The sequence below is a fragment of the Cyrtonyx montezumae genome, unplaced genomic scaffold, assembly GCF_038088225.1.
Source record: "Cyrtonyx montezumae isolate F1298 unplaced genomic scaffold, pur_monq_1.0 scaffold_32, whole genome shotgun sequence".
Taxonomy (NCBI): domain Eukaryota; kingdom Metazoa; phylum Chordata; class Aves; order Galliformes; family Odontophoridae; genus Cyrtonyx; species Cyrtonyx montezumae.
Genome location: NW_027072037.1, coordinates 1,314,545 through 1,458,723, shown reverse-complemented (window position 1 = coordinate 1,458,723; position 144,179 = coordinate 1,314,545). Strand labels below are relative to the sequence as shown.

Here is a 144,179-nt window from a genome sequence, read left to right as displayed (position 1 = left end):
CAACCCCTACAGTTCTGTGGTTCTGTTTCTCTGGAGGTGACTTGTCACAGGAGGGTTTTCAGTGGGGAGCAAACTTGAAGCAAGGGGAGAGGCTACGACAGCACACATTGGCAGAACCCCAAAATGCTTTCATTAACTGGGGACTTGCAGAGGGTGGTTCATTCTCGTATGATATCTGTGACAGCTGGGTGGCATTCCGCTGTATATAAGCAGATCTATGTCCTTCAGGTGAAATTTAGAGGTTGGACTCAGGGACTGTGCGTGTCATATAGGACCCTGGCCAGGTACTCTACATGCCTTATCATTTAGACTGCTGCTTTCCAGAGCAGCAATAACTGCCTGCCCCTCTGCTCCTGAGATTGCTGGTTTGGTTCCCTCCTTCATCACTCACGAGTCCGTGTGTCACCTGCACCCTGCTAAAACGTGCTCTGATCTATGGCAAGAGCTGATTCCTCTGACTTTGCCTCACAGACCTCTGTTTGTCTTGTTCATTAGCATAATTACTTCCCCGCATTAGCTGACGACTGTAATAAATGTCTCTGTACCTCCTGTTGGAAGCAGTAGAGGTTGATAGCATGGTAATAAAAGCCAACAGCACGGGTGACTTCACTAATGACTTTCCCTCCAACTATTTGGCTGTTTGGCACAGCTCCCTGCTCCCATGCCCTTGGCATCGAGGGATGCAGGAGTTCACATGCTACCTGTTTTTCTCAGCCTAGAAGACAGTGAGAAATTCCTTTAGAAAGCTCACCTTGGCTGTTTTACCCCACGGGAGCTAAGAGCAGGTGTGGGGTGAGGGGAAACTGCTGGCATTGCACGGAGCAGGATTCGTTCCTGAGTGTGTGAATGGCATTCTGTGCTAGCAGCGCTGCTGTGAAGGAGCAGAAATTGGTCCTTAAAAAGTCTTCATTGTGCATTTGCGATTCTGAGTCCTGTGAACGAGGTGCATTGACTGGGAATTAATTCTTTTAAAGAGCCATTTTCCATTCAAAGATCGTTATTATTATTATTTTGGCCTACAAAAATCGGGCCTACCCGATTTCAGAGCTGGAAAACAGACCTTACAGTGAGACCTCACAACCTCCATCTACGCTGCTGCAGTCAATAGGGGGATTGATTGCAGTCTTCAGAAGTACCTCACTGAGAGGAAAATGTTGGATGGTAACGGGCTCTTCAATCTCAACAAGAACACAAAGCAGCAAGGAGAAAAGTATTAATGGGGAGGGTGGTTCACTTACTGGAGCAGACTCCTAGGAGAGTTCCTGTTTTCTTCTTGTCTTAAAGTCTGTGATCAGCTCTGTTCAGTTGACAGAATGTGTTTAGTGCCTCTTTGTGGGATCTGGGGTATCTGAGATGTCTGTGTGGGGCTGGCAACACCTACAAGGTGCTCGTGTCTCCTGAAGTGACTGCTAGATGTGAGGTGGGAGAGCCCCATGGGTCTCAAGCAACACAAGAAATCTGCTTTTAGGCAGCTAAATTATACCTCTGGGCTCGGATTAAGGACTTAGGGGAGAAGCTGTGACTTTTAGAGAGTGAAAATGTTTGACGTATACACAGGATGAGGTGAACTGCCCACCTGAGTGATTTCACATGGCACGAGAGACTCAGGGAGAGGCAGTTGTGCCTACTGAGCTGGATGCTACTCGGAAAGCCTGGGAGGAGAAACGGAATCGAACGCTCACCTTCGTGTCCCTTCCTCTCCATTGTCCCTATGACATGACCAACCTCTAAAGACAAAATGCATTTCTGCCCTGCTTGGGACACCGTGCTGAGCTGTGTGCCTCAGCCGTGGCACCTGTAGGCTGTGGCAAAAGGGCTTTTTGGTACCTCGTGCTCTGAGCAGGCAAATTACCTCCCCCCCCAAATGTAATTAGAACAATTAGATTAAGCGATGTTTTGAGCTACTGGCAACTAAGAATAAAACATTTCGTTTGAATCCAAGTGCTCTCATCAACGTTTGAGCGCTGAGATAACAACAGAGCAATTAAGGAAAATTTGAAAAATGAAAAGCTTGTGTGGGTGGAAATAGTTTCTTTCAAAAATGTCATCAAAACATCTGAACTTTTAAAGAATGCTTCTCCTCCTTTTGTTTCAGAGATCGCTCGTTTGGTTGTGGCAGAGGTCGGTATCACCCCTTCTCCTCCCGTTTGTTGCCCCATTCCCCAGCACTGTGTGCTGACACGGGCAGGTCCGTGTCCTAGGTGAGGGTCCAAAGCCAAGATTTTGCTGAAATTGCTGAATTTCCCACCAGCCTGCATGGAGAAATGACAGAATCCTTAGGGTTGGAAGGGACCTCTAAAGGCGATCTGCTCAACGGGGACACCCACAGCTCCATCAGAGCTCTCTGCCCCATCCCCTGACCTTGGCTGTCTCCAGGGATGGGGAACCACCTCCTCCCTGGGCAACCTGTGCCACTGCCTCGCTGCCCTTATAGAGAACTTCTTCCTTACACCACATCTGTGGGAAAGCCCCCCTATAAGTTATCCAGCAAAGGTTATTCTGTTGAGTCCTCGTCCCTTTCTGAACTCTTTCTCTCTCTAGGCTGAAAACTTATCTAATGGACTCCAACCGTGTGCCAATTGTCCCAGTCTGCAGTGCTGGTTTTATGAAAGAAAACCTGAGGGTGGAAAACAAAGGAAATCACGCCGGGAAAAGAGTTGTGGATTGCACCTTGCTGCAGGCAGCGAGGTATTTACTGTGAGACATCCTGTCTGGGGCTGATCAAAAAGGCTCTGTCTTGCTGACAAGCGAAATGATTTCCTGGTACTGAGGGAAGAGATGAGCTTCTTGTGAATGCCTCTGAGCGTAAATGAATGCAGAGAGCAGGAGTTGCTCTGACTCTGTAATGAGTCCAGCTCAGACTGAAAGCATTTCGGTGAGCTAAGAGGATCCAGGCGTGCCACTGCTGTGCAGAGCAGTGCTCCCTCCATGGGGTGTGATTCAGCCAAGAGCATCTTCCTACGCATTTGAGGTATCAACCTAACCCCGAGGGATGGCAGAGAGAAAGGCAGACGACAAAACAAGCAGGCGCCCTGGGAAGCACTGGATTTCATTGTATGTTCAGTGAGACAGGGCTTGGGATGCAGCTTACACACACGTGGCCTGAACTGGTGCAGTCCCAGTTGCTTTACTGTACTGATCCAGTGGGATTACTGCGCTCAGATTTACTGTTTTCTTCCCATTGGTCTTTAGCTTGTGCTTTTCTTGCTGTGGCCAGACAGCCACCCACCCTCAGCACCTCGAGGTGGGTTATTTCCTTAACCCCAAATACAAAGAGGAGGAAAGAGTCCACATCTGAGGTTCTCGGGCTCCTCCTGTGACCAGCAGCTGTATGTGAGCCCTCCCAAGGGGTCCTTTCCAGTCTGACCTTGGACTTTTCATTTAGGGTGAGCAAACTGCCCTCTGGATGAGCCCGTTTCTTCCTAATGACTATAGAAGACTGGAGACTCAAATCTCCTCATTTTAGACTTGTCAGACCCAGAAGGAATCATGGACTCATCGAGGCTGGAAAAAACCTCTAAAATCAACTCACCCCCCCCATGCCCACTCACTGTGTCCCTCAGTGCCACATCCCCATGGTTCTTGAGCACCTCCAGGCACGGTGACTCCATCACCTCCCTGGGCAGCCTGTGCTGGTGCATCTCCACTCTTTCTGAGAAGAAATTGTTCCTAATTCCCAACCTGAAGCTCCTCTGGTGCAGCCTAAGGCCATTCCCTCTCGTCCTATCACTGTTATCAGGGAGAAGGGGCCGACCCACACCTCGCCACAACCTCCCCTCAAAGAAGCGGAGAAACCCATAAGCTCTCCGCAGATCCTCCTCTCTTGCAGTCTGGGAGCTGTGTGCTCATATGTAAATCACGGCAGCTTCTCACAGGAGAGAGGTATACTGATGAAAATGTGCTGAACACCAGCTCAACTCCTCATCTATCTCTTGCAGGAATATGGCAAATTGGGCACCTATGGGCAAGTCCACAATGACTGTGAACTGGGTTGGCATGTGGGGAATTGGCAGAAGATGGAGATGGTCTCTCTGGGCTCTGGACATGCTAAGCCTGTTCAGTTCACATTCACTGCATGATCTCCATTACCATTTTGTCTGCAGTCACGAGCAAAACTTTATCAGTTCAGCCTGAATATGGAAAAATATCCTTGTGATAGTACTAAAGCAGTAAAGTTATCATGAAGAGAGAGCTTTATAGTTTATAATTTTGCAGATATTAAATGGAGAATAAAGGACTTCTCAAGTGATGTTACTGGGAGCGACAGGTGGAAGATTTTTTCACCAAATATGTGGAATTCTGAATACTGAGTAACGAAAGCTGAACCCTACCAAAGGCAGAGGACTGATGAGAAGGGACAACGAATCTGAAGGGCTGAAAAGCCACATCTGAAAGGTTAATAATCTTCCTTAACCCTGGATACAGGTAGTGGGTAAGAGAACGTGATTCAGGAGAGACTGACGTTGCTGATGAGGTGAATTTTAGTATGTAAATGGAAAGGAGGAAGGTGCATGTGAGTCCAGCAGAGAAGACACCTGACCATCTCCCATCTCAGACATAATTAGCTTCCTAAATGAGACCTGGAGCTCACGGTGGTGTAAGGAAGGCTTCCTCCTGACCCATCTTCTTTATTAGGTAGAGCTTGGTGACCAAAATGTCATCACAGAGTCTGTGGATGTCACTCTCTGGATTGTCCCATTTGTCATAGAATGGCTTAGTCTAGAAGGGTCCTTAGAGATCATTCAGCTCCAACCCCTTGCCATTGGCAGGGTTGCCACCCACTAGGCCATGCTGCCCAGGGCTCCATCCAATCTGACCTTGAATACCTCCACAGATGGGGCATTCACACCTTCTCACACCTGTGTGAACTGAATCCCACTCAGGACAGCACCCTGTTTCTCCCAGCCAGGCCACTTAGGAAATAGGGCAGATAGTCTGAAACGCTGATGTTGTGATGCTGTGCTTTGACATCAGAGGATGGGGATTGTCTGCTGTTCCTCCCTTCTCCTCTGATCTGTGAACTCTGGTTATTAATGATCAAATCTGTGATACCCTGGGTTTCCTCCTTATTTCAAGCAAACAATCTCTGTACCAACCCTGCTAATACAGGCCACGGTTTTCTGGTCAAGAAAGGTGCATTCTCTCTAGATCCAATAATTGACTCTTCAAATTAATTTCATCTTTCATTTGTGTCATGACATAAAGCAGTTCCTTTTGGACCTTGCACTGGCTGCTGCCAGAGCTCGGCACGTTGCACGAGTTGACACTTACAGGACTGCAAAAGCTTTGTTGATATCTATGAGGCATTTTGCAGCACAGTTTTGGCCAAAGAAAGATCTTACTATTATCGTGTCTACTCAAACGTGGCACCCAGCTCAGGGTGGTTATCAGGGCACAGGAGGGCAGCATTTTGAACCCTCCTGTTCATCTTGATAAAAGCAAGATACGGTGTTTCCGCAGATGCTGATAAGTGGTTTGCATGAAAGAGAGCCTAGTCTTTCTCACCCCCTTTTTTTTCCACTCTGACTGTATGCTTACACATTCAACATCCACAAAACATCAAGCAATCGAATCCTAATGGATGCAATGAAGAGCATTGCCAGCACAACCTGTCCCTCTGGGGTGGAGGCTCTGGATTCGTACACCTTCTGCTTTTTTCTTATCCTTGCATTAGTAGAAATGGAAAAGGAAGACGAGGACTCTGCAAGAGAGGAAGCAAAACATCTGGAATGCTGAATAAGCAGCAGCCAGTTCCCTCCTGAGAGCTGCCAGGTTTAAATAGCCACTGCCCAGCCCTCTCCTAGCCAGCTGCTTGGCTCTGTTCAAACTGCATTCATTTTCATGGTGGAACTTGTGACTTTATTGCTGGAAGCACGTCTAGCAGTGATGTACATCAATCCTAAACTGCTCTTCTCTGCTGAGAATATGAGGTGGACTTATCCATCTTAATCAAAATAAATCTAGAGCCTTTTCAGCTACAGGTCGCCCAGTTGCCTCAGAGCTTCAATTTGGGAAGAAAAATGTGATTAAACTTCTGGTGGTTTCATACGTGGGTGTATGTGAAGGAAGAGTGTGTAGGCTCATGGAGGTATAAGTGGTGCCAAAAGGTCATGAGGCCCTGGCTGAAACAGAGTAAAGCCAATTCTGTAACCCCCCTGTTAATTGCATTAGGATTAGAGCCTCGATGAAACCAGTGCTATTAACAGTGATCACACACTGTGTAACAGTGGTACTCAGGAGGCAGAAAAACATCCAGTGCGACTTCCTTCACGGCATCAAGCCATGATGACAGGAAACTCAGGCGAATGCGGAGTGGAAGGGATGGCAGCCATCACAGCTCTGACACATTATTCGGACCTTAAGTTCTCGAAGCTGAAGTTACACAGAGAAAATGAGCCTTCCTTCTGCTTCTAGGAGATGTCTGAGCATAATCAAGGGAAAACTACAAGCTTCTGTAGGAGACTGTGAGCAAGTAGGGGACAGCGATGTGATGGCAAAAAGAGAAGGAGTCTGCCTGCCAACGCTTCACCAAAAAAGTACCTGATTGATACCAGTGCAGCCAGTTGTTAAATACATGCAGTGATAGGGAGATGCTGGAAAACTGGGTGTTTGCTGGCTCAGAGGGTTTTTAGGACATATGTGAGACTGAAGATGAAGAAGCAGAGGACCAGCAGGATTGGGCTCCTGTTTGTATATTGCGACATTTGGGGAGAGACAGGGACTGTCTGGGGAGGACAGATCTGATAGAGGGAGAGAAATCACCCCCTTTACTGAGTATGGGCATAACTGAGAGAGGAAATAGTGATAGCAGGGCCTAGAGCTACACAGGATTTGTTTGAAAAGCTGCTCAAAGTTTTTGGGTTTCAGTGCTGGTGATGATCCTAAATGGCAGTTCCAAAGCATCCTCTGGGAATGGCTTTGTGCCCTTTGCTCTTCTTTCTGACTGGAGAGCTCTGCTTAAAGCTTGATTTGAAACCTCATCTGATCAAATTCTAAGATGTGTATGGCAATACTTTGACAGGTGGTGGCTGTCTTCTTCCTTTCAGCTCATCCCTGGGGAACCAGGCAGAGCTGAATTCTGCTTCTCACTTTGTTCAGGGTGAAAGCAACATTTCAAAGATCATCTTCTCTCTTCCCATAGCCTGACTTGACTTGGCAAAGGCTGCCTTGCAGGTGGCTGCCATCCTTCACTCAAGCAAATGGAGATGAATTGTTTCCTCATAAACAGCTGGAGCTGTCCAATATGCCCCACCTGCGAATGGAAGAGGAGATGGAGATGATGGAGATGGGGAGGACCCTATTCAGCCTATGTGAGGATATTGTAGGTGCCAGATTTGCAAAATCATGTTACTGGGGGTTTAGACTCATCCAGTTGCGTTGGTGAAGAATTGTTGTGGATTAGCTGAGCACCTGGTCATGAACTGTGAGAGGTACATGCAGCATAATTTGGGATGGACGTGGTTGTTAAGGGCACAAAGGCCCCTGAAAAGCATCCCATCATGGAGATAGGAGCGGTGGCATCCATTAGTAGGACACCATTCTCCTCCCTGCTCATGGGTTCAGCATCCTGAGTGATGGAGGCAGCTGATTTACACCTTCTAGGACTAATACATTTGTATGGATTTTAATTTCATGGCTGTTTTTCTGTTGGAATAGTTGTTTTCTACCACCCTCACTGTCGAGTGTTTCAGTTTCCTTTGAGCAGTGCACTTATACGTGGAACCAGGAGCTGGACTTGATGATGCTTGTGGCTCTCTTCCTCTTGGGTTATTCTGTGACTCTGTGATCTGTTTCTCACAGAAAGGGTTGAGGGCAATGCACAGATAGCAGGCTGAGAAATGTACTGCAAACTCTACAGACAGTTACTACGATAAGTGCATAGTTTCCTCGGATGAAAAGTGCTGCCTTTATAGATACTGTCATGATGATGGATGAGTACATTGCCTTAATCTCTTTCTCACTGCTGGTAAGGACAGGCCCAGAGAGGATTTCCCAGCACAGAGTACAGTTCTGATCTCATGTCTTCGGCTTTGCTCATATTTTCCTGTACTAGACACCACTAACTCCAGGTCAGTAACCAGAGATTCCTTCCCCTTCCACCCAAACATTCAGGAGTCATTGGAGTCCAACACAAGATGGTCTAAGGTTGTGGCTTCTTGACTGCTCTCAACTGCTTTGATAAGCTGATTGCAGGCTGCACTATAATGTGTTTGAAGAGGCAGTAATGCTACAGCCCAAGTCCAACCGTTCTCAGCTTCATTGCTATTGAGAACACCAGGGAAGCAGTAGGCACGGTGGATTTTTAAGGCTCCTGAATCTTGACCTCCCAGCTTTGATACATCAACACACAGAGTTCAAGGAGCACCCCCAGGAAAACAATCTCTCAGATAAATAGGATGGAAAGGAGCGCTTGCTTAAAATGTTAAACATAACCTAATTAGTAAACGAAGTCCAATTCAAATAAGGCATGGAGAATTCCTACATGGCAGTGCTACACCACTTGTGAATATTTCTGTGTGGTAGAAGAGAAAAAAATAAAATAAAACAGATGCCAAAGGAAATAAAGCTCTAAATTCAAAATAGAGCTATAGATTCACATTTTTCTTTGAAGATTACTTAAAATCAAAAGAGAAGAAATCTTCTTGAACATACCCACATTCAAGGACTAAGTTTCCAAAGAGCTGGGCCTTTGAAGGTAGGAGTGGACACAAGCTCTATGCCACAGCAGTGACACTTCAGAGTCCCTTTTTATTATCACAGAGATCAAAACTTCTTCATCTGCTGAAGACAATTGGATGTTACTAAGGCTAATCAACCTTCACCTCTGCAAAGTACATTCATATAACTTTATAGCACCCAGTTATCTTCCTTTGTGTAAGTCAAACTGTTAATCATTGAATTGAGTCTGCTTTCTGACCTACGAGCAAGGAAAGTCCCTGGCTTGGCTTTTGTTCCTGAACCTTTTGTCCCTGAAAGAATATTTTCTACTGACACAATTAAGGACAAGGGGGAAGTTTATTATCTCTCGTGTTTTTTCATGCTGTCCTAAGCCACTGTGCATGTTGCTGTCCGCATCCAGGCTGCACTAATAACTATACTAGCAGTACTCATGTACTCTGTGCTTGCACAAGCTGGCAGTGCACAAGAGTGAGGAGAGCAGCTACACCTGGGCTTGTGCAGCAAGGGTGGTGCAGCTGGGAAAGGCCTGGAGGTGTGGTTTAGGTCACACCTTCTTCCCAGCACATATCTGATCCCTCAGGTGATGCTCAGCGCTGGGTGGTTGGTGCCTGCTGCAGGTGGTGGAGTGCAGCACGGTACGGAGAAGGGAAGCGTTGGTCTCCACATCTCATGTCTTTGTTAATGATGGGTATCAGCTGAAGAGTGGCAGATTATGTTTTATTGGTGTTCCTCTTTCAGATTAATCCCTGGCTAGTGGCACGAGAAGTATTTCCAGTCTTTTCCCTTTCTCAGGATTGTCCCCTCAAAGTGTGTCTGCATGTGCCATTGTACTGTGTGAGACCTTTAACTTTATAGATGTCCAGTGGGATGTTCCCATACCTCAAATTGAGTAAGAACTTGGCAAAATGGGGAAAGATGGCACTGGAGGGGTACCCTGAGGCACTGTGAGGCTGAAGAACGTTGTGTGAATGCAGACATAGGCTCAGCTTGCCCTGTCTCTGCTCCTTACACAAGTGGGGCTGCTGCCTCTGTTGTGTTAGGTAATAAATGGTGCAGTGGAAGAAATCCCAGCTCTACATTCCAAATTCTTCAGTTTCTTTGAGGCTGCTGCGTGCCCAATGCGACGAATTAGCATCCGTGTTATGTGCAGTGCTTATTAATATTCAGAAAGCAGCAGCTTATGCTTCTCTCTCTAGAGCTGTGCTCTCCAAAAAATGGCAAAGCTCACGTGAGTGCGCTGCGTAGCTCCAGGCATGCAGCATGTATGGGCAAGGGCAGCACGATGTGATGGCACACAGTGTTCCCGTGCTGCTGCGGGTGTTCTCGGGGACACACACTGCCTGCAAGCCCACAGCACTATGAGAGGAAAAGGTCCATCTCATTGCCCTGGGAAATTAGCAGCACCAGGAACTGCCTCTTGGATGTCTCTTTGCAGACTGATGGCAGAAGTTATGCACACAGCTAACATTCATGCAGCTGCCCTAGTTGTTTTTTTTTTTTTTGGCAGCATCTGAAAAATCTGGACAAGAGAAGGGGAGCAGCGTGCTGAGCCTCATCCACTCACTGCTTTTCAACCAGGGGAGGTGAGTGGGGTCAAGGAGGGCTTGCTGAGCATAGCTGAGCTGAGGTCCTTGAGGGCTCTGCAGGTGTGTGCATTGGGGATGAGGTTTCTGTTGAAGGCGACTGGTGGAGGGACGTGCCAAATTCACAGCAGGTTCTGTCAGCCTTTACCACTGCTCTGGGAACAGCACTTCAGGTCAGCATTGCAAAGCAGAAGGAGGATCTCCATCCAGAGCCTGGCCACGAGTTCTGGGACGTTCCTCAGAGAAGCAGAGGGCTGTTATATCTAATCCTAGGCTGCCTCTCTTTTCTCTTGCAGGCCAAAGCTTTCTGTTCACTTCTTCTCCAACTGGCCAGGCTGCCTAACAGGGCTCTCCAGTGCTCATTCATGCCATTGTATGCAGGTGTGTCAGCTTCCTTGTGCTGAACGTGAGCTGTGTCCGTACTGTCCTGCAGTTGGGATGGTGCTTTGTGTTGTGCAGCCTTTTTTCTGGTCCCCAAGCTGTGAGCCAGAGCTGCACCTGCTGCCAGAGGTGCAGGAAGGTATGGAGGGGCTTGGGAAGGCAGCCCCCAAGCTGCCCACTGGCACCATTCCTTGTGCTTTATCCTAAATAGGGTGTTTGAAACTGTCTCTGTGGTTCTCTAGGCAGTTCCTTTGTAGAAGTGCAATTCTAGCTGGGTGAGGGTAGGGACTTCCTCTCTTTGTGCTGCAGCCTGACCTCGAGCACTGGGTGCAGGTTGGGTCCTGCCATGTCAGAAGGACCCAGAGCTGTTAGAGAGCATCCAAAGGAGGGCTGAGGAGATGGGGAAGGGTCTGCAGGGTAAGGAGTGTGGGGATAGCTGGGGGCCATGGGATTGCTGGGCCCAGAGCAGAGGAGGCTGAGAGAAGGGCTCATTGCAGCTGCAGCCCCTCATGGCCCTACAGCTCCTCGTGGACACAGAGCTCCTCACAGGGAACAGAGGGGTGAGGGAAAGGCTCTGCCCCAAAGGGTGGTGGGCATGGACTAGGGCTGGATTGTCTTCAGTGGGCATCTTCAAAAGCTGCATTGGCTTTTACTGCAGTGCAGATAATGATGAGTTTCTTTTTGAAGCTGGAATCTGCATGCCCAGCATGTCAAGACTTAATAGCACTGAGGATCCTTACTTTGGGATCAAGAGCTCTTCTGCATCTGTTAATTTGTATGCCTGGTAGGAAGCTGTACACCTCTTAGAGTGGAAACTCCAAAGACTACAACAATCCTGATGAGAAACTTGGACAAGTCCATGAATTTGAGGAGGAACAGACAACTGTGTATGTCATATATGTCAAGTCCTTGCAGAGTAAAAAGGGGAACCTTACTGGTATATTTTTGCACAACATGCTCTGTTGTCTACCTAGGACCAGATGAATGTCCAAACATCCCTTCCAAAACATTTTAAGGTTCTGCAGAGCTTCAACCAGGAATAGATCCCAGCAGCTTCTCAGTATCTCCTTTAAAAAAGATGTCCTGTCCTTTGAAAGTGCTGTTAAACTCACCTTATCTCCACAGATGGGGATGGATTGAGGCTCAGTTGCATCCACACTTTGAGTACTGTCTTCACTTTTAGGTCCCTCACCACAAGAGGTCATTGAGGCCCTGGAGTGTGTGTAGAGGAGGTCAACAAATCTGCTGAGGGGTCTGGAATACAAGCCTTAGGAGGAGCACCTGAGGGAGCTGGGATTGTTTAGTCTGAAGAAGAAGAGGCTCAAGGAAGACCTTATACCTCCCTACAATTCCCTGAAAGGAGGTTTGAGCAAGGTGGATGTTGGCCTCTTCTCTTGCACAGCTAGCAATGTTACTAGAGGGGATGGCCACCAGTTTCACCAGGGGAGCTTCAGGCTGGTATTAGGAAAAATTTCTTCTTTTGAAGAGTGGTCAGGTGCTGGAATGGGCTGCCCAGGGAGGTGGTGGAGTCACTGTCCTGGAGGTGTTCAAGAAATGTTTAGATGTTGTACTTAGGGACATAGCTTAGTGGGGAAATATTGGTGGTAGGTGGATGATTGGGCTGGGTGATCTCGTAGGTCTTTTCCAACCTTGGTGATTCTATGAAAAGCAACTAATGGAAACCTTGCTGCACTCCTCCAACACCTCCTGACCTGATACTGCTTTGATTTTGGTTTTGGAGAACACAAAGGGCATGAAGAGTTGAAGCGCATGGAAGAGGATAGATTGGTATCTGTACAAAGTTAATAATGTGTTTGTGATTTTTTATCCCAGTGTTTTTTGCTTTCTTTTTTTTTTTTCTGTTAAGGGGAAATGATTTTTCTACTAGTCAGATATTGGTAGCTTTTGCAAAAATTCTCATAAATCTTTCATGCTAGTAAAGAGCTCAAGTCAAGCATCCTTAAAGAAGCTGAGCTGCAAGTAACTGTGTTGGGTTCTCCTTTAATGTGAAATTCTCCATTCGTTCTCCAACAGAGCTGCAGGCAAAACCACAATGCTTTGGTTATTCTGAGCATCTGTGCATTTGACCCAATTACTGTACGGTATCTGTCAGTTGAGAACAGCATATAATACAGAAATGCCTGATGCTGGAAGCTAATTACTATTTCCTTTGTAAATGATTTTGGAGGGAGATGAAGAGGAGGTGGGAAGAGGGGGATGTGTTGAAGAAAGTAGCTCAGGAGCTGGCAGTAGTTTCCATTTCAAGTTTGACTACGGTCATTCCTGCCCGCAGTTTAATGCTGAGCTGAAAAAAATGTGTATCTATTTATGTACCTCCCATACACTTATATAACCACATACGTGCTTATAAAAAGAAAGAAATATATCTGGAAAATCTGTAAAGTTTGGATTGACAGCATATAATTAAAGAAACAATCAATGCATAGCATAATAAGCTGAGCTGCCATTACTGCCAGTGAAGAGAGCTATTTAGCTTTTTCTGAACCAGAAGAATAGCAGTGGTAGAAATCTGCACTGTGCAGCTGATTTGTGCAGTAGGGCACCTGGGAGATTACTTTTTAATTACTTTTAAAGTTTGGCTTAAGAAAACAGTTTTGGGAAGAGCCAACATGCAGAAGTTCCTGTAATTTCAGTGGCAATGCCATGCAGAGCTGCTTTGGTACCCTAGAGGATGTGGAGCACACTTCATACGCCTTGTATTTAAATCCAGGTGAGCAAGGGTGTGTGATGAGGAATCCAGGGGATGCAGTGTGAGATGACATTTGCACACCTGCTGTGTGAGCAGCTCTGCAAACAGGAGGAGTAATGGATTGCATAGCAACTCCCATGGCTCTGTGCTGCAGGATTGATCAGCAGTGTGCCCGAGAGGATCCAGATCTGATGGACCATGTGTTGTATGGATAATGAATCCAGCATGCCCAGGATATGCTGGATTACCACGCAGACTGTATAGATACAGCATATATATGCTACGTGACCATTTATCTAGGATTTGTCCAGGATTTATGGAAGGCTCTCAGAAGGTTGATGGCCATTTGGCTGAGTTCTCAGTCAGGTAATTATCCTGAGCATCCCTGGAGTCTTGGATTGACTCTACTGGTGTGGATTCTTGGACGCCGTTACATTTACTCTACTTTTAAGTTCATAAGTTCATAAGGTTGGAAAGGACCTATAAGATCATCTAGTCCAACCATCCTCCTATCACTATCTCTACCCAACTACTAAATTAAGTCCTTTAGAACTTAAATTAAGTCCTTTTGAACTTCTCTATGCTAGATAGAGATGACACTGCAAGCACTGTGGGAATGTCAAGATTTTAGTGTTGCCACCATGCATTGCTTTGTAGCATAGTGTATGGTAACTGTTGAATCATGGCCCGAACCACTGATCGATCACCTGAGGTGAGCACTGAGTCAGCTATGAGAGCACAGGTCAAGGTAATTCACCTGTATGACCAAAAGGGGTGGAGTCTGACTCCATCTCTCCTAGACCTCATTTAAGAGCTGACTGCCCCCGGGGAAGGCTCTCTTTCTGGAGAGCACTCCCTTTGGAGTTTTTCTACTCTGTGAGCCTCAGACACGTGAGCATTTCATTTATTTTTGATTGTCTCTTTCCACTGCAATAATCTTCCTAGCTATACCATCTGTAATATACCATCCTGACTGCAATACTAATTGGAATTGTTTATTCTGTTAACTATACACATAGCCATGCTCTAGTTGCAGTTCTGGAGGAAGCATCTTGTTTGTTCAGTGAAGCTGTTCTGTAGTTGCAAAGGAAAAAGGCTTACAAATAAGGTTTGCAAATGGTGTCTTTTCTCAAAACCCTCCTAAGCAAAGAGAGGTGCAATGAGAAGCTGCAGAACATCTCGTGGCTAAAACTCGGGAGGTATTAGGAGGCACCAGAATGCTACCTACTGGGGTCTGTTTATTTGTGTGGGAAGCAGACAAAACACTGCCCCGATTTTTACTTAAATGTGCCATTTAAGTCAAACCCCTTTACTAATGACTCTTTGAAGCTGAGACTGAAAGTGTCATTTACTTTCGAACAGTACTTTTGAACCACTGATTACCTTGGATTTTTGCAAAAACAGGCTGAGTTTGTTCTATCCCAAAATGATTTCTTTTTCCTTCTCTGAATTATTAGCAAGCTGAGAAAGCAACGCTCTCAGACCTCTAGTAATAAATGTTAAGAGAGGATGTGGGTTGCTGCTGACAAAGGGCTGCTACACAAGTAGAATTCTGTATTATCCTAAAAACATAGAAAATCTCATTTTCCTCTTTTTGGTTTCTGCTGTTCATATGGAAAGGTGACCAATTTTGCTTCAAGTGTTAGAAACTTTCATTCTGGAGATGTCAATGTAAACCTGTTGTTTTGGTTTTATTTCCCACAGATTAAATCAGGAGGAGAGATCTCTTTTTGAGATATTGAGGACATGCTTGTATTCCCTGACAGATATCTGAAGGAACACTAGACCTTAAAATGCAATTCTGCTGACATTGTTGTCTGTGATTGTAGTAGAAACACTGAGGAATGGGTCTCTGGACATGATAGCCTTGCTCCTGCAGCTGAGCTTATTTATTCTCCAGATGGCTGTAGTGTGTCTCATAGTGGAACAGCCATTTGTGAATGGCCCCATGGGAGCTGTGCCTGGGCAATGACTGGGAGAGTCAACATCTGATTAACATATCACATCATTTGTAATTTCTCCTTTTGTAAGTTCAGAATAATATCTTTTTTTAGTCTCTTCCTCTATGAGCCCTTCCAAGCAAGCATCTGAATGTGTCTGAAACATCCATGAAGGCACAACAGGAGACTTGTGTGCTTCTGGAGCTATGCTTGGAGCTTGGTGAGCCACCCTTGAACATCTCATCTGATGCTGGACTCTTCTGAGTGGAAAGCTGAACTGAACTCTTTCATGAGCTCTGTGATCATGGTTATACCTACGTAGCCAACAGGTGAAATACAAATTAAGATATATCAAGGCTCTCCAACTCTTGGTGGAATGTTGGACTATCAAACCACCAATGGATTTTTAAAAATATGACTGATTTCCTGAGTACCAAAAATAGAGATTGCTCTGCTCTGCTCTGCACCTTTTTTTTTCTTACAAGAAAGAATTCAGCTTAATTCTGGAGTGGCTGAGGCTGCAAAATAGTCATGACAATGCATAATCATTGACTTGAATGTATTTACAAGTGCACAAAATAAGATAAGTTTTCTATGGAATAATAGAAGTACAGATATATTCAAAATGATTCTTATACTTTTCTTTGAATGTGTACTTATAAGAGTCATTCTTCTCAACTCTTTTTCCCCCCATAGCAGAATTAGGGTTTTGCCCAGGTTGCTTCAGTGAAGAGCTTTACCCATTGCTAGCATTTTGATTTCTATAACATTATAAATTTAATGTCTCTACCTTATTTATACAAATACTTAAGAGCATAACCCTGTAGGGGAATGTCTGTTTGGTCCAAGCTCTAATGAGGTCAATGGAGAGACTCTTGTCAGGCATCCCTCCAAGACTATTTCTGCCTTACAGCTGGAGAAGAGATAAGGGTTATTGCCTAGTGGCTGCTGTGTTTGAACTAGGGTGCAGAAGATACAGTAATTATTCCTATCTTTAACCAGTAGATAAGCCTCAAGCAGTTGTGTTGCTTCTTTATGACTCCAATTTCTCCCTCTGCAAGAAGGACACCTTAGTGAGTTCCTTGGAAAATGATTTGGGGTGGATTCCCAACAGGTCAGGTCGATTTACTTATCCTTGATTCAGGATTATCAAAACTAATGGTCAGGCAGTGCTTAACAGGTGGTGGATATGGTTAGATGTTGATGTAACACAAAACCAAGTGTAAAACATATCAAGGTCGATTTTTGGGTTGGTTTTTTTTGTTTGTTTGACAAAGCAATTTAAGTGCTGAGAACTCCAACTTCTCCACAATTAAGGATGACAGAGCACTGGCACAGGCTGCCCAGAGAGGTGGTGGAGTCTCCTCCTCTGGAGGTGTTCAAGGCCCACCTGGATGCCTACCTGTGCAACCTGGTCTATCTATCCTGATAGATCTGTGTTATAATTGTTCGACAAGATTCCCTGTAGCAACCGTGCACGGATCAAAACAAAGCATAACGTGTCTACTGAGAGCTTTTAAACTTCCACTTGGCCAAAACACTTCTCTGAGGTGCCTGTGACATCACTACAGAGTTCAGCCAGGGCTCCGATTAGTGCCATGCGTGCTGCCAGCATCCATGAACTGTCTCTTTTGATTAAAAATCATTGAAGACAAGTGGTCTGGAAGGCTTAAAATAGGGAAATTACAGGAAAAAAAATACAAAAAGAAAAAAAAAAAGGCACAGTATGTAACCACGTAGATCTGTGATGCTGTACTGCTATTGCTACTGAAAGACCATGAGCTTCCCAGTGATTTTTCGGTGCCTCAGGAGGGATGCTTCTCATGCTTGTCTGAACTTTTCATGACCTGACTGCAGCTTTACTTGGTTTATCTGTGAGAGCAATTGCCCTACTTGCCTATGCTAGTGTCTATGGCTAATTTATTTTTCTCTCTTAACCACAGTTTTATATAGATAGCAGTAACAAGAAAAAAAAAAAAGAGGAAAAAAAAGAAGAAACATTTTATACATAAATTAAAGAGCCTCCTCGGGAAATCTGTGCTTTGCTTTTTGTAATCTTGCTGCACAGCTCAGATGCAGAAGCTTGGAAAACAACTCCTAAATGAGTCTTTGGTTTCCTGAACTGTGACCCATGGGGCTGAGTCCCCTGTGATGCAAATCACAGAGTGCATTCCAGGACTGGGTGGAGGAAGGTAACAGATTGATTGTTTTGGATAGTTTTCAGGTATCTATACCTGTCAGATATCTTACTGTCCAGCCCAAACTAAATTTTTAGGGCTTTAAGCTCTTGTCAGAGGCGGATGCCTTTGGTGAATCACTCAGCTGCCCCAGCTGAGGTCTGAGAAAGCTCATAGCAAGTGGGCAGCTCCTTCTGGTCCAGAGGTGGCCTACAAAGCCTGCAGACTTCATAACTGTCTTTTAGAGCACTGCAGTTGGAGGAAATGAATCCCACTTTTAAGCAACTCAGCCTCTGGAGCTGGACTTCTCACTTGTTCATTGCCTGTCCCTGAGGGTGTCATGAGTTGAGAGTTAGGCAGCAAAATACAGCAGGAAAGTAGGTCACTGCAGCAGCAAAGCAAGCTTCCCTCTGCACTGAGTCCCCTGCAAGAGGTTTGGGGCACAGCCTCACCATTTGGTGTGTATAAGTCCACCAGTGAGAAGCTGAGCATGCAGAGCTCAGGCTCTGAGCAGGATGCCTCTGCTCTCAACACTTGCAAGCATTTGGTGGCATTGCATGAATTTACCAGCACAGCAGATGAGGAAATCGTTTTAACACAGTTACTGATGTCAAAGCATTTTGCTGAAGTGCTTTGCGGGGTCTTGGCTCCACAATGAATCAGGCCAGCACTCAAAAAAACCACCTGCCCTCCCTTGGGAGAGAGCGCACTTGATATCCCATTGTCTGTGAAAGCTGCTCTGTGGATAATCTCGTTTGCATCCCTGCCCTGCTCCTTCTAAATGCTACTTTGCGAGCTGCCCTGGCCTTGTGATGGCTGCAGGCAGCAGACAGGCTGAAGGAGCAATAACCATTTCCGTTGCTTAAATGGAAGCAAAGAGGATTTCCACGCTCAGCAATAAAAGCGCAGTTGCCTCAGCTCCAGGTTTGCCTGCGAGTGACTGGCAAAGCTGCAGCTGCCCTGAAATTTTATCAACGGTGCAGAAAACAGGCAGCAATAGCCTTTATAACGTGCTCAGCAATGGTGAGGAAGAAATGAATGGACCAATCTGAGCTTGTGGGGGTCTTTGAGCAAAGCAAGGTATGTCAAAACTAGGGTAGGTGGGATTTTGGGATGCTGATGTTGCTCCATAATCCTCCCATGTGTGCAGCGGGGTTGGAGGGATGAGCAGAAAAGGTATTCTGCTCCTTGGTTCAGTGTGACTTGGTCTTGCTTAACACGAGGCAAATTGCTCCCCAGTTTGCCCATGCCTTCCTCCAGGCATGGCTTGCTCCGAAGGAATTACAGGTGAGGAGCAGATCCCAAGGGGTGGAAATAATCCAGACGCCCCAATTGTTTGTAATATTGGCCAATATTTACCTTTTGTCAGATGTGCTTCCTTACCAAATGAGACAAAATCTTTCAGTGGTAGCTCAGAATCCGAATGCCAGATCTGTAGGTAACCAAGGCGTGTGATTTTCTGCAGTGAAAAGGCTGAATTGGTGCATCTCAGCTCAGGGGGATCCACCGAGGTGATCTCCCAGCAGGTGCAAGGTAAGTCTCACTTTGTGCAAAGCAGAAACGAGAAACACATTGTTAGACACATCTCCTCACTGCAGTTGACTCCTCTGGAAGCTGTAAGGCATTAATATGCAGAAGATGCTGCTCTCTCCTTGCTGAAGAGGTGCATAGCCTTGGCTGAGAGCCCACACGAGGAGGAGGAGGGATGGGCAGCTGTTAGAGGCACTTGAGAGCTGACAGTACTAGAAAAAAGAGATCAAAGCATATTTATCTCATTGTCCTTTTTTCCCAGCCCTATTTCCTCAGCAGCCCAAAATGAAGAAGAACTTTTTTCTTCCCCCGTGCTTTGTTAACTAGCAAGCACCTGTTCATTTTAAGCTCGAGGAGGGGAGGTTTAGATTGGATAAGTTCCTTACAGAGAGAGGTGCTGACACAGGCTGCCCAGAGAAGCTGTGGATGCTCTGTCCCTGGAGGTGTTCAAGACCAAATTAGGTGGAGCCCTGGGCAACCTGGTCTAGTGCCAGATCTGGAGGCTGGTGGCCCTGCCTGTGGCAGGTGGGGAACGTGATTAAACTTGAGGTCCCTTCCAACCCAAGGCCTTCTGTGATTACTGCAGGAAATAACCTCTTTATGACAAGAGCTTTCAACTGGTCCCTTGCTGAGCTGCGATGCAGGCACAATATAACGAGCAGGTCAGATGTGGTTTTGCATGAGTTTGGGGGCTCACAACGTGCTTTTTCACTTCTATGCCATGTATGGTCTTTGCTGTGTGTCTGCATAAACCTCGGTTTCCCTGTATGTTAAAAAATAAAAAGAGCACTTTGAAGCTGCTGGCTTGGAAGCTCTGCACCACGTCTCTTCATTCATTTTGGTGAGTCTGTTAACATTGTAGAAAAAGAAGCACAGAGTGAACTGAGATCTTGCACTTGGGCTAGATGACCTTAAAGGTCTCTTCCCAGATAAGTGATTCTGAGATTTGTCAGGATAGATATACAGTGCAAAGATCAAAATGGCATTGGCTCGTTGTCCTACAGCCCAGCTACAGAACGTAAGGAATAAGGCTTGGGTGTAAGGAAAACATCTTTGGGTATAAGAAAAAAGTCTGTCACAGTGAAGGTGTTGAGGCACTGGCACAGGTTGCCCAGGGATGTGGTTGATGTCCCATCCTTGGAGACATTCAACATGAGGATGGATCAAGCCCTGTGCAACCTGATTTAGCTGTGGTGTCCCCATTCATTGCAGGAGAGTTGGACTAGACGACCTTAAAAGGTCCCCTCCAGCCCTAAGGATTCTATGAATCTACAGTAAAACCAGGTTGGCAGATGGGACAGATAAGCCAGTGAACATTTGAAGATATGTCTACAAAGTGCCAGGGAGCGCTCCCAGATGTTAGAAGTGATAACCTATATTGTGAAATTGTTCTCATACTCCTTGGTGTCCCTGTTCCTGGGCTAAAATAGCACTTCCCTGAATAATTTCTGGGGCTGGCTTTAGAGGGAGTTAGTGTGGCTTATTCTTGATGAACAGTTGAGATGGAAACTCGAAGTTTGTGTTATTTCTATTTCTATTGTTTCTATTTCTACTTCCTATTTCTAGTTTATGTATATGTACTTTTAAACACCAAGCAGTTCACAGACCCAGGGACCCCAACTTTATCCAGCCTCTCAGGCAGTGCATTATCTCATCACTCACATGTTTCAGCTGAGGTCTCAATCCAGCACAAGGGGCTAGAAGAGGGAGCTGATGCTTTTATTCAGTTCCTTCGAGCAATATCCTTTAGAGTGACTCATTTAAGGGTGTTTATTTTTATTTTTGTAATTTCTAACTACTTGTCCTAACGCTTCCATGCTGCAGTTTCTCCTCTCCATCCCTCCTCATATATTCTGGCATTCCCTAACTTTGGGAAGTTTCACTTTGCAACTTGAAAGGTGGTTTTAAAATGCAGCCGTTTCAGTTGGTAATTGCTTAGAAAATAGAAGCAAATGGGGGAAAAATAAAGCCCAAACTCATCCTGTGGCATCAATCACCCTTCAAGCTCTAATCCCTCTTCTGCAGCAGGAGCGGGAGCTCCACAAGGATAGCAGAGAAGACAATGCCTTTCTTATGCCCTGTCCAACTATTCTAGAAACACATAGTCTCTGGAAATATTAGTCTCAGATGGAGAAAAAAGATAAGTAATGTTGAGCCCACATTTACAAGTGGGAAAAAAGGTAATATTTTCTGAGGACTGCTCAGGGTCCATAGTGTTAAGCAGTAGTGCAGTGGAGCCCTTAGTATTGTTATTAAAAGATCTGGGGCATAGTTGAAGGCTTATTTGTAGGCAGCTTTATGGGATGACTCTAATAGGAGAAGTGTTTCTTAGCTCAAACAATATTCAGAGGAGAGAGGGAGATCCTTACCTAGATAGCAGTGCAGGTCAGGAGTAATATAGGATCTCCACAGTGCTTCCTGGAACTGCCCCTTTTCTGCTCTCAGCCTGATATTCATAGCCAGAAAAAGGGGCCCAAGGCTTGGAGTGCCTGTAGTATCATTAAGTTATCGAGGTAATTTCATAATGGTCAGGACTGTCAGATCCACCGGCCAAATAACTTCTATTGGGAGAAATAGGAGGACACAGTGCAGGATCAGTGTGGCATACTGGGTACCTATGGAAGGAGAATGGGAGTGCTCTTTTTGTCTTGTGCTTTAGAACTCGATTAGGATTGGCTTTCCCTGCTTCTGCTAAATACTGCTGTGCTCTGTGAATGAGTGTTGATTTCGATGAGATCCTTGGATGGAGTAGGCACTAATCAAAAATGAACTGGCATGAAACTGGCACCATCTAGATTTAAATAACTCCAGCAAGTGCTTTTTTATTTTTATTTTTATTTTTTTGAAACTGCACTTCATGCATACCTTAAAGCCTGTGTTCACTTAACCCAGAACTTAATGCAGTGGTCAGGTAGAGTTGGAAAGAGTTGTTTGGACCTTGGGAGCAAGTGGATGTGGTCAAGCCTGGCAGGAACAGACCCAGCAATCACACCCAGCCACTATCACTGCACAAAAAGAAGGAGCTTCTTGAAGCCTCTGTTTGTTCCTTCGTTGCTGGCAAATCCTTTCTCACTTCATCCATCAGCCACCTCAGGTGTTCATGGAGGTAACTGTAAAGCACTCAACTACTGTTAATCATAATGCTCACTCCTAATGCTCACTAAAAAAAAAAAAATAATAATGGCTTTGCATGTCTGCATGGATGTAGGTGATTCCCATGGCCAGGAATAAGATGACTTTATAAGCTAACGGATGTAAAATGAATAAATAAAGAGGCCTTGAAATGCAGTTTTGCAGCTGCCCAGAAGTGAGAGTGCAGTGTTGCTCAGTATGGCATGGGATTCATGGAAATTGAAAAAAAATAGTGACAAACCAACCCACTAAAAGCTATCTGATAATCCCTAATGATTTCACATCAGGTCACTGTTCAACAAGTGGCCGTGACTTAGACAAATGCTGTTTCCTTTGTCCAGCTGTTTGCACGGAAGGGAAGGCTGGGTTGGCCAGCCAGCAGAACTGCTCCTTTACATTTCTGACTGAGCAGGACAAATAAAAACAGAATTCTGCTGCAAACACAGACCCACCTTGCTTATCTCAGAGGTAAACAGCCCGACAGGCTGTTCACAGCCCCTGTTCCTCTGTCTTTTGGCTTGTCAAGTGAAAGTCTCTCGTTCCTATACGATGCCATGGTGTAAAGAGGGGATGGCTACAGCATGGGCACAGAGCAGGGGGAGAATGGTTGAAAACAGAGGGACAGAAATGCAATGAGGCATGGATGACTTTTTATAGTTTGGGTTGTGTGCTTGCTCTGTTCCTGTTGCTATTTCTTTATAGATTTCTATCTTAGCCCTATTAGCAGCCATTATTTGTCCACTGGTTGCTTCTGCCAGGTTGAGATCTTAACAACAACGCTCTTTGAACCTCTGTGTGATCTAGAAGTTGCTGTAAATGACACCAGTCACTGGGAAGGCAATATGACAATCTAACTCTTTCCTGCAGAGTTTGTCTTTAAGGGGGCAAGCAGTCCTAGCGTGTTTCTTTTGGGGACAAAGAAACTTCCCCTTGCACCATTTCTTGTGTAAAGTGAAAGAATATTTATATCTTCCTCAAGGATCACAGCCTCCTGAAAATAAAATATAGGAAAAAAAAGGCAGTCTTAGCATGGTCACTTTCCTTCTTTGAGAAGGATAAGCAAGGAAATGAAGGAAATACATTCCCAGGCTGCTCACCAGCTGCCAAACCCTAAGAGTGTGATAATGGCAGCTTTATCCAGAATTAAGTCTTTTTTTTTCCCTTTGTTACCCTTAGACTGCCCTGAGTTGTTCCTTTTCCCTATCGGTAAATTAGGCCATGGACTGATAAATTCTTCACCTACAGGAAAAGCCTCCTTGATGTGTACAGTTTGAGGCCACAGGAAATCAAGATATGCAACAGAGGGTGAGTTGCCCTGCTGTAGCCTTAGACATCTCCAGTGCTGACATCTTGAGCTGAGATAGTCCCAATAAACCCTTGGTATTCAAGATGAGTAATAGGGACTCCAGGTGAGGTCCAGCTGTCTAAACAAAGACTTGTAGAGCTGCTGTAGTTGCTGTGGCTTTTCCTTCCAGGAATAATGCTGCCCTTACAAAGTGATGTGTATATGCTGTAAGTCCTGTGTTGCATCTTTTGTTCTCATGCAGACATCTATAACACCTTAGGTCTCTCACGTGGCATTAGACACAACGTAAACCTACCATCTGATATGTAATTAATCCGATGAAATTTAGCTGTCTACTTGAGATGAAATGATTACAGATTTGCTGCGTTGCTTACATTAATGAAATCTCCAGTGACTTTAAGTAGATCTTAGTTCTAAGTTCATAAAATTGAAATGATGTGATTTCAGCTCCAATAGAATAAATTTGAATTTTGTTCCATTCTTGGCTTGTTTCACAGTCCCTGAGCTGCATTGCTTCATTTTTTTGATGGCCATGAAATTATAAAACATGAAGAAGTGTCCCAGTACCAATCTACATTTGAGTCCAGACAGAAGGAAGCAGAGGAACACAGATCTTCATGCAGGAGGAAAACTAGAGCAAGCAAAGGTCTGATTTGTTGTTGCTTCTATCTGGAGGGTAAACCTGACATTTCTATCTGCCAATAGCAATTTATTGTGAAGCAGCCCTGCAGGGAAGGCTTCCTCATGCTAAATCAACCAGCAAATGAAATGAACCTTGCGTTGCAACCAAATAAGACATTTATTCACAATGTACATGGCTGGATGCATAAATAATTTAAATATAAGCAGCTGCAATTTCAGTATATTGAAATGAAACCTCCCTAACACTCCTGTAACAGACAAAAATCAAAACTCTGTTAGCAATGAAGTTGAATATATCTAGGTGTGGCTTTGTTTTCATTCAGTCTTTGTGGAGAGAAATACATGGCCTACAAGGATAATCATCACTTTAATGATCATCTGGTGAATATTTCAGCCTAGCTATCATCTCTTTCCTGAAGCCATGGTCAAATTCACTCCCTGATGAGCAAAAGTTGCCTAAAAATGCTTTTAGAGAACACTGGCAATGAACTAACGGTAGAAACATTAAATATACTACTGAAGGTGGAAAATACTTTCTATACTTTTTCTGACAGACTCGATTAATATTATAATTAGAAATGGTAATGTTCACTAAGTGCTGTTATAGCAAGGGTAATTATGTTCTTAATACAAGTAAGGTTCTTTCTGGACTTAAGTGTATTGTTTTGGCATAATACTCAAAGTTCCCATGTTCAGTGGTTGTGAAAAGGTTCTTATTATAAGAGTTGCTATTTAACATTAATGGAGAACATAAGAAATTAATAGTTATATAAATTTTAAAAGAAAGCATATTGTACATCCTGCAAAACCTGCAGCCTGCAGGTTTGTGTTTCAAGTAAAACAGTAACTGTTGCCTCTCTCCTCTGGGTTTGAACTGAAATAAGCTTCATGGCACCTTCATCATCATTTCTTGATTAACATTTCCTCTCAGAATGCATATTCTTGTTCACAAGAGCTTGTTAGTGATGCTTTGTATTCACTGATTTGAGAGGAAGCAGTGAAGTTGTGGTTTGTATCGTCAAGGGGAGCTTTGGGCTCCCCTCGTTGAATGGCCAGGTTTCCTTTGGAAAACCATTTGGAAAATGCCTTTGTAGCCATCACCTTAGGCCTTTGCAGAGCTGTTTGCATCCACTGTGCCTCTAATTTGCATGAATTGCAGACTGGGAGAAGAGGTCTTTGTATGGTGAACCTTTTACTCCTTTCAAACACGAGAATGGGTCCTTTCGGTGTCCGCTCTGTATTTAGGTCTGGAGTCCTACTTCAAGCAGTCTGGGGTTATTCGAGTGTATTACATCTCTTAGCTGCTTCAGTTCATCTGCTACACCTGGATAGATGAACATCGCCCAGATGAGAATTCATTGGATTGACAAGAGGTCCCTAGAAAGGAGTTCAGTTGAGTAGCTTTGACACTAACTGTAAATAGGTACTGGGTGAGAGAAGTCCCACCCAGAAAGTCAATACTACAATAACAATTGCTTTTTGCTTTCTATTTACAAAGCTGACAGTAGTTTTTCACACTCAGGCCCACTTCACAGAGAGACAATGTTGATCCTCTATGTGCAATGCAATGTAGTTTTTCAACTTCTTGTCTCCATGGAGACAATGGCTTTACACTGCTGTTGAGTGGAAGGTTTACCCTCATTTGGTAGTGAAACTCAACCTGAGGTTGAATAGGGTCTGTCAAATACATCCTCCAGGCTGATGCCAGGGTTTTTTACCTGTCCTGGTAAGATTATATGAAGTAAGCAAATCTAGGTAAGTGAAATATTTGTGCCTGAGAGTATCAGAATAGCTCTAAGTGGAATAAATTCTAATTCAGAATAGTGGAAATCTGTATTGTCCCCTCACTGAGTAGCATTGTATTAGCTTTTATTTGCTTTTCAAGATAGGAAAAAACATTGGTAATGAGTTTCTGCACCCAGTTTCTCTGTACAATAATAGGGCTGTCATTTATCTTCTTTGCTGAAGTGCTTCAAACCTGTGTGTCACACTACACTGCACCGGCACTTCAGAACTCCTTTGCTTTTCAAGTCCTTTTTTTGCTTCTGACAAGAGATATATTCTAGTTGTGTATATGCAGTCTGCTTGGAACCTGCTTGAAATGCTCCCTAGCAATTTCCCCTTCACTGGACTAATTATTACTCTTTGACTTAGCAACACCTACAAAGCTTTCTCTTTAATTATTTATTCATTTATTTATTTATTTTATGGTGAAGAGGCCATAGCACTTCAGATGATACTGAATCTGCAGAATTTGCTCAACTTTGTTCAAGGCTTGGGCATTTCCAGAACTGGAATATTACTATGAATCTGGGCAGCTCTCAAAACAATGTTGCATTAATTTACATTCTGCAGTATAATTCGACTGACATTTGAATAATGAGAGTTGCTAAATTATGTGTATCTATTTTTGACATTATGAAAGGTACCCACTGACTGTTATCACTGTTTACCTCCATAAATGTGACTCTTACGCTTCTAATTTGTGTGCTATGAATTACACACCAATTAATCATCGTGTATGTAGAAGTAATGAGATAATGTGGTAGGATATTGCAGCAGTGAGAATAAATTTTGATAATCATTTTGGAAACATCACCCATGTAGAAATATCACTGTAGATAAATTATCTTTGCTAAGCCTTCAAAAAAGTTTAATTTGCTTTACAAGTTGCCACCTTAGACAGAGTTACGCTATGAGAGGCAGCCCAAGCTCCAAAGTCTTCAGATTGTGCTGGTCTGTGTACTGCTATTCTTAGTTTCAGCACCTTCAGTCTTGCCCAGCTCAAATAAATAATTTCAGCTGGGAAGAAGACAAGCTAGTAATGTCCTACCTGAGGAAAGAAGACTGTGTGTGTAAAAAGAAGATGTGCTACTGCCAAAACCTACTGAAACAGAGCATCACACCCCAGGTATGCTGTTAGGAATGAGCATGCTGGAAAAGGGATGAGTGCATGAGAACATGAGCCCTGACTTCTTCCCACTATAGAAAGTCACATCAAAGAAAATGAAGACTTTCACATTTTTTGTTTTATTTTTTAATATTCAAGTACACAGACTACTATGCACAATGTAGAAGGACTTGATCTTGCAGTTCCAGGTTCATTTGTTCGTGCTGTGTGGTTGCTCTGGCTCTGAGCTGAGTTAGCAGAAGGGAGGCTGTGCCTTTTATTCTCTTTGAAAGTGCATTTGAGTTTATCTTCGCTCTTTTTCCTCCTTTTTCTTTTTTGTAATTTCAAAAGGCAGAAGTGAAAACGTTCCCTTTCACATCACAAGCGTTTCTGGTTCTTATTCAAACAACGTTTTGAGGTTTCTCTTTTCAAGGGAGGACAAAAAAGAAGCCATAGAATGTCTATTTTAATGCTTTGTACAAATAAACCATGTTGATTTCTTTTTTCCCTCTTTCCTTCGATCTTCAGACGCCAAACAAGTGCAGTCAGTTATTCACACAAGTCCTTCTAACCATCACAAATGATGAAAACCAAAGATTTCCTCTGGCATGGGGAGGCTGGTGAGAACCCACCATTAGGAGTCTCTACAATTTTGATTCCAAGCTTAATTGTTGTCCAGCCCTGGCCACAGTGACAGTAATCCTCTTTCAGAATTGCTTGTCCTTGGCCAGTAATGAAAATAGGGAAGGAGAAAATCTGTTGGTATCCTTTCCCAGAATGGAGAAGACTGTGATTACAAATAATCTTCTCTTTCACAAACAAATCCTTGGAAATGTGATGAGCATGAACCAAGGAAGGGGTGAGTTCAGACTCAGCCGAGAGGACAAAGCCAGACATGCTTTGGCAGTGGGAAGACCAGGCTGAGTGTCATGCACTCGTGATTACTGTTGTCTCGGAGATGTCTCTGCGAGCTGTGACATTTATGTGGACCTTCTCCCATCAAAGAACAAACAAGTGGCATTTTGTCAAAAATCTAAAGAGTCTTGCTGGAGTAACTCCAAAGGAGTCATTTGTTTAGATTCTCATCTGCAAATCAAGAGGAGAGGGTGTGGAGTTTAGCAGAGGACAGGATCACACAAGTACTGATGCAGTGGGACATATACGATGGGATCTAATGAAAAGCTGCATGTTATCCAAACCAGAAATCGCATTGCATGCCACGTTCTGTAAGAACTTCCTCCATCACTGCAGACAGAAGCTACGTTTCTATCAGATGCTCATAATTATTAGCTGGGAACAGGCAAGATGTAAAGTGATATTATGGCTTCCAGCTGTAGAGAGCTTAGAGTAAGGTAGCCGATAAGAAACAACTACTTATTAGGCATCCCAGCAACATAAATCTGCAAGCAGAGTAGGCAGTTTCTTGGCAGCAGCAGCCAACTCAGTACTGAACTCCTGCTGCCAGTACTTTCCTTCCTTTGTAAAATAAAATTCTCATCTGGGTTTAGGTAAAAGGAAATAATTGGGTGCCACTAGCTATCAGAAGGCAGGGAAGGATATACAGACATGGATGCTGGTATGGCACTGTTCTAAGGCTGCCCAGGTCCTTCCCACGCCTCTCTGTTTCTAAGATCCTTTATGTTGTCTGTTGAAAAAATGCAGAACTATCATTGTTTTTACTTATGCAGTTTCTTGGCTAGAAAACCAGCTTAGACTCTCCTTTTGCCATAATTTTTAGCTGAGAGTAAGTAGCAGAAAATATGCTTTTCACGTCAAACTATTGAGGTACTGCAGTCTTGAGCTGAATTGTTCTGTTAGTTCTTGGACAACCAAATGTACCGTAGAGTGTAATTATTGTCTTGTTTGTCCAACAAGCTTTGTAAACCTCAAACTTAAAAATTAGGTGCTGTTTTCCTTTCTTTCCCTCCCTCTGTCAGTGTGTAATAAGTGCATCCTGTAGAGATGTTCTGAAAACTAAGAGCAGAACAGATGTCAGTTCCTGTACTCTTAGGCTGTGTGTGATGATGGTTCAAGTCCTTGATCTCAAGAGGGCAGAGTAGAGATATCCTCAGGGAGTGAGGTTCAGTTAATAGTAGGAGGGGGTGGACTATGGGAGAAGGGTTCATCACTAAGCACGTTAATGGGGAGCTCTAACAGCACACACACAAAACTGTTGCCTACTCTGGTCTTTGGCTACAAGGCCAACTGGGTTCTTAGGATACTACTATGTGGGAAATGGCTTCTTCTAGGTGACATTTCAACTTGCCTGGTTTGATTCATATGATCGAGCAGAAAGTTAAGTGCATAGGGAGTTATTCTGGTGGGAGTGAATCCTCTGAGAGTGGTGCTGGAAGAGGAGGTGTTAAGATTTTGACTGCATATGGCATTATAGCAGTGACACAATGCCTAAGCTCACTGTGCCACACTCTCCTGTGATTCTCGGACAATCCAAAGCCTTTCTAAGCTGGTCTGAAATCAACTGGCCTCTTCCTATGGATCTCACTGAGATAATAAATGCAACTGGTTAAAAGTGGAGGGAAGATAATTTAACAGCTAAAATTGATTCACCACACAAGAAATTGTTGTAGAGTCATGGAGATCACAAATGTCCTCATCGTAGTATTTTGCCATGGAAACCACAGGGGATCAAGGGAAGAATATGTCATTGCCCATTTTTAATCATGTCTCTTTTATTTGAGAGTGATGCTTTTGCAGCCATGAAAAGCCACTTCACCACTGAATTACATGATGAAACTCTCAAAGCCAAGCTCAAGAATTTCCTGGATATTGGTGGTCACATATTCTATTAAATTCTAAATAGCAATGAGTGTCTAAGGAAAGTAAGGAGGGGCAGCCCTTGCACAGAGGGCACACAGCAGCCATTCAGGATGGGGTTTAGTGATGAGTTTTGCCTTGGACTTTTTAGATGACTTTCATCAAAGATACTACCCAGAAATGGGTACTGATTTGACTTGCTCACATGGAAGATATTTTTTGTCAGTATGTGATTACCACTGCTTCTGTAGGCACAGAATAAATGCAGTTAGCTGAGCTTCCATTTCCTTGGCCTAGGTATCATGCTTTTTCTGATTTCTGATTTCAGTTTTAATCCACAGAGGGATTCCAGTTAAAGTCCGTATGCAATATCTTTGCTTCTCAGAATGCCCTAGAGCATCCAACCTTTTGCTTTCAAAAGAAAATGGTTAATCCACACAGAGAGGAGGGACAGATATAACAAAGAATTGTCACCCCAAGCTGTAGATTTGGCCCTTATCAGTCATATGAACAGGGGTGTAAATCAGCTTGAGGAGGAGGTGAGTTGTGGAACTGACCCTATGGGCAAGGAAAAGCTCTCTGATTCCTCACTGCAATGTATTTTTCAGTGCTTAACATTCAAGTGCATTAAATAACATGGCTTATAGAAGAATAATTACTGTTCACTTGCATTTGCCTGCTAGGCATTTCTCCAACATAGAGGAAGGCTGATGCTTTGTTCTGAGTAATAAAGACCTGAAAAGACTGCACTACATAACTGGGCACACAGCAAGGATGAAACACATCATGCAGAGGCAGATGTGACACCCTTGGGAAAGCAGGAGAGGAGGATGCAAAGCTGAAGTCACCATGAGGCTCAAGAGGTGCATGGCAAGGTGGAAAGCAGCCAGGGATGAGCCAGATTCCTGCAAGCTGAGCATTACTGCTGTATCTGCTGCTCCAAGGCCCAGCAGACAAGGTGACAGAATATTGTGTGTGTCAAGGAAGCAGACAGACTTCACAGTGCCAGCACCTCCATGAAGGGGCAGGGTTTTATACCCACAAATCATTAATCACCCACCCATGGAATTATTTCTACAATCAGATCTTTCACATTTGCATCTGCCTGGAAAGCAATGGTGTGCTGTACAGACTGAACAACCTCAGTTTCCTCAGTTGCTTCTCACATGTCGTGTTTTCTACTTCCTTCACCAGGTTTGTTGAAATCTTCTGCACAAGCTCACACAACTCAATATCCTTCTCCTAGTAAGCAGCCCAAAACTGAACACCATTTTTGAGGTGTGGTCACACCAGTGCCATGTACAAGAGGACGTACACTCATGGCTCACCAGTGTTGTGAAATTTCCCACCACTAGTGCTGTGGTTGTGGTAAGTGCAAGTCAAACCACTGCCCAGATCTGGAATCTGCACTGCAATGGATGATGTGATATGTGTAATGGGTATGTGAGCAGAGCATGCCTGTGTAGCCCTGCCTTCCCCAGGTGAACTGCTCCTTGGTTTCTTGAGGGACTGGGAAATGAAGCACCAGAGAGGTGTAAAGAGGCAAGAATGGAGCACGAGGGAGATAGGAGGCAACCTGGACAAAAGAGTTGGGGCTGGACTTGCCAGGCAGAGGGGCAGAGGAAAGTGAGTTAGAGAAAATACTGCAAGCAACCTCTTGGGTCACCCCATTCCTGGGTTTGTTTAGTCTGGAGAAGGGGAGGCTCAGGGGAGACCTTATCACTCTCTGCAACTGCCTGAAAGGAAGGTGTAGCGAGGTGGGGATAAGACTCTTCTGTGCCATGAGAGGTTCAGGTTGGATATTAGGAAAAATTTCTTCTCAGAAGGAGTGGTGAGACATTGGCACAGGTTGCCCAGGGAGGTGGTGGAGTCACTGTCCCCGTAGGTGTTAAGAAACATGAGGTTGTGGCACGGAGGGAAATGGTTTAGTGGAAACTGTGGGGATGGTTGGACGGTTGATGGTTGGATGGTTGGACTAGATGACCTTAGAGGTCTTTTCCAACCTTACTGATTCTATGATTTTGGGAGTCTGTCTGGCTTACCTTGTGAAGCACAACATTGTTATGCATTACTCTAGGCTCATTACCTCTTAGAGTCAAACAATCATAGAAACATACAATCAGAGAATCATAGAATGGCTTCTTCATAGAACGTCTTTTTCTCCTCCACTGCATTTGTTTGTGTCTTCCTCAGAACTGAGAATGAATTGAAACATCAGTTGGAATATCTCAGACACGACTTCTTCACAATGGTTTTATTGCTTGTTTTCAGCAGTGTCAACCACAGAGAAGAACCTCCTCTGAAGGAAGGAGATGAACCAAGTACAAAGGAAAAATAAAACAGCCATTTCATTGCATTTGTACAGAGTCAGAATAAATAACATCAGGCAAAAGGCCATGAAATAAGGTGGAGATTTCACCTGTGCTGAGCAAGCAGGCCTGTTCCAAATACATCACGAGCACCTAGGTACATAAAAATCCACAGAAATGTGGCTTAACAGCGATTCCCTGTTCATAGCCAGTTTTCATCACTCTTTGCTGCCAAAGCATATTTACAGGAGGGCAGAACAGGAGGGCTTACAGTCTGAATGAGTTGTCAGAGTCACCAAAGAGTTGGATGGCACCAGCTACTGAACAAGAACAGCCTGAGCTGCGTTTGAAACAGAGTATGAAAAATGCAGTCTTGAATTCAAAAGTTGTTTTTTTTTTAAGCTTAATTTATTATCCACAGAGTATAAAGAACGTGTGACTTTTTGCTTTTTAAATGTGCTCTTCAGATTTCCTCTATGTACAAGTTTACAACATCCACAAAAATGGGGTCTAAATCGTCAAGGGCTCTACTGATGCCAATTTACGTGTCCTAAAGGCCTGACCCACGGGCGTTAATTTCCCTTAGAGACCTGCTACACAGCTTCCAGTCCCAATGACTATCTTATCCCTGTGATTCTGCAGTGTGCTAGAAAGAAGTAGGGTTTTGAACCTACGGCTCTTCAACACACTGCAACACCATGCAGATGAGCAAAGACTGAGGAGAGGTGGAAGAAGTGGTCTGTTGGACCAGGAAAGCTATGTTTTATAACTTTACAGACCTCTATGGGAAATAACAAGATCAGTTGTAACTGTATTCCATCACATCAGTGTATAAATATTGGGTTTAGGAACAGGGTAAAAGCTGGCTGACTGGAAGAAAACAGACTGAATGCTATGCTGGTTTGCATTTTGGGATGTTTGACTCCAAGTATCAGGCTGGGACTCAGTACTTTTCCTTGTTACACCAGCTAGTTCCAGAACAACCCCACCAGAGTGACTTCAGATTGACATGGGTTTGTACAAGGCCAAGGGCTTGGTCTCCTGTTCCTCCAGGGTCATCGACAACCAAGAAGCATTATGGTCCCATCCACTATAAGCATTGGTATGCAAAAAGTGCAAAGCTGCATGGAGAGTCAGGGAGCCCTGGTCTGTGGTCCCTGGCACTGAGAATTTGGCACATTCACCATTGGTGCAGAGACAGCTGTGTCCAGTCCAACCCCTTCTTCAGCCCAACGTGCTACCTGAAGGGAGAGAGGCCAGGGCATGGCAGAGGAGGGTGTTTTACATGGGCAAAGGGGTTAAACCTACATTTCTCTTTCACTAAAGACGAGCTACTGTCAGTCTCCATGCTTCAGATTCCCCATGTGTTCCCAGAGACCTTTAACCAAACCAAGTACTACCATGAACTCACACGGACAGAATGAAACGTGATTCACAATGACACATGTTGGCACTCTCAAGTTTGAGAGACCCCCTTCTAGTCTGAAAGTATATGATTCCTGCAAAAAAAAACCAATTTATTTTTATTTTTTGCCTTGTTTAAACACTGTGCTGATGGAATGTAGACATTGATCACAAAGAAACCCTTCGATCCCTCCAATGGAGCCAAGCGATGTCCATTCCCCAGCTTTCTTTGTAACTCCATTTTGCTTTCTATAAACCAACTGGTAACTGCCCATTGATCAGCCAACAAAACCCCACCACAATTCAAACCAACAAAATACATAAACATTAAATGTTTCATCATCTAAGCTTGTTCAGAATCCCTTTCTCTTTCCAAAACGGCAGCAATGCTGTTGCTGCATAAAGTCCTGTTTTCAAAAAAAACAATTTCAAATTTCAATAGCCTAGAATTCTTTCACTGTACTTTTTCAGGCCCTGACAAACAAGTCTATATTCTCATTTCTTGCTGCTTATCAGAGGGCCACAGAGCCATACAGGTCCCAGCCGTACTGAAATATCTACAGCCTAATGTTAGCATTGAACCTTGTACCTCTAGACCTTGAGAAAGTCATTTAATTTTCATATTTTAATTGTTTTGTTATGTTAATAATAATTGTTTAATAGTTTATTCAGTGAAACCCTGAGTGACTAATTAACAGGATTGGATTTGATCTCTCATTGGTATAAAAAGGGAGTAAGCAGCTCCAGGCTGAAGGTAAAGGAATTCCTCTAAACTCAAATTCCAGTTTCAAGCTTGTGTAAACCAGGAGTCACTGTCGTGAACTGAGAGATGCAAGTGGGGTCAGAATTTGGTGTCATTTCTCTAAAAAGTTTTGGGATCCAAACTCGTGATCCGCAGACATGTCTAAAAAGCAGATTCAGGAATGACTCTTAATCATCTTTTTCACTAAAATAACTCGCTTGCGTACTACAGTCGCTCCTGTCCCACTGGTCAGGCTTGTGCTTTGTGAGAAGCAGCAACAGCTCCTAGCAGTGGCTCATTTAGTCAGCACTGCTGGGTCAATACAGTTTGAGTAGTCATTTGGGGCTGCAGTTGTGGTCCTTGAACTCAGTTTTACTTATGAGTTGGATGAAAATCACATTCAGAGCAGAGGAGGCCAAGCTATTCAGCCAAATTCCTGTACTAAGTACCTAAACAAAGGCCCGATCCAAAAGCCAGAATGGGCAGAAAAACTCTTCCATTCACTTGATTGCTTAGATCCCCAGAGAGAAAAACTCTGATTTCATCACCAACTCCTCTCTTCCCCCAAAATTTGAAGCCAACACAGCTGGGCTGGCAGCAACGCCGTGCCCATCACAGCACATTCACTTTGCCTCTTCATCGAACCTCGACAGCCTAATGGCAGTGCAGTTGGATGGTTGGTGCTGGCCCAGGTTGGCCCAGGGCTGCAAATAAATAGGAGGAGTAAATAAATGGCAGAAGTGCCTCCTGCAGATGGAATCACAAACACAGGGAGAGGAAAAGGAAGGTAAAAATAACACAGAACGAAAATGCACAGGGTGTCTCAGGCTCACAGGCACAGATTACCTCCTGCTGCCAGCAGTGGTGCTTCACTTAATTCTCAACAGCTTTGTGTTTCAGTTCCTCTGTTGCTGGTATATGAGACGTGGTACTGCTTGTAGGAGTTCTCCAGCACCTTCTGCATGAGTCCTAACCCAGCTCTGAAAGCACTCAGAGCAGCAGAGCCAGTGCCAAGCACAAAGTCCCTCCTCTAAAAGCCCCACGAGGATGTTTCTCATCATTTTGGGAATTGGATGGCTGCTAAGAGAGAACTTTGAACATGTCATGACACTGAAACTCTGACTGCTAATGATATGGTTTCACTGTAGCATAGCCACTTGGAGATCAGCTTTTTACATGGTCTGATAGTAATAGGACAAGGGGGAACGGCTTTAAACTAAAAGAGGGTAAATTTATGTCAGGTCTTAGGAAGACATTCTTTACTCCTAAGTTGGTGAGGCACTGGCACAGATTGCTGATAAAAGCTATGGGTTCCCCAGGAAATGCTCAAGGCCAGGCTGAATGGGGCTTTGGGTAACTTGGTCTGGTGGGATGTGTCCCTGTCCATGGTAGGGACATGTTGGAACTATATGGTCCTTAGGGTCCCTTCCAACTCAAACCATATTATGATTGATTTTCTGATTCTATGAGAATAAAGATGACTTGAGCCTGGCTAGCCAGGAGTCTTGCCAGCAGTTTAATACCAGGACCATGGGTATCAGCACAGCTATCTTCACAAATATCCATCTGCTCTAGGTTTTCCAGGCTGAGTAGCCATGGTTACACCGTGACATGCTGGAAACCCATGGGTACATACCTACCCTTCACAGCAGTTGTACCAGATTATCTCACAACAGCAGGCTTCCAGCTTCTATGCTGTCTTGCATGTGAGGAAATATTCTGGCAGCATCCAGCTCTGATGGTAATGGATACAGCTCTGGTAGGAGGTATGCAATGGAACAACCACCCTTCAGAACTCAGAAGGGTTCATAGATCAGGATGTCCTGAGTCACTGTCAGTGAAAAGTTGAGATCTTGGAACTATGAAGGAATTCATACTTCCTTTTCAAGTACATGTATTATTTTGGTGACCCAGACTCCTTCCCAAGGACAGTGATGTCACGTTGTAGTAGGACAACGGCAGCCCAGTTATTCAGTTTACACCTTTGCTTGGCAGAGACCCATAGTGTAAAACTGGTGTGACCCTACACAATTCAGTTGGGTGGGAAACAGCCATGATGTTTCCCAATAGCATCTGCATCCTTGGGCTATTTCTTATGGTTGGGATTCATGGCTTGGGAATTTGAGCTCACGTGATGCCCCAAACCTAGTTTGTCAAGAGTAGGATTTGGTTTCGCTCCTCTCCTTCTCCCCTCTATCGAGGAAAGAAAAGAAAAAAAAACCACAACACAATTCCCTTGGTTTCAGCAGGCTGTATGTACATCTTTCAAACAGGGACTGCCCCAATGTGGAAGCTAATAGGTCTTCAAAAATGACATAAAATGCACATGCGTCTCTTAAAGATCTAACAGTGCCTTCATCATAGGATGAAAGCTCTCTGCAAAACCTGAAGCAGAAATCAATTGAATAGCTCCCTCACTCCCTTCTGACTCCTGGAGTGCCAGATACGTGCTAAGCCAACCTTGTTTTGATGAAAGCAATTTTGCTTGCTGCTGTGAAGCTAATTTTTTCATCTGGAGACTGTCTCCTTATGGTGGGCCTGATTCAATTAATGATTACAGGGTTCTACATCTTCCCTTTCCTGGCAGTATGTGCTACGCAAGTGCAAATGGATTACAGACCAACTGCTTTCCCCCAATCCCTAATGATACTGGGTGCAGGAACGCACCAAGATCTCCTGGTTCAGTGAAAAAGTATGAAAAACACAGCCGTACTCCACTGTTGGCATCTGTACCTGGTTTTTATACAGGCAAATTGAGTTCCCTGATCACTGAAAACAACCAAACAAAGCATGACAATGTCCTGAACACAGCACAGAGAAGGGCATTTGTGTTGGTTCTTCTCAGCAAGTTGCTTTTCCAGAGGGCACCCAACGATGCATGGAAAGCTTTGGCTAACGAGGACGGTGAGCAATTAGCAGAACACACTCCAACATTGGGGCATCCTTCCAGGGCCTTGCCTAGTGCTGCAGCTTCTCTGCACAGGGCAGGGTGGTGGGCTGGCCTCTCCCCTTCCTGCTCATGTTCCTCCTGTCCCTTCTCCTTGCTGTTTCCAGCACCATATCTAAGCAACTGGGCTTTTGGCACATTCGTAAGTTTGGCATTTTGGTTTTTTCACCACGTCTTGTCTCCCTCTCTCTCCTTTACTGGCTCATTTAAAACAAAAGAAAAGTGCAGTTTATCTGTTTCAGAGATGCCGGTTCTGGGAAAGCCACCATTAACTCAGGCTCTTCCCTCCCTTACCCCCACAATTCAGTATTTATAGCACATCAGGATCTCCCAGGTTCTCCTCATGCGAATGGGACCTTTACTCAGCGTTATCAGCCCCCGAGGGCGCCAACTTAGAGAGAAAGGTCTGGAAAGAGGGAGAGGAAAAGCATTTCTCCTCCTCCTAGCTTGTCTGGTCTTGTCCTGGATGCCAGTGGCTTTTCCAGTTTTTTGTCCTCTGTTGGCTCAAGCGAAGCATGTCATTTCACAAGGGTTTGTCCATAGGTCACCAATTCCTGGGGATCCTTCTCTCTCTTGGATGCTCAGTGCTCAGAGAGCCTCTCTCCATCACACCAGAGAGAATTCTGCTTGGAAGCTGGAGCACCGGCGTGTCTTTGGTGAGCACTTGGTCAGCATGGAGATCTGGGTGCTGAAGTTGGTGCCGTTGCTGCCCAAGGAAGGGTGGTGGTACTTCATGTCTGAGCCCAGGAACCGCTCCAGGTGCCACCTCCGCCATTTTCGCTTGAGCTCAGCTTGGACCTACGCGATGGAAAGATAAACAAGTCAGCAGAGGAGAGCATAATTAGAAGAGGTAATAACTATTTTATGGAGGTCACTGAACCTGGAGAGAACTGCTAGCCACACAGAAGAGAGGTGACACTGCAGGAAGTAAATTAGCTGAGCAGAAATCCTTGAGCTTAAGCAGAAAGGTGAGCGTGAGGAGTTGCTTATCCGATGAAGTGAAGATGTCAGACTACTTAACTTCTATGGCTTGTGAACATAATTGGGATTGTTGTTTGTTTGTTGTGCAGACCTGCTTTCCACAGAATCACCAAAGTTGGAAAAGACTTCCAAAATACAACCATCCTCCTACCACCAATAGTTGCCCACTAAACCATGTCCCTCAGTAGAACATCTAAATGTTTCTTGTCCAATTACAAATGATTTAACTACAGCTTGTTAGTAAAGCAATGGGTACAGCTGTGCTTTTTGACAGAGGTTACTTGTTTCTACTCAGGGGGTTTGCACACACTGCTTGGTTTACACCATTCACATTCAAACCCTGCACAAATATGAGCACAGTCCCCATCCCCTCATGCAGTCTTCAAGTACAGTGTTTTGTATTGTGGCATGAATTAGATAAAACAGCTCTGTCTGAGGGTCTCTGGGCTCAGCAAACACAAAAACAGTACATCACAAATACAAACTCCGGACCTGGAAATGTGGGGAAGTTGAGATCAATGCCAGTAAGCTGGAAATACATTTCACTTAGCACTGGTCTGTGCACAAGATGCATCAGTCCTGTTCGGGTTTTGGATCACCAGGAAGTCTGAGTGGCACTGCCCTGCTCCAAGCAGGTTCACTAGCTAATCATCGCTGGGCTACCTGCCCTGCATGATGTCCACACGGCCTCAGCGTGGCTGGAAGAAGGAACAGAGCTCTAAGAGAGCAACTGTGACTCTGGACACTCTTCCTCTCCTCAGGAAGCTGGAACACAAGCCCAGATCACAGCTGTTTCCTTCTTGTCAGTTTATCAAGCTGAACATGCTCCATCAGACAGAAACTACAAGTTTCCAGCTGCTCACATCTTCCCAGTAGACTTCACCATTTGGGTTTAATCGGTCTCTGAAGAGTTTCCTTCTGATGGATGGAGCGTGGTACAAACATATCATTGCACTAACAAGCCTCCACTGCAAGGAGCCTGGTTCTGTTGGCATTTAAGGGAGATTTTAAACCCAAGTTGGACTTGCCTTGTTGAAAGTACTCCCTTGAAATCAGGTTTATGCAAGGTTTTGCTGATGCTGTCTCATGAGTAAAGGAAGAACTCAGCAGCAGCAATTAAAGTCCTAATACATTTATGAATTGTGCTGGAAACTGTCTGGCTAACGGTTGAGATTTTTTTCTGGGGTGGCAGACTTGACTTGGAAGGTTTCCCCAGTGTGGTAACATCAGGAATGGGACAGCCCTCAATCTGTTCTCCACGAGCATTCAATTTGCCTTAGCTGCAAATATTAACCAAATAACAGTGCTGATCTTACCTCCCCATTGAGAAAACAGTAGAGGACAGCCACCACAAATCCCTAGGGGAAAGGAGAGAAGAGGCTTTTAGTAACTCCTAGCTTATATTCTCCTAGATCACAACCCAAACCCACTGCAGCCCTGGATAAAGGGCACACTGTCAGGGAACTGCTAGGGTGCCTCTTAAAATCCAAATTAATGTATTTTTCCTATAAAAGGAGAACAGGAAGGTTGGTCAAGGCATCTTGGAGCAGATGCAAGGCTTTGACTTCAAGGCTTGCTCCAGACTGGTGTTTAAAGCCATCATGTGTCACTTTGGCTTTAAGTAGGGCACCTGGCCATTCAAACTTAAGCACTGAAGGCGACTTGGTGGGATACCGGAGGCAACTTTCCTGGGGAAACTTGAACAGCCCAGAGACTGTGAGAGCACAGAGTGGCTACAGCTGCTTGACAGATGGATGCAATTGCACAGACAAGTGTTTCTGTTCATGGAAAAGCAAGGCCAAGATAAAACAGCCCAACGTTGGGTGCGAATGAGGTGAGGCCTGTGGGAAGGCCTACAAAGCAAACTCCATCAAGGATCTCCTCAGGATTAATGCATCCTCATGGGGAACTCGCCTGCTGCTCCAATAAACTGCAATCCTACTTGGGCAGGATTTAGGGGCAGAACTTTTTTAGAAGAGATAGTTCATGAAAACCAACTGGTCATAGACTAGGATGCCATTAATGGACAGAAAGACTCTTTCTGAAGGCTATTCATCACATCCTACTGTGTTAATGGTCTCTAAACTCAATAAACGTGCTTGATTTTCTCCCCTAAGTACAAAAAAGCCCCAGGGAGGTTAGCATATAGAAGTGCATTTTCTTTCCAGGTGCCTAAAAAATGGAGAGACAAACTCCTGGTAAAGTGTATATAAATATACAGGTAAAATATAACATTATCTTCCACCCTTTCCAAGCTGGACTGAGTTGATTCTTCCCCAGAGGCACAGGACAAATACTGGGCATGTCTGGGGAAAAAACAGGTCACAGGTTTGGTTATTTCTTAGACAGATTGGTGGGTCCACTGGGTGACTTACCTGGAACGACCCAACCACAAGCTCAAAGACCAGCTTAACTTCTGCTTTGAAATTGTCAGGGAAGAAAGCAAACATGATGTAGTGAATGCCAAAGAGAGGGATCAGCAGCAAGGTGGACTTGGCCAGTCTCCTGTTGGAAAGACAAACACGAGTCACAAGGGGAGAGGAAAGAGGAGCTAAAAGGATAAGCTGATGAGAAATCCTGTAGCTGAGCCTTATGAAACCATGAAACTTTAATTTGCTGTATGTGGTACCTATTTGCTGATCAGTGGGATCATGATGGGGTAGCCATGCACTCTAAATGCATTTTTTTGTTAGGATATGTGATATGGGCCACCTACCCTGAGGTCCTGGGAACATCCAGGCAATGCCAGCAGGCTGTCCTCACTCACTGAGCAGAAATGTCTGTGCTATACCAAAAGTAGGGATCGACTCCCCACTGCTTAATCTTTCCAGGATCCTCCTAACAGCCTGGACTGGGATGTGATGAAATGTGGAAGCAGACCCTCTGCTGGGCGCAGACAGTTGCTAGCTATAGCAGTTTGCAGAACCAAGGACTGGGCTGGGAGCATTTCCATGTGCTTACTTTCCTCCTCATGAACAGCTCTTAAAGAAATACACATCTTCAGCTGAAGGAGAACCATCAGCCCTAGTTCGTTTCTCCTTCAGCCTGCAGCTGGCTGGTGATTTCAAATGCAGTGACAAAATAAAATGTGCTATCTTTACTCCCTGTAACTTCAATAGAAGTATTTCTTTCTCCCCTCCTGCTGCAGATCTTTTTTCATCTCTACCATCTAAACCATTATCTGGTGTCTTCTTTGTTTGCTTAGGATTTCTGGAAATTACAGCTTCTGGGAGAGAAATGGTATGTTTAGCTCAGAGTAATGATAGGCTATCGCACAATGAATGTCTCCAAAGGAGGGGGATGAACAGTATTAGTGCTTAATGGCATCAGGCTGGGTAATCAGTGGTCTAATGAGGAAGATACGATAATTTATTAAATTTAATCATTATTAGAATATAGCTGATAAAAAAAAAAAAAAGGAAAAATGAAATCAAGAACTTCAGGATGCTTAGGGGGGGTTTTGGCTCCCTCAGTCACCCACATCCTTTTGCATCCCCCTCTCCCAGACGCTTCTGGAGGAACTGAAGCTTAGGCTAAAGTGTTGGAAATACTTGTCCTTCCATCTACAAACCCTTCAGATCCCATCAGGCTTGGTGTCCCCAGACCATCTTCATTTATTTGCCATCTGTATATACCCACAGTGAAGGCTGATGTGTCACTATTATGCAGACGATGCTCATCAGCTCATCATCGTTCTCTCCCAGCAGACCTTTCCAGCTTTCCCTGGGCTGGGCCCAAGGACAGTTGGATGCTAAAACTCTACTTGGAGGCTGTGGATCCCCAAGGAATACATGCTGGCTGCAGCTCATTCCAGACAAATGGAATGCCTGTAGGAAGCAAGGACTGTCACCGTCACCAACCAACCTATGAGCAGGACCCACAGACTAACCCCTAGGAGCTCCAGTTTGCACGATACCTCTTACTTCCAGCACTAAGCTTCACAGAATACTGAGTGATGTTTTGGATTTTATGTCATCTTCAAGGCAAGCTCCGTAATATTGGAAAAATATCTCTACAGATTGCAATGTATGTCATGGTGTGCTTCTCCCAGGAAGCTAAAGACTGGCTGTGCAGTAGACACAAATGCTTGGGTGGCTGTCTAAGGCTGGTTAATGTTACCTGCAGGAAGCCATGCTTCTCAAAATATTAATTACCTTCTCCTCCTGTCACCGAATGCACTTCTTATTCCTATCCTTTCTGACATGACGACAGATGGTTTAGGAAGAACGTCTCCACTATCCTGCACTGCACCCAATCCTCTCCTTAAGGGGTGGTGAGAGTTAAACAACACTTTGCTCCTGAATACATAATGGAAAGTTGCCCAGAAAACTTTGATGATAATATTGGACTATGAACATGCACAGCATGGAATGAGATGAATTTTGCTCAGCATTTCTTCAGCAGAAACTAAGGTGCTTTCTTCTTATGTTTACCCCAAATATTGCTGTCCTGCTCTTGCACAAATCCCTGTCATATGCAGAAAACTGTTCTGGGAGAATTGTTTTCACAGTTTCTGACACATTAAAGCCCAGCTCGGTACCTGTAGCATTAATGAGTGAGCAAATCAGCAGTGTACCTGAATTTTCACCCTGCAGCTAAACTGAAACCAGTTGGAGCTGTACATTACTATCAACATATCAACACATTATTTTTTAAATATAAACAATATAAAATAAATAAGAGGAGGAAGAAAAAGAAATGAGAGATTCCCAGTGTTGTCACTTTAAAGCCTATTTATCCCAGTTGTGGCAGGAGGAACCAACACTTTTCATTACCAACAGATTTTGATAAGCTCTCTTGGGTCTTGAAGGTCAAAGCCCTGAAGCTTGCAGCAGCATGTCAGGTAACAGGGGTATGACTTATGAAAGGATCCAGACAGCAGAATACATGCCTAATCATAGCACCACAGAATCAGCAAGGTCAGAATAGACCTCTAAGATCATCTAGTCCATCCATCTACCGATTAATGTCATTTGTAAAAGGATTTGTATGACCCCAGATGCCTCTACAGGTAGCCACATGAACACTAAATGCTGAGGACATGTAGAGGAATTTCTACAGGAGACTATGGTACCTCATGTCTCATTGCAGTCCATAGTCAATAGAGACTTCCAGACATACCAGTGGAGTCTGGTTGTATGGAAGAGACACAAGTCTCCCACAGATCCCATGTCCTATAGGCCAGGTCCAGACAAGCATATCAAATATTCTAAGGCATTTGATACAGCTTGGACACCTATATGTGACTGATGCGTGCCTGAATGGAGCTGAGATGATTTTCCAGATGGATGAGGATGGTGATGAATTGAAGACGTGAAGATCATTCATCCTTTTGCAATTGGTTCCTGTTTGGCAGGCTAATATGGGGAAACCTTTGCTACTTACTACCCTGTCGTGCTAGGCTTGTTTACCAGGCAAAGAAGATTTACCAGCAATTCAGACTCCATTGGAAAATATGTAGAAAAAAAGCCATGAGCTCAAAGCTCAGCATGACCTGCTACGTAATCTGGGCATAACCCTTCTGATGCGTGGCTGGCAGTACTTCTAGGGAGATGAACAGGAGCCAACTGCTCCAGGCTGCTGCATAGTAAGTACAAGAACATATTTCAATATGATGATTTAATCTATCCACCTGGCTAAAGCTGTTGCAGTCCTGGTTGCGGGAAGATACATTGCCCAACTTGAAATACATAGAGATGCAATAGAAAAAAAAAAAGGTATAATGTTGGTGATGATGGGAAAAGAAATTACTGGCTCTGTATGCTGCAGGGAGAAGTTAAGGTGAAATACTGGAATTTTCCTTTATAAATTTCAGAATCTCTGGAAGGAGATGAATTATATAATTTTCCATCACTAAAGAAAAAGACAGAGTTGTGGTTGGTCAGTATTTAAGAAGTATATTGATTTTAAGTCTTCCATCTTGCTGAAGAATGAACCGAGTTCACATTCTTCAAAGTACACAGCTCCCTCAAAAAGTAAAGACAATTTTATGAACAGTGACCAGATAGACACTGCTCTTTTTTCTTTTTAGCTATCTTCTAGAAATGCTTTGATAAATATCCAGGATATTTGCAATGCTAAGCCAGGACAGTGGCAGGAGGCAAAAATGAGATGAAATCTGAACTTCTATTTTATTTGCATTAAATATATAAATCCGTGCAGAGAGATGGATTTCTTGTACTTTTATAATGCCACACCAAAGTCCAGTCTTACACACTGCGACAAATTCTGACTCCACTTGCATGTTCTTCATTATAAAGAGCCCCACTAAGGTCAACATTATATCCTTGGGACAAAAGCTATATGATAAGCAAAACTAATCAGACATTTATTTATTTCTCAATAGTAAAGAGAAATGAGTACATTAGGTATGGATAAATGCAAAGTCATTCGGGAATCTTCTTCGGGGTATGGAAATATTGCCATAGATTCTACTGAATACATGGATTTTCTCAATTTCTACTTTGAAAAAGTGAGTTAAGGGTAACTGCTTTAGATAAAAAAGCCTCAGATGTAGATGGATAATCCTAGTTCTTCATCAGGGTCCCCTGGCCCTCAGGATCCAATAAATATTGATTAAATATTGAATATACAGTGAAAAAGACCTTTTTATTTCATGATCGCTACTCTTACTCTCATGCCCATCAGCAAAAGGCCCATTTCCTCATTTCTGATCATCTTTAGCCAATTAACAAATACACAATTCTGATGAGACAGACGCAGGCAGATGAAGTACTTTGACTAAGTGCCAAGCAGGTTTTGCCAAACTGTACAGTGCTGCTGAAAAAGCCCAGGACTTACGAATACTGGCTGGTTTCATTGTGTCCAACATCTGGGGAATGCAACTTCTGGACTAAGATACGGATGATGCAAATGAAGAGAATGAAGTTCACCTGTTGGAATGGAGAGAAACAGAAAAAAAAAAAAAAAAAGAAAGAAAAATTATGCCCCTGCAGTATTATTTTGCAGTGAAAAGAGGAAATTGTTGATTTTTTTTTTTTTTTTTTGCCACAGAGCTGTTAAAAAGCCATGAGCAGAGAACCCCACTCTAGGAGCACACAGTAAACCGACACAGGATGGCAGCCATCTTGGGCCTGACATCAGCCTGCTTGGGACTTTGTGTCATACATCCCAAGTATGATGATGTCAAACCCATAGAGCACAGCTATGCACGACGTCCTGCTGCACGGGGGAGTGCCGACGACAGGGTGGGAAAAGAGCCTTGGGAGTTAGCGGAGTGGAGGACGTCAAAGCCCTTGGGAGACGGTGACATGGGACCAGCTGCTGAGCGTGTCAAAGACCAAGGCAGTGAGCCAAAGAAATCAAAATAAAACACGAAGCTGTATCCACTTAAGCAGGTCTCCGCTCAGTGCTGGGCATTTCTTCTCTGGAGAGAAGTCGGAGACAACAGATTGCGAGTGTTACACCTCACCAAAACAGAGGAAAGTTTCCTGTCCTACAAGGTTAGACCAGATGGATCTAGCTACTCAGCTTTTAGATGGTGCTTCTCACTCAAAAAACTCAGACTGTTTCATTAACATACTCAAGCAAGGCTAGCCTTTTCCTATAGCGAAGGTGTAGAGCTAGGAATGGCAGTTTCTACAAAGTAGATGACATGAGCTGAATGAAAACTTACTGGCTTCTAAAGTCCTACCCATTGAACTATACTGTTATTCATGCAACGCATCCAACAGAAAAGTGAAGATAGGTTTTTGCGGCCTTTGTCTAGTTTAGTTTCTTTTTAGTCTAGTTTAGTTTCTTTATCCTTTCATGTTTAGAAAATGCACAAAGGATTCTGGTTTTTAAGGGATGTAAAGGCTGGAAGGAATTGTGTCAAACAGCCAATCTGATTTCTTGCAAAATCAAATTATAGCATTTCCTCCAGCAGTACTCAGTTTTATATCAACAACAGGTGAATGCAGCAGACTAAAGCCTATCTCTCATTTAGAAAACCAAGGCTGAGTGACTGAAAATTAATTATATTTCTTGGTTATGATGCATTGCCTAATCATTCTTTATCTACCCCATGACATTTATTATAGCTTCTGTTCATATTTATTTGCTTATAAAACGTTTAGCATCTGACTTGATGGCAAATAAAATTTTTCAGTCCAAAATAGAATTAGTTAGATCAATTACTCTAATGAACATTGATAGCTCACAAGCTGCACCACTGCAGGTAGGATCAGAGCTGCTGTGTTGACTCCTCATGGTTAAGAGTAAACATGGGTAGAAGATAATGGCTATCAAACAACTGAAAGGGTTTAGATTATTTTTCAACCTAGAACTAAAGGCACTTGATCTATTCTCAGTGCTCAATTCTTCAGGTTGGAAAGATTTTCCTAATGTTTAACTTTATATATCTTTTCTTCCTTCAGTAGAGGTCTACGCTTTATTTGAGTGATCGTGTAGAAATTGTAGCATTCTTTCCTGTAGAAATCTTTTATTCACTTTATAGCTGTTATCATGGCCTTCCTTTGTGACAGATCTGTATGGTACCTGCAAAAGTAAAATCAGATAGTTGCCAGGCAGATTTTGTTTGGTAATGAGAATTGATTTACTGACCAAAAGAAAATATGGAATCACTGATCCTGGGAGAGTAAAGTGAATTTCTGTACCAAAAGGTTATCTTGGGAAAGGGAAAATACAATTTATGTCTTTCTGTGACATAAATATTTTGGGATATGTCATCTAAGTATTTTATTTCTTGGACGTGCAGTGAATAGAATAATAAGTTATTATTCAAACTGTTTCAGTTTGGAATTTCTGTATGACAAATGCTACAGAAAAGGTCTCCTTGCAAAGGGTGTAATGTTTGTGGAATAAGAAGAATGTATGTCTAAGAAAGACTTCAGTTAAAAAGAGTCACATTTGCTTTGATTTCTGCTGTATTCTCTTCCTTCCCTTCCCACACACGTTTCTTGATTTGAGAAAACTCAAAGCTAAGTTTAACTCAAGTTCATTTTTCAAGTTTTGGCTCTACACTTGACAGAGGGAACACATTCACGAAGGATGAAATTACTCAGTTCCTCAGAGGTGTCATGATTCCTGTTGTCAGTACTGATCTACCTAGAGAAGTAATGAGTTAAGCACCTTTGCAGATTATTATGGAAGTCAGCTAAGCTTCTCAAGAACTTACTGTAAAAAAAACACACCGCTGAAATCCAGCTTTGGATGCTACAACAAGAGACAAAATACTTGGGGGAATTCATCTAACTAGGTAGAAGTTTAGGGTAAGACTCATCCCATATTACCTTACAAACAAAAACACTCATGGCAAAATTCAGTGGTCCTGATTTAGACATACATCGATTCGTTAGACAAAATGACTTTTTCCTGGGTCCCCAAACATGCTCCTGAATCTCCTCTGGTTATGTGTTCCCATGGCTACTGCACCAGTGCCCAGAGCAAATGAGATGGAGCTGGTCTGACTTACATGAGCTCCACCTTTGGCTCCCCACCACTCGAGCTCTTCCCACAATGCTTAAGCCAATGTTTAAAAGTAAAGACGTTTATCCAGAGGCTGAGCTTCTTATCCCAAGGCAGACATTCAGTACACAATGCAGTGTTATCTGTCAGCACATTTTCCAGGGATTTTTACACAATACTTATCAAGGCACCTCTACCCCACCCCCCCACCCTTTGTATTAAAGATGGCTTTGAAGAATGTGCTGATACTTTACCAAAATAGACACCAAAATAGGAGTTTTAATGATCCACCAGATTGGGGATTCTATTATTTCCTCCCAGCACCTAAAAAGTAAAAAATTAAATTAAATTAAATTAAATTAAAAAATCAGTCTTAAAACATCAAGAAAAATAAGCAAGCAGCTCTTTTACCTTTCGGGTACTTTGCCTAAATCGTAGAGTCATTGAATTGCTTGGGTTGGAAGAGATGTTATAGATAATCTAGTTCCAATCCCATGCCATAATCAGCGTTACTCCCCACCAGACCAGGCTGCCCAGGGCCTCATCCAACGTGGCCTTGAACATCTCCAAGGATGGTGCATCCCCACTCCTCCTGGGCAGCAGTGCCAGGGCCTCACCACTCTCAGAGTAAAGAATTTCTTCCTAACATATGACCTAAATCTCTCTCTCTCTCTTTTTTTTTTTCAGTTTAAAACCATCCCCCAGCGTCCTATCCCTAATAGTCTGTGTAAAAATGATAAAATTCTGTACACGAAATTATGTGAAAAGGACTAAACGTGGTGTGCATGACCTGGGAAGAGCTGATGACTTTTGCTGCAGAGGCTTTGAACACTGGTAGGTAACATCTGCCCCAGATATAATGCTGTGGGTGCTTTTCTCCTTGGTAATGGAATGGCATGGAGGATGTCCCTGTTCACTGCAGGGGAGCTGGAGTACATGACCTTTAAAGGTCCCTTCCACCTCAAAGGGATCTATGAATCTATGCTGTATCAGGGTGAATGCGGGGAAGGATGGAGATGTGCTCAGTTTTCCCTACAATGAGGTCTCCCCCGTGGAAGTGCCATCAGAATCGTGGGTTAGTGAGGCTCTCCATCATCACGGATGGGGATTCCTTTAGGCACAGAGCAATTGGCACTGTTGGAAAAACAAACATCCCCTTTCTGAAAACGATGACAGAAGGTGTGGTGGGATTATCCCCATCCAAGCCATGCATCAAGCCACTCATGTCCATACAGCCCAGGCTGTGACTGGCTCCATCCTGAAGTCAGAATGGTCTGCCAAACACACCACTCGTCTACTTAATCCAGAACTGCATTTTAAAGCCCACAAGGAAATGACAAAATAGAAGTTAACTGGAAACAATACTTCTGGAAATTAATACTTCTAGGAACACATTTCTGTGCAGTCCTCGCAGCAGTCAGGTGATTAAAGGCATTTTCAGGACTGCATTCACGACAAACTGTTGGCAATCATGTTTGAAACAGGTTATTTGAACCAGTCCCTGGTTTGGCTGCCTTCAGCTCATCTAACTAAAAATGCTGATAGCATGAGTAAAGGTAGCTGACAGGGAGAGCAACTTTTAGAGTACAGTTCCTGAGACTTTTTGCTGGGTAAAGAAGTGGATGGAGGGCTGGGTCCAGAGAGTGGTGGTGAATGGAGTTCCATCCAGCTGGCAGCCAGTCATCAGTGGTGTCCCCTGGGATCAGTACTGGGACCTGTCCTGCTCAATACCTTTACTGATGACCTGGATGAGGACATTGAGAGCACCCACAGTGCAGGTGACACCAAATTGTAAGGAAGTGCAGATCTACCTGGGGGTAAGAAGGCCCTACAGAGGGATCTGGACAGGTTGAACCCTGGGCTGATGTCAGTGGGATGGAGTTCAACAAGACCAAGTACCAGATCCTGCACTTAGGCCACAACAATCCTAGGCAACGCTACAGGTTTGGGGCAGAGTGGCTGGAAGACTGTGTGGAAGAAATGGACCTGGGTGTGTTGGTTGATGCTTGGCTGAACATGAGCCAACAGTGTGCCCAGGAGGCCAAGAAGGCCAATGGCAACCTGGCTCATATCAGAAATAGTACTGCCAGCAGGAACAGGAGGTAATTTCTGTACTCAGCTCTGGTGAGGCTGCACCTCAGTGCTGTGTTTGATGTTGGACTCCTCACTGCAAGAAAGATACTGAGGCCCTGGAGAGTATCCAGAGAAGAGCAACAAAGCTGGTGATGGGTCTGATAAGGAGCAGTTGAGGGAACTGGGATTGTTTAGTCTGGAGAAGAGGAGGTTCAAAGGGGGACCTTGTCACTCTCTACAGCTCCCTGAAAGGTGTTGTGGTGTGGTGGGGGTTGGTCTCTCCTCCCACGTAACTAGCAACAGGATAAGAGAGAATGGGCTTAAGTTGTGCCAAGGGAGTTTCAGGTCAGATATTAGGAATAGTCTATTTTCTCAAAGAGTGATCAGGTACTGGAACAATCTGCCCAGGGAGGTGGTGGAGTCATGATCCCTGGAGGTGTTCAAGCAACATTTAGATGTTGTACTGACGGACATGGTTTAGTGGGGAAATATAGGTGGTAGGTGGATGGATGCCTGGACAATCTTGGAGGTCTTTTCCAACTTTGGTGATTCTATGATTCTGTTTTCAGCATCAATTTTAGGCTGAAAAGAATCACCGAAGAATCATCCTCCATGGACTACACTGGCTGAATGTCTGCTGGCTATAAAGGGAGACCAGAGTGATGTTTATATGAAGGCAAGTGCATGTTGCCTTTCATATAAAGTGGCCCTCATTATACCTAGAGCACTTCATTTTTAAAAATTCTAAATGAAGGTCACTTTAATTTGGAGTTAAAATTTATAAATACAAGCTTAACACTGTTGAACAAATCTTAACTAATTAGATTGTATTTGATCTGTGTTAATTTCTTGCAACTTTTCTCTGTAGGTAATTTTAATATGTAAAAAAACTCCACAATCTATGTTAGGTATTAACATATCCTGTAAATTCACACTGTTTTACTTGGCACAATAATGTAGAGCTTCAAAGCCTCCACTGCAAAGCGGTCTGCATTTTTATTAAGAATTACTGCAGCGGAGTGAAAATATATATAGTAAGAAGAATTGGTAGTCAGAATGGTTAAATCCTTTGGTCTCCATCTCATTTTGAGGCTATTTATTAGCACAGTAAATAAGGTCCGTTTTATGCAGATAGAGTGAGACCGTAGAAGAAGTCAGCAGCCCTGAGGAAATGTGCTAGCATGACTATACATCAAAAACACAAGGAAAAATCCGAGCTGCTTCCCTTACTGAAATAAGGACAAATCAGGGCACGTTTGGAGATAGAATGCAAGGGAGAAAATGGAATTAACCATTTGCTGTAAATGCATGATGCAAGGGCATGCACAGAGTGCATAATGAGCACCTGAATCTGTGATTCTCTGCAGTGTTTTCTCATAAAAGCATTTCAAACAACTCCAGTTGACTACTTGAGTCAAAGCACGACGGATCAGATCTAGTTTACTTGCATATACCCTTGGGGAGCTCAAACATGTGCCTCATTTGCTTACCTGCATTCTATTTCTTACATAAAGTGTCAAAGACAGCTGTTAGGTTAAAGAGGATGGAGAACAGATCCAAAGATCTGCCTGAAAAAAAGATCAAGAGTTTTCAGAGCTTTTCTGCGGGAGGAAATGGATGTATTTACGAAGTTTCTGCTCCACTAGCATATGTGTGGTCAGTTCCAAAAGATGCTCAGAGCATGGAGCTCAGCTGGGGAACAAAACAGGACAATGGGGGTCTGGTCACAAATCTTCTGCACAATATGTTCACAACAGGAAAGAAAAATGAGTCCACAGGCTTACCCAACATCAAAAAAGTAAATTCTGACGACCGTCCAAGCAGTGATGAACACGGAGGGGGCACCTGGTGAGAGGAGAGATGGTGTTACACAAATCATGATGTACGTTTTCACCACAGCTCCTCACTCTATGATGGTCTTGTTCTAGCTGCATGGTCCCTCTTTCCTCTTTCTGTTTGCTGTCTTTGATTAGGTTTAGTATGGAAACATCCCAGGAAGGAAAGGTCTCTTTGTTCTGTATTAGTCACAGTATTCTTTATTAACAGTGATTTCCAAATGCAGTGCAAACAGAACAAGTATGTCCAAATTATTAATTCTTGCATAGTCCATTTCAGATCCACCACTGATGCTCTTGCAAATGACAGATCACTGAAAGGCCAAAAATCCTTCCAGTACCTGTTGCTGCCCTTCCTCACCCAAAGAACCTCTCAACACATTACAAATGCAAAATATTACCTTTGATTTAAAATCACACATTTCTCTTTAAGATCTTTTCAGAGGCACTGTGCTGAAAGGATCCTGCACAAGGCAGGTTTAAAGAAGGTCTGACCTGATGCATCTGAAACCAGGCCTGCTAACATCACCTCTCCCTGCATTTATAGCGTGGAGAATCACCTCTCTTCTGCTGTGTGAACCCGAGCGTTCACTCCTGTCACTTTCAATGGAAGTTACTGAAGCTAACTATCAAATCCTGAGTCCAGGAGTACCCCTGCACATGACACAAATGCTTTTTTTCTCCTTCTTTTCAAGATTATTCCCTGTTCTAATTATTTCCCAGTTTCAGCTGCTAAGAGCACAGAACAGAAAGCCATTTTGACTTGCTTATACATACATCTCCAGCCAAATAACTTTGGAGAAAGAAGTCTATCTAGTAGGATTAATTTACAAAGTTTGTATTTCAGCTCTGGGCAATGAACTCGCGAAGTTTCATTTTGTCTTCTTCCCTTCCCCGTTGCTTTCCCTTCCCCTTGTCAGGATATATATCTAGCCTGAACTCAGCAAGGCAAGAAGAGCAAGGGACTGCAGATTGTGGTTGAATTCGGGAGTCCTGCTTAGTCCACCCTCACAATTTAAGGTCAGTGCACAATGCAACCTTGCGACCCCAGTAAGGATCAAATAGGAGCTCACTATAAAGGTGATGAGGGGTTTCAGGCTGAAAGACCTTTAAGATATTGAGGTACTCAACCAGCAATGAATCAAGCACGAACTAAGCTCTTAAATACCTTTGAAGATTTAGGTTAATGCTGTTGAGCTCCTCTGACCATTGCTTGATCTTCTTTCTGGTTGCACTAAACTCTTGTCTGCAATGTAACGCATAGACCACATCTCTGCCTGCTTTGAGCCTCCCACTTTGGGGATTAAATTGCAGTTAAAACTGCCTGTCAGGGTCACCTCCTGGTATTCATGTCTGAGAAGATGCATACCCCAGCCGATCAAGATGTACCACCAGAAGTATTTCCTCTCTGAAAAGAAGGAGATGACCAACAGGGTGTGAAGATACAACCCTTCCACCAGCAGCCAGAAGAAGTTGGCCATGACACAGTACTGGAAGAAAACCATCATGGCTTTGCAGCCTACCTGGAAGAGAAGAAAGGAAGAAACAGTGGTGAACTGTAGGACCATTGTGAACACCCAAAATTCTCCATAAACCTTGCCCTGTGTGTAATTCAGAGATTGTTTTTTTGCAGGCCTTGAAGGCCTTATGGGATAAGCTCCACATGAAGAGCCAAAAGGCCTCCAAAGCCTGCATGGGAACACGCTCTGGCTGCTTGGCAGATGTTAACCAACACATGAGAGTGTGATTCTGAACTGAGATCAACCCAGCGGTGGGTTTATGGTGCAGCCCACAAATCAAGATTCAGCATGGTGGAGGTGATCTGCACTGGAGAGGAAACAACAAGAGGTGATCACTGTTTTATGCTACTTTTACCAACCAAAGTCAGTATCTTGATGAACATCATCTTGAGTGACTTGAGCACCATGATCTCCCCATCATTCTCAGTGGGGCTGCCTCCCTGAACCCAAAGAAATGAAGCGTCTGGTGAACAAAGTGATTACCCAGGATAAATAAAAACAATAATAATAATCAAAGAAGTAGCCCCCGAAAACAAAATCCAATTATAATTACCCCATAGGCTGGCAGATATTGCAAAAACTGAAGGGGTCTGACAAAGAACTTTGAAGGACTGTATATTCTCAGTTAAGAAAAGAAGAAAGGGGAATACATCTTTTTAAAATAAAGGATAATAAGACAAAACAGGGTGAACACTAATGAGCATGGACAGATTTGATTGCAATGGAAGGAGAGGGTTGAAGTGGGAAGGACTGTCCTTTCTTGGAAAATAAATAATTAAGCACAGCAACTTGCTGTGAAGTCCTCACTGCAGTGTGGAACTAAGGCTTACAGGTAATGGGAACAGTCAGCTAAGAAAAATGAGAAAAGAAAGTGAATAGGAGATTTCTCCTCAGCACTCAAAGGCCAAAACCACAGCAAAACACCTGGAGGTCTAAGTCAGCTGCCCAAAGCTTCTGTTAGCACTGGCCACTGCCCCAGCACCATTCTCCACATTCATTTAGAGGAAAGCATCAGTTGCATTGCTACTTACACCCATGTTGCCTAAGCATCCCTGAGATGTTCAGCAATAGCCACACTGGCTTCAGTGAGTCTGCTTTGGTTATACCCTGCTCTTGTTGGGGCCAGGGCATGAAGGTCTGGAGCACAGCACTCTGGCTAGAAGCTCTTCCTTGGTGTTCTGCATTTGCACCACAGTGAATTTAGATCAATAATTGATTTGCACTAGTGACAAGCTCACGCATCCCTCTGCTCCTCTCTCCTGCTGAAAACAGTTGCTATGAAACACGCTTGTTAAAAAAAAAAAGACATAAAAAGTGTTTTCTTGATGCCATATGTTTGGAGGGAGACTTGTCCCCACAGATTGCTCAGAATTAATTCAGTCCTCCCCTAGCACCCATTGGTATGTCACACTGGGGTCCTCATGGGCTCCTGATTATCAGTTCATATGCTCATCAGCTGCCTGCTGCAAGGCAGATGGCATAAGCAGAGACTTCCTACAGGGTGGCAATGGGGGAAGTGGAGGCAAAGTAGGTACTTCACTCCCAGGCAGGGAAGGTAACAGTGAGCTGAGCTGACAAGGGCTCAGGGTGTGTCATCCTCCTCCCTAGGTCATCCCTCTGCTCTTTGTTTTTTCTCTGCCTCTGTGTGCATGTGGCTGTGTGACACTCATTCCTTTCATGCAAAGCCTGGGTCACCTGAAGACAGTGGGGATTTGCTGGTGGGAGCGCACACAGCAGTGTTAGGCAGCTCCCAGGTGAGGTGTGAGGTTTAAGGGAGCAAAATCTGATGCATCTCAGCCGTGTGCTCTTCAAATGTGGATGTGCTTTGGGGAATGAAGTTTGGGAACCCCTTCTGGAGGGCTATGATGAAGGGATGGCAGGGGCACGAAGCTGGAATATTTCACAAGGGTCTGAAGCAGTGTACAGGATCAAGAATGAGAGCTCACAAAGCTCCTTTATTGAGCGAGCTGTAGCAGAGCAATTCTTCACTCTGCGCTGGGAGATACATGGTTATTTGAGCAGCTGCTACTATCCCAGACATTTTTCACTTTACCAGGAAAAAACGATATATTTATACATCAGACAGGGTGATCATGTATTGCAGACTGAGGTGCTATGGGGATGTCCTGCACTGTAACAGATCTGTGTGCCCTGACATGGACCAAGCCAACACTATCATAGAATATGCTGGGTTGGAAGTCACCTACGTGGATCATCAGGGCACCTATAGCAAAGCCATATAACCACAAGCTGGAAAGGCAACTCTATAGGTAGGAATCTGAAAGCTGATATCTACAAGGTCATCTTTTTCACTTTTTCCTGCCAGTGGAGATCCAGAGAAACGGTCAAGAGAACCTATGGTGTGATCTGCTTCAGCCTCAGATAAAGCAGGACAGATGTACTGTAAAAGCACCTCTTTTCTCATCAACTACAGAGGGAACCCAGAGAGATCAGCTCAGCTAGAAACAAAACCACCATGTTAAGCACCACCTGTAATGATTTCTGTCTTACAGATGGATGCCTAGGATTCTTGCTATCTTTACTTACACTGGGTAAGTTTGTCCCAGACCAAATATCCCTAAGAGAGATGCACTTCCACTGTTGACTGCAGTGCTCTTCTTCCCTTGAACCCTCTCAGCCAGCCAGCTCAGTGACACATTCAGAAATCAGCCCTTCCTGGCTTTTGAGAGACTTCATCCTTATTACATGTAGCACCTGGTGATGGGTATCTTCCCTTCTGATCAATCGTGTTCAGACTCAGAATGCTGGGAAGCAAAATCCTTGTTTATACAAGCTGCTTTACCCTCTAGGTGACAGGCACTATGCAGAGATGAGCTTTACCATCTCGCAGAAGAAATTTTTCATAAAGATCAGACTCCATGACACATCAGTGTTGAAAGACCAGTAGGAACTATGTTTAGAAAAGGCATTTTCAGCAGGAAAAGCAGCATTACAACACTGCTTGTTCTATTTTCTCCCATGCACTACCTCTTTTGCAACCCCAGCTTTCTCCAGGTGGCTCGCACTGCTCATGTCCACTTGAGATCTTGCAGAGGGATGGTCTGCCCAGCCTTTGTTGATGTCTTATTGACTCAACTGGCTCCTCTCTGTTTCCCATCTTTGGGACTACATTAGCCACAAGCTATTTGCTTTTTCCATGAGAGTCCCCTCCACTTCCTCAGATGCTAACCACCAACTACAAAAATTGATTCCTCCTCCAGCTAAGGAAGGACAACAAACCTTTTTGATTCAAACAAGTACTTCTGTGCTTGTTATTAAACCCATCATACTCAGTAAGATAATTTCATCTCAATAATTTCAGAAGTTTACTTTAGGATGAAATAAGGCATACCTTACGACTACTGCAAAGGCCAACTCTCCCTTGCCTTACTGTGGCCAACCATCTATGTTGCAAGCATCCACGTGCAAGGCTTTGAAAAGGAGACAGTACAAAATTCAGCTGCTTAAGAGAAGGCTGTTCGTGACCTTGTAGGCACAATCAGGTATTGTATTGGGCCTCCGGTTATTGCTCCACAAGGAGTGAGACCTTCTGCAGGCTCTATCATTTTCCTAAGTGATGTTTGATGGGGATATTCACAGGCATTTCCCTGTTCACTGCAAGGAAGTTGGACTTGGGAGACCTTTAAGGGTCCCTCCCAACTCTAGTGATTCTGAGTCTGCCCATCACGGAGAACCCTTAAAGGTGCTGAGCTAGCAAGCAATGGAAATATCTTACATACTGTTCTACATGAACACCCCGAAGGACTCAAGCAAGGAAGTATCTTCAAATGTAGACATATCTTTGAAATAAATTTCTATTACTTTTCATTGTTGACCTGCAAAACACATGCAACAGGCTGCCTGCTGGTTACAGAGTATTGAGCATTCCCATACAGCATGTATGTCAGGGTAAATGTCTGCTTTCTGGAGAGGAACCACACTGATGACTTTCAAAGCAAGGATTCGTGTCATGCGGGGCAGATATTTCCCTCCTAGACAGATCTGCTGTGAGATCACATTGATTTAGACACTGAGAAATATAATCTAAAAGCTAACAAAGGAACAGGGAAGGCAGAAGAGAGTGTATTGCTTTGAAAGAGAACAGCTTGTAGTCATGTTAGGGCAAATATTTAATAAGCCCTCGATACTCAGGAATGTAGCCAGTCCTTCCAAAAAAAGAGAGGGTGAGTGGGGTGGTTAAACTGCAGGTGTGATGCAAAGAAATATGATTAGCTGAGTAGTTGGGCAGAAACTTTAGGATGACAATAGAGGGTCAAATTCAAATGTCAGAGTGTAACAGTGGGAAAAAATAACAGGGCTACTCAGAGCCAGCATGCAGCACAATGCTCATGTCCCACAGCAGCTGCAAAAACACAGCCCACTTTGTCAGCTTGGAGGAAAAATGTACTGAAGGCACAAGCAAGCTTTCTGAGATACAGTGAAGCGTAAGGGTGGAAAAAAAAACAAGACTGAGCAATGACCACAGGCTACCAGGCTCTGTATTGTGACCCAGAGGCACTTTATACTTTAATGTTAGTCCTGAGAAATACATTTTTCTCATAAAACTGATGTAGCAACTAGCTGAGTCACCCAGAGTAATGCAGTCCAGATGCTGGAGGCAGTGATTAACACAGAGTTGAACGTGTTGCATTAAATACACATATATCCTACCTGTCAGTGACAACAACTCTGTGCAGGGTATCTCTGCTCATTAATTGCTAAGGACTGGAAGTCTCAACCAGCTCCTGAATTTCTGTAGGTCAGTATAAGCTGCTTAGTTTGGCAGGAGTTGGTTTAAGTAGGGTGAGGTTTTGATGGAGGTACGCACACAACACACTCGTGTGCAAGCATCAGCCTCCTGGGAATGCAACAAAACTCAACATCAGGAGGTCAGTTAACTCTGCACAAACACTGCTGAGCAGCAGAGATCATCACTGCACTTGCACGTGTCTCCCTCTGCTTCCTTACTGGGGATATGGTGTGTTACAGGTTTAGTATTTGGGTTAAAGAACTATCTCAACCTGGACAAAGAAGTACAAAGGGCCATTCTCCCACCTCACACACTGTGCCTGGCCTGGGAACATGTCGTGATGTAAACTTCTGCCTGACCCCCACTGCCCCAAGCATGGGGCTCCCCATCAGGTGACCCTCTCCATGTAGGACCACTTTTGTGCATGGACGTGACCTCCTCTGCTGTCCCCGTAATTCCCTCCTTGCACCCTCATCCTCCTATGGTGTGGAACAAAGCTTGAGAGGTTTCTGACAAGGTATCAAGACAGAAAGTCAGCTTAAAGATATATTCACATCATCACATGCAAACCTGGACAGTGCTGAAGCTCCTGACATGGTTTGTGAGGTTGGAAACACTGCCTTCAGCCCAGACCCTTAGTGCCTCTGGCAAAAGCATGGGCTCAGACTCATCTCAATCTGTCATGAAATATGGAGGCCTCTGAATCTCCTTTCAAGTACTTGGGTCCATTCACTGGGCTACCACTGCTGAAGCAGGAGGAAGAGATTTACACAGACACTTCTGTGGGTCTCTTTGACAGGAAACAGATGAAAACTCATTTTCTCAGTGATAGATTTATCCAGCCCTTTTCTTTTATGTTGCTCAGAGGACAAAACCTATCTGAAAGGATGAGTGTTGAGTGACTTGTGCGGAGTTTGCCCACAGCAACAGCCTGGTCAAGGAGGCTTCCCTGATCTCATTTAAAAACTTTTTTTATGAATCCTGTTTCCAAGACCTCTCTGGAAGATGGAGTAGCAAAGAACAACACTTCCAACTTTGTTGATGATGAAATTAGGATTCCCAGCCGCAGGAATCAGCCTTTCCCTAAATCTCCATATCTACAATGCCATTTTAGATACTCATGTCTCATTCATAACCAAATCCAGGAGCCTTGAGCTGATTCCTTGAGCTGATTCCTGCCCCATGTGCTTAAATCAGACTGAATCCCCTTCCAGCTCTTCTTCTGTTGAGATGTCCACCTCAGCCAAGGCACAATGTAATGTGTAATGAGGATGTAATAACCAGATAATTATTCATCTTGTATGGTTATACTATATCATTAATTCCTCATCTCACTATTATCTGGACACTGGAATTCATACAGCTAATCAATTAGTAATCATTTTATAACCTAAATACTGCACACCACTACCCATAGCTCTGCATAGTCCACTGATTTGCGTGCGTGTGTTGCATGGAGATGTGAGGACAGACTTTCATTTTTCATGGGGTACTTCTTTTTCCTTCTCATTTTCCTTTTAATATATAAGGTCTCTTGCTTTCTGAGACAAAAATAAGCTGATATAGGAAAATTAGATATACCGTACTGCCTCTGTTAAAAAAGGAAGGGTGAAGATGGTGGGAGCTTTTCCCTAGGAAGATGTTGCCCTCACTGGCATTGTTTACAGGAAACAAAAATAAAAATTCTCTTTCCCATCCAACTGGGTCTTTTTGTTCCAGATAGAGGCTAGAGCAACCTAGAATTCATTTTCAAAAAGAAAGCGGAGGTGGATTTTCAATAGTGACTGCTGTTCTGGCCTTAGATGTCTCATGAGGAGGTGGCAAAGACATGATGTTAATAACCTCAGAGTACTTCTTGTCTCATTCCCATGCTTAAAGCTTTTATATATTGTCTTTTCACTACTTAGTTGGCTTTCACAGAAGAATGGAAAACTAGACAATTTTTGGGGTCCCATTCAACCCAAGCTATTCTATTAATAGAGAAGACATTTTCAGACATTAACTTAGCAAACTGAAAATGTGAATATCTATCTGTTGTCTCAGCCTTCTGCTACTGTGTCTAGTCTTCTGCAGAGTCAATTAGGGTGATGGTCTGACCCTACAGAGGTCAATGGCAAAACCCCTGCTGAATTCAACAGGGCTTCACGCTGGAAACCTAATTTGCAAAAAATCTGTGTGACATTAATAGGAATCTTCGAAAGAAATAAAACAGCCTCTTACTGGGTGATTCTCTTTCTCTGAAAGCGAGCCCTTAGGTCAAGCCAATTTGTGGAGCAACAAAAAAATTAAAGGGAAAGACAAAGCGTAAACTTACCCTTGGCATACTCAGCCCTTTGTGTAATGAAAGAAAAACAAAACAAACTGGAAACAAACCCAAACAAGACAGACTGGTGCAAAAACATTGCTTTATCTCTCCCTTCTCTTTGATTGCATTTGTAGCCTAGATTCAAAGAGGTTGCATGGGTAACTTTGACTTTGTTCTTCTTTCCCTATCAGAGAGTCTGAAAAGCAAGTTAATTATTAATATTAATTAATTTTAAATACAAAATTGCTACACAAGTGTTTGGCTCTGCAAGTTTTCCTGTGAGATGCACAGACATTTTGGCCACTGAGTCCAACCTGGCTCTATCTTTGCCTAAAAAAGTTTGACCAGAGACTTTCTTAGGAAGTCTTCTTGATAGAAACAGTGTGGCTCCTGATTGGAACGTACAACCTTCAGTTTGTGAGGGACTAAGTTGTCAAGTTCAAAGCAATTTCTCATCTATCAGGAATTAAAACAAAGAAAAAATGTCTTTAAAAACCTTCAGAGGAATAATAATTTTACATCTTGATGATGGACCCTCCAGCTCCTGCTTCAATACTACATCAACTCTATAAAATGTATGGCAGATGGATGGACATAACTGAATCCAGAGAGGACTCATGGTCACCATCTATCTCAGGCACAGGAATAAGATGCCTCAAACACAGATTTTCCCTGTTAACATGCTGCTTTGCATCAATGATGCCCCAGAAAACATGCGAGAGTGCTCTTAAGCTGAAGCAAAAGCAAATTAATTTGATTTATCTTAACCTCCTTTTCTCTAGGTCACAATGCATTACATTTTCACATGTCTATCATTGCCTAAGAGCACACACTGGACTACTTACCCTGCATCATCTGCCACAAGCCAATTTATTAAGCCATTATAACCTGGATTTATGTTTAGGCTTGTTGATTTGTCACCACTTTCATACAGCATAAATGCTATTTCTAGATTGACACAACCGTATGCATACACACACACAGTATTTCAGCAAGCTGTGCCTTGCCTGCTTCCAGTGTGACTGTGGAAAGATGGACACATCAGAAAGATGCCACTTAGTTCACTCTCTTTCCTCTGCTACCATACTCACTTGCACTGAGGCTGGGCCAGTGCTGAACCTGTATGGGGTATCATTTCTCTGGATAGAGTATAATTGGTCTAGCAGTAGCCAAACCAATATGGATCCCAAAGTCCCATGAGGAAGCCTTGGTTTTTGCTTTCACATCTTTAATGCCAGCTGAAAGCCAGCTGAAAACAGCAAGACATTGAAAAGTTTATCTCTGCAAATACAGAATGATACATAATACAAACTCTAATTTCTATGCCTCCAACCTAGCAAAACACAGGAGGGTCAGATCCTCAACTGATAGAAGCCTTGTGGACTTTATTAAAATAAATGGGACCATACCAGTTTACTCTACCATACCATTTACAAAAATGTGGCCAACATGACTGCACTTTATGCCTAGCCCACTTCCCACGCAGGCCTCCCCAAATACAACATGGTTGAAATCTGTAGGAAGCTCTTATGTCTGCTTTAGCTCACGTAAGAAGCAACTTTTAAGCCTCATGACTGTGATCCTCAAGGCTATTTAGGCATTTCTCTTCTGCTGAGTTTAACAGGGGTTATGCAACTGACAGCCTTTGAGGGCCTAGACCTTTCTATTTTGTCTCTTCAAAATATTAGTTTGATTTTTCAGTGGGGGGGATCTTGTGAGTACTTGTAAGTTGGTGATTAGCTCTAGATGGTCTAGCCTCCGCGTCAGATGACTCACAGTTGAGTTTAGATGTAAAAATAGCATTATCTTGGTAAATGGGGTAACTGTCCCTATTTCACGCTCATCAACTTCAGAATGATAACAGCACTTCTGAACACGTCTTCAGTGATAAGGAAAGTCGAGCACGAGTTAGCAGCTAAAGGGAGAAGGTGATCAGAGTTTTAATTATACCCTTATTGGTAATACTGCATTGCTTTAAGGTGACTGGGGCATAGCTGATAAGGTCATTTTTTCCAAGACAGTTTCTGCTTCAGAGCTCTTCTATAATCTAATTTTCTGCCTTCACCTCTGTGTTATTTCCAAGAGAAAAAAGAGAAATCCAAGGGATTAAAAATCCAAGCAAAACCATGTAAAACCATGTCAGAGCTTAGTCTCCGAGGTCTAGGCCCTCTCAAGGGTTGCATGATATCAGCAGTCCAAGGAGCAGAAGGGGCATGATTTGGTGTCTGGTACTTTCAACCTCAGGGAATGGATCTTTGAATCCACAGACCTTTCTCAACTACTTGGCCTGGCAAATCTCCAGTACCACACATCAAGCATCCAGCTTCATTCCTCATGGCCATCCACTGTCTTCCCTTCCCAAAATGATGACGTTTGACCTTCAGTTTCACTGACATTCAAGCTCATGCTCCCTTCTTACACATCCTTTGGCAGAGGGTCAGCAATAAAGGCCGCAAAAGTGGCAGGAACAAACTGCAGTCTCACCAATCCAGAAGGAAGTTACTGTTTGCCAGCAGCTCCTCAGTAATTACCTGTGTGCGTGCCCTTTCCCTCTGGCATGGATTAGATAGCTTATGTCTCTTTCACAACTATCAGTGGTGACCTGTACAGGTACAGACCTCTGTCGTTCTAGAAGAGATGATGAAACTACATTCCTGGATGGGGTGTTTCTGGCTAGCTTTAAAATCCAAACAAGAATGTGATTAAGTCTACGTGGATAGGTAGCCATCTTCCATGCTCACAGCTACTGCTGGCCATGGGCAGTAAGTATCCCAAACTTCTTCATAGTTACTCATTTCATTACAAACTCTCCATTTACTGAATTTGCCAGTAAATCCTCAGATCAACTCTAGCACTGATTTTCTAAAAGCAATCAAAGGCATTGTGTTTTATTTTTAGTTCTACTTACTTTGAGCAACCTGGTCTAGGGGAAGGTGTCCCTGCCTATAGCAGGGGGTTGAAACTAGGTGATCTAGGAGGTGCCTTCCAACCCGAACCATTCTGTGATTCTATGATTCAACTTCTGGCTAACATATTTACTACTAAGTCTTGGCAAATTAGGGAGTGTAGCTTTAACCTCTTTCTCTCTTCTTCTCCCCCAACCTCCTTTCCATTTTCTGGTCCATTCTAGAAGTGCCTCAATAACTTTGGTGAAGTGAACCTTGAAGTGCTGGTTCGAGATCTGAAAGAGAATTGGCAAACACACAATGACCCCATTCCTTCTCTCTGCTTTCTGTTTTTTTTTTGTTGTTGTTGTTTGTTTTTCACTTTTTTGCATTATTTAGAGGAGCATTCTCTAATTATTTTTCTCCCTCTGCCATTTACTTTGCTGTGAAGGTTAGAAAAAACAGTGATCAGCAGAAATGGAGACAGCAGCAGATACAGAGATATCAGATAGTGATAAGGGTAATGCTTCACTACCAGGTAGATGGAAATCTCTTTATCTCACCTAATGGTAAAAATGTAGACCAAGGAAATAGGTTTGTGCTGTGACAGCAACACCAGCAGAAGAATCCAAATGCTGTCAAAAAGCTCAGAAAGAAGAAATGAAGCCATTCTGTTTCTATGCCTGTCCCCTGAAGCCTCTGGGAACAGTCTGCAGAATCTTGATGGCAGGGTAAGGTGGTTCAAGTCAGAATGAGGGGAAGAACATAGAGAGAAACAATCCATCTGAGCAGTGGTTGTTCCTTTGCTCCCTGTGCTGCTCCTTGGGATAAAAAAAACCTGTAACTGCTACCTATTAGGTGGGAAGCAAGAGAATTTCCTTCACCCTAAGCAGATGAGCAAAATCTGGTGGGCTTCAGTTCACATTTGGCCTTAATTGTAAAGCAGGACAGACTTTAAGGCCGTTCCTTATCTCAAGCAGCATCCTAGTGCTTGGCTGGTCTGAGAGCTCAGTAGTTGGTGTACAGTCCTGCAGGAATGGGCTGAGCTTCTGAAACAGTGCCAGTTGATGTTTTCACACATTTTGGGGCCTGACCCAACACTAATTAAAGTCAAGGGGAAAATTCCCATTGTCTACAGGTAGGATTTTGCCAGGCTCTTCATCCAAGCCAGTCAGCCAAAGTTCAGCAAATGCCAGTAAGCAATGCTGGAGAGAGGGAGAAGACATCCTTTTATCAATTTGGCCTGAGGGAGCTCATGTTGAAAAATCAATTTTCCACTCTGAAAGTATAAGACATGTACAAACACTCACTATTGATAAGAGTCCTGCCCTCCTTTGCAAATGGTTTCTCTTTGGATTTGATTGTCTTACTGGCATGCAGAAGGACAAAGAGAATGATCTCTCCCTTGGCCAGATCGTCAGCAAAGGCAAATTTGCAGAGCTCAAGAAAAGTGAGTCTGAATTCAATCTGCAGAACTGGATATTGGTTTATATTAAACTTTTGGCTTCTTTGTCTTTAGCTAGGCTGCAAACATAAGTTTTACAATCCAGTTATTACAATCATGAAACTAAACCATAGCCATAAAAACACAGAAGTCAAAGGAAAAGACAAGCCAAGACAACTCAAGTCAACCCTTCTGCCAGGTTTACTGCTTTGGCTACTGAGCTTCATATGGCATTTTCTAGAGAGAAGATGAAGATGGAAAGTCACAAGGCCTAGAGAAAGCTAATGTGAAAAGCCAGAATTTGTTAGGAGGCCTTTTTAGTTTGTCAGTGAAAAACAGAACACAGAAGAATGCAAGAAAATACAGACTGGAAAGTGATGCAATTTTTCATGCAGTCTGAGTAACCACTGGATGCAGTGAAGCTGCATGAGGTGAGTTTCCCATCGGAAATGATTGACTACTGAGACAGAACGCGTTCTGAAAGGACTGAAACAAACAATTATTGGAGAAGACAGGATGGGTGACATCACAGAATCTCCTAACCTGATCTACATCTGGATGCTTAAAGCCTGTATCCACTAATACACTTGAGCATATGCCTATCTTTAAGAAATTTAAGTCAGCGTGACTTTTCAGTTTCACATAGTCACAGACTTCTAACTCAGGGAGTTGACAGAGAAATTACTGATTGTTGGCTCCTTAGTCAAGTAGCTGTAAATATATGTGTGGCCATGAGATTTCTCTACTGTTTCTACACCTCTAAAATGTTCAGGGTCTGCAGCGGTGTTTTGTTTCCCTCTGGAAAACCCCACAGTGCGTTAAGAAGGCTGTTCTCTAAGGATTGGTCTATGTGCAGCCACATGAGACAAAGGATCCCCTTTGTGCCTAAGGATGAGCCTAATTGATTTGGGCAGCTGGGAAGGAGTGAGGGACATTTGCAAAGCTACTGTTGGTGAGTTTCCTTGTAGTAGCACAAAGGTCTTGGGCTACTCTGCGTAGGTTGTGGGATCAGTCATAGAATCATTAAATCATAGAATCACCAAGGTTGGAAAAGACCTCCAAGATCATCCAGTCCAACCGTCTACTCACCACCAATATTTCCCCACTAAATCATGTCCCTCAGTGCAACATCTAAACATTTCTTGAACATCTCTAGGGACAGTGACTGCACCACCTCTCTGGGCAGCCTGTTCCAGCACCTGACCTCTCTGATGGAGAAGTTTTTCCTAATATCCAAATTGATATCAACTGTAATATAAGCCTGCTACACTTTGTTATGAAACTGAGCTTTGCTTGTTAGCTCAGAGTTCTGAGACAAGGTAGATTTTTCCCCAAGTGTGAAAGACTTTTCTGTCCCAAGGAGTAGATTTATCAAGGTAGAAGAGCCAAGTAATTTAGGGAATTTGCAGTACTACGCACATGAAGGAACAGCATCCAGTGCATGGTGCATGTTGTGATGGCTCAGTGACTGCACCAGCCCCGATTACCTGAAATGGTTACTGCCACATTCTCAGGCTTTGTGGCCTGTAGACAGGGCCAACAAACCTAATTTTTCAGGGCATTCATGTTGTACTCAATGCTAATATTTGTATTTAATGATCTTGAAGGTCTTTTCCAACTCAAATGATGCTATGCAGGTTGCTGAGAAAGTAATACCTCCTATTTATTTCCATGGAAACTACCTGCATGATTCTATGAATCTGTGATTGCATAATCCCAAAGTATTTGACTTTAAAATGCCTCAGAGTTCACATTGTAACTGAAATTTTCCACATTAGATAAAATGAAGTAGAAATGAAATGCTGCCGCACAAAGCCAATGAGGGTTAGGTGTTTTTGTCCATTTTTCCTCAAAGGAACTAAGTGCAGCACTTCTCTAATAAAAGATGGTTATTGCTTTGGTTCTCCCTTCTTCTGAAACAGTATACTGGTGACAGCTTTCAGCAAAATGAACTGCTCATTCAGCTCTCACTTCAGACTGAATGAGCTCAAGGCCAATATCTTGCATTACAGCAGAAACATGAAACCTTCCATAGATCGTTTATCAGATCCTAGGTATACAAACTAGTCAGTACCCATCTCCCCCAAGGCAAAACTTTATCTTGCAAGTTCAAAGCACAAACAACACAATTGTTCACCTAACTCAAGCCAACCTAACACAGAGAAACCCAACTTAAACACAATGGATTCTGTGTCTCCAAGCAAATAAATGCTAGGAGAAGCACTGCAACTGAATTTCGTGTCGGTCTGTTTTCCCTATGACCTAAACGTTGTCCAGAATGTTGGGTCAAGATGTGTACAGATTCTGCACGGGATAAGTTCAACCCTGTGTAGTGGTGACAGATTTGTTCCACATACTTTTGTAGCCCTTCTGGAGTCACAGAATCACAAGGTTGGAAAGGACCTACAAGATCATTTAGTGAGCATTTAGGAGAAACACACAATGCTGGTAGCCATGGTCTGCCTGAAAGCACCCTGTCTTCCAGGAACTGTAGATTCCACAGGGCAACATCCAGTATTTATGCACAGAAGTGTCTCAGCAGATACTTCTCACACCATCTTCTGCAGTCATGCCCGAGTCATGACCCAGTGCAAACTGCTGCAGGGGTGAGAGGTTACATCAAACTCCATGGCTCATTGTGTTCTCGGCTCCTCTGCCAATTAGCGTTGGCAGTTATCTGTGGCAGCCAATTGTTCATCCCAATTTCTGTGTCACTGCAACCATTCACGGGCCTTCACAATAAAGCCTCATTGCTGAAGGATACAGACTCCAGTGAACCACAGAGGGAAAATGAAAAAGGAGGGTGGTATGTGGACACTGCAATGGGAACGTGTCGTGCTGTAGATGAGTCTCAGGGAAATGCTGGAAGTGGGACACGTTTTACATGGACTGGGAGGTGCACAAGCAGAACAGTCATTATGCCAGCAGAGATGGCACCTGGGGTACTGATACAGAGAATTCTGAAGGCAAGGAAGAAACTGGGTGTATACAAGAAAAAAACCCAGCCTTTTCTGTTGCTTTACGATGCAAAGAGATGGAAGTCCAGAAGAGATCCTTCTGGACTGCTGTGCCCAGTTCCCTGCTATCACCAGCAAGTAGAACATCTGTTATTATGAATTTATTACGGAGTATTTTATTAAATTTAATATTTGGATGACTTTTGATCAACTTGGAGGTTGATGACCTTTAAAGATCCCTTCCAACCCCAGTCATTCTATGTTGCTGTGATCACATCTCCTTGTTTAGGAGATTAATTCATGACTAATGTCCTCATGCATCAACAGAGCCTTTAGATAAACAGCTCTACTCCTGCCTTGGTATTAGTGCCAGCTGATTACGATGAGTTTGAAAGCAGGGAAAACATACCAACTTCTTTATTCCTCTCCTTTATCATCCCGATTGGGAAATCTCACTGTTATACAGTTAGCATGGAACAGAAATTCAGATGAAAAACAGACAGTTGTGTCTCTATATAGATTTCCTGCCTAAACTCCTGCAGAGACCTGGTCAGTGCAATCAGAGGAACACAGAGAGCCCTCCAGCTCACAGGCGTAGGCGCCTTCTTCAAAGTGAGGTGGACAGCTCACAGCTCCAGAAAATCTATTAATTAAATCTCAGCTGACTATGATTGCACTTAACGAATGTAGATCGTGTATAGGTACTGCCCTGCAGATATCACAGGGGAGTTATCGGACTCTGGATCTCTTACCATCACTGAGGGGAAAGGCTTTATTAAATCCTTAAGCAGAAAACTGCAAGTCTTCTTTGATTATGATATCCAATAAATTAATTCAAAACTTTGTCATTTATTTCATGCCCTTTAAATTAAACTTCAGCAATCGTGTTTTTGTTTCTCTTCAAGAAAGGAAAAAACAAAGTCTTCCCAAGATAATGTTTCCCATCTATTTGCAAGGCAATATTTGGGGTACTGTTTAAGGAGCACAACAGAACAACATGGAAAATCCAACATACACAGCTACTTACTGAGCTCACAAAGCAATGTTCGGGTTCTCCACTTTCAAATAGGATGACATCTTTTATGAAGACTGCAATGGCTCTCATTATAAAGGACATGAAGAGGTGCATATGAATATAATTTCGAGTACAGTGTAGTTTTCTGTTGGGAAGAGACGAAACAACATTTCTGAATAGCAAGACTTCTCCAAAATGTTATTTATCTATTTACATGTTTCTTCTGCTGAGACGCACGCTTGCAATTAAACATCAGAAACCCTGACTCAGATAACGTTTCGATGTAAATAACAACAAATCCACTTAAGCCCTTTAAAAGCCATAAAAGATGTAATATTCCATATATCTGTGGCAGCACTGCTGCTTTTCCAATTCTCAGAAAAAAGATCAAAACACAGAACAGGTTCATTTTACCCCTTTCCAGTGGAAAAGTGAGCTTTCTGACTCAGTAAAGTGTGTTCACGAGAAAGGTCTGTATTCTACGGAACATCTGTACCATAATAATTCTTCCCAAAGCAAAATGTTTCATTAGGAGGTGAGATAAATTCTCAGCAGCAGCTGTCCAAATTAACTCATACTGCAGGCATTCTGTAACAACTGGGATAATATTTTCACTTAAAAATGACTAGTTATTCATAGAATCATAGAATCACCAAGGTAGGAAAAGACCTACAAGATCTTCCAGTCCAACCATCCACCTATCATCAGTAGTTCCCACTAAACCATGTCCCTCAACACAACATCCAAATGTTCCTTGAACATCACCAGGGTTGGTGACTCTACCACCTCCCTGCAGTACAAGAGCTCCTCTGTCCCTTGCCCACTGATATTTTGAAGACACGCTTCCATCGGAGAGGTCCACTTTTCAAGTGTACTGGGTTCAGTCATCAGAACTGCAACAGATTTCACTCAGCAGAGTGGTGAAATTACCACATCTTAATGAGTCACTGTGCATCAGCAGAGTTTATGCTCCTAATCTCTGACGGCGGCAAGATAACGTGACTGAGCAGAGTGCTCTGTTCTTGTGGGCAAAACCAAGAGAAATTACAGCATTTCTGACAGATGAGGTGTGTGAACCATGGCAGTTTCACCAGCTTGGTTGGCACCTTGTTCTTTGCTGACATTATATAATTAGAATGCAAATGTGATTTACTCTTTGAGGAGTGGAGAGAAGCAGTTATCTCTTGGACCATGGAGGTGAGGCCACCTCGGTATAAATGTGAGTGCTACTTTAGATCATGCACTGTTTCCTCTCCTTCCTTTCTTTGGGGATGATATCTGGCAGGCTGTCACAGATTGGACAAACACAGTTCAGGAGAGCCATCACAGAGAAGAAGAAGGATGTGAAATCCAACCGAGGAGGTTCCGCCACCTCACATTGGTCTGCTTTTTACTGTTTTTGCCATAGATTTAAACAACACTGTAACAGGAGACTGACTCACACGTAGACTTGTTTGATGGAGGGACCCAAATATAGATGTCTGAATCCATGATGAATGACAGGGACCGAGGATGAATTCAGTTGCCAACACTTAGCAGCCCAACACTATTTAAATTGGTGTACTGTATCTGTCAGTCCATTGGGGCCTGGGTCTCCGGAAGGTCCCATATCATGTCTACTCACTTTCTGCACATCTCAGAGGCTCCAGCACATCTAAAATAGTGCTGGGTGGGTGTATTTTGCCCCAGAGATCCATGAGCTATAGCACTGCATCTGTCTCATACATACTTCAGTGGAAACACCTCATTCCATAATGCCCATTGATAGTATTCTGGCCAGCTCTCCGTATCTCAGATACAGAGATCCACCACATAGCAGACTAAATTTAGTCAGATGAGTCCCACTCTAAATAACTGGGCTGGGGTCATAACACTCATACAGATGCCACAAATCACCTTTCCAATAACAGCAATACCAAAAGACGGAGGAATATTCCTCTTCTATTTAACACAGACTTGACAGGTATCTTTTGCATCCATGCTTACCTTTCACGGGCTATAACCAAAACACTTGATTTATTTGGATTGAAACAGCCACCATTACCTTTGAGTCATCTCCATACCTCTCCCGTTTTTGCTCATGCTCTTACCTGAAGAGACATAAAATGATCATAGCAGCTGTGAGAGCAATGAGTGATAAAGTATGTCCAATGGTGTAGCCAGTCTTGACTGTGCCATAGAACGCCGTTTGCTAAGGTGAAGGAAAGAAATAAAAACAGACTATCAAAGAGCTGCCAAGATCCACCTAAATACACCTTTGCTTAGCTTGTTCTGACCTCCTTGTTGAAGTGAGGAAACCATCCCACTCCATTCTCTTAAAAAACACTCTTTAAAATCGTATCCAGTAGAAAACATGATTCAAATACTGCTGCCATGAATAAGAAGAAGGTGCCTGGTTGCCTTAGAGCTTAGATCACACTAAAACCAGTTAACAGCTATACAAGGGAAATTCACAGAGGATAGAGTCTGAATTTGACACTTGCAGAGACAGATACATGGTTATAACCTTGTGGAACATGAACAACTAATGTTCACTTAACAGTGCACTGACATGTCAGCTCTGAGTACAACGAGCTTCATTATATTTACGGGAATTTTAAGGACACAGCAAGTCTGGAAATTGGTTTTGCTTTTGTGGAAGCAAAATGTGTTTTAGTAAGAAAAAAAACCAAACCAACTTAAGATGTTGTCATTGAATGCACAGATATGTTCGTTCAGAAACATATTTTAATTTGCAAATTAGTCCATAGTTATCTCTTTGACTGCATGCGAAGGGAGTCTCTGAGCATGGAGCACCATGGGATTTAACTCCAACAGGGATTCCAGGTCTAAATAAAATGGGGAAATAAGGTAGCAAGACTCCAGCTCTCCTAAAGCTCTCCAGCAACACTCTAAATGAGTATATTTTGATTTTCAGCTTAAAAAGTTTGTTCTCAAACATCTGTTTTATCAACAATCGTTTTTTATTAATGTGTTTTTTTTTAACAAGGATCTAACTCAGTAAAGAATGTTTTCCAAAGCAAGATCTTATTTTTCTAGCCCTTGATCAACCCTTCTCTACCTTCCTTGCCACCACTTTCTGTAAAATAAAACAAATAAAAACAATTTTAATTGAAAATCTAAGCTCAACCTTATTTGGGAAAATACTCTTTACTAACAGTAAGGGCTGACATTTCTATAGGTTATTTTCATAGGTCTTGACAAGCACTAGGTGCTTTTCAGGACCAAGGAAGCTGAGATGCAAGGTAATCCTCTAGCATTTACACAAGCCAGCTTGGAGAAGTGTTAACACAGCAGTTTCAGAGTGCAGGGGTTAGACTGATCATGTCTACATTGCTTCTTTGACCACAGATCTCAGAGATGGATAAAAGCACAGTGTATTTATAGCCCTATTAAGTGAATCTACATCACTAAGAAATTAGGGTCATAATTCATGATTAGGGTCATAATTCATGGTAAGGGCTTTAGGTCAGTGGATCTACCCGATACCGTGATGGAGTCTATCATATTTACCCATGCCTCACTCACCCACAGAGCATAGAGGGACATTAAGGAACAAAGTTTCCACTCTGCTGTACTTGCAAAGGGCAACCAACTCCTCTTTTACAGAAATCAAACTAGAGACTTTTACCTAAGATCATAAATAGAATCAGAATTTCACTGCTGCTTCTCCATTTATTAAATACCAGAATAAACAAAGGGATTTAGAGAAGTGAAGGAAATGAAATGCATGCCAGGATGTCTATGCTCTGGCTCAGCCTAAAGTGACTTACTGAATAAAATCAGACGATTTTATCACTCTCCCACTGACTTCAAAAAGCCTGTCCTTAATTTCACAGGAATGGGTTAAGAACAATTAGTTAACACTGATGCTAAACGAAGCTTAAATAAGAATTAGCTCCCTTCACTTATGGCCAGTAGCCTCTAGGTTTGACTCTTGGTAAACGGAATTAGGAGGTGAAATATTCACCTTTGTAAGCAAAACAACAGAAACACTGATAGTAAGTCTCCCAGCAGCCCTGCACCCGGACTTGATTTGGGTTAACATCACACATGCTGAAGTCATCTGAGTTTTTCCCAGTAAATCCAGATTCTCTCTCACTGGAGAGCAATTTGGGGTTAGTATATATATTTTTATTGCCTTCCCATAGAGCCTACAGGGACTTTTGGGTGACTCCCTTTCTGACCAGACAATGGGGAAGCTGTGTATCACATCTGATAATGGGACAGGAAAGCAATCCCCATTTCCTAATATATGGTTTTCCAGAGTCAGTCTGGAGAAGGAATCATTACCACTGCAGAGATGATAAACACACTACTTTGGTGCCCGTGTCTGCTTCCTAAGGACTGCCAGAATTCACAGATACAATTTTTACACACAGTCCTTATGTGTTTCTCTTACTTCCCTGCAGTTTCTGATACAAGCAGTATAATTGTGAAGTTCATGAAGCATTTTAGGCGTGGATGATTATCAGTCTGTTCTGCACCTCATGTGCCATACAGCCCACTGTTCTCTGTTTTGTTTTGTTTTTTTCTATTCCTTTTACTTTTTCCTCCCTAAACTGACAGCCAATTCAACAACAACAATCCATTCTTCTTCACAGACTTGTACTGCGTGTTCACCCCCCTCTGCCACCTTTCACACAAATTAGTCTTAAACAGCATGACAAAACCGTGGAAATCTAGAGAAAATAATTAAGAAAGAATTAGAAGAACACAATATATGTTCTCTTGGTAACGCAGCATTTTGGCAGTGCTGCAATCTGTTGGATCACCAAACCACATCCCAGGAATTCCCAAATCCCTTTGCAGATGGAAAATAAACTAGAGCTCTTGCAGGAGGGCCTTTCCAAGCAGACCTGTAACGATGGCTCTTACAATGTGCAACCAGTGTCACTCAGCTCAGTGTTAGGAACAGGACACTTGAGGATGTGAAGTGGTGGCTGACCTTGAAGGCTCTCTCTTCGGTATATCTCTCTTTTTTATTGTGTGTGTAACCTTTCCTTTGGTACTTTTTGTATCCCATTACTAATAAGGCTGGTTAGGTTCAGCTCGGATTTTCTGTTATCTCTTTGAGTGCCTTGGTAATGGCTGATCCTACACAAAGACCTTCCATCATAGACATTTGCTCATTACAATGCAGCACTCACAAGGCTGATTTCTGCCACACAGTAGAAAACAAAAAATAAAAACAGAAAAACAAGCAAACGAAAAAGCCCCATCATGGGCATAGGTTTAACATCAACATATGGTTGCAGTAAAAAGAGCATGAGTTTTTGTTGTTTTTTTTCTAGCATGAGCTTTTTCCTGTTAAATGTGGGAAAGCTGTCACAGAATCATAGAATCCTTTCACTTGGAAGGCACTTTTCAAGACTGTCTGGTCCTACTCCCTGCAATGAACAGGGACACCTACAGCTCCACCAGGTGCTCAGAGCTCCATCCTCTGACCTGCAGTGTCTCCAAGGATGGGGCACCACCACCTCTTTGGGCAACCTGTGCCACTGCCTCACCACCCTCTTGCAAACGTTCTCCTTCTATCCAGTGGAAATCTCCTCTCTTTTAGTTTGAAACCATTTCTCCTTAAGAGAGACACTGGTCTGATCTTCTGAGGTGCTGAGTTCCTGCCACCACGCAGGAATTCAAAGGGAAGATTGGCTCTTTGGTGAGGCACTCTCCAAGAAGATCCCTTTTTTTTTTTTGAAGAATTAAAGTGGGAATGAAAAACTGGAGGATCAGAATATCATGTGAGTCTGCTGTCTGTCCCAGGTAAGTCATCATGTCTACCCATCTGGGTTTACAGACCTCTTCCCCCGGTGTGCTGTTGGAATCATATCCACAAGCAACAGTATATGGTGCAGGGTACACATCTGTCCAGCCCTGACTTGTGCAATTCCTGGTCACATTCCCTGCAAGAAAGAGAAATGAAAGATTAAAACAAGACACACTGGGCACACTTATAAAAAAAAGTCTGCCTTTTATTAATTCAAATACTAGAACACATTTCCTGTAACACTTGCAGTAAGTCTCATAATTTCTCTCTGTTAAACAGTACTCATCTTATACAAAGCAAACAAGAAGGAGCAACTGGGTCATAAATTCAGCCTTCAGAAAATAGGCAGATTTTAAACCGAGATGCCCACAAAACACTCTTATAATTGTAACGTAATTCGGCTTGGACGTGGCTCCTGAGTTGTGGGCAATGCATGGATACTGTTTGAGAACAATACTGACTCCATTCCTGGATTTTTTTTTCACCTATCCAGAGCATCAAAGTGTTTACATCTTTCACTTTGCCTGTGGGAAGCCAAGTGTTCACTTCATCGTTGTGCAACTGAAGTGGGAGGGCTGGGAACTGAACGCACTTCTCAAAGCCCAGACCTTGCCCACAAAACAGGTCCTGAACTTTCAAATGTGATTCCCAGGAAATCTACTGTGCTCTTGTTTGAGAATGAAACCCTTCAAAATTTGGCTAAGAGGAGCAGACAGAGATGAAGTGTGTTGCCTGTTTTAACACGTACACAAAGGCAGATGTCCATCAGGCAGTCACAACAAAGAAGCGATCCACCAAAAAGTAAACTGCACATTTTCCCAGCACTTTTCTGACCACCAAACCCTACTTAGTCCATCACATGTGACTCACACCACTGTGTTGTCAACTTCCCAAACTGTACTCGTTGGCTGGTTGGCATTCCTTGAGTGCCCTTTGTCACATAAAACTGCCTGCCATCCCTGACTGGAAAGCTGGTACAATAAACCAGAAGAAGCAAATGGTAAACAGTCAAAACTTGCTTATGAAGAATTACATCAGTGCAGCTCAAGAGCTTTGCAGACATTTCCAGAAATGGGGATCTTTGCACACAGGAATGCTAAAACTACTGCAAACAGGAGAAAATCAATTCTGCCGCTATGAGTCATGAAAATACCCAAGCATCACCTCCAGGAATTTCTGCCTATTGAATCATGTGAACATCTCCTAACTGTGTATCTGTCTCACAGTGACACCAGCAGCAGTCTATCCCCTGACTTATTCAATTCTTGAATCCTTCATAGGTAGGTTTTGACCCTAAAATCCCCCCCTATAATTTCACCTTACGATGGGCCTGAACACCATGAAGGCTCTGGTGCCTTGGTTTCTTTCAAAAGGAGAAAGTTGTTAAACACTGCTCCAGAAGCAGTTACCTACAGCACAGCTTGGAGAGCTGTTGCTCCCCAGGCATTTATGCACGGTCACTGTTGGCATTCACTTTTTATTTACCTGGGTTCATATGAAGATCATGAGAGATCATGTGCAAACAAACCAAGGACATGACTGTTCAGTTTTTGTTGTTTATTTTCTAAGGTGTTATGTAGTTTCCATTATTTTTTCTTCTTTATAATACATCTCATTGATTTTTTTTTTGCTTCTTATTTCCTGCTCATGACCCCTCCCTTCTGTTTGGAGATGCCTTTAGCTTTCATGGTGGTTTTTATTTGCTTCTCATTGTCAGCGAGCTAAGAGGGGCCAGTTTCAGCTTCATTCATTTCCTCATATTTCTTGCATTTCTATTTATAAAGCTTACTTCCCCTCAACTGCTTGATTCTTTTGTAGTTCTCACTGCTCACAACAGCTTTCAAAGTTGTCTTAATGCTTCAACTGATGTTAGTGGGAAACAAAATGGTATATCAAGGCAACTAAAAACCAACCAACCAACCAATCAACCAACCAACCAACCAATAACTCCCTGACTTTAGGGAACTTCACTGATAAGTCTTCTACCACTCTTCACTGCTCAGGTCACTATTTAATGCAAGATTTGAACACAACAAATCTGATTAAACACATCTTCACAGTTCTTACGTTCTGTGCTAGATGTCTGGAAAGTGCAAAAATGCAAGGTTAGATGATACAGATTGTACCACACTGAAATCTTGGCTCAAATGATGAAGCAAACAACATTTCTAATCACTATGTGACATGAGGTTGAATACCTCCTATACTGAAGAAAGAGTGGTCAGGCACTGGAATGGCTGCCCAGGGAGTGGTGCGGTCACCATCCCTGGAGGTGCTCAAGAAATGTGGAGATGTTAACACTGAGGGATATGGTTTAGTGGGGAAATACAATCTACATGAGCTTGGAGGTCCTTTCCAACCTTGGTGATTCTATGATTCTATGATAAAACCAGTCCAACCTCCCACCCACCACATTTTCTACTAAACCATGTCCCTCAGTACAACATCTAAATGTTTCTTGAACATCTCCAGGGATGGTGACTTCCTGACTACAGACTGCATTTCCTGCATGCAGTATTCTGTCCCTCTGGCAGCACGTCTTCTATAGGATGGGACTTTGCCATCTGGCCTAGGAGCTGCTCCTGATTTAAGCAATTGCTTCCTTTGAGTTCACACATCTTCCATACTACTCTTCATCTTTTCATTGAGTCTACAAATAACAAGGAATTGACATTACTGGCACTGATCTGGAAACAAGAAGGACATCTTTTTGTCTTTTCCTCCCACTTCTTTTTCCCCAGTTTGGGTGGAGAGCTGTTGAAGCTCCCTACAAAGCAGGGGAGAGGGTTAAGCAGCTAAGTAACTATGTATTTGCATCCTATAGATCCTGGTAATGAGGAAAACACCTCAGATCCCTCCAACACTGTGTGCATTCCAGAAACCCGACCACTGAAAAAGGGCCTATAAAAGGGGCCTATAAGCCCTACCATTTATTTACAAGTTGTGTGACAACACATCTCCCTTTCCTTATTCTAGATGTGATGGCAGACAGTTTCATTTTGTACCTCTTCTCCTGAAATGATGGTTCCCCTCCTACTTTCTCCACAACGTCCCGACCTACACCTTTTGAGCCCATATTTTTCTAGTCTGAAGTGCTTAAATCCAGCTAGTTTTCACCCACACCTTCCAACAACAGAATTCTCCTTCAGATCTGAATCTGCCCAGTATCACCTGATGGACCTGCTCAGCTTCACCTTCCATGAAGTCTTTTGGCCTTGCTGTTACTTCCTCTGATACCCACAAAAGCAGAACAGGGGGACAACTGCAAGGCCTCCTCCTGCCTCCAGGATCCTCAAAGCCTTGTACAAGGTGTCTAACTCAAGATCTGCAGTGAATATTCCCCTTCACTGCTATTCCTCAGGAAAAACAGAGATGACCTTCCACAGCAAAACACTGAAAACAATTCATTAATTGGGACAGATTTTCTTGGGCAAGAACACAGGCAAGTAAAACTTTAATTCAATTTCCTGATGTATAAATTTATTTGGGAGTGACATGAAGAGACGTGAATTTAAACAACAACTCAGATTGAATGATACTCACTAGCAAAGGCCCAGCAGAGGAACTATATGATTTATTTGTGGCATAGCAAAGGAGGAAACAGCGAAATTGAGATGGAAACACTCTTCTTTAAAAAGGAAAGCTGTTTGATCTGTGTAGGAGTTACGTACTGAACAGATGAACCAAATAAATGCAAAGAGAACTGTATTCCAAGCAATCTGTTTTGCATGTCCAACTCGCTTAAGGTCTTCTCATTATTTTCATCTCCTACGTTCTTCAAGTACACTCTTGAATCTGAGAAATACATCTGAAAGTTTGTAGCAGAGGTGAGACTTTAGCTCTTTGGTCTTAGCAGCAGAGAACATCTTATTGGCTTTAAATGGAAGCCCAAATCCATACAAAGAGATCTGAGGCCAGTCATTGCTAAGGGATGCTCTCCAGTCTCTCTCTTGTTTCTCTTGCCCTCGCCTGTAATAGCTTCTAAAAGTGAGGGGAAGGTCTGTTCCATGTACCAATCTGTCCTATTTCTCTGCCATTGTATTCCATGGTCAGAAATTGATTTTTTCAAGCAGGAGCTATTAAAGCAATAGCAGATCTTATCATTTACTATTCTTGAGATGCTGCTGACCTCCCCTGAATAGTTCCATTTTTATTATTGATCTGTCCTACCATCACTGGGAAACACCTGAGTCTTCCAGACAGAAATTGTTCTTAATTGGATACAGAGGTAGCTGCATTTGGGAACAATTCAGGTGGTCCAAACTTGTTTTATCTGCCCCCGTCCTGACCCTGTAAGAACATCCTTTCAGTATGATTTCTGCCAACACAATATAAAAACAAACCGTGGCACGGTATCAACACATCATATGACAGTTGCTGCCTTCAGTTTTCTTCTCTTTCTCTTTTTTTTTTTTTGCTCTTATTCACATTGCTTGGCCTGTGGTTCTTACTTCCACACTGCTGTGTCCTAATGCTTACTGCATCCTTGATTTTGGGAGATCTCCCGTTTTCCTTTCTCTTCCTTTCCCTTTCCCACATGTTACATTTCTCACTGCAAAGATCCTGATCCTTAATAAATACAGGTAGTCCCTCCCTTCTTAATGCCACGTATTCCCCTTAATTAAGCAGCTTTTGCAAACTCTATTTTCTCACAATAAAAGCAGAACTGTCGATCTCTAGGACAAATTTCCTATTAGATCTTTAGACATCTCAATCATTACTATACCAGGAAATATTTACAAGAAAAAAATGCACAGTTCTGTGTAAGTGGAGGTATTAACCCCACGAGGCATTGGCTGACAGCAGGCTTTCAATGTGAGGATCTCACAACTCAACAGCATGCTCTGGTAGCACTGGGCGGACACGACCTTCTCAGTGCCAGACCTTCAGAGGATCAGTGCAAATGTGTCATGACACCCCAGCTGCCAACAAATCTCAAAGGTCTGGAGCAAGACTAAGCCATAAATAAGCCGTACATCCAGATAGCCACCTGTTTCTTCAGTCAGTTACACCAGTGCGTATTGCTGGAGCTTGCTAATGTGAAGGGTGCAGTCTTTGACACAGAGAAAAAGATCACCACTGATCGACAAAAACTGAGCACTCCAGCAACAATTTCTGAGGTGGGACTTCTGTTTTTCTGACAAATGAACTAAATGGATGTTAAAGAGTGCTTGGAGGCTGCCCTAACCAGTACAAGGAGCAAGAGCATTGGCTGTCCTCACCCCTGTCCTGTGACTTCCAGGGTGGACTATGCAAATACCTGGCCCAGTCCCATGACAATTAGAAGATTTCCTGCCATTTTTTAGTTTGTGATGGGAAGATGGGCTGAAACAGGCTGCCCAGGGGGGTAGTGGAGTCACTGTCCCTGGAGGTGGTCAAGAAACATGGAGATGGGGCACCGTGGGACATAGTTTAGTGGTCTGGTGGTGATGGGTTGATGGTTGGACTAGATGATGCCAACAATCTTTCCAGTCTTAATGATTCTAAGACACATTTGGACAGAGGATGCTAGGAGGACCTGAGAAGGCTGAGGGCTCTCAGTGAACAAACCTGCATAACAGATATGCTCAACAGCTCATTTCCCTGTGAATCAACACTGTAGTTAGTAAACAGTGGTTCAGGTTCTCTTTTAGGTTCTCAAAAGCAGTGGTAATGTCTTCCAGTCATCTACCATCTCCTCATCTCTCTCTATATTTTGTCTTTTTTCAAAAGCAAGATTGAGAAAACGAGAAAAGAAACTGAGGAAAAGAATTCAAGAAAGGGAAATCAAAATGCTTTTCAAGTAAATGAAAATCATTTTTAGAGGCTGGGGAAATGAACATGATTCTATAGTTTCATTCATTTTCGCCTACTCATTACAGAGCTACTTTGCATGAGCATTAGATTGAGGTTCATCTCACTTAGTTTTTGCCATGGAAATGTAGGGACCCTATAGCAGACACTCAGGCTCCCCACAGAGGCCATACCACACCTCCAAAGGTTATCTCATCCCTTACTAATGCATGTTACAGGATAACCCACGCCCTGCAAGTACCTCTCTTTCTCATTGGCTTGAGCTACCTGCAGTAGTGTGTTTGACTGCTTGCTTCAATACCTGCAGGTGGCTCATTCTCAAGTTATTTCACGGGGGAGCTATTCTCTTTGCTGTGTGCAGTTGTGTAGTATTGTGTGAGTCCCAGAACCGTCCTCTGATAGTTGGATACTGCAGCATTAAGACCTGCATCTTGACAGTAAATGAAAGATGTCCAATGGATTTGATTTGATCGCCTCTGCCCTAATGAAATGAAACAATGCTACAAGAGGTCTGTCAATGTCTTTCAGAGCAGAGAGATGGAGAAGGGGTGTTGCTTCCAAAGCTCTCTGTAAGTGAACTGAGAAAACAAATGAGATGACAGAGTTAAATTTCTGCTGCCCATCATACTAAATTTGTTAATGGGCCATCGGTCAGTGGCCAGGAATGATATGAACCATGTCTTGTTAAACACACGCAAGGGGTACCTGAGGTCAAACAGTAGTTAAAATAACTTTGGGCACAATATCAAAAAAAGAAAAAAAAAGAATGACAAAAGATTACACGAAAGCTCTCGACTGATATTTGCTGAATTAAAATATGCCACAGAGTGAAAGATGTCTTTTCAATTCAAAAGAAAAAGCGATCTGACAGAAGATTATGAATGTGTAAATTTAAAATGATAGAGGACATGCAAAAATCTAAAATGAAGACTTAATCTTCATGATGGATGTTACAATCACTGTAACATAATAAGATCCATAATTATTCAGCTAAGTCTTGGGGCTTTACTCATGCAGGAAAGGGCTTTTGGGTCAGATTCTGAATTATAATGTTATTATGAACTTGAGTTATTCCAAGATTAAAAGGTTGTAAACCTGGAGAGAACTATTGTTCTATAGAACAATAGAACTATAGAATCATGTTGGAAAAGACCTCTACGATCACCTAGTCCAACTGTCCACCCATCACCAATGATGCACACTGAACTATGTTTCTTAGTAGCATTCCTTGCTCTCCTTGCACTCCTCCAGTGATGGTGACTCCACCACCTCTCTGGGCAGCCCATTCCAGCACCTGATCACTCTTGTCGTGAAGAATTTTTTCCTACTATCCAACTTGAACCTTTTCTGGTGCAACTTTAGGCCATTCCTTCTCATCCTATAGCTGTTAAGCGGGAGAAGGAGCTGACCCTACCTTTCCACAACCTCCTTTCAGGCAGTTGCAGAGAGCCATAAGGTCTCCCCTGAGCCTCTTCTTCTCCTGACTAAACAATCCGAGTCATACCATTCTTTACATATAAGTCAGTATGGGTATAAATATTGCAATGATATTAAACACACGAATTATTTAGATAAATCTTAAAACTTTACCTAATGTCTGTGGATGGGCAGATTTGGCCCATCTATAGCTGACATCCTAAGCACCAATTCTCAATTACGCCATAGGGCACTGGTAAAATTAAAGGCGTATTCAAACCACTGAGGATTACCTCTGGGATAGATAGGATGTGTCTCTCTGTTGACTTCAGAAGAAAATTCACACACTAGGGATGATTAAATGATTAAATATTGACCTTTCATATAGCTGACACATGGTGAGATGATACTGCCTCTGATTACCTGTTCCATATAGACAGAAAGGAGCAAGACTGAATCAGCAGAAAACCTGTCTCTAATACATGCTCTTGCTTAAATTCAGGGCAACTTCTGGTGGCCCCACGTGCTACCCACCCACAGGCCTGTTCTAGATGGTTTGAAAATACAAGAACATACTAGAATTAATGGTGAACTGCCATCCTTGCAGTATGCAAGCTTATTCAGAATGATGATGGGAAGTGGAGCAGGGAACAGAAGTGAAATGTATTTTATGAGGGAGAGGAAAGGAGAGCAGAAGGAAATTCAGAGCACCGGAGGAGAAGAGGTTCTCACCTTCACTGAGTGGGATTTGAGTGCAGCAATCTTGGTTATCCCCACAGCATCTCATGGCTGAAGCTTAAAAAAACACCAGTGCTGGTTTTTACTGCTAACGGCAGCATGGACAATTTGCTTTCGCAGGGCACGAATCCCTTTTACAAATGTCACTTTCTACGTATTGAAAAGCTAGAACATGCTGGTAAAGTGACAGCAAGCAGCGTGCTTTAATAACGAAAGGTGCCAAAAATATTTCCATCCATCTCCCTCACGTGGCACTGATGAATGTCATAAAATAATGAAAATCTTCCGGATTTGTGAGTAGCATAAAAATTTAATGTCAAATGACATCAGAACTATGATAGGCATTTTAAGGCTTCTAAATGCCTTAAGATATTTTATCCTTTATTTACCATGGGATATATTAGTCATTTGAAGAGCATATTTTCCACTAAGCAGGAAAATCACTTTAACTCTTTCTTTCCTGAACTCTCTCTCTTTTCTTGCTCTAAATTTAGAGATCTGTAACGGACCATAACTTTGGTCTAAGCTTTCCTATTACTGCAAAGGAATCAAAGAGTAAGACATAAACATTTACTAGGTGATTGATTTCCTTGAAAGTTATTCAATGATACTCATGAGTACAAAGGAAGAATAGCCTTGCTAACTTTAATAGCATTATTTTGCAAGCAATCCTGCAAAACAAGAAGCAATCTCACCCTTGCTTTACCCATGGCATATGATTGTACCAAGTGCATAGCTCAGAGAGAACTAAAGCTACTCACCTACTCCTCACCACTGTACAATACCCTCAGAGACAGGCTGTCGTATGGAAGACCCTAAAATTGGTATGAATGCTATTCCATGTTAGAAATGAGTTTCTTAAATATCTTAGTGTCAGTTGAAGCAACCTCATGGATTTCTTGGATCCACTAAGAGTAACTCAAATGGCACTGGATGCTTATATTTAGGAAACTGAATGGCTCTCTCAGCATCTACAAAGTAGGTGCCTGTTTGTGAGCATAGTGCCTGTGCTTTTACAGCACCCAAAAAAAACAATTGATCAGTGCTAAAAATGATGTCCAAAGATGATCCTTATGGGTCCCTTCCAACTTGGGATATTCTGAGATTCTATGGTATTAACAGAATCCTATCCCATATAGAAACACCTAGATTAGTAACAGCAGAAATATAAAATGCTGAATCACCTTACAAAACGAGGAGAAACAAGACTTTTCATGGTACTGCTCATCTGATCTCTTTAAGTAGCTGATTTATGATGAGTTTAATCATGCCTTAGTCATCACAGACTAAACCAGTTAACTCTCCAGTGACTGGAAGACTTGGATGACATACACTTATGTATCTATATACATATGGATGTATATGTGCATCATGTTTTCCTCATTGATCTGCTCTGGTGGAATGAAGGATGAGAAAAACTTCTCACAGAGATATTTTCTTCCCGTTAAATAACTGCTGACTTTCTAAAGCCCAGCGAGTGCATATTGTGCTCAGAAGAGAAGGGCACAAAGGATTTTGTCTGGCAAACTGGTTTTGGAGCTGCTGCTGTCTGCTTCCTCTGGGCACTGGTGCAACAGTGATGAAGTACCAGGCAGTGCTGGAGCAATGAGGTCACAGCACTAGGATGGGAATCCAGGACTTCTGGTTTCCCCCTCTGGTTCTGACCAGGATTTTGGTGTGGCCTTAGGCAAGTCACATAATCAGTGCGTGATGGTTAATCAGCATCATGTCCTGCTCTGTTAAACAGCAACAATCCTTACTCCTGTTCATAGCCCATCATGTGTGCTTGCACTGTAAGCCTGTGGAAGTGGAGGCTTACTAGCTCAGTGCATAATATCCAGTGCAGATGAGCTTCCTTCTCTGTGGAGGACTGCAGAGCTACTATAATAAAAACAGTAAATAATGACTATAAGCTAGAAGAGACAAAGAGTCCTGTTGCTGCATTGCCCCTGAGATCTGAGTTTTAAATTAAAGCATCCCAGAATATGCTAACCTGTTGTGTGCTAAGCTGCATTCTCCATTAACCTCTCCCACCCGCTATTTGTCAGGTTAATTTCTTGGCTATTGGTCAAATTAGTCATTTCAGTGGAAAAATACTTTAATACATACAGTTTCAGCTTGTATATTATATCTCAGAGACTTAATAAATTACAGTGCTAAGCTGTCCATTTTGAATAACGTAACTATTACAGAGGTGGATTCATTTTTTGCTGCATAATCTCTCAATTAACAGATTTCACAGGAGCTTCTTTTGTACCTTATGACACAGAGTAGTGCATTGTTCTAGAAGAAGATGGGGATGATGATCTAATGGTTTGGGCATCCATATATGGCTTGGAAACCTTATTTACCTCATGTAAATCCTTAGCCCTGCTGAATCTGTTCTTCCCAAGAAGTTGCCTCTTCTCCCAGGTAGCTAGTGATAGGTTGAGAGGGAATGGCCTTAAGTTGCACCAGGGGAAGTTCAAGTTGTATATAAGGAAGAATTTATTCTCTGAAAGAGTGGTAATGTGTTGGCACAGGCTGTCCAAGGAAGTGTCCACTGTCCCTGGAGGTATTACAGAATCATGGAGATGTGGCACTGAGTGATGTGGGCACAGAGGGGGTGGGTTGGGGTTGGACATGGTGACCTCAGCAGTCCTTTCCGAGCAAAACAGTCTACGATTCTAAGTGGTACAATGTGATTACATCCTATGATACAATGTGAAATCCTAGAGGCAGCAAAGCATTTCAGCAAGATAAGGTGTCTTACCGAGGTAAGTAGTGAGGAACCTGAAGTACTTTGGGCATGGCTTCACCACAACCGCTCCCACCTGAGCTTCAGGCCAGCACGTGATGTTGTCCCATTGCCTTCTGCAACCTGGGGAAAAGATAGAAGTTGGTGGTAGAACAAGCATATCTGCTGTATGAATCATAGGAGAGCAGCTACGCTGGGGTGCACTGAGTTTTGGTGGAAGCATCTTTTGGTAGGGAAAGCAAGATGGCATGAAGCCCAATCCAATCTAGGAATGTAGGTGTAGCAAACAGAGCTAACTTTAGGGAAGAACCTTATAATTGTATTAAAATTCAACATTTTTCACGATTTTTTGAATAGCACAAATATTTTTTGGATGTAAGGATTTTTTGAGCCAGGCATGCTCTTTCTGCACAGCTGTAATGCATTGTTCTGATTCAGTCCTTTAATTTCTGCTTTCTCAAAATACATTAATGATATCACACATGTACCATAGGATTGAGTAATTCAATATTAGTACTGAAGACGATGGGAATTTGCAGATAGGAATCGACAATTTCAGATGAGATTTTGCCTCAATATGTTACATTATTTTAAAGTTCATACAGAATCTTGAAAACCTTATTTTTTTTTCCTTTAACTTTCCCACAGACACTTTGATTGCTGCCAGGGTTAGATAGATGGGCTGTCAACAGACCTCCCTAAAAGTCACTTCTTTATAGCACCTCTACGGTTATTTGTCACATCCCATTGCATTGCAATGCTTCCCTGAATGTGACTAAAGTGTTGCTGTCAAGGTCAACAGCCTAACAAGAGAAACTGGAATATGAAGAAGGTCTTGAAAAAGTATTTTCTACATGCAAGTAAAGGGAACTATGAAAACCACTGCCAAGCTACACTTCTTGGTAATTATAGCCTGATCTGCAATTCCTCCTTTAAGTCATCTTTTAGCCCTTCTGCTAAGAAAAAGGCTGGTGTCATCATCAGCCTGCTCAGAGCGAGGCAGCTTGCTGTCTCAGATCAATAAAGGAGCAAGAAAAAATGCTTTGAAGCTGAAAAAGAACTCTCAGCTCTCTTTCATAGTTATTTTACAAGCTTTTCCTTTGTTTTTTTTTTCATAAGCAAACCAAACTTTTCAAACAAAGTCCTAGGGTGAGTTTATCAAGAGCCTAAAATATGGAATAACCGATGGTATCTTCTACATGCACGCCCCTCTGAAGCATTCATTAAAATTCAATTTTCTGATTTCTAGTATCAGTTGCAAAGCTCAGTTTTCCCAGCATCATGTTTATCTGGTACCAAACAGCCAGCAGCTCCAAGCATTAAGATATTAGGTATTCTGCCCTTGGAAAATAAATGATTTCTTGACAGGACCTTTCATGTTCTACAATTTTCGTCTCCATCACCATCAATAAATTAGCATGCACCCATTACTCCAGGACAGGTTATAATGCAAAATAATAATGAAATACAAGGTGTTAGTATCAGATGGCTTTCTAAATGTTCTAATTATGCACTTTGAGAATTCTTCTGACCCTTGTCTTTTTCTGTGATAGCATTCATCACCGCCACTGGTAATGCTTGAAGAAATCTCACAGGTGTTCATGTAACAGCTTCTCTCTTTGATTAAATAAAGGTGAAAACACATAAAACTTGTCTTGCAAGACACACAGAGTGGACCTTTAATAATTATTACCTCTGAAAAGATTTATCTGCTTATTAGCTTTCCTAGCATCATGCCTCATATTGCCTGATGCTATTAGTGTGGCTGCCTGGAAAGGTCTAGGTTTTAAAGGTAGGGTTCATATCCCTACTTTTATGCATGTAGTAGTTACATGTGCAAAGATGTCACCATAAGATCGTTATCTGAAGAGCCAACAAATTATTCTTTGGAAGCGACTTTCTCTCTCCAATGACTAGAAGAGGGCTTGAATGGCTAACTGGAGTTTAAGTAACTCATTTTGAAACATCTAAAGATCAGTGAGATAGAATTCACATATCAAAGGACTAAGGCAGAAAAAAACCTAAATGATTTGAATGACTTTTAATGATTTTATTTGAAATGTGCTCCAGAAAGAATAGACGTTCACCTTTTAAATGAATTGGAACAATTTAAAGATCTGAGTAACTAAGTACTCAGCTTAGCACTGAGTAACACAAGCACTTAACTGCTTGCTCTGCAGTCAGCCTATTACAACACATCAGGCAAAAGTTTGTGCCTGTCCACGACACAAAAGTCTTAATGAAATAGCATTAGAGAAAATTGACTTATTTCTCTAAAACTTATAGACCATACCCTGGCAAACTATTGAGGTCAGGGAGGCAAGTAAGATTCAGTATATATATGGGGGCTGTAAAAAAGAAGGGGACACTCTTAAGCATGATCTGTTGTGGTAGGTCAAGGGAAAACAGTTTCAAAGTAAAACAGGGGAGATTAAGACTGGATATAAGGAATAAGTTTTTTACAGTAAGGGTAAGCACTGGCACAGGTTGCCCATAGAGGTGGAGGATGCTTGTCCCTGGAGACATTCAAGATTAGGGGACGGGGCTCTGAGCACCTAATGGAGCTGTGGGTATTCCTGTTCACTGCAGGGAAGTTGGGCTCAAAGGCCTTTAAGGGTCCCTTCCAGCTCAGACTCTGATTCTATGATTCAGTCATGTCACTGTGATCTGAGAAAACTACTTCTGGGTAGAAACAGCTGTAGTGGGACTTGAAGAATGGAAATCTCTGTCTTCTCTGCGACATCACTTGGCTTTAATAGATAGAAGGAAGATGACAATTTGTTTGGCAGGATCAAATCACGTTTGGTGATTGTTAAGTGTTTCTCCAATTAATTGATTATAAATGTTATTCTCTCAGTTGCACCGGATATCTACAGGAAGGATGAAAACTTATTTATCAGTCCTCTTCCATGGTAGCAATGACCCATGGATGCACCCTGTGCATGGCACCCATCCTTGTGAGGAGCTACAGGGCCACGAGGAGCTGTAGGGCCATGAGGCCTCCCCTTGGCCTTCTCTGCTCTGCACCCAGCAAACCCAAGGCTCTCAGCTGCTTCATACTATTTTGAGTACTATCCTATCACTCAGGACAGAGATTCTGTTACAATTCATCAATAAAGAAGAAGCTAGTCTGGTTAATATCTACATGGGAGACCTTTGCAGAAGCCTTTACATCAGCAGGAAAAGCAGGATAGATTTGTGCCTTAGCACGTACTGCTGTTTTTGGCAAATATCACACTTCTCCTGAGCTATGGTTGAGTTCAAATTGGAAGTCTTTGAATAACTTATTTTTTTTTAATAGAAAGAAAAAAAGCCCTGGGATCAGCCCAGATACTTCAAAATTGTACTCCAGCTTGAATACAAGATGGCACTCGTCTTCTGAGGTCTCAGTCAACGGTGTCTATGGGAGAGAAGAGGCATCAAATGCTTTACAAACTTGTGAAGTGCTCTCTGGAGCCAAAGATCTTTTTCTGGAGTGCTCCTTCACAGCCCTAATGAAGCTGCCTTTTAAGCCTCCTCCAGATAAGCAGGTCTAACTACTCATCCTCTCCCTATAAGCCATACAATTAGCAAAATTACTAGCAACCAACTCTCTCCATCTTGAAGCAGGCTCCTGAAGCACTGCTCAAGGAGCGCAGTCAAGGAACAAGCTGAAGGCTGTCAGCCATGTGCTGGAGCTCAGATATTCATATCCAACACCTCAGACTCCCTCTTAGCAAGACAAGTGTCTGGGATGTACCAACCACAGTGCTTTGGGCTTTGGGGAGTCCTCCTCTAACAGAAGTTGATGTTGGGGGTGGCATCCACCCTATAGTTCTTCCTCCTGATAGGTCCAGTCTGGCTGCCACAACAGTGGCCAGAGGTGCTGCCAGAGTCCATGCTGCAGCAGTGTAGGACAACCCAGCACAGCTACAGGAGGTGACAACCTTTTCCACTGTCACTGCTAAATGTGAACCAAAGCTCAGTCCCTCATTTCCTCTCCCTTCAAAAGGTGAATAAACACAAAACATGACAATACCTATGAGGCACGGATATATGGCAGTTTTCAGAACTGAGAGATTGGAGCTCAAAAAGCTATTTATTTGAATTATATCTACACTTACAGACAATATACCATCAAAGTTTATCTGAGAAGCAGCAAAGTAATGAATAAACATGAATCTCCAGAGCTCTGGCTTAGCTCTTAAACGTGACTGGGTTTGGCTGAGGAAAGCAATGAATAGCAGCAGATTGGTTTCAAGGTATGGTCTTAACCCAGGTGAACTCACAAAGTCTGAGGAAAAGCCTTTGGGCACAACTGTCACCCTCACTGAACACCTAACAAATGTGATCACTTGTAGTTCCTTCTTCCAAGATGTCCTCCACAGTTTTGCTCCCCGAATCCACATTCAGATGCAAAGATATCCATTTGTTGCCTGGTACGTTTCAAGAGCTCTTTTTCCTCTACCTACCTACCAGCGGATAACAGCAATCCAAAGGTTAATCTAAGCCAAGGTTTCACCACAGTGGTAATGTGCTGTGCTTTGAATGGAAACTTTTTTCACTCCAATGTGGTATCAGCAGGCACTATCCCATCCTCTCAGAAGCTAGGGCTGTAAATTAGCTGTCAGGTGACATTTACTCCCCAATGACAAAGAAGTTATACCTAGACGCATTCTCCTGGCTTGCCCAGTTTGGACCAAACAATCACCTTTGTGCTGACTTTCTTATCCCAGTTGGGCATTAACTTTCTGCATGACAGAAGAAAACAAATCCCAAATGATGGTTCTTGCAATAATCTTCTAACTACATGTCACTTCTAGATGGGAAACATCAATTCAGTCACGCAAGAGAACTGGAAAGCCTATCATGAACCTTGGACTGCTACTACTGCACCAGCTTCTAATGAGCCCAGACTCAACTGATTACTTTCAATTTAAATTTTAGAAGAGGTATGTAACAATAGTAAGATTCTAGAAAGATTATTTTTCTTCCATGAATCTTTCAGATTAATTACGATTTTCTTTTGCTTTTAAGCCTATGGAAATCTTTCATGTTCACAACCTCCTGGGCTCAGGAATTGCACAGCAAGTGTCTACTGAAAGAACATCCTTTTCTGAATTTGCTTTGAACCTGTTCATTGCTGGCTTCATAAGGAATTGCCTAGCTCCTTTATGAATACAGAAATACTTACAGGCTAGTCACATTCTCCTTTTCCCTTGGGAGGAAAACCACAAAATCCTCTTTTATATTCCTCCTCAAGCATCTCCTTTTCAAGCTGAAGTGTCCTAGCCTATTTAATTACTTCTCACATGGAAGCAGTTTCTTATCATGCCTCCCTTGTACCTTTTTTTGTTTAGAATCACAGAATCACCACGGTTGGAAAAGACGTCCAAAGTCATCCAGTCCAATTGTCCACTCACCAACGATCTTTGCCTACTAAACCACATCCCTTAGTACAACATCTAAATGTTTCTTGAATACCTTCAGGGAAAGTGGCACAACCGGGCAGCCCGTTCCAGAACCTGACCAAACGTTTGGAGAAGAAATCACTCCTAATATCCAATCTGAACCTCTCCTGCTGTAACTTGAGGTCATTCCCTCTAGTCCTGTTGTGAGTTATGTGGGAGAAGATGTCATATCCTACCTTGCCATAACCTTCTTTCAGAGAGTTGGAGAGAGCAATGATGTCTTGCCTGAGCCTCCTCCAGACTGAACAATTCCAGTTCCCTCAGCTTCTTCTCATAAGACTTGTGCTCTGGGCCTCTCACCAGTTCGTTGACCACATTTCAGGGCCTCGATGTCTTTCTTGCAGTGAGGAGTCCAATACTGGACACAGCACTGCGGTGTGGCCTCACCAGTACTGAGTAAAGAAGGAAAATCGCCTCCTGCTCCTGCTGGCAATGCTATTTCTGATACAAGCCAGGATGCCATTGGCTTTCTTGGCCACCTGGGCTCACTGCTGGCTGATGTTCAGCTGAGCATTGACCAACACATCCAGGTCCATTTCTTCCACACAGCCTTCCAGCCACTCTGCCCCAAGTCCGTATCATTGCCAGGGGTTGCTGTGGCTGAAGTGCAGAACCTGGACCTTGGTCTCATTCAACATAATCCTGCTGGCCTCAGCCCAGGGATCTGTCTGCCCAGATCCCTCTGTAAGGCCTTCCTACCCCCAGGCAGATCAACACTTCCTTCCAATTTGGTGTCATCTGCAAACTTACTGAGGTTGCACCCAATCCCCTCGTCAAATTCATCAATATCTAGCTCTTCTTCATTTTACTCTTCCTTGGAATTGCAGAATAGTTGTACCTTATTTTTCTGCTGTCGGTTTTGACTCAGGCTAGGTTGGCTTCTAAGTTTCACTGTGATCCCTCCCACATCTCCCTGCAAATTTCAACCTCTTGCATCTTACATACATATTAGTGCATCCTTTGGGCATCTCTCCTCCCCCACCTCCACCTCCTTGTTGTGTTTTTATTTTTATCAACACTAACAATCTGTTCTGGAGCAAACCTGTCCCTTTGGAGTTTCCCTTTCAGCTTTCCATGGCTTTGCATTCAATTTGGATATTTTTTGCCTTCCGTGCTGCCCACTGTCACTCCAGCACTGTGGGCAGGATGTGACAGAGAAACCACATAGCTGAACAAAAACCACAACCCTGACAGAACATGCAAAACCCCAGCATTGTAGCATTTCCTTCCCTCCACTGCTTTGCTCTCTGTAGCACATTCGTGTTCCTTCACCCTTCTCTCACTGAGGGACCTGTAGTCCCAGTTCAGCAGAAAATTGATTTGGCCAACTGCAGAAGACAAAAGGGATCATCAGACTAAGGATTTAATGAAAAATTTTATGTTGTGTTTTACTTCCATACTTGTGGGAAGACAGATCAATCTGATTTTTCCCCACTCGGTGTACAAGCTGGAGATAAGAACACTGTTACTTGCTATAGGAACTGATTTGCACTTCTGTAGTGGTTTTCAATAGAAAAGGTCCAGGAACTCAACAGGAAATGTTAAAAGGTGTCTTTCTTCCTGGATATTTGTGTTTGCAGAAATTTGACTCAAAGACACGTGAAGGAAACCTCACCTTAAGCTCCCAGACTGTGTCATTCTTAGCAGCATGAAAGAAATAACTACAGAGCATTTCTGGAGGATTATTTTTAAGCATGAAAATCCCGAGTTTTTCCATCAACAACATTCACTAGAAAACATGTTAAGAAAAAAAATCTAATCTTTCAGCCTTTCTTTAACCAACGAACTAAATAACACTTGTCTCCATCTCTCCACATCATTCTTTTTCATAAATGATATTTGTGAGCTGAGTTCTTCTGCCTAATAGGAGAATATGTGAACTGAAATAAAAGACGCCAAGACACAAGACAAGGATTTATAAAGCCTAAAATGTATCTTTATTCCTCATCAGCTTCTAGACAAGAGACAGTTCTTTAATGCTTGGACATAAAGGATGACTAAAGGATTATTCCAGCACTTCCTCATTCCTTGCCCAAATTCCTCTGCACTGATAGAATTTAAGCCACACTTAGTCCCTATTAATTTAGGTCCATGACCTTTCTATATGGATTTTTCCTTATTGGTGTCTCCAGACAGCAATTCATAGGGAAGGTGACGTTATGAGAAGGGTGGTGAGGCACTGGCACAGGTTGCCCAGAGAGGTGGTGGATACCCTGCCATTGGAGACACTCAAGGTTAGGTTGGATGGGGCTCTGAGCACCTGATGAAGATATGGATGTCCCTGTTTACTGCAGGAGAGTTGAACTAGATGAACTCTTAGGGTCCCTTTCAACTCAAACGATTCCATGATGATTCTATGACTTGGTCACTCAAGTGCCAGTCCTCTCAGTGACCAGCTCAGCTTGACTTACTCACTGAAGGGAAGCAAGCAAGCACAATTAAAAGCATGTCTATGTAGAATTTTAAATATCACATCCTGCTGTTACTTTATAGATTTATCCTCTTCCTCCAAGACCAAATGATGCGTTTTGCAATGGACATTTTTCAGCCAAGTCTTGCTCTTAAAGTAAATGTTGTTAAGTATGGTATATACAGCTAAATACTGCTAAATATGACACCCCACTGAAAAAGGAAGCACAAAGGGGAACTTTCCTCAGCAAATCATAAGCCACAGATTCCATGATCTACTACAAGAAAGATACAGCTGTCATCACACAAAGCTGTAGAGTGCTTCATCACATAAAATCTTCATGATCTGGCTCTTTCCTATTGAATAGGCTGGCTTTCACGCTAGGAGTGTACTTCTTGCCCACAACACTGATGGTTGGAAGGCAAGAAAAAATGAAAGCTTGTGAGTAGTTGAAAAGATTTTCACAATAGAAGCCCAGCTTATACCCAGTGTGGCACCTCAGACCTCAGATTCTCCTTTTCTCCACAACCTCACTTTCCTATTTTAAATGTTCTGGTTGCCAAGAAGTAAAGGCATCTAGGTTACAGAAAGTCCAGTGCACAGTAAAATCTCCACTGCCTGCAGCAGGTGTTGGATCTTAGCCACACATGATAACAAGAGCTCCACATAACTTGTGCCACATGCAACATTTTCCAAAGTACTTGTTGCACATGAAATGAATGGATACCATCATGAAAATGCCCTGGCATGACCAGAACAAAAATAATAACATCAGGAAAGAGAAATTTCTTAACTAGAAACCCGATGGGATGTGAAATAGACAATTACAAACTGCTGTCAATAATAATAATAATAATAATAAATTAAAAGCTTTCCATAAATAGATTTCATCTGAGCAATTACCCAAAGCTTTGAAAATAGTTTGGGTTTGCTTTCCATTTGTCTACAGCAATTCAGCTTATTTCTATAACCTCTGCAAAGCTAAGGCTGCGTGCATTTCTATTTTACAGCATACAAAAATAAAAATAACCAACAAGTCCGACGGCATTTCCAAATGTGACATATTCTCCAAAGTAAAATGGCTCTTCCAGTACAAGATTTATGGCCACTAAATGGCTGTTAATCCCCAAAAGCTACAGGACAGCTGTTCCCAAGTCAAATAAACACTGCTGTTTTTTAGAAAGCTTGCAGCCAGGACATGTCAGCAACAGGCAAAACAAAAGCAAAGCCTCCACCCCTACAGCATACTAAGGGAGAAAACAGATGTGGCAACATCTTATCTCATAGCCGTGTCTGTAAATAGATGAGGTTGAGACAAAAACAAACAAACAAACAGCTCTTAGCTCTACAGGTCAGGGTGATTAGATTTGTAGGGAGAACCCCTTCACTGGGAGAATATATTTGTTCTTGAATGTCGTCCAGGAATGATGAGGACTGATGTTGTATCCAGAAGCTCAGACCATCAATGCTGCTGGTTGCAGCAAGACTGAAATCAAGAAACCCTCTGTATTGCCTGGACCAGAGTTAGAAAATACAGTAACCCAGAAGATAAGGAAAGAAGATAAAGAAATAAGATAGAAAGATGTCTTGCAGTTTTGTTTTATTTTGTTTTTGTCATTAAAGAGATTGTTAGGTATCCATTCAAGTGACTATCTATTCAAAATTTAAAGGGGCTGTGAGAAAGCAGACAGACTCTTTAGCAGAGTCTGCTGTGATAGGATGAGAGGAAATGGTTTCAGATTAAAAGAGGGGAAGATTTAGTCTGGATAGAAGACAAATGTGTTTTATAATAAGGGTAGTGAAGCACTGGCACAGGTTGAGGTTGCCCAGTGTGAGTGTCCCATCCCTGGAGACACTCAAGGTCAGGCTGGACTGGGCTCTGAGCACTTAATGGAGGGGAACTCACTGCAGGGGTGTTAGGTCAGATGGTCTTTAAAGGTCTCTTCCAACTCAAACGATTCCATGGTTCTGTGACTACTTCAGACTGAACTGAACTGAATTTAATGCCATTCTTGATGCCCTAGGGTATACAAGAATTTAGAGGGGCTAGTAGACATGACATGACAATTACAACAGCCCAGCTGGCTTCTGAAACAGTAACTGGTGGCCACCAGAGCACCTACTAAATCAGAGTTTTGATCTATGACTAACAGCTCTCATATATCAATCCCTGTTCAAGGGGCTGTTTTTCTTGACTGCTTTCTTTGACTGCTCTAAACCACCCCCGGAAAGTTACCACTCTTCAAATCTTTCAGTTCAGTGGCTTGTCTGAATATTTCCTCCGTTAGCGACTTCAAAACAGCATCCAAGAATCCATCCATCCTGGTGCAAGTGAAGGCGTAAGGAGCATCCACAGAAGCATTTGACACATCTCAGAAATACAGCCTGAAAATGTCATACATTCTCAGTCCTGGGTGAGTGGTCCATCCATCCCCTCTCCTGCAGTGATGGAGTACCTGGAGACCTGCTGAGAACTGGATTGCCATACAAATCCGACCTACATAATATCTGTCCCAGGAGGTCTTATGCAAATGGGAAGGTGAGAATTCACTTGAACTTTTGCAAGCAAGGAACTATTAATTATTTCTTATCTTACTGCATTATAAACAGATGGTGATGAATAAACAGACTCCTCATTTAAACTTCATTAATGTTTTTCCAGCTTGACTTTTAATTTCCATATGTTCACTGCTTCTTCTCTTGTCAAGCATGCCTTGACGTCTTCAAGGGAGTCTGTCACAGAACCCCAAGTTCCAAATCTGGCTTTCCAAGCCAACCTCCCCTGCAGAACCATGAAACAGGAAAGACATTATATGCAGGATAAACAACACTGGCTCTTCTCCATCTGGATTCACTTGTACAAGACAGTGTTGATGATGAGATTACAGGAGTCAGCTCTGCTGCTCACAACAAGTTGAGGCATATACCACAAGTGAAGAGCAGGAAGGGTTACTGGGATTATTTGCATTCGTATTTTCCACTTTCTGACTTTTCAATTGGGTTTTAAATCCTGCTAGAATGACAGGCAGGTCTAGATTGCAAGTATGAAATGCAATGCTGAAGTACTCAGAGTATCAGAAGCTGCTCAACTGCAGCAGCTCCTCAATGGCTACTGGCAATTCTCAATGACACTTAAAAAAATCACCTCAGCTATCACCTCACTACTGAGCAAACAGACAAAATGTTGATCTGTAAGATGCTGACAGCCTCTAGCTGTGAAGCGCTGAGCTTGTTTCACTTCCATTTAACTTCTGAAGAAATTTAAAATCCAAATAGAGCAGAAGGTCTTCCATTCTGGATAAAAAAAGTTCTGAAAAACCATTAAAAAAGAAAGCCATGCATTCATACAGGCTTCTCAGAGAAGGAACGGTGGCTTCTGGTGGATATTAAGCTGAATGTTAGCCAGCAATATGACCTCACATCTTAGAAGGCCAAAGGTGTCCTGGGTTGCTTTGGGCAAAGTATCAGCAGGTCATAGGAGGTGACTCTTCCCCTCTGCTCAGCACCTCAAGGGCTATGTCCAGCTCTGGGTTTCCCCAGTGCAACAGAGATGTGAACATACTGGAAAGAGTCCAACAAAGGGCTAAGAAGATGATGACGAGCCTGGAGAAGCTTGAATTTGGGGGGAAGAAACCAGCATCTTCTCAGTGGTGCCCCATACCCAACAGACAACAAGCTCAAACTAAAACGCAAGTAAATCTATTTAAACCTAAGCTTTACTTTTTATTTTATTTTAGTTTTATTATTTTTTTCCTGCAGTTAAAAGGCATAAGCAGTGGAACAGATTGTTTAGACACGCTGCCTCCATCCCTGGAGATATTCAAAACCCAACTGGATACGGCCCTGAGCACCCTGTGCTGGTTGACTGCTCCAGGCAGAGGTTTGAACTAGGTGATCTCCAGAGGTCTCTGCCAGCTTCAGCGATTTTCTGTTGCCAAGCCAAGGAATACATAACACAGAACATCCCCTCCCATCTGCCTAGATCACCACACTCAGAAGTCTTCTGTGGTTTAAATGTCAGCTCTACGTTCTTGAGTATTTTCTCTCATACCTAAACTTGCATGCTATTCATCTACAAATCTGGGCTAGGTTTCCTGTGCCTGAGATCTGCCTAATATTGCCACCACTCTCCAGGAAGACCATTAAGCACGGGATATCAGGGTTTCCTGAGCAGAAGTCTGCTCAGCCCATCCAAATATGAGTCACACAGTGACTGTCATCCCTCACTGACTCTCCCACTTCTGAAAGAATATCTGATTGCGGAGAGAATCAATTAGCAGTAACGAGATAAGGAGATAATGAGCACAATCAACTCACCTAGATGTGATAACTTTTGTTGACATAGCCAAAAAAAAAACCAAAAAAAAGGGATTTATTTTATTTGGATGCTTCAGATGAAGCTGAACTATCTGTAAACTACAGACATGGTGAGGGAAGCTTTCTTAAAATAAAATAAAACAAAGGCAAGCAACAATGGGAAAAACAACAGTCTGTGCTCAGGGATAAAAACAAAAAACAACCATGTGGAAGTTAGCACTAAGCCATATAGCAATGAGACCTACCCTGCAGCATGCCTTAGGGGCTATGGCACACTCCACGTGGAGAGAGATTTACCACCATCCACAGAGGCCTGGAATGCAAATCCCCCTCCAGCTACCTTCTCCTCCTAGCCCCACTGCTGCTATCTGTATTATCATCTGAGCAGTTACCACACTGCATACAGGTGTCTTGTTCTGAAAAGAATCTGGAGTAAAAGCTCAGTTTTCAGTGGGGCTGGGATTGCATTCTTTGCTTTTGAAATACACTAAGAGTTTACCAAGTAACTCTGGACTGAGGAACTCTGTTAAAAACTCCCACAATTAATGCCTCAGAGAACACCAGGCTATAGAACTGCCTTACTGAATTATAACGTAGGGGTGGGAGATGTGACCAGAGGAGCAGCCCCATAAGATGGAGAGCAAAGAGAGCAACCCCTGTCTGCAGAGCAACGGCCCAAACTTCCCATCATGCTCATCCAGTGGGGAGGCTTTGTTGAAGGCACTCAAATCCTGGGTCTGACTTGGGCTTGATCGTTGGACTAAATGATTTTAGACATCTTTTCCAACCTTAACAATTCTGTGAACAGATCCTGCAGCTGCCCAGGATGGACCCCCCCAGGAACTGGCTGATGAACACCAGGGATGAGCTGGGAACTCTTTCAACTATGCAACTAGACCCTCAGAGCTGACCTGCTATCACTTACACATAAAGCACTCACCTTGCAGAAGGCAGTAACTGATGGTGTAACTGCACTGACACGTTGCTGGGCTCTATGTCCCACCCATGCTGGACACTGGAGCACTGCTAAGATTTGAGCTCTTGCCTCCACTTACCCATTCCTCCACTGCATTGCTTGGCAGTAGTGTACAGGGGAACGTGGCTTTGGGTATGTTAGATATAATTTGAAGTTCTCCAAGGAACTCCCTTGTCAGGTTCTGGAAAATATCAGCCACAAAATCTGCACCCACAGCTAATTTAGGGTGATGTATGATACAGTGTACAGATCCACTGGGAGAAGATAGAAAACCTAACTTATCTAACCTGAACTCCATGGGGTTTCTCTTCTGAAGTGTTATTTCTTGCCAGATACGTAATACTTTCCTGTGAATTTAAACTGTAGGTGCTGCCAATATACTGCCGTTCATGCACAATTCCGTTAGAAGTCCAAGCCATAAAAAAAAACTACAACTGGACACATTTCAATGTACTCGTCCTTAACTTACCCCTTCTAGATAAGAAAATTGCATTATTTTTAGCTTAAAAGAGGAAAACTGAAGCCAAGAAAACCCAGGAACCACCTTCACTTCAGCAACCGCGCTGTTATAGAATCATAATGGTTGGAAAAGGCCACTGAGATCATCCAGTCCAACCATCAACCCATCCCCACCATGCCCACTAAGCCATGATGCTACAGTTGCAATTGTCTACCGATGCCAAGTGAGGGAAAGTTTGCAAGGGGAACTACTGTGAGATCAGCACGGAGAGAGATTAGAACATGTTCAGTGTGGGAAATTAAAGAATATGCAGTAAAAACAAAATAAAAATAAAAAAAACCACAACCCTCCATGGCAGGGGAGTTGGAACTAGATGATCTCGGAGGTCTCTACCAACCCGAGCCATTCTATGATTCATCTTAAATGACTCACATGTGCGTGGCATTTATGTGCAGCTAGGAGCTGTGTCATTCATTTCTGAGTTATGGCAACCCTGCCATGCTTTCCATGAGATTGGCACGTGGCCTGCAAAGAAAGCCAGCCATTGCCCACATGACAGAACTACAAAACGTCACCAGTTCAACACCCAGGATTATCTATGATGCAGCTCAGCAGCACCTTCTCTTGGCTTTGTGATCACAGAATGACAGAACTGTAGGGGTTGGAAGGGACCTCTAGAGATCATCTAGTCCAACCCCCCTGCTAAAGCAGCTCCCTAGACCCAGTTGCACAGGTGATAAAGGGAGGAATAACCAACACTCATCTTCTATCACGTCAAACACAGCAAAGGTCCTCTACATCACCTTGTAGGAAAAGTGCAGGCAACTTTACTGGTTTTTAGGTCACTTAGGAACACGCTCTGCACTGAGATTGAGATGAGGCACTGTGTGCATCACCTCCTTCACTGGGCAGAGAAGATTCCTGCCATTAGCACAGTAGTAAGTTCTACAAAAGATTTTTTTCATAGTAGTGCTTCATATTACATTGTAAACCCTCTTTAGGGGAATGGAGGGGGGGGGGGGAGAAAGGAGGCTGGAAAGATCATAAAACAAATGCCCTAGTAAAGGTTTCATTCCTCCAAATGCCATTTTGTATAGCATATTGAATGCATAGATTCATCTCTCTTAATGGTGCAACCTCACCTCACTTAGCCCAAATCCCTCCAAGCCAGTGAACAACAGGATGGGACCCACCTGGGAGTTGGGGTTCTTTCCAGCACAGCTGAGCTAAGCCTCCAATATGACAATCTGAACACGATTCACTGCATCCTAGAAGAGACACGTTCAGCTAGAATACCTCAGAGCAACCTAAAATCAGAAATCCCTCACCAAAAGTCATTCCCAACCAGCGGTTATTTGCTCACGTGGAGCCAACAGATCTTGGTCTACCTGGTCTGGGTTTCAATGATAAAGAATCCACCTCTGTACTGCATCACAATCACCACTTTACAAGAGGTACAAGATCATTTGATCATTGAGGTGAAAGGATAACAGGGCAGAGGGCTGTAAGGGCAGTCCAGCTCATGAAACTCAACCCCATACTGCAACAACTGCATCTTACACACCCTTTCATAAACAAAGCATGCTTCATCGTGGAGCCAGTAAAGCACTCCTTCCTACAACTCTGTACCCTCTAATGGTTAGCAATATCCTTAAAACACAAATGTCAGTCTCACAGACATTTTATTCTTCGCACGTGCTGCCAGATTAAACCAATTTTCACTATGATTGCATCCCAGTTGCACCTTTTGCACTCAAAAAGCCAACCTCATCTTATCAGGAATGGCCTCCTCAAAGGTGGGCAACTCTGCAGACACCAAATCACACACCTAATAGAAAACAGAGACACCAGTCTCACCAACAGTGGATATCTGTGGTTCAGGACTGAAGCTGGGAACAGCAATTGGCACCAACTACCTGCACTGAAAACACAGATACTTCACTTGAAAAGAAAGCACTAATTAAACTCACACATATACACCCACTATAATTAATGGCTGTTCAAACACAGAACAGTGTTAGGACAGATGTTATTGTTTATGAGTGGAAATCTACCTGCTTACTCTGAGCTAGTGATTAATCTCAGTATTAGCATCAGGTGTTCTTTATAAATGCCTAATCTATTTGACACAACAAATTACAGCTGTGATTAAGCCCCACCAATCGATACAATTGATAATGGCTTCTAAACAAAGCTTTATTTCTAGACTGTATTGGAACCGTGCATTTCCTTAGTCCCACTCATTCAATTAGAAAGGATAATGAATTGGTTGTTAAACTTCGAGTGATTTTCTTTTTGCAAACAGGATGTTGAATGCACAGAAGGCAATACACCGACCTGGCCATAAGTCAAGGTACGACCTTTCAGTTGGCAGAGAGCCCCAACTGTTTTCCCTTCTCCTCCTCTGTGAGATGGAGCCACGTTAAAGTTAACACTTTTCTGGGGAATTTAGCTGGAAGTTTTTATGCAACATTTCTTTTTAAATCATTCAGTCTTAGTGTCGCTGGAAATAATCTTCACCTCTGTGTGATCTCCTGTCATCACTTCCATATCATTTCTGCCAGCTGAACTGTCCCCTCCACCTCTCCGAAGTTCAGAGCAGTATTTCGCAGCTGTGCTCAGCTACAGTTACTGACTTATAGAGCACTACTACAGAAAAAGAGCTTTTTATACCTACTCGTGCCCACACATCATACGCTGGACACTCCAATGGGGAAATACGTGCTGTTTAGGCATTTAGAAGCTGCCAGTTCACATCACTTCCAAAACAGACAGTTGATGCACGCATCTATCAGACACCTCCTTGAGCACCAGAGCAAGTGCACATCAGAAGTTGTGGCTTCTTTCCACTGATTGCAAGGGGAGAGGTGAGTCCTTTGCTACAGGTTGCATACTGAGCTCTTAAAAACCTACTGATGTAGTCTGCATTGTAGAACTTCGCTGTAGGTGTCCGTGCACATGCGTGTTCCACACTGATATAATTAATGAGCATTTCAACAAACTGATATATGCAGATTGGCTCAGGAGTTACAATTACCATCTCCATGGAGGAGAACATCTTACTGTGCTTGTATGTTCCTTAATGACCGTGGTAGCAATGGGCAGAGGTGCAGGATTCCTACAACCCAATATTTCAGCATTTTCATAGAAAAAACAAACTCCAGAAGGTTGTTAGACATTTATGCTTAGGTAAGGATGGCACACAGTAAGGCTGAGCACAGTCTTACATCAGAATCAGCAAAAATATGTTCAGTGGTTTAATTCAGTGGAGAGAAAAAAAAAAAAAAAAACATATTTTGGACAAAACTTTTTAATGAGGAAAAGCATTTTGAAAAAGCAGAAAAAAAGATTAACACTCAAATATTTATTCTTCCATTTTGAATGTGCTGCATTTAATTGAATTTCTCCAAGTGTGCATGAAAATGAAATGAAGCATTTAGTTGGCTTTCAGAGAATGAATTTAAGTACCCTGACTTCTCCCTTCTTTACTGTATTCCAGGAGAACGTTTCTTCAAACAGATCTATTTAACTGCTCAGGGATGCTTGAAATCAAAGGAAAAGATAAAAGCAAGGGCCAAAAGCCCTCCTTGTATTCAGTAAAGCTCCCTGAGGGACCAAGCTTGGCCCAAGGATGCTGTTCTATCATTAATAAGAGTTGTGCAGAACAGCCCTTTGGTCTGTAGCCTATTTTGAAGCAGTGCCAAGTGGAAGAGGATGAGAAGACATCTTTCACTTTTTCCTCTTTCAGGAGGCAGGATGCAAACGTGAAGCAGGATATGCATCTTCTTACCCTGACCCCTACGGATGTGATCTCTTCTTTTTGGAACCTTCCAGTCTCCCACTGGTCCCTACACCTCCTTTTCACTCAATCTCTGACCCTGCCTTGAGAGAGTTACTTGGAGGGGATAGATCTACCCAAATATTTCATTCCTGAGGCTTTGACTTAACTGCTGTGAGATGGGGCAGGACAGGACCAGACCCAAAGCCTTTATTTCTCTGCCACATGGATCTCTACTATTAAGGGTTCAGCAAGAGTGGCCATGCTGAAATATCCCAAGCTCTCTACAGGCTGCCTACCAAGGAACTTCAACAGCACAGACCCTTGCAACATCCCCCATCCATACAGTCATGTCCTGCACATCTCTCCTTCTCTGAAATGCCACTTGCCCAATTGTCATGTCTTCTCCTTGAAGGAGGCACAGCTCCACAGCTGCTGGGATGGAGAAACCTTAGGAGAATGGAGAGCAAAGCTGGTACTGTCCATTTGACCCTCCTTCTCCTGATCACTGAAGGAGGGAGCTGAGTAAAGCTATGAGGGTTGGCTAAGACACTTCCAGATCAGAAAAAGGCATGACTGCCTCTGATTAAACAGCCTGAGACAGTTGAGGTTCACATTCACCCCCTTGTGGGCCATCCCCATCAAGCTATTCAAACACTAGGCTGGTGGAATTGTGCTTTGGAAATATCAGCATCTCTCCGAGCTCAGCATCAGCCAAAGCAAACCCAACCAGTGCCCTGCTGCTGCAGGAGGGGTGAGAAATGGCACAGATGAGGCAGATGCGAGGTCAGGGATGTGAGCCTGAGGGCCAGAGATGTAAGAAGTTGCTCCCATACCTGAGGTCTGATTATCCTCAGCAATCTCTGCCAGGCACTGGCTGCGTTCCTCTTCAATCTCCAGCATGATGCTGCACTCTGGGCGTGTGCTGGATGCCTGCAAGAAGGCCAAGAGGAAAGAAGAGAGTGAGCAAAACCCATCTGTACTCGGGGATGCATTCCTGGGGATGCACAGCTAGCCAAGCAATCCCAGGTCACTGCGTGATGGGGATATGCATCCAGCATTTGTTTGGAGAATAAACCAGTACCTACGGGGAAAAAATAATAATAATAAAAAAGAAAAGCATTGTTCTGTGTGCCTATCATAAAAAAAAAATAAAAACAAAAAGGCTTTTGCTGATGATCAGGAGCAATCCTGCTTCTTTATCCTCTGGGAACCCTGCCTAACGCTGACAGCTATCTAGGGCAGGAAGATGGCAGCTTTAAAATTCATGCCAACAGCAGTGGGATCTGTGCTTACATACTTTATTCCCTCCTTTCACACATGGCCTGCCTCCTGGCTCATGCTAATTCAAAGCAAAACAAAACCCAAATCAAATAAGAACAAAGTCTCAGATGCAGATTAGGAGATCAAGGAGCTAAAAAGCAGGAAATTCACAATAAGAAGGCTTCATCCCCTCCCCACCCCACCCCAAGAGTTTTCCTCCCCACTTAGATCTGATTATATAGATATACTTATATATATATTTAATACATTGCTGTCTAAAATGTCCAGGTAATTATGGTCTCTTTACATCATGCGTTCTCAGTCACAAAGTATAGACCACAGCAATTGGCATCCAAAAAAGGAACCAAGAGCCAGACACCATCATGTTAATGTCACCCAGCATGGTCACGTGAATGTCACCAACCTGCTCCCAACTGGAGGGAATACCCCACCTGGCACAGGCTGCCCAGGGGGGTGATGGAGTCACTGCCCCTGGGCATTTTTGGGAATAGGGTATACGAGGCACTAAGGGACATAGTGGGCATGGAGGAGGTGGGTTGGGGGTTGGACTTGATCTCAGAGGTCTTTTCCAACCTGAATGATTCCATGACTTCACTGCTTGTATCTTCATAAGCTTCCCACCATGGCACGTGCTGCACATAATCCAACACAGATCCCAACCTCTCCCAAAGAGACAGCAAAGTACGTGGAGCTGGGGGATCTCTGCTCAGAAAACCAACTGCAAAGGGATGGTGAGACAGAAACGAAGTGGAGAAAGCAGCAGGCTTGGCTTGAGACTGTTAAATCACTGTGAAATGCAACGCAGGAGTGACCCTGAATCAGGTGAGCTTCAGGAACAGATGTGAGAGGCAAAGTTACAGCCTTTCTCCATTAAAATTCATTGATTCTGTGTTCACAGTTGGTGAATTCGGGGGGGGGGGGGAAATATTTTGGTAAAAAAAAAAACTCTTCATGTCTCTTTCCAAAATGAGAGCTACTTTTCTACTCATTCTACAGTCAGTGCTGTAAAACAGAAGACCCAGAAACCTGAATTAACAATGCTTTGATGCAATTTACCCTTTGGATTAAGATTATAACACGATCTAGCATATTGATTTATATTCTCACTATCTCTTATAAATCCAACCTACTCTCTTCCTTCCTCTAGTCCATATCTTGCTCAGATTACACTTTTCCTTAGGCTGAGAATGGGCTTTGATTAGCAGTACACAGACAATTATTATTGCTATGTGGCTTTCCAGTCCAATTCAAAGAAAAAACACAAACAACAACACGTTGAAGGAGACTGATTTGCAGTTGTTCTGGCTCTCAAATGCCTTTTTGTTGTTTTTGTTTCTTACCAGAGGGAAATAGCTCTGGGGAATTTTTATCTTAGCTCATCTGAAATACCGTAGGCTTATTTTGTTTTAATTTACAGTGCTCCTTGCCTTTTTATTTTAACTCCCTTTCTATATATAAAAGCACGAAGAGCTTGCTGTAAAAATAAAGACTGAAATGTTCTGCTTTCAAAACATTCTGACTTCTTTTTCCAAAGGAAAGTTAAAACTCTGCAGACTGAGCCTGTTGCCAGATTTCTCTCGCATTTATAAATCATTTGAGTTTTCGCTTTATAAATTAATTCACACAACTCTTGACTTTGATCAGGGTTGGCAACGTGCTACAACGCATTGTTACGAGTTTTTAGGCTGCAAATGTTCTGCTAACTACTTCACCACATCATCCCACCACGAAAAATGCCGGCCTAAATTGGTGGATTGCATACTTCCCCGGGGTCGCTCCGAAAGTAACGCCTCCTATTTATTTCCATGGAAATGGTAACCAGTACTAAGAGCACGATAACACTCTGTGTTAGAGCAAATTCTCTGCTGCAAAAGGCTCTTTTTCCATGCACTCACACCATTTGCTATGCATTTTTGCCAGCGATGATCAAGAGCCTGCATGCCATGCTCCGTGCCAGCAGAGGCGACCCATTGATGCTACTGTGAAACACACCACCCACTCCTCTCTGTGTTCACACCCTCTGTGGTCTCCCAAAAACCTTCAGCAACCATCAACGAACGTCACTGGGTGTCATTTTTAGTTCGTGAAGGAATTCAATGACATCCCTTTGATCTACACACATTTCCATGTCAGACACCACTCTGCGAGATTTTCACTCCACTGTCATCTGTTACACAGCAAGAAAATGGAATGAAATATTGGTGGGAAGGTTCAACCCTTACTGCCATCCCACAGACGTCTGACTCTGATGTCCTGGGCCAACATCTTAAGACAGGAAGGTTTCATAGATACATTAAGTTCTCTAAAACAGCATGATAACTCTTTTTTTTAAGACTATTTCACCATTACTTTCAGTGGGACTTATCTTCCCTCATTTTAATAGGATAAAAGCTGTGCATTTGGTATCAATTGATTTCTGCCATTCCTTCTAGTCCACAGAGAATTTGTATCAGCCCTGAAGGTTTTTATGTCCCTTGGCTGACTGAAGTTCAAACTAAAATACCCAATATTTAGGTGGGGAAGGTCAGTGATGTGTGAATTATTTAGTGTCTAAAAGACCTTAAACTGAATCATGAAGGTCAAACAGACTCACATTTGAAGCCTTCTTGTTTATGGCTTATTTTCTGCATTCACTAAATAAGGAAATAAATAATCCAAACAAGCAGAATCATAGAATCATAAAGGCTGGAAAAGACTTCTAAGATCCCAAAGTCCAATCCCAACCCATCCCAGCACATCCTAACCATGAACCTCAGTGCCACATCTCCACAGTTCTTGAACACATCCAGGGATGATGAGCCCCTCACTCCCAGGGCAGCCTATGCCACTGTCTGACTACTCCAGAGAATAAATTGTTCCTAATATCCAACCTGAACCTCTCCAGCACAACTTAAGGGCATTATGTCTCACTGTTAAATGCAGCCATCCCTCTCCTTCCTCCCCAGTGATAATATTAACAACCCTCCCATATCACTGCTGACATTGCCACAGGCTAAGAAAGACAGTAGAAAAAAAAAGATACCAGTTTTGAGGCATCGTTAGGAAAATGAAAAAGACTGATTTTTTTTGTTAGTAGCTCATCAGTTCTGTTGGCATGGTGGTGAACAGGACAACTAGCTCAGTCACCTCTATTTGTTTCCCAGTTGACAAAATGCTCACGACCCAACAGATCTCCCAAGAGCTGTGAGTCTAGTCTACCAAAGCACATCTTCCCTGGGATCAGAGGCTGAGTAACAATCCTTCCTTGGTGGGTTCCTCCCAGAAGGGAATGAAGGAGACATTATGGATAGCTTGGTATGAACTCACTTCATTGTTCCTCACTGTTTTTTATCTTCACTCTGGAAAAGGCAAGGATTGTGGAGATTGACCTCTTTCACACTGGTGGACAACTGGCTGCACAGAGATGGGGCTAATGACCACAGCAGTTCACATTCAAAAAGTACAGATAAAAGGAAAGCATGACCACAGCACTTAGTAGGTCACACTACCACCAGCTAGTGAACAATAATCCTTTTTCCTGGGTGTATCCACCATGGATGTGCAGCTAGCTCAAACTCAGTAAACCCCCACTCACTGAAAGCCCTTCTGGACTGAATGGGTAAAAACTGTGGTGGATTTGTCAAGGGCCACTTTTCCAGCACACGCTGAACAGAAAGACAAAGTTTTTTTTACTAGATGTGATTTCTTGCAGCCCCACTCTCCTGTGGAGTTATCCCCCAAAGTCTTTATTAATGAGAGTTTTCCTTCCTGCAGGATCCCAGCAATTTTTAGGGGATTACTGAACAGTTTGCTAATGCTAAGAAAGCCATTGTGTACACTCTTTAATTAAATACAAGTTGAAGGTTTGTCACAGAAGGAGAAGTTTTTGAAGGAGATGTTTGGTTTCATCTATGCTGTCCTTGACAGAGACTGATTAACCAGGGGGAAATTCTTTAAGGGTAGATAGGATTCTCAGGAAACAAACAAACAAACAAACAAAAAACCCACAACAGAAATATAGGCCCACAAAAAGTGACAAAAGACATCAGCACCTCCCTTCCTCCTAATCCTAGAACGTTTCTGCACCCATCTGGAGGCCCCAGCAGAGATGGAGAAAAGAACGACCACAGTGACAACACCATTTCAAGCCCAACAGGGGAGAAGTGGAACCGAGAAATCTACAGAAAATGGAACCATGTCCCTTGTCCCTTTTTGTGCAGCTCCTACAGTGACACGTGGGTGCATATCTCTTAGTTGTCCAAAGGAAGTTATGGGGACATCAGTTGCTGTGGTTTCTATAACACAAATTCACTGCTGTAAGCACCGTTGGGGATTCTCAATCCTTTTTTTTCATGTGGGTAGCAAAGGAAACAAAAGATTTTGGCAGGCAGGTCTTATTCCAAGCTTCAGAAACATAGCCCTGAAGGGGATGCTCTACCCATGCTCAAAGAAGAGCTCACCATTAGTGTCAGTCCAGATGCTTTCATTTACTCTTACTTTTTATAGGAATATAGGGTTGAAGAAATTTCTTATGCAATAATCTCTGCTTTGACTTCTTCCTTCAGCTGAACTTCATTCAGCTCTGCTTAAAAACTAGATTTTCAGTTTCTTCCTTTTGAACATCCTCATGAAAATATAGCACTGTTATTCATAACAAGCCTTTGAATGAGTCAAAAAAAAAAAAATACTGTGGTTCAAGTGGAAGAAAGGGCAGAGAGCAGAACCATAGAAATGCTACCAGAGGATTTCTATCTGTAGAGCTGGATAACCTAGTTATGAACACTGTCAAACCTAAAAGCTTCATGAGATCTGGCGGTCCATAGAGGGAAAAAGAAGTTTAAATTTATTTATAGAGTATTATAATTGTTTGCTCTTTCAAAGGATCTTTGTCTAAGAATCAGAAAGCACATGACGAATGTCATGACAACATGAGGAGATAGGTGGTAGATACCACTAATGTAGACAAACTGGGAGATAAGAACAAGATCAAAACATGCAATACGTCCTGCATGACCTTCATCGGGTCAATAAGGAAACTGTACTTTCAGAAGAACTTGCAAGAACAATTCAGTGTTTGCAAGCAATGCCACGCTGCACTTCTCTATGTCAACTCTTGTGAATAGTCTGCTCTGCAACCAGCCAGGGGTAGGGGACTCTCAGAGCAAGGGTAGAGGCACGGGTCCCTAGGAGACTTCCCCAAACAAAAGAGGGTCAGGCAAATACCCAAGTGTCCTCACTCTTTTCTACAGTTTACTGTTCAAACCACATCATTTTGTCCTTCTGCCAGACATAATAATGCCAATAACAGAAGTATCATCTGACAAGGAAAGCAGATGGGTTTTTCTTCCAGCTAAACTAAGCAGTTCCTATTGAACAAAGGCAACTTGGCCAAACCAATCCAGCAGCTTGGAGACAGGGAGACCTCATTTAGTCTTATTGTCTCCTCTCTGTGTGAGGGGTTGGAAGATCAAAGAAACATGAGCAGAGTGTTATGCAAAGAGCTGGAGAAACAGAAGGGAAGAAGCTGAGCAGCTGTATTAACTGTTTAGTGTCAAGCTTGTATGTCCCTCTCTTGGAAAGCAGAGCTGAATTGGATAAAGTGATCATTACTCTGGTGCATAATGACACAGCAACTAAATGAGAGAAAGCACTTGAGTAAATTCCCACTGCTGAGTAAGAGATAGTTCTGGTATCTGTGTAAAAATATTTAGCTTCTTACTTAAAATTATCATCTAGAATAGCTAAGCATGCATTTCCATCCCAGCAAGCTCAAATGAAGGATTTCAATTCAGGCTGTTGCAGAAATAGAAGCTTCAGTACTGAGATCAGTGGTGTTTGGATCTACCATTTGGGTACAACATAGAGCAGAGTTGTTAACATCTCTGCTATGGCTGTGAAAAAAAAACAAAAAAATAAAAAAGCAAGGGATGATTGAGATCTACATGGGCCTGTTTCACATTGATCCTACTTCTCCACCTGCAGAGAGATGCTGGCACTTGTAGAGCACGAGTCACTTCAAAATTAAGGAACTGTCTGAGATATGTTAGAGGAAATATAACCTACACTGCTTTGTACAGGGAGCTCAGGGAAAGTGTTTGAAGGGTGGATGCCTATACCTCAAATACCTAAAGATAAACGAGAAAACCCACAGACTCACCCCTAAACTGAATAATTACCTTGTGGACAGCCCCATCTTTTTGCAGTGCAGCCCAAGCATAGAAGAGAGATGATAACCATCAGAAGTTGAGGGAAAGATTAGTTAAGTGTTCTAATATGTTCACGGCTTGTGTTATTTTCAAGATAGATTGAATTGGAAATGCTGTTGTACAAAACCAGGTACTTGTCTTCATAAGAATGTGCAGGTACCTATTAATCTTCTCCCCAGTTGCCACCCACCCAGCACTGAGTCATCTCCCCAGTAGCCACCTCTTGCCTGCCGTGCACAGTCCTCAACTTAACAGCAAGTTCAGAAGAAACTGGAAAAACCTGAGGGGGTGCCTCACCAAAACTCTCAAATTGCTTGTGCCCTGGCTACCAGGTATTTCACCTGGCTACCAGGTCCCCCGGCCACAGCATCAAAGAATAGTTGGATTGAACTCCCATCTGCTTAGATGCCGCCCCCCAACATCTTAAAAATTTGGATGGGAGTGGAGAACAGTAGGGAATCCCAAATCCAGAGCAATGAAGACTGGCAGTTTGAGCAACACTTGGGGAGTTCACGGGCAGCTAAGTGAACAGATCAGTGTGGAGGCTGTGACAGCAGAGCTCAATCAAAGCACAGTAAAGCTCCTGTGGTTTCCTCCCTCTATTTCATGCTCTCAATCAGGTCCTGGACTGTTCTCACTACCCGGGACTTGGGTATAACTGTAGACAAACAGGACCCCTGCAAGCTTGGCTGGTGGATGTTATTTATAACCAAGGAGCTGGATGAAGAAATCTGTACTTACTCTAGTTCTCAGGCATACTGTGATGTTCTGGTTTGAGGAACCATAGTTTCAGCTAAAAATGGTGCAATGCCCTTTAACTTTTAAGGGAACTGAAAGCTTTAAAAAAGCCCAGAAATATGGCATTAATCCATTGTTATGGTGCCAACAGTAAAGCATAGGATGGTGTGACTAACATACACGTGCCCATAGTTTGTGCTGGAAATCCTCAGTGTTGCAATAAGCAGATGCTAGAGCTCTCTGGGAAGGGCATAATTCTCATGTACAGCTTCACTGTGCAAGTTCATCTGGGGAAGGACTGTGAACATCCCAGGCATGGCCTTTCCTAGGCAGAGTAGGCACTCTGAAGCTCAGTGACATATAGAAGGGTGGATGAAAGAGGATTTATGGCATTTATTGGGGCATACATAGTGTCAGCATCTCCAGCTGAACAGCTGAAACAGAACACACAGCAAGGCTGCTATGACGAGTCTGCATCTCAACTATTTAACTTCTGCTGAGGAACACAGCTGAGTGTCAAGTGAAACAGATGAGCAAAGTGAAGTGTCGGGTGCTAGAAATATCTAGATCACGAATCAAAGCAAACCACACTGGCATCTTTCACAATTTAGAATCACAGAATTACCAAGTTTGGAGAAGACCTCCAAGATCATCCAGTCCAACTGTCCAATTACCACCAATATTTGCAAATAGCTAAGCTTGAACAGAAGAAGGTTTATCAATGGAAATGAGGATCTCAGCCTCTTTCTTCCATGACTCACTCTACCAGCATGGTCGTGATCTATAGCTTCTCATTGTGCCTGATGCAAAGTCAACTTGAAGTTGTTTTCCACCACACGACCATATCATTATCAACTGGCTATTCAGATAGATAATGAATTCTACTCAACTGCATGGGGCATTTCCTTTTGTCACTCCTTACCGGATAACAGCACAAGATGGGGAAAAGTGCTCCAAGGGAAAATGCTTCTGCTTTGTTTATGTAAAAGAGATAGCACATGAGGGCACAGAAAGAGATGCAAGTGCTCAGATGGCAAAGCTGAACCTTAGCTGCACAGTAATCACCAGACCATTCACAGGAGATGCCAGTGCTTGTGGATCTCTAAATGATTTTATGGAAGTAGTAGCTTCTTTTGACAGGTGGGGAAACTGGGGCAGAAAGTCCAGGGTTATCCAGCAACCGACAGCTAAAACAAATAAAAAATCCACCAGCCAACATCAGATGACTCAATTTAAGTATCAGATGGCTCATTTTAGACCAGGTTTGTCATATGCCAACATATGCTACATCCACCTCAGTCTGAGGAGCAGTCCCACTTTGTGTGAAATACTTAAATGTTCTCCTCAACACAGCCTGGTCAGCCAGCAAAGAGCTAACAGAGAAAACTTGGGTAGGAAAAAAAAATTGGAAGAGGGGTCAGCCTTTGTTCCATGACCAAGAGAAAGACTTCAATTATCATACTAAGAATGTTGGGTTTGTGGGAAATAATAGATCATAAGGAAGATAAGAGCTGAGATAGATGAGGTGTGGTCAGGATACCTGGGAGGAAGGGCTAATGGCACTGGAAAGAAAACTGTTTAGATAGATAAAGAATTAAAAAAACCCAAGCATCCAAACACTTTCAGTTCTTGTTGTCAGGACCAACTCAGTTAAGCAGAAAACGTCTTTCAGTGATATGAAAACAACAACAGGAGGGGGAAAAGGAGATTACTATGGAAAGAGCTGAAATTAAAGACAAAACTAAATATAGTGCTCAAAAAATTAGTCGCATGCAGTTCATCCTGTTCCCTCTGGGCCTTCTGTTCACTGGCTTCCTCCAACGATTCTGAAGTAAAAAATAGAATTTTGCTAATAGAAGGCAGAATAGTTTGCATGTGGGGAAAAAGTCCTAACGTGAATAACTGAAGAACAGTTATTGTGAAGGCAAATGAGGGTACAAAAGCATTATATATGAGGTGAAAGCCCTCAGAACAATGTGCTCAGATTGGGTTGTGAGAGTGGTACCATCTGGATAAAAGTCAGCCAAGGTAATGCTCTTTTATATGTAAGAGGGAGAGGAAAAATAGATCCAGACACCTATCAGCAAGTTAATCTGAGCACAGAAGTACACATGATGTTTGAACACTTCTTGAAGGGAACAGGAATTGCAAGTGCGGTGGCAAACAGAGGTTTGGATCAAATATAACATGTGGTTTATCAAAAGCAAATCAAGGCAATGTAACTGATAGCCTTTTTTGTTGAGGTCCCTGCATGTTTTGGGCCACAAGAAATTTGGAAGGCCAAACCTTTCCTAACTTCAGTACACAGGCTAATAGCATGCCAGAAGGAAATGATTGCCTTAACTACGGGTACAGGGATTCATACAACTGTAAGGCATTTGCTGAACATCCTTGCAGAAGATGGAGCATCCTCCTTGGCTGCCACAGTGAGAGAAGGGAAGTGCAGAATAATACATCCCACACATGCACACCCCTGCAAATGGCCAACACAGATTTGCCTACAACTGGAAATGGAGACAGGGACCCTGAGAAAGGAAGGATGATTTAAAGAACGACTCCGACTCAGCCATACCAGGAACTCCCCCCAGGAAAGCAATATCATCAGCATGAACTACAATAATATGGTTTAAAAACAAGGTTGAGTGGGAGCACAGTAAAGGAAATCATAAATAAAGACAGCCTTGCAACACAGATTCAAGAAAGTGACGACGAGACAGGATTAATTAACTCATTCACAGCCACAAAGCCAGTAAAAGCCTGGATTTTCTTTCATTTTCCATGCTCTGGCAGCACCTGTCTGCTCTGCAACTTCTTATCCAGAACCTGATTGTTCCTGGCTTCTTTCCAACATCCCTTGACACTGAGTGCTCAGCCACATCTAATCAAAAGACAGAAGATATGAGATGCGTGCCCCAGAATCTGCAGTTCTGCAGATCGGTTGCATTCATGCTGGTTAGCCAAGGCAGGGAAAGAAAACAAAAACAAAGAAACAGCAACTAAAACCAACTTTCATACTGAGTAAGAATGTATGAAAGCAAGCTATATATATGCATATGTATATATATATATATGTGCTGATTTTCTACATCATCATCAAGCATTGAAACTGAAGTAGATGAGAGGGAAGCAGTAGTATCTGGCCCAGGCAGAAGCCAGAAAAGCACAGTCTGGTCAAACTCTTGGTCAGCCTCCAATTCCTCCAGCAAAGTCTTGAAAACCACAATCTTTCTAGGTGCACAATCCTCATAGTGTAGAAATCTTTGCAAAAGTTCTTTGAGCATCTTCTAGATTCCATCCCAAGGACAACTTGAACACAAAGAGGAGCTTTACCATTGAATTTTACGTAGCAAAGCATCATCTGTAAAAATAACAACAAGGAATCTGCTTTGGGAGTGTGTATTTTAAGACACAAACATCAGCTAAAGAGATTTTACTGGCTTAAAAACAGTCAGAATTTCACCCCAAGTTTCCAGGTCACTGGCATAGCACAGACACTGCCTAGCTGACTCAGCAAACATCAAGAACATTACAAGAGTGATCCAAGGCCTGGAAAATCCATCTGCCATTGCAAAACTAAAACATTCCAGCTAGAAACTTACCTAGGGGGAAAAATGAAGTCTAGTTAATCAGAACCCGAAAGTGCCTAAAGTGTAAGATGATTTCCTACCCAGGATAGCTATTTAATGTGAAGAAAAAGCTTAACAAATTCCTGCGACTGAACTCACTAATGAGACAAATGTGGATTAGAAGGTAAAGCACTGCTTGAGAATGGCTTAACATTGCCTGGCATGACTTACTGGAAGCATCTTCCCAGAGTGCCTTTTCAAACCAGCTGGGTTTGTTGGTACTGCTGTTCAAAAGCAGAAAGCGATGGTCAGCACTGTGGTCAAAACTGGATTTCACACAGCCTACTGAGTGTACTTTAACTCAAATATTACCTTCAAGTTATGCCAGTTTAAATGAAAGGGATGGTCAGTTTAGGTAAAGCTGAATCCGTATTCACCTACATAGAAACTCTCACATGTTTATCTCACATTTATTTCCTTCATGTAGGTGGTTATGTTCCTTGCTCTAAAAGTGACATTCCAGTCAAATCCCTGCTCCCAAACTGAAGATCCGTGGATTTCTATTTGAAAACTGTGGTTACACAATGATCCCAAGCTGGCCAAGAGGAAAGGGAACAGGTGCAATTTTAGGGGTTCTCCTTTTAACCGTTTAGCCATCACATTCACAGATATAGGGCAAAAAAGAAAAACAAACATAAGCACAGTCCTCAACAGATGAACTACTCTATGCCCATGTAAAAAGTCCCAGGAGTGGCTCCTGACAAACTTCTGTCCCATCTTCTCCCAGTGACAGAGACTTCATAGAGTTATTATTGCCCTAATTGATTCCTGGGCTTTGCTAGAACATCATTCAGCTCGGTGACTGCAAATTAGGAAGAAATTTAATTTTCTAGTTCTCTCTAGACTGGTTATGGGCAGTAGATATTACCTTTTTTCTTATTCTGCGCATCAGAGATCAGCACCAGCCCCGTTGTAGGCCATCACAAGGCCTCCCCTCAACCTCTTCTCTGTGCTGATCAAACCAAGTATGCATCTGTATGGTAATACGCATTTGAATCTCATCCTTGGACCATTTATAAAGACAATGAAGAGAGTGAGACAAAACAGAGGCCTGGGGAACCCCAACAGTGGCTGGCCACCAGTCTGGTGTAACCTCATTTACCATCAACCTTGGTGCACAACCTGTCAGCCAGCTGCTCACCATCATTCTAGGCACTTGTCTTCTATATGTAGGAATTTTATCTAGAACAGAACAATACTGTAAGGAACAGTACCAAAAGCTTTGCTGAAATTCAAAAAGATTATGCTGACTGGCTTCCCTCGGTCAACTTTGCTGGTAACCTTGCCATAAATGGAAATTAAGTTATTCAACAGGACTTTCCTTGTGAACTTATACATAAAGATAAGTTGTAATTTTTTTCACCTATTTTTTTTTGTTGTTTTCTTTTCCAGAACAAACACCCCTTGTTCTTTCACTTCTTTCCTCCTAAAGTGTTGTTTTGACCTTGCATCAGTCTTCTGGCCCTGTCTGAATTCTCTCCAGTGTGGTCCCGGGCTTTTACCCAAAAATGGATGCATCTGATTCAGTTAAAAGACTAAGAGGGATGACTTGCCTTTTCTTTTAACCATAACAAAAGTTTGTTTCCAGCTTGTTATTATTTATGCTACTTACAGCATAATCAGAAGCCAAACAAAAGATGGGCTACCTACACGTTTAGCACCCACTCTGAATGTTATGGGCTGAAAATAGAGGAACATATGCAAAAAAAAAAAGACAGAGAGATTTGGATTTTGCAGGTGAAAATCATAAAGTTGAGGGAGCCAAGATGCTTCATTAGGAGCAGGAACCAAATGCAACTCCTTCAGATCCCTTATCCAAGTTTTTGATTCTGGTAACTTCAGCATGATCGGTGAATGCAACAACCCAATGAACTTTAAGTTGCACAGACTTATTTACATCTGAATAGGAAAAACAAACATCCAGCAATGAACACCGTTTCAGAGGGGCAGCAGAAAAGCCATCAGAACAGGGCAAACTCTTTGGTACTGTCAGACTCCCTAAGTTCCATTACATGTTACAGTATTGCCTGGATAGATATGTTCACTCTGAAAAAGAAGGGTAAAAGCACAACACCCTGCAAAAGCAACAGCTCTTAAAGGAATCAACAAGGCATTTTTGGACAGTTAACATTTCCACATGTTAGTTTATCTCAATTTATAAAGCCCAGCAGCTCACATGCGCATGCATTGACCTCACTCAGAGTTCCCCAGGTTGGCAGAGTTCATAGCACACCTGAGACTTTCCTTATTATCAACCAGGACTGAATCGCCTTCAAGTTTAAATTAACACTGAAAGAACTGAGGCAACCAGGGGAATGATTCTTCAGAGGAGACACCTCTATCTGCTGTGGTTTTACCCTTCTTCCAGGGTCTGTATGAATGACCAGGACCACACAGTCTACAGATCTTTACATCACCATCCACATCTGAACCTCTCTGTTGGGATAAACACCATCTGGATAAGGAGGGCACTCACTACATCAGTGATCTCAAAAGCATTCATTTCCACCCTGGCTTGGGTCTGTGATTTCAGCATCTCTGAGTGAGTTGGGCAGGTCTCCAGAGCTGGACAAGACCTCCTTGGAGCAGCCACAGTGCACCTACAGCCCCCAGGATACCACACACCCTTGCTCAAACACATGTGCTCACCAGGTTAGTGATAGCTCCTGCTGACACTCATGGAGATCAAACCCTATTTCCTCTTCCCAGATTGTTGACAGCTCCTCCAAGCATCTGAACCCACCTGAGACACTGCAGCTCCTTGCTCAGCATCCCTGATAAAACACAACCATCTGCTGCAGCCCTTTTAGATCATTTGTGATCCACAATATTCCTTCACCTTTCTGCCTGTGACAACTTCACATTAGCAACGTCTTGCTGAGAAACTTCACAGCAATTAAGGAAAGACCTATGCTTGCAATCCCCAGCCAACACCAATATCTTGTTAGGGTATTAATTCAAGATGCTGCTGTAAAAATGTCATCCGTTAAACCATCCGTATCCACTTTCTGTTTCTCTAACAAGTCCAGCCAAGTGTATCTATAAATCTTATGGCTTCAAGAAGCTCTAGACATAGGCAGAGATGAAACTGTATAAGCAGGTTTAAAAGAACCCTGTTAAAAATCCATCTGCAATAGCTCGAGCTGCCATCAACATTTCCAAACACAAAATACCTTATGGGGAAATAAGCACACACACAAAAAAAGATAAGCCTTCTTAAAACGATTAAGGTATAGCAGTAAAAAATAAAAATGGAAACAAATCTAGTCCCATCTTGGCTGCAACATAAACTCCTGGAAGTCACAGGCTTCCCACCGAAGGCATTCACCACAGTAACAATTCAAGCATGGACACACAACAAATGTATTCCAAGAATTCTCTGAAAACATTAACTCACAAAACCCAGCCAAGTATTTAAGCTTGCCATCCAAGTCATATGAACAGGAACATACTCTATAAACACAGATGTATCTCTAGAAACAATGACACATAGCAGGAGATCCCTGTTTGTATGCATTGGTTTTTTTGTTTGTTTGTTTGGTGGTTTTTACCTACTGAGCACTGATTTTAAAATTAGGCATGCTTCTTTTTCTTCTCTGGTATTATTAATTGCACTACCCATAACATTGTTAATGAAACAGCACTTCAGTTGTTCATAGCAGTGCCCAAATGGAATTAATAAAGCTCCCCTCTCTCAGATCATCTCTATGAAATATGGGAAATTTCACTGCACAGATTACAATCACAGGGGTTGGATGGGAGCTCAAGAGATCGTTGAGCCCAACTCCCTGCTAAAGCAGGTACCCTGCAATGGGTTGCACAGGTAGGCATCCAGATGGGTCTTGAACATCTCCATAGGAGACTCCACCATCTCTCTGGGCAACTTGTTCCAGTGCTCTGTCACCCACACCACAATAAAGATCTTCTACATATCTGTACATAACATCCTACATTCAAATTCTAGGCCATTAGTCCTTATCCTGCTGCTGCAAACCATCAAGAGCCTGGCTTCACCCATTTGCTTCCCACCTCCCTTTAGATATTTCTAAACACGTATCAGATCCCCAACAATGTTTATCAAAAGCTGAGCTTCAAGGGAACAGTTGTGGCAAAGGGATCATTGCATTTATATGCTCTTCCCTGACAGTTCTTTGGACCTTCTCTGGGGACTTGTGTCACACTTTCAGAAGGATCCCATTAAGATGCTGTTATCTTTTTCCCAACTCCAACTGCGGATCCATTTTTACCAGAAAGCAACTGAGCATGTTGTGATATCCCATTAAAACTTCCCCATCCTCTCCTAGATTATGCTCTGCCATCACTCCTTCTGTGACCTGTGTCCCTTAACTGCCACATGAGCCTTCTCCTCTTGGCAGCCAGGCCCCAGCCTGATCATGGGGTACATCCTTCACCACGTGCCCACTGCCTGCCCCACTGGCACACTGTGCTGCAAGGTAGGTCATAGTTCCCCTGGAGAGATGGACTGGGAGGACGGAAGGTAAGGAGTCAAGCCAAGTGCAATTTCCCAGTCCAAATTATTGACTTTGAGAAAGAGCTTTTCTCCTAGTTGAACTGAGATTAAAAAGGGCAATCAGAAGTGAAAAAATAAGTAATTAACAAACAGCTGAAATCCATCGACATTTACTAAACGGAAGGAAAACACAGATGAATAAATATAGATGATGTGTTCTGAAGCTTAGAAAGACTTTGAGACATCAGGAGAAATCTACTGCTGGTAGCAATAAGAATTTAACGAGAAGTAATAATTTCCAGGTTTCCTCCTTCTGCTAAATGCATTACAACGCACAAAGTTTTACAGACAGCACAGTCCAGTAGAGGAAAGTTCAGTGTGTGATTTTGCTCTGTATTTGGAAAGCAGCAGGGCAACGTGCATGTATCTGATTATGATGAAGGAGCTCTTTCCAGTCCATTAGTAACAAAGGTGGATATTAAACAACATCTACCTGGCATAAACATTTTAAATCAGAGGGCACGGATAACTTGCGTGTTAAGAGCACTTTGGACTCTTGAATACAGCCAAAGGTCTATTTGAACACAGGCAAATGCAAAGTAAAGAAATAAATAAATAGAAGCTGAGCTCAAGGGAAAAAAAGCAAATTCAGCACAGACGTCCTGCACGGCAGCCTGAATTTCTAAAGTAGTGATGTGGCAGAGGATATGGGAATTAGAAAGCATAAATAATTCAGTGTGATCTCACGACATGTGCAGCCAGGAAGGGGCTAACAGCTGCTCACTGTATAAACCGAAGAGCAAGGAAGAAAAGGAATAAGTGTTGGGATCTGTACTGCGATGCCAACTTCAGGCATTGTGAAAGAGAAAGGAAGACCAAGACAAAAGGGGCCATCAAAGCAATTATTGGAGCTTTAATCCCTTCTGAAGCAACACCCGGATGCCCTCACTATAGGTTTATACCAGGGGACTCTGAACATCTATATTAAGGTAACTGGATACCTTCAAACTTGCACTTTGCCACAAGGGGATTCAATCTAGCAAAGAAAGAAACAGTGACACGCAAAGTGGAAATTTAGGCAAACTGAGAACTCTCTCTAGGGTGTCTAGATGAGTAGCTAGGGCAAGGGGCAATGGATGTGATGATTTGCACTCCTGAGCGCAAAGTGCGAGTTATGCTTTTATTGGAAACAGCTTTTTAGACTCAGTTTACTCAAGGCAAATTATGAAAACTGGTTGCTTTCGATAAGTAGCCAAATAAAATAATCTATCCTCTCCGTCAGGAATTACTCTGATCTTAACACAGTTGCAAGCACACAGGCTTGCTGGAGGTTTGATGTCTAATCTTAGCCTGAGATCATTATATTCCAGTTGGATTTCCCCAAGTGCCTGCTGGCCTCTAATCGTGGGAGTCCTCTTGCTCTTGCTGCTGGATGGTTGGAAACAAATGCACTCACACAATGCAACTCTGTTCTCAATGAATTTCTGAACTTCAAGAAGAGATGTCCTCAACTTTACGGCCACTCTGTTTTGACTCATTGGTAGAAAAAATGACTGAGGTGTAAATATGGAAAACATAAAACAAGGAGAGGCAAAGCAAGCCAAGCTGATGCTTCTGCAGTCATAGAATCATGAAGGCTGGAAATGCCTCTAAGATCACATGGTCCAACCCCAGCTTGTCCCTGTTGTGCCCACTGAACCACATCCTTCAGTGCCACATATCCACAGTTCTTGAACACGTCCAGGGACAGCGACTTCACCACCATCTTGGACAGCCTGTTCCAGTGCCCATGCACTGAAATTGTTCCTAACGTTCATCCCAAAGCACTGGGTGCTGCCAATCCTCAACGTTTCACTTGGAGTATTGCAATATTTGTCCTTCATCCTACAGTGCATCCCAGGCTGCAGTTTACTAATAATCCTGAGAGCACAGAAAATCATACAATCACCATGGTTAGAAAAGACATCCAAGATCATCCAGTCCAACTGTCCACCTACCACCGATACTTCCCCACTAAACCATGTCCTTTAGTACAACATCTAAAGGAAAGACAGTGGCATTTTGCAATCCAGAAAACAAGTCAATGAGAAATTCAGGTCTCATCAGATTATCAGAACCGTTTCATGATTTTTATTGCTGTTTCTGCTTTTTTATCTCTCGTCTTTGCCAAAAGGGACTGACAGCTATCAGTATTTCACAGAGTAGACTGGCAATGCTGAGCTGGTCACTGTACATAGAGACAGAATTCACTTGCCTCGAGTTTGATATTCAGTGCAGCACAGCTGGAAAGACATGTGAGCTAGCCAGTAAGAAGAAGGGCATATGTAAGAAACCTATGCCCTCTTCACAGGTTCATGGGAATCCTAGGCTATCTCAATTGGCTAAAAAAACCTATCAGGAGCAGTTACATAACACCCAAAGCTCCAGTGACTATTATAAAATAACTGGACATTTTAATTTGCAAATCAATCCCACTATCTTAATGGCATTTTAAAAGGTCTCCATCCAGGTCTTACTGAAGGATGAAGGATGCTGGGTGTCTTGCTGACACTGCTTCTCAAACAGCCTTTTTCTCTTTCCTCCTTATAGGAGAAATGAATCCAACCCAAAAGGAAAGACGAGATGCTGGTTTTATTTTTCTTTGCTCTCTGCCTGTCTTCCAAGCAGTGACATCCATGTCACCAGTTCTGGGTTTGCAGAACCCTGCAGCCCAGGTCTGGAGTACTTGGCCAAGGATACAATGAACTCTGGCTGCGTCGGACAATTACAAAGTACTTGGATGTACTTCACCTAACAAAAACAAATGGATTGTGCAATTACTGGGGCTGCAGATACGCTGTGGGACAGTGTTTCAACCCACTCGCTATCACAGATTCCCAGTCCACGTAGAGGAGGGCTGCAATGCACATTGCTTATCAGACTCAACTGACTGCTTATCTGAGAGCAGGGACCCAGAACACAACAGCAGTGCTGGGATTTCACAATTCAATTGCTTTTTGCTTCCTGTGTAGAACGTAACCTTTTCCCCAAGGCTTAGCTGCTGTCAGAGCCAAAAAAAAACACATCTTGGTGGCACAAGTGTCATTGCAGCCATGGCACAAGTTGATCCACTGAGGGAAGCACTTCCAGACAACCTAGCAAAGCTTGCTGGCAGCAGGTGCCAGACTTGAGAAGGACAGCAATCCCTTCCCAGCCAACCCACTTACTGAGTATTTAAAAAGGATATTCTGCTCAGCAGCTCTGCCTGCACACGACAATGAGAAATTGTATTAACCATCACCAACTCTCGCCATTAACTTCTCTTAACTGGGTTTCCTGCCCAAGAGGATTGGTTCCTACCCAGAACACCTCAGCCCTGCAGACATTACCAAGAACTGCTCTTTGCAGATGAGAATTTAAGGCATTTTGACACAGCACAAAGCTAGAGTGCTTTTAAAACTCAGCAGAACTGGCACTGTGATATGGCTGTGCCTTGTACACCCCTCACAGGTTCACCAAACTATGAGCATTTCTGAGAGGAACTGGCTTCTTCAAGCATGGAAATGCAGCTTTATGTCTTCATTTGATTCCTACATTGCCAGCCTGAAAAATCAAGGGATTCATACTGAAGGCACAGCAGTGGGATGGGGTGACAAAAGATGGAAAATACAAGAAAACCTAAAATCAACTGTTAGTGCCTTATTGCCAGGCATGTATTTTAACATAAATCCTTCTATTCCAGGATCAAAACCACATTTACTGTCACTTGCAACTAATGTGCTTTACACAGTCATTAAGACTACACATGAAGAGGGAGCTCTCTTCTACAGATTCTCAACCTGGGCAAGGAGCCATCCATTGCTGCATGCTCCCAGCAGACCCAGCCTGCTGAACATCCAAAACTGAAGCTTGCAAAGAGTTTAGGAAAATGAAACTAAGCAATCCTGCCCCATTTATTTACAGCAACACTCCAGACTGAAAATATTGTTGTCGTAGATGAATAAATGAACTAAGAAACCTTAAAACAACAACAACAACAAAACAAATCAAAGAGATCCCTTTGTGGAATTGTGGATTGTGCTTCTAGCTAATACATTTCTACATTTCTGATCCCACTCCTCCTTTTCCCTTGGTAGATATAAAGGTGCATCAGTTTTTGATAAAAATGTCATTCATATCCTCAATAATACAATTTGCTATCAGACAGCTGATTATTAGAGCCATTTGACAGCAGCATCTCATGCAGAAGCTTAATAGCATAACCAAGAAAGACTGAACAGTGCAACTGAACAGAATAACATCTTTGTTCTCTCATAAGCATATAGTTGTTTTCTACAAAGTATGGTTAAAGGGCAACAAGAAAAGATTCTATAGGTACAACGGTGATGAAAGGAAGACCAGGGAAAAAATGAGCCCTGTCCAGAAGGTTATGGCAGAGCTGATTACCCAAGATATGGAGGAGGCTGAGGTCTCAATGACTTTTTTTGCCTCAGAACTCACTAGCAAGTGCTCTAGCCATACCACCCAAGTCACAGAAGATGAAGGCAGGGACTGGGAGCGTGAAGAACAGTCCTCTGCAGAAGATTAGGTTTGAGACCACTTAAAGAACCTGAAGGTGTACAAGCTCACAGGATCTGGTGGGATGCAACCACAGCTGTGGCAGTTCTGTGAAGCTCTCACAGACTGGAAAAGAAGAAATATGACTTCCATTTTTAAAGGGCTCAGGGAACTACAGTCCAGTCAGTCTCACTTTTGCGCTGAGCAAGATCACAGAACAGATCGGCCTAGAAACTATGCTAAGGCACGTAGAAAACTAAGAGGTGACTAAGGATAGCCAACATGGCTTCACTAAAGGTAGACTGTGCCAGACAAATCTGGTGGCCTTGCACAACGAGGTTTTAGTATTGGTAGATAGAGGAAGAGCAACTGATACCATCTGCCTGAACCCGTGCAATGCATTTGACACTGTACTGCACATCACCCTGTCTGTAAATCTGGGAGACATGAATCTGATGGAGGACCACTTGGTGAGTAAGGAATTGGGTGGATGGCCACATTTCATATAACCATAGGATCACTAAGGTTGGAAAAGACCTCCAAGATCAGCCAGCCCAACCCTCCACCTATCACCAGTATTTCACCACTAAACCATATCCCTTAGTACAACATCTAAACGCTTCTTAAACACCTCCAGGGACAGTGACTCAATCATATCCCTGGGCAGCTTGTTCCAGCACCTAACAACTCTTTTGGAGAAGAAATGTTTCCTAACATCCAACCTGAATCTCCCCAGTGAAACTGAGATTGCTCCTTCTAGTCCTATCACCAGTTAGGCAGGAAAAGAGGCGGATCCCCATCTGGAGTTGTGGTGAACACCTACCTCAATGTCTAAGTGGATACCAGTGAAGAATGGTGTTCCTCAGGGGTTGGTATTGGAAACAGCACTATTTAACACCTTTGTTGTGACATAAACATGGAGTGCTCAGCAGGTGTGTGGATGACACCAAGCTGAGTGGTGTGGTCATCGTGCTGGAGGAAAGCAATGCCACCCAGAGAGATCTGTATGAGTGGTGGGCTCATATGAACCTCATGAAGATCAGTAAGGCCAAGAGCAAGGTGCTGCACTGGGAGCAAGGCAACTCCAAGCACAAATACAGGCTGAACGATGAGTGGATTGAGAGCAATCCAGAAGAGAAGACTTGGGGCTGCTGCTCGATGATAGGACCATGAGCCAGCTGTTCATATTTGCAGCCCCAAATGCCAACTGTATCCTGGGCCACGTGGAAGGAAACGTGGCCAGCAGGGCAAGGGAAATGATTCTCCCTCCCTACTCTGAAGCCACTGTGGATTAAAACTCTTTGCAATGAGGAGACAGTCATTTTTTCTCTTTATATCCACAGCAATTTGCTTCTTCGATGGCATACAAATTAAATCCAACTGGAATGGCTTTTTAATTAAAATCACACTTCGTTTATCAGAATGAGAACACTGAACATTACAAAGGAAACGTGAACCTCTGCCATCCCATTCCCCAGCTCCAGCCAGGTTGTGCAGCAAACTCAATCTGCAAAAGCAACATACCACGTGAGCTCTTGTCACCCTATTTCAAGATCAGAAAAAGTCATATAGGACATAGAATCTATACAAGAAGTTATACACAGAAAAGCTCCCTGTCTCTGCCTGAACGTAGCAGAGTTCACACTTGTTTTGATTTTCTGAGTCCTGGGAACGCTCTATGGAAGCATGGAATCTCTAAACATTTAATTTCAACACCTTGGCTGCACTGCTATTCAACTCTGTAGGCAAACTGAAAGGTTTCCCACTCCAAAGCACCTTCAGGCCAATGATTGAAGCAATTCATCTGACTCATTCCTGGTAGATACGCCCGCAGCATCCCACTCCATTGGTTAAGGACCCTTTCTTGCCCCTCAGGGGCTATCAGCCAGGCTCATGGCCAGAGTCAGTCTGTTTTGCCAGAGGCCTCTCCACGCAGCAACAACAAAATTCATGAGTTACCATATGGCCAAGGAAGTGTCACACAAGCAGTGTCACACAAGAGGTGTTCCCTGAGGAACATCTCAGGTGTCAGCCTCTGGGGAAAACAGAGTGTTGCCTCTACTACACTTCAACGTCCACGTTTCAGACTCCCATAGCAATTTTCCTGAGCGTTAAACTTCTGGTCTGATGCTCAGACAGCACGGCAGAGTAACGTTAACGTCAGCAAAGCTAAGCTGATTTGTTCTGGCTGAGGATGGTAACTGCAAGGCAGGATTTTCCATGAGTTAAATTCCTAGGGCTGGCCGAATACAGAGTGCCCACATGCTGCTATCTTTCTGTTCTCAGTGCATGCTCCTGCTAGGAAAAGGGACGTGGAGGCAGGATATTAAAACTAAGGTCTTGAACCCATTCTGTTTGCATCGATTGATGGGACTTTCTAACAGTGAAGCACTGTCAGAGGAACTCAGCAACATTTTCCTGACTGACAGAAGGTTGCGTGCTACTTCGTTTGGGGAAGTTCTTCCTTTTTTTTTTCTTTTTTTTGATCCAATCAGACCATGGCAGCCACCAGAGCTTGAAATAACCCACCCCAGGCAAACCTGAGAACAGACACATTGATCTCCAACCGTTTCCCATATGAAGAAAACACAATTTGGCCATACATAATATATGGGTACCCACTAATGTACTCCACAGGAGACACCAAAAGCTTGTTTTCATGGGTCAGGACTTTGTTAGGTGCTTAAACACCTTCAGAACCAAGATTTAGTTCAATATTTCAAAGTCGGGACTTTTTTTTTTTTACCCAATTAAATCTACTTCTGTTGAAGTAAGGTAGAAATCTTCAGATTAACAATGAATATACCTGCAACTAAGAGTTGCAACTGAATTACTTCCAAGACTCTTCCACTAACAGCATCTGGTCTATGACCTAAAACACAGGTCGTTATTCCTTCTCTGCATGTGTCAGCCCTCCAGCCTGCAAATCTGTAGTGACATTTCCCTCCTTTCCATCACTGTGAAATCTGTAGAAATGTGACCAGATTTAGCACACGCTGGTCACTTCTCTGGCCTGAAAAAGTAGGTTTAGAAAACAATCTATAAAAAGCAAGTTTTGCCTTTACTTACTCTTCTGCCAAGAAAAATAGAAATTGTGAAGTTTTGAATTTTTTTAGGTCAATTTGCTTGTTGTAAGAGAAGCACATCTGGAAGGTAAATGGCCATCAGGGTCTAACATGAAGCAATCAGACAAGTTTCTTCAGATCTTGGTCTTAAGATTTAATGAATCTCATTCCACATTCTCACACCCTAGGCCCACAAGTCTGCTGCAGCCACTCACTGGGTGAGCTGTGCAGAAATAGTGTTTTCCCCACTGACAGATCTCAGTATCTGAGCACAATATGAATTTTAAGCTTCTTTCCCTCTCACCCAACTGCCCACCCCTCAAGAGCAGCTCACATCCCTCTGCATGCTCAGATGGAGATGGTTGGTTGCATCATTTCTGGAGAAAAGGACCGCTCCTTAAACTTGCTATTTTGGTACAGCGTGAAAAATCTGGGAGAGAATTCCCACGGCTCATATAAAAGCGATCAAAAAATACTAATTCCCCTCTTCCTCAGCCATGAAACAAAAGATTTATGAGAAACAGACCTCATCTGCTCTGTGAAACAGTGCTGGGACTGTCACCCTCTGGCTGAACGCTAAGCACATGGCCAGGGTCACTGTTCTGATGAAATAACTCTTCCCTGCCTCCATTCCACAACAAAACACTTTTCCCTTCATGGCAATGACTCCCATGACAGCCTGAATGATGACACTGGTGGCTGGCACAGGAGTCAACAGCGGATGGATTCCTCCAAACAAATGGGAACGGGGCAGAGAGCAACGACCCCAGACACGTGCACAGCAAAGCCTTCCAGTTTTGAGTTTCTTGCAAAGGGAACATGCCCTGCAGCAGAGACCAACACCTCATCAATGGCAGCTTCCCACTGGAGAACTGGCAAAGTTGCAGAGCTGGGAGGGACTATACGAAACCCTAGAAAGATCCCATGCCCCTCTCAACATACTAGTAGCTTTCCAGCAGCACATCTGTACACGCCCCCACCCCTCCCCCACCAATATCAAATCCAAACCCAGATACAACTCCAAGCCCAGCCATTCTCCTGTCCCAACACTGATAGGTTCCTCAGCAGTACATCCCTACTGCAGTCATCTCTTCTGGCTTTGCAAAGCTTTTGCTTGAGCAGGAGGGAGGGTCCTGCATAGTGAACAGTAAGTATCATGCTGATTGCTTTCCCTGTGCAGCAGCTGAATAACACACACACCTCATACAGGAATGCTGCAAGGCAGATCCTGGGATGGATCCCACATCCCTTCCAGAAACGGACCCATTTTCTGCACAAGAAGTTGGCTGCCTGGCTTTCAGTGCTACACTTGGCAGCCTCATCTCATATCATGCTCCTCTCATGGCCAGAAAATTTCCCATAGCCAGCCAAATTCAATCCCATATAGTGTACAGACACTCCTGTGCCAACACTAGCCTTAGACTTCAGGAGGTGCTTCCACTCCCCAACAAGTGCACATGTAGAAGGTAATAACATCAGTCCCCGTGACCAATACAATTTGCTAAACTAATCTAACCAAACACAAAGTGCTTTGCCTTTATGATGCAGGCAGGCAGAAGTGTAAAGAAATAAGCAAATACTATGTAAAGAAAGCATATTTTTCTTATTTGCAGATTGGGTTTCAGGCACACCCTTAGCAGAAGGTCCACTGACTGAGCCTGGAGCTGAACTAAGGAATTTTCAACATCACCCTGTGCCTGAATCATTGCTCACTGCCAGCAGCAGCCCAATTTATCAGCTCATCTCGGAGGCACCCCAATGAATGTTGCTGCTCTTCTCCCTGGGCTACTCTGCAAGGGGAGCAACCATTTATTTTTAGATGTGCTGTACTCTGACCAGTTAGGCTCCCTTCCCGGGGCTGTAATATATAATTAATATCTGTTTCCATAGCTGACAGCCCGGGAAGCTTGAGTGGTGAACTGGCAGAGAAGAAAGAATTACAAAGTAGAGGGGCACCAACCTGCCAAATTTTTAACACCCCTCCTGGAGAAGAGACGTGACTTTTCAGCAGTCACATAGTGGGGAAGAAAGAAAGTCCAAATCAAAGGCACAGCTGCCATTTTATTGTGATGATGATTTCAGTTGCGGAATAATAAATCCTTCAGATCTCCAGGAGAGAGGAACAGAAAGAGAAAAACATTACAGCAATATGCAGAGGGGAAAAAACACAACCCAACAGGCTGGAAAAAGGCAGTGCAAGATTGAGGAGCACTCAGGCTGCTCTGTGGTGCCAGCACGGGCTGTCCTGAGGAATGCTGCAGCCCCAGGATGGTCCCAGACAGCACCAATCCAAGTGGGATCAGAGATCCTCAGATCAACCTTCACAAGAGATGCATCCCTTCCCTTCCACACCACTTTCCTGAAGAGTAAATGCAGTTCTGTCACACACATGAGGTGTCATTCCTCCAGCAAAAAACTGCAGCCCATCAACCCTTTGCTTTGCTATCTTTCCACAAGTGAATTCAGCATTTCTGGAAGGTGCCCCTTCAATAAATCCTGGTTTTGTTTTATCTGCCTGTAACAATAGCATAGTAGTAAAATAGTTGAAAAAAACAACCAAAGCTGCAACTTTATAGCTAGGTTTAAAAATACTTCCAGATGCTTAAGACATTTCTGAGGTTCAGGTCAAGTAGACCCAAGGCAGCAAGCTTCGATTTTTAATTTCCTTTCCTTCTACACAATTATCAAGGCTTGGCTGAAGCAGTTAAACCACCAGTGTAGTCTGACTCTGGGAAGAGCTTCCCAGTCAGGGGAACTTCAATAAGTTAAATAACCATACGATCCAAAAGCAGACCTGTGTCGGCAGAGACCTCAAGGACACTAAGAAAATCTTCCCATTTTATGCCTCCAAATTTGTAAGATCCAAAGAAGAATGAAGTGGAAGGTGGAAATACACATGCCAGCACGATGAGTCTCTTATTCAGATGATCTCAATTTAATTATAGTGTAGATCATTCGCTTCCAGCCCACCTTCACCCACTTACAAACATCCAACTCCAAGAAACTAGGTACAGGGATGAATAGATCTCTAAATTAACCTCTTGCACCACAGTTTTAAGTATTTCAACAGCCATGAGGTACATGGAGTACTGTATTTCTTCTTATACTAAGAGAGATTTTCCAACTCTGGTGCTTATATGATTCTATACTAAAGGACGTGGCTTAGTGGGGAAATATTGGTAGCAGGTGGACTGGATGTTCTTGGAGGTCTTTTCCAACCTCAGTGATACTATGATTCTACACTAAGAAAAATAAAACTCAAACACAGAAAACTTCAGGCTATATGTAGGCCTGAAATTACTGCTTAGAGTTTAGTCAAGTTAGTTAATGACAGAGGAAAGAGTAATTGGCACCTGTAGAGCTGATGAACCGTGTAGACAGGGAGGAGCTGGTAGGAGCCATCAATCCCATCACTCTGTGACTGCAAGAAATCTGTAGGCTGTGAGACAGGAAGATGGCAAAACCTCATAAAAAACAACACGCTCATTGAGCCCATGATTTTTAAGGCCCAACAGAACCATGAATGGCAATGGGTGGGCTTGGCTTCTGGAAATAATCCACAGCTCTGTAATGCAGAAGGACGGCAGTGATGGCTTTGCAACATGTCTCCCTCTCCAAGCAGCATGTTTCTCTTCCACGTTGTCCCGCTGACAAACACAGAATCATAAAATAGCTGATGTTGGAAGGGACTTAATGATCATTTTGTTCCAACCCCCCTGCTGTGGGCTGGCTGCTCCCCCCTCAAGCTCAGGCTGCCCAGGGCCCCATCCAAGGCCTCAAGCACCTCCAGGGATGGGGCACCCACAGCTCTGGGAAGCAGTGCCAGGGCCTCTGCCCTCTGAGTAAAGCATTTCCACCAAACATCTAACCTAAATCTCCACACTTTTAGTTTAGAGCCATTCCCCCTTGTCCCATCACCATCGCCCTGCCCACTACCACCTCTGCTGATGTACTCCAGGATGTAGTTGGCCTTCTGGACTGCAAGGAAACACTGCTGGTCATTGGCAGCTTTTGTTAGGCTACTCTGCAGGCTAAACTCAGAGCAAGGGCTACTTGGCTTCATTCCTCTTCCAGACCTCAGGGTGCAACGTTACATATGCAAGTACATCTAGTGTTTTATTTTTATTTTTTAATATATAATCTATGTTAGTTGTTCCAATGTAAGCTCTTACTTCTCTTGACAAACCTTGCCTCATCCACACTGCACACAAACATCCTGAAGATAAGCCCTTAACACACTGTTTGCCAAAACATGTTTAACTCACCAGGGAGGGAAAAGAGAGAGGGGCAAAGAGGAATCAGGTTAATTTTCATGGGATCACAGAATGGCTCGGGCTGGAAGAGACTTTAAAGATCACCTAGTTTCAACTCTAATTATTATCTGCTTCCAATTATTAGTTTTGCTGGAAACAGTGCTTCAAAAGAAGGGGATGAGCTAGCAAGTATTCCCACACCTGAAAACACAGCTCATGCCCCAACTGCAAATCTGCAGGAGTCAAAGAGAGAAAAGTACACAAAAAGGAAACTGCTCAACATCAGTAAGCAGAACAAAACAGAAGAGAGGGAATACTTTGCGAGGAGCTGTTAGGCATAGGAACTAAGCACATGGCATAGCTGAGACCCACAGCCCTGCAGCCATGCTTAATGTCAGTCTCCCAAAAAATGCAAGCAACGAGCAGTTGACACTTGAGCATGCTGGCAGCTCTTTGTGCACCAGCTGGCCTTGTTTTGGGGCCCATTTGTCTTCCCTTTGAGCACGCTGAGCAGAAAGAAAACTTATTACACAGTGGGAAAAAAAAAAGAAAAAGCAGCAGTGGGAAGAAGCCTGATTACGGTTAAAAGGAAAGGTGTAAAGAGGAGAGAACCAAATGGAAACAAGAAACACCAGGAACCACTCTGAATAGAGCTCTGTCACTCATGGAGGGGACAAAGTGGCTTTAGCCATTGAGCTGCCCAGCTGCAGCTCTGTGGATGAGCATTTCTCCTCCAAGCCAGGGCTGAATGCTCCTGGAAAGGGTTTTATTCACTCCCTCCCTCAGTATGGAAACACAACCTGAGGGCTGAGAAAGGTGACTTAAAGAAAAAGCTAGGACTTACATCCCACATGGCTATAAAGAGGATCAACTCCTCCCCTGGTAGATAGTATGGGGCCTGCAGTGGGAAAGACTGCATAAAAACAAATACATCACTGCACTCACTTAAATTAGGAGCTGAATTTGGCTGCAGCTAAATCAAGGTGGAAGAGGGAGAATTGGTGGTTTGGATTCTGGCTGCTTCCAAGCTTAAGGATGCTCAGATTCAGGTTTGAAGCAGCTTCTCATTTTGCAGCAATTGCACAGAGTGATTAAGGATTTTATGAAGTATATTTCTTTTCCTTTTTGCCTTGCATATGTTTCTTGAAGTTTGAACTGCAGCTGCCTGGCCACTTAGGGAAAATGAGATAAAAGCTGCTTCTGAGTCGCGAATAAAGAAGGCTGCAGGGATACAACACGTGGAAAAGCTGGGGAGGGATCCAGCTAGTGGCTTCAGAGGAGGCTGCAGGGGTTGGAGCAAAATGCTGCTGAAGTCACTGAGGCCTGAAAAGGTGCACAGCACACTGTTATCTCCTGCGTGGGACCAGAAGATAACACAGCATCATGGTGGGTTTGGCTGCTAGGAAAGGGAGTACGAAAGAGAGGGGATATTCGCGCGCATCTCCGCTGACCCAAAGTGAACCTGACCCAGTGGGATCTCCGTTGCTCTGGGTCACACCTGCTCAGCAATGCCACGATGCAGGTGCCCTGCTCTGCAAGGTGATTCCCACCCCGAGGTCACCTGCACGGAGCTCACGGGCTGATTAGCTGCAAGAGACAGTGACATTGATAAGGGCCCTGGAGACACTCGCAGCTCAAGTGTAGTGGTGCTGCGGATCACCAGGTATTAATTGAAACATCTGTTAAACACAAGATCAAGGCTGGAGCCACAAATAAACATCCTTCTAAAAGACACCCTATAGATTTCAGATTTACAAAGGAGACGTGAGGTATTGATTATTTTCCCTCCTGGAGAAGAACTGGATTTAAATAGATTTTTTTTTTCTCACCTTCCCTCTTGATGATGCACAACTTCACAGAGACAGAGATTAAACTAAACCAATAGGGAGCTCAGGCTTAGCATCATGAGTTCAGTAGGAGCATCCTTGAGCCTGCTGTAAAAGCAAAAGAGGGGACAGGGAGGACAGGAGCTCAGCAAACACGTTGGGGTTTAGCTCAGTGAACACATCTGGCCCCAAAAAGATTTGGGGTGTGCTCTGTGCTCACTTCTCTTGACTTTCGGTGTAAACAAAGCCAAATTCTGAAGTCCTGAAGAGAATACCAAAGCAGCACCACAGAGCCTGTTGCTTGGTCCACTGGTGAAACTGAAAATAATCCCAACTCAGCTCTGCATCAGAAAATAATCCCGATGCCTTTCTAGCACCTGAATTTCAATAGAAATCCAGAAGTGCAAATCTCCATCTCCCAGCTTTTCAGACACTGAATGGACGGTGAATGACTGCCCTGGGGGCAAGAAACCTACCTCACAAGGAGTTCAGGGCTGTTCACATCCGCTGTTTCAGTCGATGGGAAAAGGGAGTTAATTTATGCAAAGTACACCAGGGTCTCCAAAACTCACGTACAGCTCAGAAGCTAAAATCTTTAAGTCCTGGAAGTGTGACGTAAACATATAAATTGGGGCTGCAGATAAAACCTGGCATGTTGAGACAGTAAGGCAGCACTTTCCAACCACAAGCAATCCACAACGCACACCTTGGTGCACAACGCGTCCCTAAACTCACTTTATAAACCAACCTACCAAGTGCTGAGCTGATCACCAACACAAACGTGGTGCCAGAGCTGTAGCAACTCCAAGGCACATCTGCACAGCCAACCAATGAGTGTGAGATGAATGCTGGAGGCAAGGACCATAACTAAAGAAATGTCACACCTGCTTCCGCCTCTTAACCTTACCTGCAGGGTCAGGCTATGCTCACACAGGTTATTTTTACTTACACAGATTGGCAATTATTAAACATAATTGCTCTTGCTATTGTATCTGTACCCTCATTAGGGTTTGTGCATGAGGCTAAGTAGTTTTAAAGTGATTCGCAGTGAAGCTAATAACCAGCAGATGCTTCCAGTCAAGCTGAAGTTTGAGGACAGAAACTCTTGGCACTGCTAACACCATCCTTAACAGAAGGAAGCTTTGATTTCCACCTATCTCTCCAGAACCCTTTAGATACTCCAAAAATCCAGCACTGAAGAAGCCTGGTATTGCCCCATTCAACAAGTAAAGGGCCATGTAAGAATTTAAGGAGCACCCAGCTGGATTCTGGGAGCCCATCTGCATCCCATCCGTTCCCCAGGGCATTTTCTGAACGCTAATGAGTGAGCTCTCCGTGCATTATGGGTCTTGTAATGTAAAAGGTAAAGCTGGAGAGATGAATCATCCCAGAGAGATCCCTGGTGGGCAGGCAGGAGGCCAAGCAAGCTGCAGGTTGCTCCAAAAGGGAGCTGTGATGAGGAGGCTGCTCGTGTCCGACGGGACCTCCCCGACACGTCGTTAGCTGTGTTAGCTCTGGATGGAGGCCAATCTGATAGCCAGCATCACATTGCTTCCTTTCCTCTCTCATAGAGAAAAACGAAAGGGTTTGATCTTTCTTCCACCGCAGTCCTCCAGGATCTCATTTCCAGACAATCCCGTGTTGGCTTGGTTCCCACCCAAACATAGCTCGTGATTTCTGGAGAACATCTGCGAGCAGTGAAGCATCAAGCCCTCAGCGAGGGAAACTCAAGAGAAATCAGTGCCAGGGCACAGGCAGGCTCTGCAAGTCCTTGGTCCTTACAAAGGACTTTCTGATACTGAATAAAGTTGACGAGATCAGAGAACGGGGTGGTAACAACAACCACACACCCTTTCCCAGGCACTGGAACATCCCTCTTTCCATAAGCCAACACAGTGCTGCAGAGATCCCATTCCCAGCACAGAAATTACACTGCCACTGTGCTGGTTTGGTCCAAGGGCACAACGTGACCCACCGTGTTCATAAAACCAAGCCAAATTCTGCTCCTCATCAAAACTTGAGTAACAACTTTCTCATCACACAGATCAGCAGACTCTTCTCCTGAATCTGAGCCACTGATCTCATGCAGAATGTGACAAACCACCAAGCGCACTCAGATCTATTTAAACAAATTATTTTTGTCTTGGATCTCCCTGATCTATATACTGTCTGGAGCCCTTTCTCAGGCTGACAATGTGACAATTGATGCTGAATAAGGAGATATTCCTCCTGTCCCTCTTCTCCAACAACAAGGATTTGTGTCTACGAGGTGATTTCCCAAGTCCTACAGACTCAGTCACCATAGGATGTGGCAAGACTGATTTTTACAAGATCTCAGGCTCTCAAGTTGCTTCTGCTGGAGACCATCTAAGTAAAGCAAAAATGACGTTTATTTTTTCATCTCCTGAAAACTGCACAAGCTATCACTTAAGGAGACAAGGTACAGTACAGCCCACACACAGAGACACAGCAAGGACATGGCTGAGTCATGGGCTGAGCACCCGAAGGGCTTTCAGGCAGCCACATCACAGAGCAACACTGCCTGGCTCAGCATCCCAGCCTGTTTCTAATTTGTTTTGTTTTTCATTTCTCATCCTCTTCTCCTCTTCATAGAACCATCGCCGAGTCGGAAGGGACCCACAAGGATTACTGAGTCCAACCCTGCTCCACACTACACCCCCTAATACCCAGACCCTACATCTGAGAACCGTATCCAAACCCTTCTTGATCTCGTGTCTCAGATGTCCAACTGCAAAATTGGCTTTGTGTCCAGCAATGACTTCAACCTCCACGCGTGGACAGTTGGGTGAGCAGAGCCAGATTAGTTGTCCAACTTCAGAAGTGGCTTTGCAGCCAGCAGTGACCTTGACCTCCATGCTTGGGTGAGCAGAGCCAGACAGCACCCAGCAAAGCTGCACTGCTACGAAACAATGAGAACAAGAACAAGAAGTAGCAGCCCCATCACAAGTCTGCACTGGCCAGAATTCACCCGGCGTTGGTATTCAATGCAACCCTCAGGCTGTCACACCACAAAAGGAGTTTGAGCCAGATTATTTTTAGAGCACTGTAAAAAGGGAAAAGGGAAGCATACTGCATACATCCCATACCCGAATTAACAAGCTAGGCAGCTTTCTCTGTCCATGGTCCCATCTGCTTTCTGACGCTGAATATTTGGCAACTATCCCTTCTCTTTAGAAACCTCGAGTAAGACTTGCTCCATGACACATCATGATCCCAATCCTGCCAGGTTCTCCTGAGCTTTCTGCAGATCTCTCAGCTCAGGAAGGTATGGTGGTTATTATGGTATGAATCCCCCTGCTGACATGTTGGAGGAAACGGCCTTCAAAATTCCACACGCTCTAACTTTCCTCTTTTCTCTTCTTGTGCCTGAAATGAGAGCTTCTAAGAAATACACTCTACTGCAAGTACGTGCTCTGAGAACTTCTTTCATTGTTATACAGAGACAATGAGAGTTTTAGAGTTACCAAGGGGTAAAAGGTGCTCTTAGATGGCCTTAAAATGAATGAATAAAATCTGCCATGCATTTATACACGGATAAATGCTAATTAATCACAAACCCGGCAATAGGTTTAGGTTTTGTAACAAGGCCTTGTTTCAACACAAAATTTCATCACTAAATGAACTTGACGTGGGATGACAGAGTTAGGTTACAAGACTCAAGGAAGGATAGGGTTAGGAGTTGAGTACTTTGGTTTAAATGCATTCATCTCAATTCTCAGACTTGCAGCCGATGGACAGATGAAAGAGATGCAGTTACGGCCGAAGTGGATGTCCCATGAGCCTAAATTTAACAGTTTCTCTCCAGCATTTACATTCAGGGTACCAAAGAATCAGATCTGAATGTTTTTACTCCCTTCCTCCATGGCAGAAGGAGAACAAATCTCTGAAGAAAAGCACAGATTACACCAAAGGGACAAGTCTGGCCAACTCCACGTACTCTGAAGGCACACAGATCAACCTTGAATTAACCACCTCTCATTTACTGGACACACCCCCTGCAATTAGTAACTCTCTGGGCCTGATCAACTCAATCCCAGCTCTCAAATGGCAAAACAGCTCAACAGAACCTGACAGGGATCACCGTGGATTTGCACTGCATTGCACATCCTCCCTCCCAAACTTCACACCTCGGGTCAGGGTTAAGCTTGACCACTGCTGGAGGCAGCTCTGCTAAACCACAGCAAATAACATTTACCTTTACAGTTTCCTTTCTCCACATGTGTAGATCACGAGAGGGCAAGGTGAAACTTTATAAGGGCAATTAGAAGCCACGGGGCCACAACAGCTTTATAGCACTGAACTTCTCAATCAGCCAATTGTTCTCGTTCAAAGTTTTTTTCCAATGACAGTCCAATAAAAATTATCACAACAAACTATGTGGAAAACGTCTGCTGAGCTATCTCAGGTCCCAAAGCCAGGATGTCACTACCTCAGTTGTCTTTTGCTTTAAAAAATGAGCACAGATTCCCAGGCTCAAACAGAGAGACAAAAACAACAGGGATTTGTTCTGGCATTGAGACGCTTTGGTATTAGTCACCTTGCAGATCAAAAGAGATAAGGAGATTGTAAATCTCTCTAACCCGCCGGTGCAAAGCAGGTGTTGGAAATTCAACACAACAAAACAACAGCAAAGCAACCGATGATGCATTAAACCAAGGCAAGGGAGCAAGATAAAACATGGAACAAGAAAATACTACAAGGGTAGAAAAGGGACCGGGATTGACCCTTGGAACATGCTGAGGCTGCAGGTTGCCATCATCCCGGAGCTTCAGCCAAACTCCAACAGTCTGTGTGACCAATTCCACAGGATCCCAACCCATGCGACCCCTTTTGAGCCAACAGCATTTAGCAAACTGGGACTTTTTGGCCATGAGCTTCAGTGGGAGCAAGGACCGGAGCAGCTCCAGCAGCTGAGGAGCATTGCTCCTCTCTTAAACCTCCACCCAGCTCCAGTCCTGTCCATGAGCTGTTTTGGATCCTCCCTATGGCAAAATCTTTAGGATTCTTGGAACTAATTATCTGGCCATTTTAAATATATATACACGCATATCTCAATCAATTTTCCCACCCGTTCTTCCTCAAATCAAGTCTTTGGTGATGAATTCGGTTGGGTGGCTCACGTTGACAACATTAAAAAACAAACCTGAAGTCAGTCATTACTTCTTAAGGAGAGCTAAAGAGACACAAGTGATGCAGTCCCAAATATCTGAGTTACTTGACATTCTCAGAGGCTCAGCCTGGTTGGCTCTGCCAATGGGGAGTGGAGTGGCTCGGGTAGTCATCACTTGCTGAGCAGAGGTGGCTGGAAGTGGATAGACTTTAAGGATCCTTGCAGTCCAACCCATTCTTAAATCCTAGAGTAGCCACGCACTAACGGGCAACCAGTTCCCACGGGCAACCTGATCCAACTCTACAGGTTGCAGGAAGGAAACAGCCACAGCCACAGCTCCCTGTACAACTCACTAGATAAAAAAGAAAACCCAAAGCAACCGTGAAACGAGCTAGGAATTGCACACTGCAAGGAAACCAGTGCTTCAGTAAAATCTTGGGTACCTGACCCCACGCCTGCACTGTCTGCACAGAAAATGAGCTACTGCATTCACCAGCAGAAACAATCCCATTTGCTAATCCTACACCATCAGCGGTGGGAAGGAAGTAGCACTGCCGCCGGTCAGGGACTGGATAGCATGGAAATTATAAGCAGAAGAGGGCAAAAACCGCATCCTTTGCTCATAAGAGATCGGAGGATGAACGATGAGGTCGAACAGCACTTGGCTGAACTTCTCACGGGTGGGGACGGTCCGGTCCCGGATCCCTTTGCCCTGGGGCATCACATCCCGTTATTCCCAGTTTAGGGTGAGTGCGGCACGAAACCACCGTGCTCGTGAGTAGGAGAGCAGGAAAACTGAACGACAGCGGGAGCCTGAGAGAAAGCACTAAGAATACAAAGTGAATTCCTGCGATACTGTCGCTCTTGACGAGAAAAAGCTCGGGGGGGGGGGGGGAATAAAAGAGAAAAAAAAAAAAGGAAAAAAAAAATAAAACCGAAAACAAAACAGGAGCTAAAGGATTGCCACTTAACACAGAGAAACCCAGCAAAGGCACACCTGCCTTTCACCGACCGCACTTCCAAAGTTACCCAAAGTTTGCCCGAGGCAGAAGGGTCTCCGCTGAACCCCCCCAGCAAAACCAGCGCCCACCGAGCGGGGCAAAACCGCACCGGTTGTACGGGGCACTCACCGCGGACAGGAGGCAGCCGAGCAGCGGCAGCAGGACGCCCAACCCCGCGGACTTCATGCCGAGGACACCGCGCACCGTTGCGCTCCAGGACGTGCGCTCGCGTTGCGCGCATCCACGGAGAGAGAAAAAGCACAGAGGGACACGAGTGGCTCCGCGCTGCTCCGCACCGCACCGCTCCACCGCCTCCTGCACGGGGCGGGGCAGCTCCGCCTCCCTCCCGCCCCAGGTGCCGGCGCTACTCGGGCTGGGGAGGGGGGGGGGGGGGGTAGGAGGGGTCCCCTCCTCCCCTTATCTATTCTTTTTCTTTTCCTCTTTTTATTTTTTTTCCCCCATCCCCTCCTGTTTTTCCTCCTTTTCCCATTTCCTTCCCCCTCCCTTTTTTCCCTCGCTTAGTTTTTTACGTTCTTTCTGTCACTCCTTTTCTTTTTCCTCGTTTTCCTCCTTCCCCTTTTCCCCCTTCCCCCCCTTTTCCCCCTTCCCCCCCTTTTCCCCCTTCCCCCTCCTTTTCCCCCTTCCCCCCCTTTTCCCCCTTCCCCCCCCCCTTTTCCCCCTTCCCCCCCTTTTCCCCCTTCCCCCCCCCTTTTCCCCCTTCCCCCCCCCTTTTCCCCCTTCCCCCCCTTTTCCCCCCCTTTTCCCCCTTCCCCCCCTTTTCCCCCTTCCCCCCCCTTTTCCCCCTTCCCCCCCCTTTTCCCCCTTCCCCCCCTTTTCCCCCTTCCCCCCCTTTTCCCCCTTCCCCCCCTTTTCCCCCTTCCCCCCCTTTTCCCCCTTCCCCCCCTTTTCTCCCTTCCCCCCCTTTTTCCCCTTTCCCCCATTTTTTTTCTTTTTCCTCAGTTCCCATATTTCTTGCTCTCTTTTCCATCTTATCTTTTTTTCCTTTCCCTCCTTTTCCTTTACCCTCTCTTTCCTCCATTTTTTACACACTTTCTAAAACCTTTTCTTCCCTGCCCCTTCCCCTGCCCCTTCCCCTGCCCCTTCCTTTCCCCTGCCCCTTCCCCTTCCCCTGCCCCTTCCCTTCCCCTTCCCCTTCCCCTGCCCCTTCCCTTCCCCTTCCCCTTCCCCTGCCCCTTCCCTTCCCCTTCCCCTCCCCTTCCCCTGCCCCTTCCCTTCCCCTTCCCTTCCCCTTCCCCTCCCCTTCCCCTGCCCCTTCCCTTCCCCTTCCCCTGCCCCTTCCCCTCCCCTTCCCCTCCCCTTCCCTTCCCCTTCCCCTCCCCTTCCCCTCCCCTTCCCCTCCCCTTCCCTTCCCCTTCCCCTCCCCTTCCCTTCCCCTTCCCCTCCCCTTCCCCTCCCCTTCCCCTCCCCTTCCCCTCCCCTTCCCCTCCCCTTCCCCTCCCCTTCCCCTCCCCTTCCCCTCCCCTTCCCCTCCCCTTCCCCTTCTCCTTCCCTTCCCCTTCCCTTCCCCTTCCCTTCCCCTTCCCTTCCCCTTCCCTTCCCCTCCCCTTCCCCTCCCCTTCCCCTCCCCTTCCCCTCCCCTTCCCCTCCCCTTCCCTTCCCCTTCCCTTCCCCTCCCCTTCCCCTCCCCTTCCCCTCCCCTTCCCCTCCCCTTCCCCTCCCCTTCCCTTCCCCTTCCCTTCCCCTTCCCTTCCCCTTCCCTTCCCCTTCCCTTCCCCTTCCCTTCCCCTTCCCTTCCCCTTCCCTTCCCCTTCCCTTCCCTTCCCCTTCCCTTCCCCTTCCCTTCCCCTTCCCTTCCCCTTCCCTTCCCCTTCCCTTCCCCTTCCCCTGCCCCTTCCCCTGCCCCTTCTCTTCCCCTGCCCCTTTTCCTCAACCTTTTTATTTATGTATTTATTTATTCATTTTAACTATTTGGATGAAGAGAAGCCAAGAGGAGTTCAGCAAAGCTTGATTTTCAGTTTTCACCCCCCAACTGGTGCTGTCACTATGGGATTCCTTCAGCCCCGGTGGAAGAAGCTTTCAGAGCTGTGCCCCACTGTGCAGAAGCATCATCTCCCCTCTTTCCAGAGCCAAAGGACAGTTCAAATCAAGAAAAAAATTATTCTCAGAAGAATTGGTGATATATATATGGGTGCAGGCTGCCCAGGGAGGTGGTGGAATTGCTGTCCCTGGGGGTGTTCAGGACACGCAGAGATGTGGCACTGAGGGACATGGTCATTGGGTACGGTGGGGGTGGGGAGGGATTGGACTTGGTGACCTTCAGGGTCTTTGCCAACCTGAATGGTTCTGTGATTCTGATGCCAAATTTGCTGATATTTTGGCTGTAAATGCAGAAATCCCTCCTCTCTCACACACAGTGTGGAAGGTTTCCTTTCATGTTGTCTAGGGAGTGATCTGTGCTTTTATGGATGCTCAAAGGAATTTTTTTTTCCTTATTTGATATGAAAAATTCCAGTCCTATAGTTTATCTCTGTAGGCCTGAGAGTGCCTTATGATTACTAGTGCAAAAAGAGGGACGGGATGCTAATTGCATCAGTTTTACAGTGACTTGAACGCACAACAAAGCTATATAAACATCCATTCAGATGATAAAATGGCAGAGGGATGGCTGATTAGCTGGTCACTGCCTCTCACAGCTAATAACAGCTTTATTACGAAAGCATTTCATGTGTACTTCCTTCAGTTATTCACGTGGCCTGGATGTGTCTGGCTCTGTTGGATCCAGGTTTCTTTGCAGGGAGGGAAGACAATTTGAAATTGTTGGCTTCCAGCTTCTTTCCAGACAGGGAATCCAAACTCTTTGTGTCTTATGACAATGAACGTACAGGAAAAGTCTCGACCACATTTGAATGTCCCATTTGAACATCACTCAGAGAAGTGGTGGAGTAACTACAGAACTGTGGAGATGCCCCACTGAGGGGCATGGTCAATGGACAATGTGGGGATGAGTTGGGGCTGGACCTGGTGATGTTGGAGGTCTTTTCCAACCTTAGTGACCCTATGATTCTGTGATTTTGCAGCTTTGCTACACCTCTTGTTTGTCCTGTACCCATTCTTGTCACCACTTATCCACTTTGGGATGGGAGAGGGAGCCAGAATGACCCAAAACTTTTTGGTTTTATGCAGATGGTCAAGGTTTAAACCTTTATTTTTTCTCCTGGATGAGTACAGTAGTATTTCTAAGTATCAAACTGGGGTTTTTACCAATCTATTGTAACAATAGCAAGATGAATTCCTTTTGTTCTGAGCTCATCTCTGTGTAAATTGGATTAGATATAATGTGGGAGATCTTGCTGATTTGCTTCACTTTCCTACATAAAAAAATTTATGAGTCTTCAGGGCTGTGGTGCGAGGGTAGGAAGGCTGTAGCTGCTTGGTGCTGAATAGGGCTTTGCAAACACATTGGTAGCTCAGAGATGCTGTGCCTGCATCATCCCTGGAGGTGTTCAAAGCCAGGTTGGATGAGCCTCTGGGCAGCCTGAGCTAGTGCCTGATTTTAGTGGTTAGCAACTCTGCCAACCAAGGGGGTTGTAACTAGATGATCTTGGAGGTCCCTTCCGACCCAAGTCATCCCATGATTATGTGATTTTCTATGATTTTGTGTATAGGCTAGAAAACATTTTTTCTCATTTCAGTTATGAACAACTTAGGAAAGTTTTGATTCTTTCTCACACCAGTAGTGACACAGTGATTCAGTGGTCACTAACTTGGGCTGGTAGAGCTTATGTCTGCTATTTAGCTCTCCTCCTGAAATGAAATTAATATGCAAGCTGAGCATCCCTCATAAAATGCCTTAACTTTATGTATCTTTGGGAAAATATATGATGGACTACATGATCTTTGAGATCTTTTTCAACCTTGGTGATTCTGTGATTTTATGATACGAAGGGTTGTTGGAGGCTATAGTAGAGAGAAAAACCTGGGGGTTTCCTGTCTGCTTTTTCTCCTCTCTGCCCCTGGCAATCAGCAATACAAAGACTGTTAACACAGCGTCTAAAGGACATAATTTGAGAGCTGATTCATGCAGCAGTTCCCTGAAGGCTGTATTTGCTGCTTTGTGCCCTTGGGGTTATGTTCCCCATTTAGCTTTCCCTCCAAATCCAGTGTGGTGCATCTGTTCTGCCTTTCACTTCGTGAGTTTCATTTAAATAGAGTAATAGCATCACATTCCATAAACAAACTGTGAAGTATATTCCTATGTATTATTTGCACTGGGATTAGAAACAGGAAAACAATCACTGTGTTGTTATTCAAATACAACATTATCCACCTACAGGATGTCACTATTTGCAGAATGAACCTTTAATTACTGGTGGCTTCCTGTGTTCTGAGTCTCCTCATTTGTCAGTCGATAGCAGGAGGTTTGGTGGATCTAAAATGACATTATTAATCAGGTTTGTTGTTGCTTTCATCTGTAGGTGTTTCCAGTTTTGTTCTTAATAAGTTGGACTGGTCCTCTAGGTGGTTTAACCAGAACCACTCTACTGCTGTGAGGAGAGAAAGGGTTGACTGAGCCAATGAAACTTTGTTGGAAACAAAATTGGAAAGAGGAATGAGAGCCGACCACCACACCCCAAAATAACAGAAGAGATTAATGACTGCAGCAAACTGCTGAGTTCAGCACTCTTGGTCTCCATTTCTGCTTAATGACTGGATGCTTCTGGGGAAGATGGCCTTGAGACAGATCAACTGAAGGAAGCATGATGATCTGAGAGTTACGGGAGGGTGAGTGTTATCAATCCCATCTAAGCAAGTCTGAGGGATTCAGTTTATGTAAGTGTGGATTATTAGAATTGAAATATTGCCACCTGAGCACGTGATCTGTTCTGTATAGGGTGGGATGATATGTCTTGAGCTCTGGGCTTTGTGAACTACATTGGCTAGATCTTTACCAACTCTAAAGGGATTCCATGTGACACGTAGGAAGTGAAAGTGCTCGTAAGTAGACATCTAGTCACTGCCTGAAGGCAGCCTGTATCCCTAAAAGCACATTGCTGAATGATTGTATTGGAAGGTGTTAACATGTGTTGAGGTATCCTTCAGCGTGACTAGGGCTTCCAACATCCACTCTAACTGGAAATCTTGTCATCCCCATTCAGAAGTCAGACTGCTCTGTACCGAAACTTGATATAAGGATTCAGAACCAAGGTCATAGCATCTCAGTAGAAAATACTTCATGTGCATGTGAGGATGACACACCATGACAGGGGAGTTACTACATTATGGTGAAAAAGCTTTCAAAAGTGGAGAAAAGATAAACAGAGTGCTTAGATGAAATGAGTCTAATGTTTTTTTATACAGCTGTCAGTTTTATGAACGATCCATAAACATACACTGTGAGCTGCTTTTATAGCTTATGTAGAGCTATCAAACCCACAACTCAACATTAATCCATTGTTTAAGTGAGTGAATGATGCAACTGAATACAGAAAACCACATCTAATTGGGTGGTCCTCAAGAGCAATTGCACTAACCAAAAATAAAGAGAAAGGGCAGATTTTCTGCTGGTGTAAGTTCATTATATCACATCATATCACACTGTATGCACTGAATTATCAGTGCATTCTTTTCCTTATTTTCATTTCTACTTTTCCATTATGAGGTCTAGTCATCGGAATAATCCCTCAAATCCGTACTTAACTTTTACTCAAGAAATATTTTCCAATTAGACTATTAATAATTAATATCATTCTTTATATCTGTGAGGTTTTCTTAGTGTCTGCAGCCTCCAGCTGTGGGTCAGGATCACACAGTGCTGTACTAGCACTGAAGAAAATTAAGCATTAGTAAACAACAAAATACAGAAGGTGAGATCCTTCCTGAAGTCTTCAGTACGTTGCTGTAATCTCAGTAAATAAG

At 43.5% G+C, this 144,179-nt stretch overlaps 1 protein-coding gene across 1 annotated transcript; it reads right to left on the bottom strand.

The window, feature by feature from the left end:
- Positions 1-36,362: 36,362 nt before the first annotated feature.
- On the bottom strand, positions 36,363-138,488 carry LOC136053955 (vasoactive intestinal polypeptide receptor). The gene is made up of 13 exons (XM_065744949.1): positions 138,432-138,488; positions 103,023-103,119; positions 84,811-84,918; positions 74,144-74,247; positions 70,432-70,532; positions 68,354-68,486; positions 52,835-52,988; positions 51,415-51,475; positions 47,812-47,881; positions 44,930-45,021; positions 40,504-40,633; positions 39,445-39,486; positions 36,363-37,945 (listed from the first exon to the last, which is right to left on the bottom strand). Exons 1-13 carry the CDS (start codon positions 138,486-138,488, stop codon positions 37,754-37,756), a joined length of 1,341 nt encoding a protein of 446 aa, XP_065601021.1. The 3' UTR covers positions 36,363-37,753.
- Between the last annotated feature and the right edge of the window lie 5,691 nt (positions 138,489-144,179).

Coding starts and splice junctions, on each gene's coding strand:
- LOC136053955 (XM_065744949.1), bottom strand. CDS start 138,488: ATGAAGTCCGCGGGGTTGGGCGTCCTGCTGCCGCTGCTCGGCTGCCTC. Junction 103,120..138,431: donor TCGGCTGCCTCCTGTCCGCG/GTGAGTGCCCCG, acceptor GCCTTCTTGCAG/GCATCCAGCACACGCCCAGA. Junction 70,533..74,143: donor ACAGCACACCGGGGGAAGAG/GTCTGTAAACCC, acceptor CCTTCACCTTAG/CAAACGGCGTTCTATGGCAC.